The sequence below is a fragment of the Sarcophilus harrisii genome, chromosome 4, assembly GCF_902635505.1.
Source record: "Sarcophilus harrisii chromosome 4, mSarHar1.11, whole genome shotgun sequence".
Classification (NCBI taxonomy): domain Eukaryota; kingdom Metazoa; phylum Chordata; class Mammalia; order Dasyuromorphia; family Dasyuridae; genus Sarcophilus; species Sarcophilus harrisii.
This window is the reverse complement of record NC_045429.1, coordinates 273877352-273983067: the sequence shown is the minus strand read 5'-3', so window position 1 is coordinate 273983067 and position 105716 is coordinate 273877352. Positions and strand designations below refer to the sequence as shown.

Sequence of the window (105716 nt, the reverse complement as noted above, 5' to 3'; positions counted from 1 at the left end):
TTCTTACACAAGAGCAGCTGCTCCACTCAGATGAAATGGCTGAATGTTATGTTCAACCATGTTTCTCAGATGTCACATCAATGCACACCAGTAACTGAATGATACAATTAACTGATCTGCAATTGCCTGGAATCACTAAGCACTGCCATCCTGAGTTGGCGGAAGCTGTGTGATATCTCTGGGAACAGAGTTCCCTTCATCCTCCTCCCCAGCTCTCCATGAGGCTGATAAACGTCAGCACAGACCCATTTTATAGATGGGCTTGCTAGCCCTGGGAAAGGCACAAGCACTCTTGAGGTTAACACAACCAACCTTTGCTATGGAATTCTATCGCTGTCTACCAAGCCTGGGTTATAGCCGTTGGATATGGCTATGAATGGAATAAAGGGAATTGCCACAGTGGTCATTACAGAGACAAGAGAGGCGGGTCAGAGGATGAACTAACATTGTTCTGACATTCACAGGCCAGGGACCCTTAGGGCCTGTAATAGTGCCTGCCAAACTCTCCTGACCTAATCTTTGAAGCTAGACAGAAACAAACTCCCTTCTCTGGATATCTGCCTAAAACTCAATCTGACCATGAACTCTGCGACTTTGTCCAGTTTTTCTGCATCCTCCAATGGGTAACAGGCACAGAGCAGAAGTAACTGGGAGATCACTTTCTTCTCAATTTTCCAAATTCTCAGCCTTGTCTGGTAGGAGGTGTGGAGAAGGAGGGAGGGAGACCTCAAATGTTTGTGATTCAGAGCAAGCTAGGCATTTTACAAAAGCTGAAGAAAATAAAGTTGTCCCTAGTGAGACAGAGTATCTTCCCTCTTACAGCTCTTTTTGTGATAACCAAAAAGATATGTGAGTTCATTCCTTTTACTGACAAAGATCACGACTCATTCATACCTCCCTCTCCATGTTACTCTTGTCCATTGCCACCATAAGTTTGCCACAAGGAGTCAACTCAACATGGAGGGTTTCCTCACTTTGTCTTGATAGCGAAAAAGCCTTAGTGGAGTACTCTAGCTTCTGTCTGTCATCCATCCAGTTTCAGCTCATGTCCAGCCATCATAAATTTCTTTCTATCATACATTACCTTGATGGTATCTTCTGATCCACTTCTTTGATATTCCTCTTTGGTTGTAGGTAATAATCTGCTCACACCCACCATGTATTTCTCAATTGCTCTTTGTAATAGTCATTTTAAACTCTTGAGACTGTTGTATTCCTTGTCTGGCTCCCATACAGTGTTATCTCTAAGATAACACAGACAAATACAAATACAGTGGTAATAGGGGTATACATAGTCTCTTCCCCAAGGACCTGTTTTTCCTTATTACTCCCTGGATGCTAGATAGTCTTACTGCCTCTCATTTATCCACCCACTGAGGAGGTGATTGCACCTCCTTAGTTTTTTTTTTTTTTTTGATCCAGCTGTTGTTATGAAATCACTTAGATTTCATATATCAGTAAAACATAAGAATCATTTACTTTAAACCACAAGCAAAGCATTGTGTTATCAAGGAAATAGTCCAGACACCAGCAGACCTAAGCAAATTACCTTGTGTCGTATAAGCCCCCCAGGGATGGAAGGTTGTAGGATTAATAATTATTCCCATTCCCTAGATCAATTCCACACTACAGCAAAGGGGAGAAGCAAGAAATCTCACAGTCTCTCAACCCAGAGAGAGGTGGAAATTTCTTATCCCTTCAGAGTTGCAAATTCCCTAATAGGTGAATGAGGCTTAATTTTTTTTCTTTACTCTTGCTAGACAGGGTAATTTAGACGATAACCTTGAGTTCAGGACCCAAGCTAATGTTGCTGGCAAATGTTTAACAACTGATTCCACCCTGCCCCCCCAAAGTACCACACATTTAAAAGTTTAATGTATATGATAACCATTTTCTTCATCACTTTCTTAAATCTATACAACAGAAAAAATAATAAACTAAACCTCAATTTATATGATAGACAATTTCAGAAGTTACACTGAAATTTTAACAATTTCTCAGAGTCTATCTAAGCTTGCTCCAGCATAACCCTTGATCTCAAGCTACTTTATTCTCTACTTTTCAATCATATTCAGATTAACAACCTCTTCTGGCCACAGCATTCCACTGCTCAAGCAAGGGTCCACCTCAGGTTCCCTAGCCCAGTGCTTCAGGCTCCCTAGAGGCAGGTGTCTCTCCCACTGCTTATATTTCTATCCTTTTCTTCTTCCTTTGTCTCCTTTCCCTTTGTTATAAAACAAAGTCCTCTGAGACATCTGAGGGAGAATGTCATTATCAACTGTTGGGGATCAGAGCAGGTTTTCTAGAGGAGGTGACATTTGAGTTGGGCTTTAACAAATGGTTCAGAATTCACCTGGCAAAGAAAGGGAGGAAGGATTTCTCATGTTCTGGAAATAATATGAGAACTGGACTAGGTGTCCAGGTTAATCCTGGGAAGGGAAGAGGTAATGATGCCCCATTTGCCCTTTCCCAGTGGGAGGGAGAGAGAACAACAATGACCTTAAGCCCTTAGACATTAGGTTACTGGCCTTATTTTTTGCATCTGAATGTCCATTCTACACTGGGGAAGGCATCTCATGTCTTTTCTAATATTATACTCATGTCTTTTATAATATTTAAAACCACTGTTGGCTTAAAAGTTTCCTGTTTGGCACTTGAAGCTCATCTAAAGCAAGGCACAGAAGGCATATAAGAGGAAGAGGCAAATAAATAACACTCTCATATCCCAAACCTGCAAACACTTAAGCAGAACTATTTCAGTGTTGATGGACACCAAAGAGGAAACAAGCAATGTGACAGGACAAGAAAAGAGCCACTCTTAAATGGAAGAGAAATGTTTGAGGGACGTGAATGGAAAGTATTTGCTGAAGGAGAAAAAGGCAATATGTCCAATGCTGCTGAATGATTGCACAAAGAACTCATCTATGAACTCAGACTGTATCTGTATCTATCAGGATAGATACAGAGCATGGAAACAAAGGCAGGTAACTAAGGATAAATAAACATAGAAAGAGAGTGGTACAGCCCTATAAGAACACTGCTATTAAGACTAAAGCTTGGAACGATGTGAGGTTTTCTTTCTTTCTTTCTACTTAATGGTATATTTTCAAATACATGTAAAGATAGTTTTCAATATTCATCTCTGTAAGATTCTGAGCTCCAAATTTTTCTTCCTCCCCAAGACAGCAAGCAATTTGATAAATTATATATATATATATATATATATATATTCATATTCGAATTCAAATTTGAAAAATATCGAATATATATATATATATATATATGTGTGTGTGTGTGTGTGTGTGTGTGTGTGTGTATGTATACCATGACTAATTCCACATTAGTCATGTTATGGGAGAACACTGAGAACAAAAGGGGAAAACCCTAAAAAGGGGGGGAACAAGTGAAAATAGTATGCTTATATCTGTATTCAGATTCCATAGTTCTTTCTCTAGACATAATCAACATTTTCCATCATGAATCCCTTGGAATTGTCTTAAATCATTGCATTTGAGGATAACAAGGGGCCATCTCCACTTATTGTGATTTATATTTTGCCACTGGACCTAGGTGACTCTGGAGGAGATATGAGGTTTGTGACTTTGCACAGCTCTCCATTACTTAAATCTAATTCACTTACGAGTCAACCCTTCACCTCCTTGATGCCATAGTCCTCTTTGAGAATGAAGGACAGGGAGAATTCTAGGAAGATAGTGGAGTAGGTTGATAAAGTTCAAGCCCTCTCGATTTCCCCCACAAATAGAACAGATTTGCACCTCAGAGCACAAAAATCAAGAAGATTTGGGGCAGAACTGAGGTCCTCCAGATACAATTTGAGAAAGTCTGAAGACAGGTCCCAGGCTGAGTATTAAGTCTGAAAGCAGAAACATCAAGCTGGGACCCTTTGGTGTGGCTGGAGCCTCAGCGGGAACTAAAGAAACTTTTACCTCCCAGACTGTTTGTGGAGTCAGGGTTTGAGTCTGGCAAGACTGAGTGAACCTCAACTTACTGGGGACACTGGACTGTTGTACTGCTGAAACAAGGCCTTGGGTGAGAGGGAACCAGCACCTGGTGAGTGCAGAAGCATAGGGCAGGAGCACTGCTGACTGTGGTCACTTGCAAGAGTGCAAAGCTCTTGTTTTGGGGTTCCCAGTAAGAGTGGAGAGCTGAAGGGAAGCTTGAGGCACCATCCCTATCCCACAATTAAAGGTACTTACACTAATACCTCTAATTTTAAAACAAATGAACTGGCAAAAAAAAAAAAAGAACCCCACCATTAAAATATATTATGGGAATAGGGAGGATTGGAATTCATCTTCATAGGACTCTAGTTAAAAAAAAAAAAGAAAGAAAAAAGAAAATCTACCCCAAAGAGTAATGTGAAATGCCCCTTTGTCCAGAGATAATTTATAGAAGAATTCAAAAAAATAATTCAAAAATCAAATGAGAGACATTGAGGGAAAACTAACAGAAAAAAATTAAACTATTCAGGAAAAACAAAAAACTTTTGAAAATAAAAGTTAACTAACTAGAAAAAGAGGTACAGACTCTCAAAGATGAAAATGATGCTTTGAAAATTAGAATTGGGCAAAGGGAAGTCAGAGAAGCTATAAGAGACATAAAAATAACAAAACAGATTATAAAGAATGAAAAAAATAGAATAGAATGCGATCTTTTAAAACCAGTCTGGGGATTTTATTTAGTGAATATCCAAGTTAGGATTTATTTGCCCTTTTAGCCTTTGATCTTTAGGTAGAACTCCAGCTCTTTGCCCTCGAGCATGTAGCCATCTTCTCCGCCATATAGGCCCAGACTTGATGCTATGCAAGCAAGGAGCTTGCCCTACTGGAACTGTTCCTCGAGGAGCAAGCTGATCTTGGTGTTCTTCTTTCACTCCTAATATTTCTTCTGGCTCTTCTTTGACTGCTTTTTATTTAAATTTCTTCCTTATCTGGAGTCAGCTTTGCTCTGGCCCAACAGCAGGACATAGTGAGATTCGTAGTGGTATGGGGTACTGTTGATGAGCACAAATCATTTCTTTATCAGTGTCTTGGTCTTCACCAGCTCATTGTTGGATGCATTATAGACCACATCAATAATCCTTGTTTTTCTGGTACAGTACTTGGAGCCCCAGGAGAAGTTGCCCACATCCAGCCTCAGCACCCAGTAGTTTTGTTTCTCCCACAGACTCACACAGTGTGGATGTGGTGGGGGCCAATCTTGGTGTTGGCCCATCTGCAGCCCAGCACATATTTGAGCTTCTTTCTTATGGTCGAGCTTGCATTTGCCCCCATGGGTCTTGCGATGCTTGTGCCAGTTGCCCTGGGAAGTCTCCACGGTCAGTGTAGGCTGCAAAGAACAATGTGAAATATCTTATAAGAAAAAAAAAGACAACAGATCTAAAGAACAAATCAGAAAGAAAATATAAGAATAATTGGATTGCCAGAAAGTTCTGACCAAAAAGAGAACTTTGACACAATATTTCAGGAAATAATTCAAAAAAATTGTCCTGAAGTGAGGAGAGAACATGAGGGGAAAGTAGAAACAGAAAAAAAAAATCTACCAATCACTGCCTCAAAGACACTTGTATGAAAAATACACAGGAATATTATTGCCAAATTTTGAAATACCCAGATCATAGAGAAAATTTTGCAAAAAACAAGAAAAAATAATTCATATAGTCTGAAGCTACAATTAGAATTGTACAAGATTTATCAGCACCTACAGTAAAAGACCACAGGTACTGGAATCATATCTACTGACAATCAAAAGAACTAGGTCTACAGCCAAAAATATCATATCCAGCAAAATTATCTATAATTTTGAATGAGAAAAAATGGACATTCAATGAACTTGCAGATTTTCAGGACTTTCTATCAACCAAACCTGAACTTAATAGAAAATTTAACATATAAGAGCCAATATTAAAGATTCAGTTTAAGAAACTTATGGATAAACTATTTAAACATGGATAAATTATTTATTTTTAATATATATGTATACATACAGTATTTACATAAGATTCACATCAATAATAGAGTAGGTCAAAAGAAAGACTGGTAAAATTAAGGTTAAAAAAATAACAATCATATTATACAAATGAGATGCAGAGGAAGAACAGACACAGAGGCATTAGAGTGGGGAGGAGAACTTGTAGTTCTGAAAATCTACTCACAAAGGGAATGGGTTCAATAGGTAACACCACATATATACCATGAGGGATATGGCATTCTCCAAAATTTATAAAGAAATAAAGAGAGAGAGATGGAGAAGCAAAGATGAGGGAAGAAGACAAAGGAGGGATGCTTGGGTGGGAGAAGGTTAAATAATAGCAAGGCAAATTATGGAGCAGAATTTAATTAAAGCAGCAGAGAGGATAGGAAAGACGTATTTGTATGTAGGGTGCGTGTAAGAGTATGTGTATGTGTCTATCTGTATATATATATATATATATATATATATATATACATAAATATATATTTTCTTAAATTTAGCTTGCTTGGGAGTAATGGGGGGGATGAAAGGGGAAAAAAAGAATAAAGTAAATAAGGTGAGCATCAGAGGACCAAAGAACGATATACAAATTAAGAAAAAAATGATCATTCATGAATATAATTTATATACTTTCATGATCTGGTATTTTTTTGTTATATATTTTGAATTATCCTTGATGTTCTGATAGGCATATGACAATGTTCTCCTTTGTTTTGCTTTATTTTGATTTGTGTTACATTTCTGGTTTCATTTTTTCTTACTCTGTTTTTTCAAATAAAAAAATAAAAAGGAAAAAAAAGGACAAACAACAACCTCCTTTTCCTCCTTTCCCTTCCTCTTCTCCCTCTGTCCATATAGGGAATTTCTCTCTTACCTGTGGGTGCTCTGCCCGAAGGAATATAAATTTTGATTGATGAAACCTCTGGAAGTATCTTGGGAGTTTATATGATAGATTTCTTTCTTAAGAAGCGCACTTTTAAGGGAAAGGGACCTGTATGTGCACGAATGTTTGCGGCTAGAAACTGGAAACTGAATGGATGTCCATCAGTTGGAGAATGGCTGAATAAATTGTGGTATATGAATATTATGGAATATTACTGTTCTGTAAGAAATGACCAACAGGATGATTTCAGAAAGGCCTGGAGAGACTTACACGAACTGATGCTGAGTGAAATGAGCAGGACCAGGAGATCATTATATACTTCAACAACAATACTATATGATGACCAGTTCTGATGGACCAGGCCATCCTCAGCAACGAGATCAACCAAATCATTTCCAATGGAGCAGTAATGAACTGAACCAGCTATGCCCAGAGAAAGAACTCTGGGAGATGACTAAAAACCATTACATTGAATTCCCAATCCCTATATTTATGCCCACCTGCATTTTTGATTTCCTTCACAAGCTAATTGTACAATATTTCAGAGTCTGATTCTTTTTGTACAGCAAAATAACGTTTTGGTCATGTGTACTTATTGTGTAATCTAATTTATATTTTAATGTATTTAACATCTACTAGTCATCCTGCCATCTAGGGGAGGGGGTGGGGGGGCAAGGGGTGAAAAATTGGAACAAGAGGTTTAGCAATTGTTAATGCTGTAAAGTTACCCATGCATATAACCTGTTAATAAAAGGCTATTAAAAAAAAAAAAGAAGAAGCGCACTTTAAACGTAAATCACTCTGGATCTCATAGATTAGCCAACAATAAGCCCTAGCCCAAGCCTCACTTGGTCAATATTTGGGCCCTGATGGAATATAAATATTCTTTTTGGTTTGTGTTTATATTCTGGTCAGAAACCCTAAGTATTTTACCCTCCCAGACTTATTTTATTGGAACTGGGTAAAGGAGGCCATTCTTTGTTTCATTTTTTACCCAGCCTTAATCACTGAAATTTACTAAATCAGTGCTGCCACAGTCAAACTGAGACCTGGGAAAGGCCTTTAATTCAAGCACACCTTTTTCAGAATTTGAGCCCTCTACAGACTTTAACTGAAAAAGTCAAATTTTTTCATTGCATCCTGAGCCATCTCCAGTCTTTCCAATTTATATCTTGCCATTGGACCCATATGGTTCTGGAGGAGAAAGTGAAGCTGGTGATCTTACACATTGCTCCCTTATTTAAATTCAATTCATCTGCAAATCATTGCACCACCTTCCTGATCTCATGGACCTCTTTCTTTCTTTTCTTTCTTTTTTTTTAATAATTATAACTTTTTATTGACAGAACCCATGCCAGGGTAATTTTTTACAACATTATCCCTTGCACTCACTTCTGTTCCGATTTTTCCTCTCCTCCCCTCCACCTCCTCCCTAGATGGCAAGCAATCCTATACATGTTAAATATGATGGACCTCTTTCAAGAATGAAGGATAAACAACAAGGACAACAAAAAGAACTCTTTTAGCTATATTGGAGGTTGGAAGGGGAACAAGAAGAATGAGAGTTGCTGTTCCCAGTGGATGAAATAATGATAACTGACTATAGACAGAAGGCAGAACTACTCACTAAACTTCCATTTTGATTGTTTTCTTCACCATGGAAAAGAATCTTTATACTGTAAAGTATAAAACAAAAATGAACAAAAGGGAATTGAAACACAAGATAAATGAGGAGATAATAAGAGAGCATCCAACAGCTATCAATGAATTCAAGTTCCAGACCTAGGTGAACCACATCCCAGGATACTCAGAACATTGATGGATAGACTTGTTAGATTTTTGTTAGTCACATTTGAAGGACTGTAAGAGATGCCAAAAGAGTGGAGATGGGCAGATATTCTAATTTCAAAAAATGGTAGTAGGGGGAAAGAAGGTGTATTCTATTTACTTTTCTGGCCCACAAATTGATTCCCAGTGATATTTTATTAAAGGGATAGTTTGTGAGCACTTTTAAGGAAAGGGGGTGACTGCTAAAACCCAATATGAGTTCATTAATAACTCATTCAATAAGTAATGCCAAGAAAAACTCATTATTTTTTTTAAATTATTAGACTTATAATAACATAAATGTTATTATATTTTCCTGGCATCAGGAAAATGCCATGGACGCAGAAATTTTTTAAATTTAATTTAATTAATTTAATTTTCAGTTCTAATTCTTTCTATTTTACCTTCCTCCTTTTCCACACATTCAGAAAGCAAGGAAAATGAAATCGATTAGACATATAAGTAGTCAAGCAAAAGACATACCTTCATTAAATATGTTAAAAATATATATATATCCTTCAATCTGTACTGAGTCCTTCACTTCTCTACCTGGAAGTAAGTAGCATTCACCATTTGTCCTTTGAAAATGTTATCGGTTCTGTTCTGTTAATCAGAATTCCTAAGTATTTCAGCATGGTTAGAAATAGAACATCTTGATGAATGTTGTTTATTTAGAAGATACTCTTCCTCCTTCAGGGTAGAAAGTGACATAATTTGATTAAAACAGAATGAATCAATCAAATTTATGTCTTAGACACCAAAGAAATTACACCAGCCCATGTGTTATTTAGCTCATTCATGATTGGCATATTCAGAGATACACTGAATCTACTTATTCTAGATTCATATATTTGTAACCCTAATCCCAGTACCCATTGATTTGGGATTCTTTCCTCATAGATAAAGTTGACAAGAGGAAGGAGAGAGTCCCATACAAATGACCTTGGGGATTAGGGTTACATACTGATAAAGGATTCTTGATCTCTTTGCCCTACTGAGTATAAAATACTGCAAACTGTGATGGGTAGGGACCACTCAGACTCATCTTGAAGTTCTGGATAAGGCTAGTTTTATGAAGTATTTTGCAGACCTTTAGGATATCAGATTGAAAGCTAATATAAAGGTGGTAGTGAAGTGAATGAAGCCATCCACTTCTCATCCATTTCTTCAAGTATCTTCCATAACAGTGTGTGTGTGTGTGTGTGTGTGTGTCTAATCACCAGTTTTTGTATACTACTTTTTGTTTTATATTGTAGAAAGAAGATTGAGATCTGTAGTTTTACTGGTATAGTGATGAAGAAATTCTCTCTCTCTCCCAATGCAGATCAGTATCTTCTCTGCAATTTATAGTTCTAGTGAATTGCTTACATCAAATAAAGACGTTCTCCAGTATTGAAATCGATCCATTAATCACAACTCATTGGGTTCAATCATTCAAACAGTTTTTAATTAATCTGTGTGAATTTACACATCTCTCTATGTTATCCCCAAAGATATTACGAGAGACCTTGTCTAATGTCTTGCTATGGTATAATGCCTCTATTAATGCAGTTCAGGAATTCAAGGGGGAAAAAAGATACACATTCTCATGTTCAATCTGACCTAAAGCAGTACAATTCTACTATAATTTCAATTAAAGATTTTCTTCCTTGCTCTGTTTCTGATTCTCTGGACTTTACTGCAATCTATCACCTGCACTTTGAAACATTTGCTCCTCCAAAGCAGCCCTGCTCTTCCATTGGTGAGTTCCTTTTGGTATCTCCACTTTAAGGAGAGATCCACTTAAGCCATCCTTCATTTCCCTCAGCTTTACTTCGGATTCTCCATACTGGCTTCTCACTTCAAAGTGGGTATCTTCTCTCTCTCTCTCTCTCTCTCTCTCTCTCTCTCTCTCTCTCTCTCTCTTTTCAGCTTCCCTTTTTTGTGATTTTTTCCCATTAGAATATAACCCCCTTCAGGGCAATGACTGTCTTTTTTTATTTGTTTGTTTACTTTTGTGTCATCAGGATTTAGCACACGGTTTAGCACACAATCAGCATTTAATAAATGTCTCTTCCTTTTCTACTTACCTAGGAAAGATCCTGGGATCTTAATGGTCATGCTGGGAAGGTCATCACCTGGGGAGCAAGACAAACATTTGAGATAGGAAGGCACTCACTTGACATTGGTTTTGTGAGGTAGGACTAGGAATACTCCATCTGGTAGCTTTCAGCTTTATCTAATTACTTTTTAAAAACTTGTTCCTATGCTGATTAAGGAATGAAAGTTCTGTCAAAATGTAAATGTAACAAAATTTTAAATTGCAAATTATTTTTAAGTCATTATTTTTAAATTTTGTTCTCATAAAACATGTATAGCAGCTCTTTTCGTGGTGGCAAAGAAGTGGAAATTAAGTCAGTACTCATCAACTGGATACCCGTTAGCTGAACAAAAGGTGATTTATGAATGTAATGGAAAACAATTGTGCCAAAAGAAATGACAAAAGGGATGGCTTCAGAAAAGCATGAGTTGACTCATGAACAGATGAAGAGTGAAGGGAACTGAACCCAGAGAATAATGTATATAATAACAACAGTATCATATTGACAATCAACTTGGAAAGATTGAGAACTCTGATCAATATGATGTCCAACTATTCCAGAAAATAGATGATGAGGTATATGCTATCCACCTTTTGACAGGGTACAGAAGGAGACATTCATTTTTGGACATGAACAAAGAAGGATTTGCTTTATTTGACTCTAAATATCTGTTACAAAGGTTTTCTTTTTCCTTTTTCTCTATTTTTTTCTCTAATGAGGGGTGTGTTTGTGGGAGGCAGAGAAAATAGAATACTTGTTAATGGAAAATAAAAATTAAATTAAAAAAATATTCTTTAAATTCTAAAGGCCCTATTTCCTCTACCATAATTTTTTCTGGACCTCTCCTTCATTATTAAACCTTTGGCCCTCCCTGACTACAATGTTGTTCCAGGAAATGAGCTACCACACACTATAGGTGGTCTGTCCTTATGTAGATTGATTCTAATACTTGAGGGACAGTGGGGAAAGCTGTTGATTTATGTTTTTAGTTTGGAGATTGTGGGTGTGTATGTGTATTTGTGTATAATATGTGTGTGTTGTTAGGAGGAGGAAGGTTTATGGTCCTAACCTCTGGAGCAGGGGTTCAGCTTATGGTACCAATATGAAATGCTGAATGAAGCCCATGTTATTTCTCTCTCCAGTTAGGGAGAGTCTTTAGAGAACTAAAGTAGAATGTACCAAAGCTTAAGGGGAGTCTGTCTAGGAAATGACCACTGAACTCATTTCCTTCTTCTTTTACAATCCAATGATAAATGAACCCAAGGCTCATCCTGCCTTGTTTTAGATTCCAGATGGCCCCTTGCCTCTCCTTGGTGACTATGATCCAGAAGTAGCCTTGCCTTTTTTATGTTTTGTTTTGTTTTATTTTTCCTACCTTATGCCTATGGCTTTCTCCAATTTACCCTCAAGGCCTTCCCAAAAGTGTGCTAGATAAAGAATATCATTGACCAAACTAATCTCTCTTTGAAGACCCCTTTCAGAACCAGCAACAAAATAGCATCCAGAAAGAGAATTGTTTGTGTGTTCCCATAGGGTAACAGATTAAAAGTTACAAAGTACTTAAAAGTCATCACAGTTACTCAGCCATTCCTTTACTTTTATAGATAAAACAACTGAGGTCCAGAGAGATTGTACTTTATCCAAGACATGACAGGTAAGAAGTGACAGAGCAGGGATTCAGAACTCACCCTCATGACTCCAAGTTCTATACTCTTCTTACTATACCATCCAGCCTTCTAAAAATATGATCTGAAGGATCATATTGGTTTTCAGGTGCCATGATTTTGGAAGAATATTTACAAGTTTATCTGGGGGATGATGACCAAGTTAAGGGTACTCAAAGTTATGGAATATGAAAAATAGTATATTTAGCATGGATAAAGGAATGAGTGGATATTAATGGCAAGGTCCATCTTCTAATTTCATTCAAAAGGAATTTGAGACCCAGAGAAGAGAGAGGAGCTGTGGAAGGTCACATAGCAAGTTAGAGGTTAAGTAGCAGAAACAGGAGTAAGACTTGGGTCTTCACATACCAAGAATAGATCTTTTTCTGTTATGCCATGTTGCCTCAGTAGGTTGCCCTAAAGGCTATATATGGGAATATGAGAATTTCTTTTTCTTACCTCACCCTCCTCACCAGTACTGATATAACCCCTCTAGTGCTTTTTAAACCCTTCTGCCTCTGACTCTGTCTCTCTATGTCTCCCTGTCTCTTTCACTGTGTGTCTCTCTTTGTCTCTGTCTGTCTCTTTCAGTCTTTTCCTATCTCTCTCTGTCTCTGTCTCTCTGTATTTATGTCTCTTCATCTCCCCTCCCCACCATTTTTCGTGTTATCTTTTCTCACCCTTCAGAACTAAATTCAAGAAGAGTCTTTCTCTGGGAAGTCTTTATTAGATATACTGAACAAGTACTCATTTTAACTCAGGATGACCAAGATAAAGGGTAACATTTTATTTCTAAGTTTGTTATAGAAAACTATGTATTAGAAGCTAGAATTTTCTTGAGAAAAGGGAACCCAATCGAAAAAGTTTATGGCTGGCAGGGAAATTGAGAGTTATCTTGTCCAGCTCTCTTACCAAGAGATGAATCTACTTTATAACTTCCTTCATAAAGACTATCATGAAGCAGGCTGGTTTTAGAAAAGCCTGAAAAGACTTACATACTGAGTGAAAAGAACAGAACCAAGGGAGCAGTAGCAATAAGATTATGTGATGATCAACTGTGATAGACTTGGCTCTTCTCAACAATGCAGTGATTCAAGGCAATTCCAATAGACTTCTGATGAAGGGTACCATTTGTACCCAGAGATAGAATTATGGAGACTGAATGTGGATTAAAGCATAATATTTTTACTTTTTATTTATTTGTTTCTTCCTTTCTTATTTTTTTCCTTTTTGGTCTGATTTTTCTTGCACAGCATGATAAATATGGAAATATGTTTGAAAGAATTGCACATATTTAACCTATATCAGATTACTTGCTGTCTTGGGGCAGGGAGAGGCAAGGGAGGGGAAAAAAAAACTGGAACACAAAAATCTTATAAAAATGAATGTTGAAAACTATATTTGCATACATTTTGAAAAAATAAATAAAAACAAATGTAAAAAAGAAGCAGCAGCAGCTAAAATTTTGCTAGCTGACAAAGGAGAGGAAGAATTGGTATCCTGAATCACTGAACTGGGTAAAGAAATCAGATATCTAAGTGTGAACAAAAATCCCTTTAATAGGTTCTGAAAAAGGGCTCATTTTGAAAATATGTAGAGAATTAACTCAAATATATAAGAATTCAAACCATTCTCCAATTGATAAATAGTCAAAGGATATGAACAGACAATTTTCAAATGAAGAACTTAAGACCATTTCTAGTCATATGAAAAGGTGCTCTAAATCACTATTGATCAGAGAAACACAAATTAAAACAACTCTGAAGTACTACTACATGTCTCTCAGGTTAACTAAGATGACAGGAAAAAAAATGGTGAATGTTGGAGAAGATATGGGAAAACTGGAACACTGATACATCATTGGTGGAGTTGTGAACTGATTCAACCATTCTGGGGAGCAATTTGGAACTGTGCCCAAAGGGCTATCAAACTGTGCATACCCTTTGACCCAGCAGTGTTTCTACTGGGCTTATATCCCCAAGAGATCTTAAAGGAGGGAAAGGCCTTATGTTCAAAATGTTTGTGGCAGCCCTTTTTGTAATAGCAAGAAACTGGAAACTGAGTGGATAATAAGTTATGGTATATGAATGCTATAGAATATTATTGCTATTGTATTATTGTATAAGAAATGATCAGCAGGGTGAATTCAGAGAGGCCTGGAGAGACTTACATGAACTGATGGTAAGTGAAATGAGCAGAACCAGAAGATCATTGTACACAGCAACAAAAAGATTATAAGATGATAAATTCTGATGAATGTGGCTCTCTTCAACAAAAGATGATTCAGGCCAGTTCTAATGATCTTGTGATGAAGAGAGCTATCTACAACTGAGAGAGGACTGTGGGAACTGAGTGTGGATCACAACATAGTATTTTCAGTCTTGTTGTTCACTTGCATTTTTTTTCACATTTTTTTCCCTTTTTGATGTGATTTTTCTTGTGCAGCATGATATTTGTGGAAATAGTATAGAAGAATTGTACATGTTTACCATATATTGGATTATTTGCCATTTAGGAGAGGGGAAAGGAAGAAAAAAAATTGGAATACAAGGTTTTGCAAGGATGAATGTTGAAAACTTTCAATGCATATATTTTGAAAAAAAAAGCTTTAATTAAAAAAAGAAATCCCTTTAATAATAATTATAATAACAACAACAATAATCCATAACACTTTAAAAGTACATGAAACTTTATTACAATCCTGTGAATTAGGTAATATGAATATTAATCCCACTTTACAGTTGTGGAAACCTGAATTTCAGAGAGATTGAGTCACTTATCTAAGGTTATAGCAAAATTAAGGTTTGAATTCAAGTCTTTTGAATCTTATTTTGGTGCTCACTCCACGGTAGCACAGCAATTAACCAAGTTTTAACCCTTGGCAGGGTGAGTGGAGTTTTTTTTTTTTCCCAGGGGAACTGAAAATTAAGTATGTATGCCTTCACCCCTGATGGTCCCATAGTCTTTTAGCCATCTGGCTTTGTCTTGCAATCCTCTGTTTGCCTCTCATGATTGTTCTTTAGCTCCTTCTTATTTTATCCTAAAACAGATGAAAATGGCTTCTATTGTGCCTTCCTTCACTACTTTGCCCCTCTTTCTCATAGGCTATACTGAAGAGACCAGACTGAATTTTATGGGTGGGATGGGCAATTTCTCCACCAGCCTGACTCCATACAACCACAAATAGTGCATGCCAAAGTTACCAGTAGTGCAATGAAATTGAAGATTATTGTACTTCAAAGAGAAGATTTCAAGTCCTAGCACTCCAGGTGTGTCCCTCCTTGTCCTTCCCTTCTCTGCTCTGCCCCCAGTAGTAGCCTTTCTATAGAAACTTCATCATTTATCCTCAAGTTTGCCTCAAGCACAAAAAAATCATAGTTATTACTTTGCTCATCAGTATAGCAAGTACATTCTAATTTCTACTGAAACTCATATTATCAAAAATTTGGCATTTAATTGAAAAACAAATTAATACAAAAACAGAATACACCATTTTTATCTCGGGCCATGGTATGTACAAGGTCAGTCAAGTGAAGAATCTTTTTCTTTTTTTATAGCAAATAGCCATACCTTAATTGAACTGTTTGGTAATTCTAAATCTAGGCTGACTGCATCAATGGTCTCTAACCTTTTTTTAATCATGCACCCTTTCCATAAATTATTTTTTGGGGCATGCACAAACTATAAGTATATATTTGCTTATTTATAAATTATTGTGAACTTCTTGAGCATAGAAACTATTTTTTGCCTTTTTTTGTATTCCTAATACTTAGCAAAATGTTTGGCACATAGTAGATATTTATTAACTTTTTTTAATTGATTGGCTATATGTACTACTGCTCTAATAACCACAAATATTATTAAACTTATAGAAAATAAAAAAAATAAAAAGAATGAGATAGAAGTTACATATTTCTTTGATCCTAAAACCAATGTAGAGCCAGTGAAGTTTCATGGTGGGGGAGGAGAGGAGATTTCAGGATTTGGGGACTAGGCCATCTTTAGACCTATATTTTAGAAAAAATTATTTTGGTAACTACTGAAGAATGGATAGGTGTTGGGAGACACCTGGGACATGGAGACCAATTGGATAGCTATTTTAATCATCTAAAAAAGAAGTGATGAAGGCCTGAACTAAAATGAATGGAGAGAAGGGAAAAAAATACATACATATATATATACATATATATATATATATATATATATATATATATATATATATATATATATGAGATACAGCTAGATGGCACAATAGAAAGGAGACTGGATCAGGATTCAAGAAGATCTGAATTCAAATTCTGGCTCTAGTGCTTTTGCTGTGCAACCATGGACAAGTCACTTAACCTGTCTGCCTCAGTTTCTTCATCTGTAAGAAGGAGGTAATAAGAATGTTTAATTTTGGGATAGTTATGAGGATTAAACAAGATAATCTGTGTAAACTTAAAGCACTATATAAATATTGCCTATTCAGCAAATTTGTTGACTAATTAGATAAATTAATTAAATTTAGAAACCAGAATAACTGTATACCATCATAAATAGTATGCAGCAAAGTTACCCATGGTATAGTGAAAGTGAAGACTAGGCTTTATTGGAGGAAGAGCTTTCAATATCTCTTGGATGCAAGATGAATACAAGTAGAGTGAGTATGAATGAAAACATACAAGATGACAGAGAAGTTGTGAACCTGGGTATTTAGAAAATTGGTGGTACTTTTGACAATAATAGAGGTGGATATAGCGAGAAATCCATTCATCCTCTAGGACTCATTTTGCCCCATTCAAAATTAAAAAGGGAGAGGCAGGTTGTGCTCATTATCCTTGAGTATAAAGCCCTCCCTTCAAAGGCTGACTGTCATAGACACAAGGTACTGGGATCAACAGTCAGGGGTCAGCAGGAGAGATTCTGAAAGATAGGGGAAGGGGATTTTCCTGTTTGTACCTGTACAGCTATTGCTTAGGGTGCCAGGACAGTTATTAGATTATGCGTAATTAGTGGGGCTCAGAATCTGGGAAAGCTAGGAGTTGTAGTGAGGAAGAGTGTCAAAAACAAAAGTCAAAAAGAGGAGCCCAAAGTGGCAGGGAAACAAACCTCAAGATTGCTACTACAGGGAGGGGAGATGGAACCTATTTTTGCACCAAAATCATACCTCTTCAGAAAGATGTTCCCAATTCCCCTTAAGGCTAATACTTTTCTTTTGTGGATCATCTACAATTCATTCTGTGTGTGTGTGTGTGTTTATATGTATATTCACATATACATATATGTATATATACATATTATATGTGTGTATACATATAGACTATATATATATATATACATATAAATATATCTCTATATAATTTGCACATAGGTATTTAGATACTGTCTCTCCTCCATTAGACTGAAAGATCTTGGAAATAAGGAACTCTCTTTTGCTTTTCTTTGTATCTCCAGCACTTAGCACAGTGCCCAGAACATAATAAGTTCTTTAAAAATGCCTGTTGACTAACTTTCTTATTGGTTGATCATGTACTTCGGGCCATATATATTTCTCTATACATTATCATGTTTTCTTGGGACAATTTCTAATATTTATAAAGTTCATAGCATAGTACATTGACCATAATAGGCACATAATAAATACTCATTTTCTTGTCCCCCTTTCCTTTCCTCAGGCTAAAGACCAAATGGTGAAGATTCAATTTGTAAAAGGGGAAAAAAACCCCAGCAAATTCATTAAATGTCTTTTATTTAATCTTCCCCAATATATACTATTAAGTTGTTTCTTTATTTGGTAGTTTGTGTTCTAGGATCAGGCATTTACTAATCTGTTAATAAATGAATTTAAATCTTCACTTTCCCTACCTGTGTGGTATAGTTGGGTTGATAGAGGAGTTAGAATCATCTGAGTTCAAATCTTGCTTCCAACTACTGTGTGACTTGGAGCAAGTCACTTAATCACTGTCCACCTCAGTTTTCTCATTTGTAAAATGGGGACAAAAATGGCACCTATTTTCCAGAATTTTAAATATAAAATAATTGGAAAGTACTACATAAACCTTAAGGGTCTATTATTACTATGTTACCATCATGTGAAAGTCCCTAGCTTTGTATTACAAGTCCAATTTCTTCCTTTCTTCCTTTATCCATGCATTCAATATTCATTAAGTACTTACAATATGGCAGGCCCCATTAAGTCACAAAGCATGACTCAGTAAATAAACAAAGAAATAAAATATACAGGGACTTGTTGGGAGTGAGTCTTGACTTGAAGCTTTGAGGATATGATTCTGGCTTCTCAAGCAGGCTTTCTAAACGTAACAAGTTTAAATGATCTTGAGTATTTGCCATTAAACCTTAACATGAATGTTTCCTCTTCATATTACTTCACTTACCTCTAAAATAATGAACGATTATATTCTAAAGGCAAGAAGTGGTGCTTCATACCAAATATCTGTTTCCTAAGTAGTAGATGAGGTGAGTAAAAAAAAAGCCTAGGTTATGTGAAAAAAGACACATTCGTTTTTACTATTATTTTAAAAAAGTCACTTTCCTATCATTTGCTTTATAGAATATTCACAGTAGGTTTTTATTTATTTATTTATTTGTTTGTTTGTTTATTTATTTTTGCTGAGGCAATTGGGGTTAAATGACTTTCCCAGGGTCACACAGCTATGAATTGTTAAGTGTCTGGGGTCACATTTGAACTCAGGTCCTACTGACTTCAGGGCTTTATCCACTGAGCCACCTAGCTGCCCACAGTAGATTTTAAATCACAGAGCAGCTAATAGCCTGGTGTGGTAGTCAGCACACTGGATTTGGAGACAGAGGATTTGAATTCAAATACTGACTTGAATATTTAATATGTGTGACCTTAAAGTCATTTAAACTTTATGAGCCTGAGTAGTCTCATCTATAAGATGATGGGGGTGGACTAGATGGTTTTAAATATACATTTGAACCCTAAATCTAGAATCTTATAAAAAAATTTTGAATTTGGAATCAAAGTCTTATTGTATTATATCATTCATCCACTCGTTGTTTTGTTTTATTTTTTTTTTCTGCTGGAGTCATTAACCAGTTTTTGGTCTTTTGTTGTTGAGTCATTTCAGTTGTATGCATTTCTTTATGACTCTATTTAGGGTTTCCTTGGCAAAGATACTGGGATGATTTGCTATTTCCTTTTCCAGTTCATTTTACAGATAAGGAAACTGAAGCAAACAGGGCTAAGTGAGTTGCCCAGTGAATTTGTGTCTGAATTCAAGTCTTCCTGACTCCAGGCCTGGTACTCTGTGCATTGTGATACCTAGATGCTCATGTGGTTTGATCTTTTGGCAGCACATATACATGAAGACTATTAAGACCCTGTTATATGAAAGGTAGAAGTCTACCCCAAGAAATGCCCAGTCAAATTTTCCACAGGGAAGATAAATAACATCATTAAGCTCATGCTTTCCTATCAGATTTATCATCTTTCCCAAATGTGTCACACATTTTCTTCTTCTATACAAGCAGTCTATTAAGCAGTAGTGTCAAATTCAATTAGTAATGGGGGACACTAAATTATACATCCCTTTGAGAGTATATTGAATTAGAAAACTATATATTAATATTATCTATATTTTGTTGCATTTTATTTATTTGGTTAAGTATTTCCTAATTACATTTCAATCTGTTTTGGCCAAACTTGGAAGTATTGTGGGTTACATATAGCATACAGGTCATATATTTTACATCCTTGGCCTTTTGTATATTACCAGTCCAAACTTAATTCAATTTTTTCTTCTATCAATTCATACCCAGTTTTCTCTAATGTATCTTCCCCATTTTGGTTTGTGTATATCCTCATAATGTTGTCCAAAGAGTTGTTTAGGGTTATAAAGGCAGTAAAAAGGTAACAAAGCTCCAACTTGAAATATAGCATTTCAGACTTTTAGTCCCATTAGATTTCTTGAGGGTAGGAACTGTCTTTTGCTCTTTTTTTTATCCTTAGCACTTAACATAGTGTCAGGCACCTAGTAGGAACTTAATGTTTATTGATTGATTGATCCAATACATGTTCTACTGAAATATGTTACTACTATGGCATGAAATTAAGGATTTTAGTTTTATAAACATTGGGTTAGATATTTTGAAACTGATTGCTTTTAGGCATTTAAAATTCAAAATTTCCCAAAAAAAACATTACTTCCCCTGTGGCATCCTTACTTTAAGTACTTCATCTCCCCCAATCTATCCCCTCTAATACAGCTGCCAAAGTGATATCCCTAAAGTATAGATCTGACTATATAATAATCTCTAGAGACCTTCTATTACCTTTTAACATCAAATACAAACTCCTCTGGTTAGCATTTAAAGCCTTTTACAACCTGGCTCCAACCTCCCTTTTCAGCCTTACTATATGTTATTCCATTTCATTCTATATTCCAGGCAAAGTTTTATACTTACTGTTCCTTGCATGACACTCCTTCCATCTCTATTTTTTTTTTTTGTCTTCATTCCTGAGAGCCACTCCTTCCTAATCCCTGCTGCTTAGAATGCTGGGCTTCTTTTAAAATTCAGTTCAAATATCATCCTCTATGTGAAACCTTCCCCCTCTCTGATACTAGTGCCTTTCCATCCCATATTACTTTGCATATAAATATACCATAACATAATATGACATAATACACACACAAAATGTTGTCAATGTATCATACATATAATGCATATGTACACGTTTGATTATGCAAATACATATGTATAAGTATACACACAAGATACCAAACCCATTGGTGAATGGGGGGGGGGGGGATGCTGTTTACGCCGAGCATGTAAAGACTTTTCCTAGTGGAATGAGCAGATGAGAACAATTCGTTCCAACAGCATCCCAGTTTTCACAGTTCCAGACTCATTGTAAATACTATTTATATATTAGTTCCTTGAGAACTAACTTTCTTTTGTTTTTTTTAAAAATAGCTTTTTATTTACAAGATATATGCATGGGTAATTTTACAGCACTGACAATTGCCAAACCTTTTGTTCCAATTTTTCCCCTCCTTCTTCCCACCCCCTCCTTTAGATGGCAGCAGACTAGTAGATGTTAAATATATTAATAACTTTTTTTTTCTTATTTAAATCATCACCACTTAGATACTTGACACTTAGTAGGTCCTTAATACATGTTTGCTGAATTCAATTGAATTGGACATGTACAATCAGAGATTAACAGAAGAACAGAAAGAAATAACTTAAAATAGGTGAGATAAACACAAAGGGCTAGCTTCTCTTCTTTCCTTGTGTTGTCTCGTCTCTTGACTTTTGTCTTACCAATGGACTTTGATGACCCAGGAAGAAAGAGTGAGGCAAACAAATGCAATTCTGCCTCACTTAACTCTAATTCATCCATGTGTGAGCACCGAGCTTGACATAAGAAAGATCTGTGTCTTTGCTTTCTTTAAAATAAAAGAAACAATTATAATTGTATATGTATATATATATATATATATATATATATATATATAAACATGTGTGTATGTGTGTGTGTGTGTGTGTGTGTGTATACATTGTTAAGGTGTATGCTGGAGCTAACTGAAGCCAGCTGAAACTGATTCTAGAAAACTAATTATTAATTTTTTTCAGCACATGTATTTATTCCTCAAAAATCATCAAACCAACAGATCAAGGCTTGATCTATTATTATTTATTTAGACTTAAGAATGTTATGGAGAAGTGTTAATAACACAATTTAAACTTTAAAATATGACTCTATACTTTTTTTTTCCTAGAGAGCTAGTTGTTGTTGAACATTTATTAATATACTCCTGGGTATACTTTTATACATACATGGTTCTTTCCCTGATGGAATATTAATTTATTGAAAGTAAGAACCATTTCCCTTTTTTCCCTTATAACAGCTCCCCACCCTTTCATCCTCCCACCCTCTGACAAGTAACTAGTAGATTTATCTATCTATCTATATCTATTTATCTGTATCTTTATTTGTATCTCTATACATGTAGATCTATCTGTCTGTCAGTCTATCTCTCTATCTAGTGCTTAAAAATAGGAGTCAATTAAGTGGATGACAAGAGGTCTTATCTACTCTTCGTTATCTTTGTATGCTTATTGCTGACTTTTGGATGAAGCCAAGATGCCACAGACAGACCTAACTATGGTCTAAATTAAATGGCACCTGGTCAAAACAAAACAAACAAACAAAAAACCTCATAACCTTCCTTCTCCCATTCCCCCAATTCTTTCATATATTTAAATTAGTTTAAGTCAAAGTATTGTTAACAGAAGATCTTTGCTCAGATATTTTTGTGTGGTAGTATAGTGTTAACCAAGGTTGAAAATTCAATTCTGTTATTTTATATTTTGTTGATATAGGGCAAGGAGCCACCTATCTGGGCTCCAGCTTCCTCATCTTTAAGAAGAAGGATTAGAACTGTGTGTTATCTCTGGTACCTTCTAGATCTAAATCTTGAGACTTGAGAAGGAAAACACATGAACATATCAGTGTGTCAAACTGGGTACTTGTCATCTATTTGGGGATAGTGGCAAAGTTGGAACAATTCAGGAGCAAAGGGTATCACTGAGAAATTTAAGCTCAGATAGGTGTCAGTGAGCACAGCTGGTGATACACTGGATACAGCACTGAGCTTGACATCAGAAAGACCTGTATTCAAATCCTACCACAGAAATTTGCTAGCTATATGACTCTGAGAAAGTCAGTTAACCTCTCCCTGCTTCATTTCTCTCATCTGTAAAATAGGAATAACAGAACCTATCTTACAGGGTTGTTGTGAAGAACAAATAAGATAATTCTTGTATAGTACTTTTCACAATTCCTTATCCGTAGTAAACACTATATAAATATAATTTCCTTGAGAACAAGAATTTTTTCCTTATTTATATCTTTTATCATTTAGTACAGTGCTTAATATTTAGGTCTTTAACACATTTGCTGAATTCAATTGGATCGGGCAATGAACAACTAGAGATTAGCAGTAAAACAGGAGGTAGAACCCAGAATAGGCAAAATAGACACAAAGGGCTAGCTTCTCCTGTTTCCTTATGCTGTCTAGGCTTTTCCTGTGGCAACTTATTCTCTTTTTTTTTTATTTAATAGCCTTTTATTTACAGGATATATGCATGGGTAACTTTACAGCATTAACAAGGCAACTTATTCTCAAAGAATGATCTCTCTTTGGAAATCCTCTCTAAGGAAAGACTGTACCAGCAAGGCCCTCCCTTCACCCCCAACAGTTTCCTCAATAGTAAAAACACAATAGATCTGCACAGAAGGCTCCCTGTGGGCTGGGGGTGATTCTACTATCCAGCACAAATTGTTTATGATCTCCATCTATCTCCCAGAAAGAGCTGAGCTTCCTTGTTCCCTGGCCTTTATACTGTTTGTCTGTATCTGTGAATGTGATACTCATACTATCTCTAGCTTTACTTATGTCTCTCTCTATCTCGCTATTTGTCCATTTACTTATTTATTCATCAATTCAGCAAGCATTTATTATATAATTACTATGTACAAAGTAGTTTGTGAGACCCATTTTTTTTTCTGAATTAGAGGCACACACACACAGAGACTGTCTCTGTATGTATCTCTGTCTCTTTCTGTTTCTGTCTCTCCCTCTGCCCCCTTAGGCTTTCCTGTTAGGCAGTAATCACCTAGCTACAGTAAAGAGTGTATGCTATAAACCTTACATTGAGTGGACATCTATAGAGACAAATTGAAAAACATCCTATTTTTATAGGATCAGGGCACCCCACATTAAAAGAGACCTGGATTTTCTGGCTTCTGCAGCTCAATCATTTTTGTATCAGACAGCAGAAACACTCAGTGAGTGTACTGACTATCCTTCCTCACCTTCAATAATATTGCTTCTCCTAGATTAAAAAAGGGAAAAACTTACACTTTCTGGGGGAGAGAGGAAATTTTTCATTCCTTTTAGGAGTCTATGAACTCTAAAAAAGACAAAGGCTTTCAAGTGGGCAGGACCTCTGAGATCCTGTCCAATTCTAAAATCTATGGTTCAATTAATTTAGTTTGTCATTGTTCTCCCCAAAAAGCCACCTCACTTCTCCAAAACTTGGTTTCCTCATTTTTAATGATGATTATAACTAGACAGTGTTTTATACATATTTTTTTTAAAAAATTTGACCATCACAATAATCTTTTAAGGAAAGTGCAATTTCCATTTAACAGAAAAAGAAATGAGACTCAGAGATTAAGCAGACTTCCATGATCACGTGGTTAGAACTCAGGTCCCCTTGACTCTTGTTATCTACTCCACCATGCTGTCTCACCTACTTTTCCTACTGCTGCTGTCCTCTGAAAAATGGGGGTAATAACACTTATGTTCACAAGGCTATTGTAAAGAAAGCTTTCTGTAAATGATGAAATACTGCAGATATTATAGTTCTATTATTCCATAAATTGATGTTTCACAAAGTACTTCCACATATTTTCTCATTTGATCTTTATAATAACTCTGGGAGGTTTGGCAGGAATTATCATATCTATTTTGTAAGTAAAACCATGGCAGTTTGGAAAGTGACTTAACCAAGATCACACAGGCAGTCAAGTCAATTTACATGTATTAAGAGTCCTCTAAACAATAGGGATACAAAGAAAGGCAAAAGGCAGTTTTTATTTGTAACGGGGGAGATGACATGCAAGCAACTATATACAAACAAGCTGAAGACAGGATAAATTGGAATTAATTCAAAGACAGAAAGCATTAGAATTACCTGGGATGTGGTAAGGCTTTCTGTAGAAAGTGAAATTTCATCTGGGATTTGAAAGAAGACAGGGAAACTAGAAGAAAGAACATGGGGAAAACCCAGTGAAAATATACACAGTCATAAGATGGAAATGAAGAACCAAGAGGCTAATGTACTGAATCTCAGAGTATGTGGAAGTGTAAGGCTTATGGTACAAAAAGAGAGTTGGCAGTTAAGCCAGAATTAGAAGAACCTAGGTATTCTAGGGCTTCTCAAGTCTACTCTAGTGTACTACTTTAAAAAAAACCCTTAGTATATACCTGTAGATAGAAATTTGGTCACAGAATTCCTTAGAATGAGAAAAAATCTCAGAGACTATCTAGAGTCCAATCCCATTGTTTTATAAATAATGAAATAGAGGCCCAGAGAGGCTGACTTGTCTGAGATTATAAAGGTTGTGTCAGAGTCTGAATTTAAATCATTATGACTTCTCTATTTGACTCCTAAGCCCTTTCCACTGAACCACACTGTCTCTATGGTCCTCTCTGATTTACCTCTCTGATTAGGATGAGATCCAATGAAGTGAAGAGGGAGGCAGTGAATACAGTGCAGGAACAGAAGTCAGTTTTTTTTTTTTCTTGGATGAAGCCAGTAAGGGAGAAGAAAGAGAAGAAAGAATAACTTTATTGCCCCAAGAGTTTTAAGACAAAGATTAAAAGTGTCAAATGAGTTTAGAAAAAAGGCCAGAGATAATTCCTCTTTGCTAAACTACATTGTTTGGCCCTGGAGGTGTGGGTAAGAGCTGACCATGGCTTTGAGAAAGCTGCTGCAAAAGAATATGTTGTACAAAGAGAATAAATGGAATTTTTTTTTTAAAGAAAGGAAAACCTGCAGAGGAGGCTTGTGGGACAACAAATGAAAGAACAGCTGCAGTTATAATGAGAGTCTAGAAACAGAATGGATATAGCCAAAAAATTGTTGCAACATGCACTGGAAAGAGGTGGGGAGACGGGGAGACGGAAGAAAGAAAGAAAGAAAGAAAGAAAGAAAGAAAGAAAGAAAGAAAGAAAGAAAGAAAGAAAGAAAGAAAGAAAGAGAGAAAAATAGATTCAGAGACATAGAGACAAAGACAGAGGCAGAAAGGGAAGGAGAAAGGAAGGAGAAAAGCAAGAAGAAAAAAAGGAAAAAGAAGAAGAACAACAACAACAAAAAGGGCAAGAGTAAGAACAAAATACTGGAAGAGTAGGAAGACAGAGACATAGAGAGACAGACAGAAGGAAGGAGGAAGATAGTGGAAAGGGAATCACAATCAGAATCTGGTAAGCTAACTTAGATCCAATTACTACCCCAAAGAGTAATTTTTTTCTTTTTTATTATAACTTTTTATTGACAGAACATGTGCCTGTGTAATTTTTCAACATTGCAACCCTTGCACTCACTTCTGTTCCATCTTTTCCCTTCTCTCCCTTCACTCCCTCCCCTAGATGGCAAGCAGTCTCATACATGTTTAAATATGTTAAAGTATATCTTAAATACAATATATGTGTACAGATCTGTACAGTTCTCTTGTTGCACAAGAAAAATCAAATTCAGAAGGTAAAAATAACCTGGGAAGAAAAACAAAAATGCAAATAGTCCGCATTAATTTACCAGTGTTCCTTGTCTGGGTGTAGCTGATTCTGTCCATCATTGATCAATTGGAACTGAATTGGATCTTCTCATTGTCGAAGAAATCCACTTCCATCAGAATACATCCTCATACAATATTGTTGTTAAAGTGTATAATGATCTCCTAGTTCTGCTCATTTCACTTAGCATTAGTTCATGTAAGTCTCTCCAAGCCTCTCTGTATTCATCCTGCTGCTCATTTCTTATAGAACAATAATATTCCATAACATTCACAAACCACAATTTACCCAACCATTCTCCAATTGATGGGCATCCATTCAGTTTCTAGTTTCTAGCCACTACAAAAAGGGCTGCCACAAACATTCTGGCACATACGGGTCCCTTTTCCTTCTTTAATATCTCCAAAGAGTAATATTAAACAAAAGATTTCTGAGCTTAGAAAAAAATGATAGCATCAAGAATAAAAACAGGGCTTGGGATGTCCATACTAAAGTCAGTTTTTCTTCAGACAAAATCATCTCTAAAAGTAGAGACAGATGTAATATGATTTCAGGTATTTGGGGAGATCTATCCTTCTATCAGTCTTCCACCAACAATATGATACCTCAAATTCCACTATTAGAGATTCTGTCCTTTCACTTAAGACTTAAATCATTGACATATGACACATGACATTAAAGACAAACTCCTTCTTGGAGAGAAGTTTAGCATACTAAACCTTACCAAGCAATGTGAAAGAGTTTGTCACCTTAGTCTAAATTTAAATCCCTAAAGCTTCTGATTTCAGTCTTCTGAATACTGAACTCTAACATGTTCAGGTAGCCATCTTTAGCATCTTTAAATTTTTCCCAGGGCTATTTATATATTACTCTTTATCCCTAATAGCAAAATAAAAAGTTTCATCTCTTATTAAAGGTATATCAGGCCTGAGAAAGCAGATACAGGAGAAAATATTTGGAGAAATGTCATCCCCTGGAAAGCCTGGAGTTATACAATTTTATGAATTCTACAAGATGAAAAGGACCTTAGCATCAGAAATCCCATCTCACAAATCCATGACTTCGGATGTCCATTAAACTGAATATGTCCAGCAATGGGGAGCTTACTACCTCCTGAAACAGCTTGTTACATTGTTGTTAGGCAGCTTTAATTGTTGGAAAGTTCTGTAGATTGAGACAGAAAAAGGACCTTTCCCAAATGATGTTGGTTCTGCATTCTAGAGTCATAATACTGAAGGAGCTCTACTTTTCTGGGTCACTTAAAGTTGGCCATATAGAAACAGCCCTAATCTTTCTTTCTACTCATTTGATCTTTGATAGAATTGTCAAGACACAAGATTCTTGAATCCCCTTTGCTTCTCTTACTCTAAGATCCAGTTTCTTCAGCATCTTCCTTTCTTGTTCCCCCTGAAACATTTGCTTTAAGGTACATGATCCCCCAGGACTCTGTAACAGTCTCACAGTTTTTCTTTGTTTCTGTTTTTTGACATTTGAGTCTCTCTGTCTGAGCTATGCTGAAAGTTCAGCAGCTATTAATGGGTCTGATCCCCTTACTGATTGGCATGGAAATTTTGACCTGTTTCATTTCCAATATGAAAATGTATTAGCCTGTCCTTGAAGCTTGGTCCCAGACTCAGGAACTCATTGTATTGATATTGGACTTATTTAGTATGGACACTTGATTGGCTTACAATATTGCAGCTCACAATTCTGGGGCTTTCTCAGCTTTCCCAGTATTGAAGATTATAGAAATGTGCTCCACCATTTCCCATAGGAGTCCTCTTTTTAACAAAAATGTTTTTCAATTAATAAACAATTATTTTATATTCTTTCCAATGGAAAAAGTGAAAACCAAAATCCTTGTAACAAATAAGCAACATCAAGTAAAACAAAGTTTCATGTTGTACATGTCCACAAATCTGACTCATTCTGCATATTTTATCCATCCCCAGTTTCTCAGAAGGTGGGAAATACTCAGCATCACAGGCCCTCTGGAATCATGGTTAGTCATTATGCTGATCAGAGTTCTTAAATCTTTCAAAGCTATTTATTTTTACAGTGTTGTTATTGTTATCCTATAAATTGTTCTCATGGTACTGCTCACTTTCAGGGCCTCTCAATTTTTTTTCCTGTATTCTCTTCTTTGGCAATTTTACTCATTACTACAGCTTCAACTATGCCCTCCATTCAGATGGGTCCTAAATCATTTTATTCTGTCTTGTCCTCTCATCTTACCTCTAGTTCCCAACAACATGATATAACGGCAATTAGATGGTACAGTAGAGAGTGGGCCAGACATGGAATCAAAAAGATTCATTTATCTGAGTTCAAATCCCTCCTCAGTTTACTGAGGCTTAATAGCTTACTAGCTAGTCACAGACTGTAGGCAAGTCCCTTAATCCTATTTGCCTCAGCTCCTCATCTGTAAAATGAGTTGTGAAATGGCAAAATGCTTTACTATTTTTGCCAAAAACAAAACAAAACAAAAAAAAACAAATGGTATCTACTGAAATAACTGAACAACATGTTGTATTTGTAATCAGAAAATCCAGATCAATATCTGGCACTGCTACTAGGTGACCCTGGTTAAAGTATTCAATCCCTCTGGGCTTCCTTATCTGTGAAATGGAGAAGTTAAACTAAATGTTTATTAGAGCTCCTTCCAACTCTCTAACCATGAAAACTAGATGCTTGCACCTACTTATTCTAGCAGCATCTCTTGCTAAATGCATCCAAAGCAGAAATAATAATCTTTTTCATTAAATCTGTTCTCCCTTTACATTTTCACTGTTTATCCCTCAATGTCTTTTTTAACATAGATTCTCTCTCTACTGCCTCTTTCTACCTCTGAGCTTCATAAAATCATACTTTAAAACTAGAAGGGATTTTAGGGGTCCTTTGGTCCCCTTTAACTAATATAAAGATATGCATGTATTTATTAATTTCTAGCAATATATTATATTAATGTATTTAGTACTATTTATTTAATATGTATATTATTATATGATAGAGGACTATAAATGTATGCTCTTTATACATAAATATTTATAATTACATTAATATGTATGTAAAACTTTATATACATATTTTACATAAATTGTAATTATAATGAAAAAATTTAATACTGAGATAGTATATAAATTGAATTTTGCGATTAAAAAGGAATAAAATTTTTGATGCAGGAAGTAGTTTAAATAGAATATCGGCTTTGGGCGTTGATGGTGGGGCGTAATGCCTTCTTCCTGATGGGTCCTAGGAAGGGGTTTTACCTTCATAGCTGACTTACAAGGCCAGCATTTTGGTTAAATTACTTGGACTCTTCATTTAGGTTTTAATATATAGTTTTCAAATAGGCCTGCGAGGGGCATTAGGACAAGAATTAATAGGAAGTAGAGTATAGAGGCTAATTGGCCAATAATGATGAATGGTTGTTCTAAAGGTTGGCCGCTGATTCAGGTAAGTGTGATTAGGTTAGCAGTAAGGATTCAGAATAAGGTTTGGGATACTGGACGGAATATCATGCTTCGTTAATTGGCTGTGTGGAGTAAGGAGATGATTAGGAGGATTAGGATAGATGCTAGTAAAGCAAGAACTCCACTAATTTGTTGGAGATAGAGCGTAGGATTGTATATGCAAATAGGAAGTTTCATTCTGGTTTGACGTGAGGCAGTGTGTTTAGTGGCTTTGCTGGTGAGAAGTTGTCTGGATCTCTGAGTAAGTCTGGTGAGAATAGGGCTAGAAGGAGAAGTACAAGGAGTAGTAGTATTAGGCCTAAGGCGTCCTTGATGGTGTAGTAGGGGTGAAAGGGGATTTTGTCTGAGTCTGGGTTGACTCCTGAGGGGTTATTAGAACCTGTTTCATGGAGGAACAGTAGGTGAACAATGGCTAGTGCTGTGATGATGAAGGGTAGGATGAAGTGGAAGGCAAAGAACTATGTGAGGGCTGCTTTGTCTACTGCGAAGCCTCCTCAGATTCACTCTGCTAAGGTCTCTCTCATTTTGCAGAAGAGAAAACTGAGGACCAAAAAGAATAAATAACTGTTTCAGAGTCAGATCTAGAAAGTCACAAAACTAGTATCTGTACTGAGATTTGCTGGATCCAAGTCTGACACTCTACTTACTATGGTACATTGCTTTTCTTCTTGCTCATTTGTCTTATCAAAGAATTATATGACAGGAAAAAGATAGACTGGAGTGATGGATGACAGGTAGACAGCTGCATTGTTTTATTTAGTCAGTGGGCATTTATTGAGTTCCTACTATGTGTCAGATTATGCTAAATATAGGAGTTACAAAGCAAGACCAAAACAAAACAAATACATGTACCAAAAAAAAAGACCCTGCCAGAAGTCTGGTGCTAAAATTATGGCAGAGTATATTAGGGAGGAAAAGGAGTAAGAAGTACAAGGACTGGAAAGATGGGAGGGTATCAGAGTATGAAGAGCAGAGAGTTTTATATTGGATCCTCAAGGTCATAATGGTGAGCCACAGAAGTTTGTGTGTCCTTCATTTTCAATGAAGAACATCCTCATGGAGCGAGTTCTTGACTTGTAAGTAAATTGGATTTAAATGAGGAGTTATACAATCATCAAACCCATTGTCTCTTCCAGACTGATTGTAATTCAGTGGCATTGCAAAGGTAAAATGGTGATGGCTTGGAATGCAATGTGTGACAATGGCATCTTTTATGTTTAACCAAGCTCTAAGCATTCCCTAACACCTGCTTCCACCTTCATGGCTATTGGAGCAAATTGTTCTCATCTGCCTATTCTACCCAAGGAAGTCTTCACATGATTGGACAAACACTCCACTAACTCAATTTTGAATCACTGAAGTTTACTGAATGGGAGGTAGAGAAGTGACATAATCACTTAAATCCTACAAAAAAGTGAAAGAAAGCTTCTGTGTGAAGATCCCTCTGGACAAGAATGATGTCAAATGGGTGGGATGAGTTAACGTTCTGTAGCATTAGAAAGAAGTTCTAAATTAATGAGATCAGACTCCTTATTGCAGTCATCTACTAACTCTAGATCATTTTCCTATTTTTCTCAAGTATTTTGATCCCTAGCTCACTATTTTTACTTTGATCCATCCATTTTTTCATTTTTTATGTCTAATCAGTCACTAAGTCCTATCTATCCCATCTCAGAAATACCTCTTGAATTCCCCTTTTACTATATTCTTATAACTTGTAGTAGAATGAGGCAGGTAATCTTGCACAGCCTTCTTTGAAATCCAATTCCCTTGCAAATCATGGCATCACCTTCCTGATGTCATGGTCCTCTTTGAGAACAAAGGACAAACAATGACAATATATTATTGCAAAAATGTCTTTAAAACAACAAAAAAAAAAACTTGTTTTTATATCACTTTTATTTCCCAAAATAGTTTCCTTAGCCCTTTTCATTTCTAACAGTCTATCTCCAGCAATAAAGAATAAAAAATTTAAAAAAAGGCCATTCATCAAAATCAACCAACCCACTGACTAATATTTGGTTTTGGTTTCTTTTGTTTTCCCATTTGCATTGTTATAGTCATTATATATGTTTTTACTTTCCCAGTTCTGATTATTTTACTCTTCATAAATCTGTATATCTTCCCATGCCTCTCTGAATTCTTCATGTTTGTTGATATTTATGGCATAGTAATATTCTATTACATCTGTATCTGTGTGCCATAATTTATTTATTCATTCTCCAAATGATGAGTATCTACTTTATTTCCAATTCCATTGCAATAGTTTCTTAAAATGTCTTCTCATGTCTATTCTCTCTCTCTAATCATATCTCTCATAAGTTTCTAAGGTTATTTTTTCCTTCTGTTTGGATTTAGCCACGTAGCTCCTCTGCTTAAAAATCTTCGTGACTCCCAAGAAAAGTTTATATTTTTCTGTTTGGCATTCAAAAAACCTTCACAATCTGGTGCCACCTTAACATATATTACTTACCTCTGTGTACATTGGAATTTTCTCTGCTTCCTGAATATATGCCACTTTATTCTTCTATGTTTTTTTTTTTTTGCTTACACTCTTACTCAACACCATTCTGCACTGCTTTCACTTGCTAAATTTTGTCCCATCCTTGAAAATCTGTCTCAAGAGCAGCTTCATCTTACCTAACATCTTTGGGAAAGAGAGGAATTTATAACCAAAGAAGAATTAGAGAACATTAGGAAAGGCAAAATTGACTTTTTAATTACATTAAATTATAAAGTTTTTGCCCAAACAAAACCAATAGAAACAAAATTAAAAGGGACATATAAAGCTGAGGAAAACTTTTTTACACTCAATGTTTCTAATAAAAGTATCATTTCTAAAATATATAAAGAACTATGTGAAATTTATAACAATACAAGTCATTCCCCAATTGATAAATGGTTGAAGGATATGAAGAGACAATTTTCATATGACGAAGTTAAATCCATCTATAGTCATATGAAAAAGTGCTCTAAATCACAATTAATAGGAGAAATGAAAATTAAAACAATTCTGAGGTACTACCTAACACATCTCAGATTTGCTAAGATGACAGGAAAAGATAATGATAAATATTGGGGGGGGGATGTGGGAAAACTGGGACACTAATGAATTATTGGTGGAATTGTGCAATGATCCAATGATTCTGGAAAGCAATTTGGAACTATACCCAAAAGACTATCAAACTGCATATGCTTTGATCCAGCAGGGCCACTACTGGGTCTGTATCCTAAGAAAATCATAAAAGAGGGAGAAGGACCCACGTGTGCAAAAAGTTTGTTGCAGCTCTTTTTTTGTGTGTGTAACAAAGAATTGGAAAATGAATATATGCCCATCAAGTGGGAAATGGTTGAATAAGTTCACATAATGAAGGTGATGGAATATTATTATTCTATAAAAAATGATGAACAAGCTGATTTTAGAAAGGCCTGGAAAGATTTACATGAACTGATGCTGGGCAAAACAAACAAAACTAGGAACACATTATATAAAATAAGAGCAAGAATGTGCAATGATCAATTATGAAAGACTTGGTCCTTCTCAATGGTTCAGTGGGCCAAAGAAATCCCAATAGACTTTAGATCAATAGACTTATGATCCATTTGAACCCCCCCCCAAAAAAAAAAAAAAACTATGGAGATTGAATGTAAATCGAGCTATGTTCATTTCTTTTTTTCTGTCCTTTTTCTTCTCCCATGGTTTTTTCCTTTTGTTCTGAATTTTCTTTCCCAACATAATTCATAAAGCAACATATATTAAAAATAAATACATTAATTAACTAATTAAGAATATTTTTAAAAGAACAGTTTTCCCCTATATAGTCTTCTCAGGTAAGTTTCCTAATCACGTACCCCGGGTAACAATCTTTTTCCTTAAACCTTTCTGATAAATTTACTATAGCAAATTGTGTCCCACAGTTATTTAATATTGTTATTTTATCCTCTTACTAGGAAGCAAGCTTATTATGAAATCCTGCCTAAATTTTGTGTCTTTCCTAGTACTAATAATAATGCCTTGTACATTTATACAAACTTAATAAATTTTTGTTGAATAGAATTGAATAAAATCAAACCCATGCCCAACACCAAACTTGTAGCTTCTTACTCTCCAGCTGTGCTCTGGTGCTACTTATTCTAATAAGTTAAACTCACTTTTAGAAATAATGTATTAAGCTCCTATGTGTCAAGAATTGTGCTTGGTGCTGGGGATTCAAAGATTAAAAATGAAACAACTCTTGCCTCTTGCCTCTTTCCCCTACATGTAGGATTATATTTACTAAAATAGGAAATAAAAATGAAGATACAATAACAATAAATCTATCAACTCCCTTCCACTCGCATTAAGAAACTTTTAAGTTTTAGTTCAATGGGAGAACCTTTGAATATACTCTAAACCAGTTATAAAAAGTTTACCATGTACTGAAAGTAGAGGAAATCAGTGACACTATTGCTCTTACCTTCAAGGATTTCCTGGCATTTTGAGAAGATAATATGTGTATACAATTATAATAATTCACATCAATGCAGGATTTTATGATTATTCTTTACATATGTTACCTTATCTGATTCTCACAACAATCTTTTAAGGCACTTAATACAAACAAAGGAAGTATTATCATCCCATTTTACAGATGGAGAAATAGAAGCTCAAAAAATGAGGTGTTTTGTCCACAATTATATAGCTGGTAAAAGGATGAGCTGAGATTATAATGCAGGTCTCTTTTTTGCAAGTCTAGTAGCCTTTGTATCACTACTCTGTCAATATAATCCATAACCATGATTTCAAATAAAGTAACTGTAATTATAAGAGGCATAAACAACTTGCTACTGGAGTTCAGAAAGACTGTGAATATTTATGATTGAGGAGATCAGGGAAAGCTCAGTGAAAAAAAATTGGCACTCTTTGTCTCTTAGTGGTCTCCATAATTTACCTCTTTCATTCTGTATGAATATATTTTTGTGCTTCTCTCTCTTTTTTGTCTCATTAACTGTTTTCCTCTTTGGGTTTTTAACTCCCACTTTTTGTTTCCATATCTTATTGTCCTTCTCTTTCCCTGTTTCCATCAATTTGTCTTTCTCTTACTATCTTCGTCCATAAGAATGACTTTTTTTTTCTGTTTCTTTATCTCTTTCTTCATCCCCTTCTTTCACTGCTTTTGAATAGTCTGCATACCTGCTCCTCCCATTCTCTCCATCTTCCGGTCTCTGACTCCATCTATATCTGCCTCTGATCTTCTTTCTTCATATTTGACTGTCTCTATGTCTGTTTCTTCCTTTGTCCCTACTTCTTTATCTTGCTATCTTAGTATGTAAGAGTGACTCTCTCTTTTCTCTCCATTCCTTCTCTGTTCCTCTGACTCTTTTTATTGCTTCTGACTCTTCTGTCTTTCATTTTGCTTCTACTTTCTAATTCTTCATCTTTTTCTGTGTCTCTCCTTTTTTGTCCCTATCATTGTTTTTATCTCTGCATCCATCTTTCTGTTCATCTGATTTGATATTTCTGTCTGTTGGGGTGAATCTTTTCCTCTCTTTCTGTACTTTTTTTTTGCCTCTTCACCCGCTTCTGACTATTCTTTCACTCCATTTTCTTGTATCTCTCTGTATACATCTGACTGTTAATGTCTCTCTTCCCCTCCTTCTCTGCCTCTCCCCTCCTCTCTCTCTTCCTCCTTTCTTCCCTCCCTTTCTTCTTCTTGTTTCTCTCTCTCTCTCTCTCTCTCTCTCTCTCTCTCTCTCTCTCTCTCTCTCTGTATGTGTGTCTTTCTCTGTCTCCATGTGTGTGTCTTTCACTCTCACCTTTTGTCTTTAGCTCTGTCTCTCACTATCTGCCTATGTCTGTCTGCTTTCTATCCATCTGTCTCTCTCTCTCTCTCTTACAAACATACATATACTCACTCCAATAATAGGGTTTTTTTAAAAGGGAAATGCTTCTTTCTTATTTCCTCCTTAATCTCTACATTGTCTATTATAGTGCCCAACATATACCAGATATTCAAACAATTTCTGTAGGTATACACACACACACACACACACACACACACACACACACACACATATATATATATATATATATATAATCCTAGAGAAATGAGAAACTCATTATGCTTTGATACCTGAAACATAAGTGATCTAGGCTTGCAGGAATGCTGTTTATATTCTACATATAGAACTTATGGGCATATTAAATTTCTCAAAATGGATATTCATTTTAGTTTCACTTTCTATAGGAAAAATTCCACCTTCACATCTGTAATAGTCATTTTATTTGTTATAAGATCTGAAATAAGTACATACTGTGTATCATTGTGCAATGCAGTTGTCATATAATATAGAATTGTAGTACTGGATATAGAAGTCCAGAAAAGTCTCTGTAGTTATCTGCACCTAGTATTTATTGCTTATTTGATATTGCTCTGAACATGACCCCTTTTCCTCAAAAGTCTTTTTCTATTTACTGCCACCCAAGTCTGGCTAGACAGATATAACTCCCATGAGGCTAGGTCAAGGAATAGAATGCTCACTGGCCAAAGGGATAGAGTACTAGTCCTGGAGCCTGGAATACTTGAGTTGAAATTTGACTTCAGACACTTACTAGCTCTGTGACCCTGAACAAGTAAGTCTCAATCTCTGCCTCTCTTAATTTTCTCAACTGCAAAAGAGAGATAATAATAGGACTTATCTCCTAAAATTACTATGAGGATCAAATGAGACAATATTTGTAAAGTATTTAACACAGGGTCTGATGTAGGATAAGTACTTAATGAATGCTTGTTTCCTTTCTCCTGCCTCCTGGGACAAGGATGAACAGGAAAGGTTCCTTGACCCCTGCACTTCCCCTCCACCCAAAAAAGGTCTATTTCCTCTATTTAACTTAGAATTCCCACTGAAAGCATCATTTTAGGTCTTTTTCATCATATTTTTATGAAACATCTGGTTTTATGTGATGTACACACGAGACACTGTAGCAGTTTTCCCTCCCCCCATTATGCATATGCACACACACAACCTTCACCAACACATATACACTTTCTTTTTCTAGTCTTGGCTAGGTTTTTGAATATAAATACTTCAGAAACATTTGCTTTGGAAACGAGGCACGGATTGAAACCAAAAGGAAATGACGATCATCTGTCAAATAATGATCTCTTGGGAACATATGAGAACCAATCCCTAAAAAGGGAAGAGGATACTTCCCCTGATACAAATACATTTTGAAGAACATACACAATTTGGAACGTTTTCTGGACCACAATGTGATTAACTAATAGGGGATCAAAAAAGATCATGACTCAAGGTAAGAGAGGAAAAAGAAAGTCCCAAATTGTAATGTGTTAGGAATTTAAAAATCAGAAGAGGAGGACTCCGATGGAGATTAGAATGAGAGGGACATTTTAAGTTTTGGGTGCCTCTGCAATCTGAGGCAAAATCTGATTTAAAGGCCTCTGAATAAAGTATTCACCACTGGCCTGGCCCCATAAAGGGCCATCTTTATTATGAACAAAGCAAGGGAAGGTCACCGCGCCACATAAACCAGGCAGAGTGACATCAGATATCGACTGTAAGTGCTGGGAATTAATGACTGTTTGTTGACAGAGAGGCAGGAGCCAGGCAGCAGTCGCCCCCGTAAGCAGGAGGCCGGAGGAAAACATTTCATTCTGACGTCTGCCAGCATAGCCCAGATAATCAGATTCCTCTTCAAGAACGTGGTTGAGGCATCAATAATGAAGAGCTGATTTACCCTCCCAGATGCCTGAGAAAAGCTTGGCGGGCCAAAGACTTTCCTCACATTTTTGCATTAACCACCCTCATCCTTACTCTTGCCATTGGGACTTGGGTGCAGAGGTTGAAGTCCTCTCCAGGACCCAAGATCTCAGAAAGACTACAGAGTAAATTGTTGTCAGCCACACGCTTTCTTGAGTTTAACACAAAAGTTAGATAGAATTAATTAGGAGACATGTAGGTACTTAAAGGGCAGAGTGGTCTCAAAGAAGCTTAGATGCTATACACCTTTGTCTAGACATCTAAATCCATATTGTTCCCTACACAGAACTATACTACTCCTTCACTCTGCTTCCTAAAAGCTTAGTATTTTCTTTTTTAAGTCTCACCCCTCCTTTATCATTTGTGTCTGGTCCAATTTGAATGTTTTCTCAACTTCCCCAGTATTCTCCTTTGATTTTTTTGTTTATTTATGTTTTGATTTGAATTAAAATGGAATTTAGGAGTAATCTAGTATTCAAGGAAGAGGAGGAGACATATTTTCAAACATAGTATTTGGGGGATTTGTTTTGATTAACTATGCATACATGATATAAAGAAATGATTTTTAAAAATTCTTTTAATTTGATGAGGGGTGGAGGGAGAAAGAAGAGCTAAAATGTAAATGGAGACAATTTGTTCAGAATGGATATGTGTACTCTCTGTTTTTTATATAAGGAAATGATCCTTTTACTTAGAGATGAAATTTAAAAAATAAAATTTAATTTTTAAAAATTATAAGAAGTGAGCCAATTAGATGGCAGAGTGAATAGAGCTCTAGCTCTGAAGACAGTTTAAATCCAGTCTTAGACACTTAACACTTACTTACTTGTGTGATCCTGGGAAAGTCACTCAACCCCAGTTGCCTTGCAAAAAAAATTGTAAGAAGAGATATTCTAGTTCATTCCCTTTATTTTACAAGGAAGAAAAATGGAAACCCAGAAGGATAGTGGCAGGTCCGAAGCTACCCATTTAAAGGGAAGAACTGAAGCTAGAATTGAAGTGTCATACTCATATGCTTTTTCTACTTGGTGAAACTGCCACACTAAAGATTTAGTTGCGTGGCAGACAACTTTAGCTTAGTTTCCTAACAGAATGACTTCACCCTCAACTTAACAAAACTTTTTCAACTAACTAACTCCTAAGGCCTCAAAATTGGGCAAGCTGCCTGTCATTCAGATGTTTAGATTTACCATTGAACAATGATCTAGAGCTATCCATCACTTTTCCCCCACTAAAGTATCAGGGTTCAGCCCTTGGTGGGATAGCATTCAGAATTAATATTGGTACATCTAGGAATAAGAGTGAGGTACTTGTAGATGTAGAAAAATTGTCTCATGATGACATCATGAGAATCCTCAAGAACTATTGACCATAGGAGTACAAGTTTATAGCTGGAAGAGCTCTTATCGTTCCTGTCTTATTCTCTCATTTTATGGATGAGTAGACTAAAGCCCAGAGAAGTTGAGTTGCTTATCCATCACAAAGATCATAAATGGTATAGGCAATATTTGAATATGTCCTCCATCTCCAAGTTATGTATTCTTTTCACTATAACTAAGCTGAGATGCCAGAGGGAGATTTGTCATTAGTGATGGAGAGCAAAGAAGGCACAGAGAACATAAGTTGTGAATGCTTAGAAAAACTGGTTGGTTAGCTAGGGCCAAAGCAGATAAACATACAGAAAGTCATTGGATAGAATTGTAGAGAAAAGATCCAAGATGAATCGCTATCTATTGTTCATCCTTCTAAAGAGATTAGGTACTTGACTAATTTTTCTTTCTCCCCTTATTCCTGCCTCCATATTGGCCCTTTAAGTTTATTAGCCTCATAAGTTCCTATGACCAATTTCTGCATATTTCAGCAATCCACTTAGGGTGATAATAGCCTTCACCTGTACCTCCATGATTCTAAACTGTGACATTTTCCTTAAGTGACCAAAATCTTTTATCGTTTTCCTCATTTTTCATAACTCTATTCCTTATTTAAAATTTTTCATCTTCCTTAATTCTAATAATTTGCCTTCAATTTTCTCCCTCCTTAGTTTAAATAATAATAATAACATAATATTTATTTATATAGATCCTTAAAGTTTTTAAAGCTCTTTATATAAAGTGTGAACTTATAACAACCTTGTTAGGTAGGTGTTATTATCTCCATTTTTCAGAAAGGAAGATTGAAAAGAGCTAACTGACTTGAACAAGGTCACACAGCTAGAAATTATCTTAGGCAGGATTTGAACTCATGTCTTTTTGAATATAGGAACAATAGTCTATCTATGATGCTCTCTAATTGCCTATATATTTTTGAACTCATAATTGACCAGTTCAAATATGCACCATCTACCAACATTGACTCCTTTGTGCTTTCATCTCACCACTATGCTTTACCAATCCTTAAATCTAGGTTGACCTACCATTTGTTTTCTCTGCTTCTACTCCAATACTGGTAAATGCCATTAGAGAAAGGGAGTCCACTACAAAATTATGGTCTCTAATCATATCTCTGCTATCCTGCTGTATCCTTTTATTCTTCTCTGATAAGCTTTTGCAATCTCCACAGTATCTTTTCTAAACCTTTTCCTCTTTCTTCAAGTGCCCTATTCAAACTGTACTCCCTCCCTCTTAGCTGATGACTTTGCTTCCTACTTTACTGAAAAAAATCTTTCCCATCCCTCATTTTCCATTATGTCTGGGTCAATATTTTATTGGCAATGGCAAGGTGTCAATGAGGGTCAAAACAGCAAGTCTAATCCATTCCTATACTAATCAGGTAGCTTTGCAGATAGTAAATTCCCAGGCCTTCCTAGCTATATTAGATGTATGGTAACAAGAGACAGAGGAAGGTCCAAACTCACCCCTACTTTAGGAAAAAAAAATGTTTCAAAAACCAAGCCAGTAGATCAAGAGAATACATAGGACAAGAATTGGAGGTTCCCCTGCACCCTGGAGGAAGAATTGGTTCTCACCCTGAGGGAAAAGGAAAGAATGATGATTTCTGTACATAAAGAAATACATATGGTTAAAGGGTCACCAGAAAGACCTTGGTCTTTTGGACCTTCATAACCTAGAGGCCTCGGAAGTATGATGACAAAAACTTAGGACTAAGAATTAGGAGACCAAGTTTATTTCTGATTCTGGCATGATCTTGGGAAAACACTTTCCCAGTTTCTTCTTAAGAACCTCTATCTCCTCATTTGGACTAGATGATCTCTAGGGTCCTTTGACAGTATAGGATTTTTCTCTGATTTTATGGACAGTTTGTGACACACTTTTCTTATTATTGTTCAATCATATTCAACTCTTCACAACTCTACTTGGGTTTGCTTGGCAAAGATATTGGCATTTCCTTCTCCGACTTATTTTACAGAGGAGAAAACCAAGGTAAACAGAGTTAAGTGACTTAGGGTTACACAGCTAGTAAGTGTCTAAGGCTGGATTTGACCTGACTCCAAGTTTGGTATTCTAGAGATATACCTGAGTCATCTAACTGCCTGAAACTCTTGTTCTTTACATCTGTATTGTGCTCTTAATTGCTCTGTAGACCTCTTTCACAGCAATTACACACAAAAAAGTCTGGAACAAAATTGTGAAGCAAATAATGTTTTCCCTTGGTTTATTCTGATTTTTTTCTTAGATTAAACTCCTCATTCCATATACAAACAAGTATTTTTAAGCATCTACTGTTTTCTAGGCACTAAGCTAAGAGCTAAGGATATAAACACAAAAAGTAATCCCTATTCACAATCAGCTTGCATTCTACATTCTATATTGTGGAGATGATTAGTATATAAAAATGTATACATCTAATATAAAGTTAAAAATATATGCACACATAAAATAATTAAATATAAGTAATTTGGGAGGGAGGACTTTAGTAGTGGAGAGGATCAGGAAAGGTTATATGCAGAAGATGAAGCCTGAGCTCCATCTTAAAGGAAAAGTAGGATGCTGTGGGACAGAGATATAGAGATAATACATTCCAAGTATATGGAATAGCCAATTCATTGATGCAGAAGATCCTATGTGAAGAAGAGAGAAGATTAGTTTTACTAGTTCAAAGAGTACAGAAAGGAGAGTGATGTCCTTACCAACTTTATCCCTCTCTAATCATTGAACATCCTACTCTTTCCCAGAATTTCAAACCATTTATTCATTTCTTCAGTACTTCAAATACAAATCTCTCCACTCCCCCAACATAAACTAAGACCTTAGCATAACTCATGGCTTTTCTAGTAGCTTCAGACAAAAGTATTTGGCCATTGTGGCCAGCCTTCTGACAATGATCCTGGTTAGCTCAATGCATAGGCTGAAACTGGACTTATTTTAAACTCGTTTTTGCTTGTGAGGATGTGCCAGAGTTTTTGTGTTGCTGGCTTAATTTTTGACAATCCATGCTCTCCTTGATTTGGCCAGGGCTTCCAGTGCTCTATCCATTGTACCAGATAGCCCCCTAAAACATCAATCTTATACTTACATCTTTTATAATTTCTACTAATGCTCCCTCTTCCACAAGATATACAGAAGATTCCCTTCAAATACTTGAAGACAGTGATTGTATCCCTTCATGAATCTTTTCTTCTTTAGGCCAAATATCCACATTTCTTTCAACTAATCCTTATTTGGCAGGAGCTCAAAGTCTTTTCCTATCCTAGTTGTCTTCTTCTGGATACTCTCCAGCTTATCAATACCATTGCTAAACTGTGAACTATAGCATCTAAAATTGAATTCAATACTCTGGAGATAGTCTGAACAGATCAGTATAAAATATTTCTACTTGCCACCCAAAGAGCTGCACCTGTCATATTACAAAGGACGAAGGTCCATGTATATACAAACATAACCTCAGATAGCATTCTTGATGTGAGTAGAAATCTTCGAAAGGAGCTGGCCAAGGGAGGGAGGAAAATTTTTCTCTTTTAGCATCTCCAGTTCAGCTTTGGGCATCAGCTATTCCCTAGAGACACCTCCTTATTCCCTTCATGGTCCCTCTCTCTACCATTCAACCCCCACCATTCCAACCATCTATTTCCGTTATCATACCAGCAAATGCTCTTGACCAGGTGGTGAGTGTGTGTGTGTTTGTATGGATTATTAGTATTTTTTTCCAAGATGAAAACAGCCACTGTCAGTGCCAGGAGCTGTCAGGCGGCTCCATCCTGGCTGGGCTGTGAGTAGCACAAGCTTTATTGCAGCCTAATCATCCCTGACAGATTGATTAGGGGAGAAAGTTGCTGCGTCTCTATCGCAACAGACAGGCCAAGCTTGTCTCCACTTAACCTTTCCCATTTCATCAGCAGAAAAGGGTTCGGGTGGGGGGAGAGGGAGGAAGGTATAAAAGGAAATGAAGGGGTTGGAGATGGAGGGAACTCAGAGAGCAAAAGGAGAAAAGGTGAGGGCACAGCAGAAGCCTTCTGTTTGGGCAACAGAGGGATCTGCAGATGTGAAAAGAGGGAAAATGGGGAAAGGAAGTGAAGGAAGGGTTAGGATTATTGTAAAAAAAATTACAGAAGGATATTCAGGCACCCCTTCCCCTCTTTAAAAAAAAACCTTCCTCATTCATATTTTCCAGAGTGTGAAAGTTCTGTTTGAATTTGATCCCTTTAGATCACAGGCTCTTAACCTGGGTTACCTGGATTCCCAAAATGTCCTTGAATAGTTTTATGGGGTCTGTGAACTTCTTTGCGGAGGGAAATGACATCTTTATTTCAATAAAACTAGCTTCTTTTGTAATCATATGAGTTTTATTTTATGTGTTTTAAAAAATTATCATTCTGAGAAGGAGTCTTCAGGCTTCACTAGTCAGTGAAAGGGATCCATGACACCCAAAAGAGTTAGGAGCACTTTATCTAACTTAAGTTTTTATCTTCTCCTTCCTGCTAGTCTTCTTTAGTTCACATATGCCTTTGGAAAGGATAGTACGTTATTATTGTCTCTTTCACCAGTGTGAGAATGACTTTACCAGATTGTTTTCCTTTTAATAAAAGCAACCCTTAAGAGTCTATGAAGGACATAAGGCTTTTGAATAGAGCAGGAAATGAGGTGTGTTGAAAAGGAGAAGAAGACTCCAAAAAAGGAAACTGGCCTTTTGATCTTGCTGAAGATGACTATATTTCTCTAGGACTGCTCCTGGGCAGGTCCCCCAGAGAACTGGAGGATTTGAATGGGGCACATAGATTACATACATAGGAAAAAAGGCAGGGAAGAAAATCTGGGTTTAGAGAATTTCAATGTCTTAGAAACTAAAAGGAGTTCACACTAAGTTAGTTCACTGGAGACCTAGATAGAGTTTATTCCCATCCATTAGATGCTGACTGTCAGGGGACTTTACCAATCACCCAGGCTTGTGAATTAAGCTGGATAAAGCTGGACATTGGACGCTGTGTCCTTCTAATTTGCTAGTCTGAATATAGTTTGTCTTTGAAGATACCTTATATTTTAGTTAAGTAGTTTATACTTCCTGAAAAATTGCCTAAATATGTGATCACACACTACTGGAAAAAAGGACAAGAGGACACAATTATGGTCTCCATGTTACAATCTAAAGAAGAAAATTCTCTTTCATCGCAGTAAACATTCAAAGTCTTCTATTGAAGGATGCCACTAAGTGCTATTTATCAGATGGACACAGTTTAAAAAGATTTGCCAGAAATAATAGTTGTCATTTATTTTTACAAAGTCTTTACAAAGAACACTTTGGTTTGGTCAAGACAAGTTAAGAGTCTTATAAAATGCTTACTAAGTGTCAAGCACTGTGCTAAGCACTATGAATACAAAGAAAACCAAAAATAGTCCCTACTCTCGAAAAATTCATAAACAAATAGGGGAGATAACATATAGATGACTGTGTACAGATAAGATATATACATGAATTGGAGATGATGTCAGAAGGAAGGCACTCGCATTAAGGAGGACCAGGAAACATCTCTTAGAGAAGTGAAATTTTAATTGAGACTTCAAGAAACTGAAAGAAGCTAGGGGGCAAAGTGAAGAGGGAGAGCACTACAGGCATGGGAGATAGGCAATGAAGATGCCCTGGAGTCAAGAGATGGAGTGTCTTGTTTAATGAACACCAAGAAAGTCAATATTATTGGATTGAAGAAACATGTCAAAAGATAAGGTGTAAAAAGACTAGAAAAGTAGGAGAGAGCAAGGTTAGGAAGAGCTTTAAAAGCTAGCCACAGGATTTTGTATCTGACCCTGAAAGTAATAGGAGCAAAGAGACTTTATTGAATGGGAATGGAAGTACAACATGGTCAGAGTTGCACTTTAGGAAGATCAATTTGACATTTGAGTTGAAGATGGACTAAAGATTTTAAATGTACTTTAAATAAATTATCTTTCAATATTTACAACAATATTGCACAGTAAGGTATTAAATAATAAAATCATGGAACTTATAGGCTTAGAGAAAAAAAAACATCTATCGATCATTTAATATTACCCTGTCATTTTACAGATAATAGATCTGAGGCACAGATTCTGAGAGACTTATCTAAGATCGCACTGCCAATGAGGAGAAAATTGAGATTTAAGTCCAGGGAAAGATGAAGTTTTCAAGTTGTTGAGGCTTTAGATGGCTAATATGTTCAGCAGATTGGAATCCTACCCTTGTTTTCTTTCTTTGTTGCCAGTGTGACCTTAAGCAAGTCATTTAGCTTTTCTAAATTGGTACTTCCTCATACTTTAAAATGAGGAGTTTGGATTAGATGTATAATAATAATGATAATAGTAACAACTACAAAGATGATGATGATGATGACAATACAAAGTTATTATTTTATGGACCTGTACAGCAGACCATAAAATGTTAAATGTAAAAGAATAGAAAAAAGGTGATGACTTTTCCCAGTGTCATTTCTATTTGAACTGCATTGAAAAAATGAGAATGAGATGATGATGGTAATCATCATACACATTTAAATTATACTTTGAAGTTTGCGAAGCACTTTACATATATTGCCTCACTTAGTCTTCACAACTATCTTATGAGACAAGAGCTATTATTGTCACAGATGCAAAAACTAAAACTTAGAGCTTAAATAGTTTAACAAAGACTGCATAGCCAGTAAATGTGTGAAATAAGATTCAAATCTAGGTCTTCCTGACTCCAAATAAAGACAGACCTCTCCAGACTAACTCCATGATTCTAATCTTTTGATTCCAAATCTATTATGCTTCATTAACATTCCAGCTTCCAATAAAGTCCTTCTCTGATAATTTCACTGAGCAGCCAGGTAGTACTATGGATAAAGCACTGGGTCTGGGATCAGAAAGACTCATCTTTATGAATTCAAATTGAGCCTCAGGTAGATTTGCTAGCTGTGTGACCCTGGACAAGTCACTTAGCTCTATTTGCCTCAGTTTCCTCATCTGTAAAATGAACTGGTAAAGAAAATGTTAAACCACTTCATTATCTTTACCAAGAAAATCCCAAATAGTGTAAAACAAACAGCCAGACACCACTGAAACAAATGAACAATGATACCTTACCATGACAAGGAAGTGATTTATTTATGTACCAGTTGAGTTCTGACTGGCATTTCCTATCAAGCCAAGGCCCAGTCCTTAGTCCTTGTGAAGGCAAATTTTGTAACCACAGCAACTCATAAAACTGTCTGCTTAGGCACAGAAGGGTTATGATAGACATCAAAGAAAGAGCTCCTCCAAGGGACCACATTAATAAAATCATGGTGTTTGATTTTGAAGTGTTTGAAAAACTGGTCTCCACATACTGGAATTACCCCCATATCCTGTCTAGGTTATGGTTTCTAAACTAAAAATGGTGAACTCTTCTTTATTTTCTTCCAATAACTGAAAATTCTTTAGGTGAATTCCTGTGCTACACAGGAATTGTATTTGCACAAAGATCAGTACTGGGAGCTTAAATTCCTTAATCTAATTGATGGAGAAGAAGATAAATTCCTGATGATCTCTCAGTTCCTTAAGGTCTCTCAAGAGTTGGCAGGGGGGACTGAATTCCATCTATATTCTGGATACTAGAACAACTTTAAATATGTATCACACAGGACACTATTAATCTCGACAAGTAGACAAAATAAGTAAAATTGATTCAGAACTCCTCCCTACCATTCCATTTCTCCTGTAATTCTCTTCTTCACCCTACCCTCACTCAATCCACCTATTGGTAGCTGCTAGCCAGGGGGACTGAACAAAAGTAGAATGGGCTGCTTCAATAGATAGTGAAGTTTCATCATTAGAATTCTTCAAGTGGAAATGGATGTCTAGTTATCAAGAATATTATGTTACTAGACAGATGGCATAATAGATATAATATTGGACTTGAAATCAGGAAGTCCTGAGTTCAAAATCAGCCTTAGTTTGCATGACTCTGGGCAGGTTTTCTCATTTAAGAATAGCACCTACCTGAAGGGTTGTAAAGAGAATAAAATGAGATAATATTTATAAAAACCTCTGAAAACTTTAAAGTTCTATACAAATGCTAGCTATCACCAACATTATCATCATCATCATTATCACTGAAGCCCTTTTATGTCTAGATTATACTAGTTGGTTTCTGAGAATCTTTCCAAATTTGAGATAATAAATTCTATAATTCATAAGTGTCTGACTATGAGAACATTCCAGAGCCAAGCCAAATCACAGAATCAGAGAACAGTGAGCCTCTCTATAACATTCTAAACAATAGAATTTTCTTCTTAAACATGTCCTAAAGAAGTGAAAGCTATCTCCTCCTAAGGCAGACCATTCCATTATGAGATAAAACTAAGTGTTTGGAAGTCACTAGCTAAATGAAGTCTTAATCTGCTATTTGAATCTCCATACCCATTGCTCCTAGTTTTGCTTTTAGGGACCAAGCAGAAGTTTAATTCCTCTTTCACATAACAATCCTTCAAATACTTGAAGGCATCTATCCTGTCCCTTTGTGCTCCATCTTAAGTCTTTTTTCCCCTTTAATTTAAGCATTTCAAGCTCCTTGAATGATATTATTTGACATGGTCTCTCATCTTCTGACTCTCTTGGTTACCCTTCCATATTAAAAAACAAACAAACCAAAAAAACCTAATAGCCTTCCAAAACTAAAAATTGAAACACTGTTTTAGGTGTGGTCTGACCAGGGCAGAATACATAAGGAATTATCATCTCTCATGTCTGGATCATCATATCTTTCTTTTTAAAAAAAAAATTTGATTGTATTTATTTTTATTAGACTTTTAAATGTTTAACTGTCCTACTCCTTCTTTCCCTTTCTTCCTCATCAACCTGCACTAGAGAAGGACACCATTTGACATATACATATGTATGTATATATGCAAAATCATACTATGCATACTTCTATTAATCAGTTCTTTCTCTAGAAGTGGGCAGCATCTTTTTTCATAAGAAATGCAAATTAAAATTAAAGCATCATGTATATCTATTTTTGGCTGCCATTTCTTATTATTGGCATTACAAATTTTGGAAACTGCAGGAACTAAAAAACTTCCAGAAGAAGGAAAGCATAATGGGTGAAAGGGCCTTGAGTCCATATGATATTTTCAACTCAATTTAATTCAATAAACATTTATTAAGCATCTACTCTGTACCAGCTACTATGATAAATGCTGAAGATACAAAAAGAGGGAAAATCCATCATTGCCTTCATAAAGCTTACAATCTAATGGAGGAGATGCAAATAACATGCAAATAAATGTTTGAAGACAGGAAAGGAAAGAAGGTATTTCAGGGACAGAGAATTTGGCTGAAGGAGAAAATGCATGCAGAGAGTAGGTAGCAACAGATTGTGGAGGCCTTTGAATACTAGTTGGAACTTTACACAGCAGGAAATGAAGAGTTGCTGAAAATTTTGGAGCAGAAGTTTGACACAACTACATCTATGACTAAGAGAGATTAGTTGGTGCTTCTGTGAAAGAGGGGTTTGAGGGGGAAAGAATGAAGATCATATAACTTTTTAGGCATTTACTAACTGCAGGTAATTGGTTGAGCTGGTAGGTGATTCAGTAATAGCTTCCTAACAGGAATTTCCCTAACTTTTAGCCTTCTTCTCCTACTTTTTAGCCCCTCATCTACACACTGGCTGTTCATTACCAACTCAATAAACCTCTATATTATACCCATCATCTGTACTGCAGTTGGTTCACCAGGACCAAACTTCTTCAATGGCCATTCCATCTTCCACTTTCCACATTAAAAATTTGCTTACCTTGTATATGACTTGTCTGGGACCTTTGAAGTCTTTGAAATCATCACCTAAAACTTATAATATATTCATCATGTCTTGTTTTTGCATAGTGCTTTGTATTTTTTACACAATGAGTGCTATTATCTCTATATTACAGATGAGGGCTCAGAAAGGTAAGCTGATTTTCTTTCAAGGGTTCCTTAGATCAGTTATCACAGACCTGATGGTAGAGGAAATCTTCAGGTTTCTAGTGAAGCTTCATTTCCATAAGATCACCTTGCTATTATAGATCTGATTTTATATCTTCATGAGAACTAAAGGGTGAATTATTTTTATTATTATGCACTGTGGTTGTTTTGTGATGAAAAAGACTGAAATCATACCACACAGAAGGTAGTCCCTTGCTCTGCTTACATTTTACCAGTGAAAATTGAAGAGCTATGTGTAGACAACAACTGTTCTGAAAAAGATCTGAGGGTTTCAAATGACTAGATCGGTGTAAGCCAGCAGAGTGACATAATAGCCAAAAAAGTCATTGTGATCTTGGATTGCATAAACAGGATAATAGTTACCAAGAATAGGGAGGTGACAATCCCACTATACTTTGTTTTGTCACATCTCATCTAGAGAATTGTATTCAGTTCCAGGTGCCACAGGTTAAAAAAGACATTGATAACATAACATTGCCTTTCTTTGTATACTCAGAATTTAGTAAAATACCTGGCATATAGTAGGTACCTAATGAATGTTTATTGACTAGTTGACAGGTAAAATAAAGAGTTTTCAGGGGAAAGCAAGTAATGTGGTAAAACGTCCTTAAATATATGTCATTATTTTTAATCCAATCCCACTTCAATAATCATTATATTTACATAACAATATTGACAGATATAGATGCATATATACAAAATCTATACAAATATTCATATATATATATATATATATATATATATATATACACACATAGTCTCTTCCTCCCAGATTCATTCATTCACTTATTTATTTAGATTTTTTTGGACTAAGCTAAAGAGGAGATTCTTGTCCTAATTGCTTAATCGTTGAATGTGTGCAGCCTCAGTCAAATAGACCTGTTGAAGACCTTAGCTTAAAAAGACCAAGATCTCTCATTTCATCCAGGGCCTCTCCAGTCATCTTGATCTCTAGCTGGTCCTTGGACCCAGATGGCCCTGGAGTGGAAAATAAGGCAAGTGACCTTGCACAGCCCTCTCTCACTCAAATCCAATTTATTTGCATGTCACAGTATCACCTCCCTGATGTCATGGCCTTCTTTGAGAACAAAAGACAAAACAACACATGTGTGTGTGTATAAACTATAAAAATAAATATATGTATGAACCAGACATCATGCTAAATGTTGGGACTGCAAAAAAGGGCAAAAAACAGTTCCTGCCCTCATAGAGCTTAAATTCTAATGAAGAAGAAAACATAAAAACAAATATATAAAAAGTAAGCTATATAAAGGGTAAATAGGAAATTATTAACCAAAGGAAGGCACTGGAATAAGAGGAATTGGAGGAGGTTTCCTAGAAAGACTTGGAATTTTAGTAAGGACTTAAAAGATGCCAAGAAGGTCATTAATAGGACTGTAGCAGGAATAACATTCCAGGCATGAGAGACAGAGAGAAAACGTAGAGCAGAAAGATGAAGTGTCTTGTTCATAGAACCAGAAGTACAGTATCACTGGATCAAAGAGTTTGTATTGGGGAGTAATATGTAAGATTAGAAAGGTAGGAAAGGTCTAGGTTTGCCAAATAGTGTTTTGTCTTTGCTCCTGGAAACAACAGGACATCACTGGAATTTATTGAGTGTGGGTATGGAGAAAGATGTGATATGATCAGATATAATCAGAGAATTACCTTAGTGGCTGAATGGAGAATGAATTGGAGAAAGACTTGAGGCAAGCAGACCCACCAGCAGGCTATTGCAATGAATTAAATGAAAAAGACCTATAATAAAATGCTAGCAATGTCAGAATAGAGAAAGGGGCATATTCAGGAAATGTTACAAAATTGAAATTGCAGACCTGGCAACAGCATGGATATAGGGATTCAAAGATATAATGATTGATTGAAGAAACTGGGCATGTTTATCTTGAGTAAGAGAAGACTCACGATGGCTATGATAGCTGTCTTTAAGTATTTGAAAGGCTGTCATGTGAAGGAAGAATTAGTCATTTTCCATTTGGCCTCAGAGCAGAGGAGCAGTGGATAGAAGATGCAAAGAAATTGGTTCTTCACCAAGGTGAGAAAAAACAAAATTTCTCACAATTAAAGCCTCTAAAAACTGGAATGGACTGCCTTAGGAGGTGGTGAGTTCTCTGTTCTTTAGTTCCTTCAAGCTCAGCAGTCACATAGAGTCTACAGGAAAAATAAGTGTCTCATGAAAGCCCTACTTGGATAAGCATTCCCCATCATTCTATCCACTTGTCATGAGCCTTCCTGAAGAGTTCCCTTGTGTCCAGCAACATTTCCCCTTATAATGTGGAAGATAATCATTGACTTAGCCAGGCTTGAGGCCTCTGGGCCCTTTTTAGATGCCAGTTGCAATGAGATCAATTTGATGTCATGTGGAACATCAGGTCGGCAGTGACCTCAGAGCCTGTCAAGGCAAAGCCAGCCACGTTTGCAAGCAAAGGCACCAATGGATATTAATGGCCCAATCAGAAGGAGGCGGGCCTTAATTTATCAGTGTTGGGGTGTGTGATTAGATGCTCTGAGACAGATAAATCAAGGAAGCCTCCTGGTTGCTTTCACCTCACTTAAAACAGTAGCTCGTGGTTTCTGGGAGAGAATCATTGACTCAGAAAGACAGAATCTGAATGTCTGTAGAGAGATATCTAGTCCAATCCCTTCATTTTACAAATAAGGAAACTGAGGGTGAAAGAGTATATTGACAGGACTAGGACTGCACAGTTGATTAAAGTCAGAATGAAACTGAACCCAGGTTACCTGATTCTTAAACCCTATACTCTTTCTAAAGCCCCATACTAAAAGGCATGCCCATCACCCTTCTGCTGCTAACTATATATAACACTCCTCTTGTAACAGGGCTCCTTAATCTTTTTGAATCATGGACCCCTTTGGCAGTCTGTTGAATTTTATGCACACTTCTTAGAGTGGTTTTAAAATACATAGAATAAAATACATGGGATTATAAAGGAAGCCAATTATACTGATATATCAATATAGACATAGATGCATATATATAAAAACTATAAATGTAAATATGCATATATATACATATTTAAATATATATACATATATACACATACGTGCACACACACACACACACACATATATATATATATAATATATATGTATATATACACACACTTATATGCACATATGGGATGTTTAAGGAAGAATATTCATCCCCCATTGGCATCCTCTTGTCATCTAACTATCATTTGCAACTCCAGGAACAGCAACCACACCTGGATAAAACTTTGAGGGTCACCAACAAGACTCAAACCCATTAATGAATTAGGAAAATGTCTACCCAAGCATATGAAGACTTTCCTCATAAGAATGGACAGATGAAAACAAATTGTTCCAGTGACCATGAAGACAGCTGAAGCAGGCACTATGGAGCACGTAGAGCTTGGTCAGACATGAAAGATGCCAAGGCCATCCATCACATCCCAGGCTTTCTCTAGTCATCTTGACTTTTGTCTTGTCACTGGACCTTGCTGACTGTGGGAGGGAGAATGAGATCAAGAACTTTCTGCAACTTTGCCTCAGTTAAATCCAATTAATGAAAAAGTCAAGATATCATCCTGTGGTGTCCTTGGTCTTCTTTGAAAATGAAGGACAGACAAGAATTTGCCATATTTAAGTGGGCATAAACCCCTAGTAGGTATGTGAACTTAAGCTGTAGCTTAAGAATCCCCGTCCAAGAGGTGAGAAACATTTAAACGTGTCTGTGGCCATCCAAACAGAGGGGAAAAAAAAGATAGAGTAAAGACAAGGCTAGATTTTACCCACAGAAAACTCACTTGGGCAGAGAACCCCAGGGTAAACTGGTTCTATATAGGAAAAAACGGATTTTTCTGACAGTGACTAGGTCAGAGGGAAAGATAACTTTAGCTCAGCCTGCTCTATACTCATTTTCCCATGAGAAGATCTAACTAGTAAGACCATGTACTTCTTGGGTATAATAGTTATATAATAAGTATAATAGCTCAGAAGACAGCAAGGAGTATACATATACCAGATTAAATAAAAAGAGAGAAGTTCTCTGTGAACAAAGTTATGGCAGCAAAGTTAACAAACAGGAAAGAAGCCTGGAGTGGAGTCTAACAAAGAAGTGCAATTGCATGGAAAGATTTCACCAGGGCCTCCAAACACCACCCTAGCTGTGGGACTCTGTGAAAGAGGTAGCTTCTCATCTCTGCAGCACTGAAAAAGTGAAAGGCTTTGATATGAATATATGAACTTTATTTTTTATATTCTTGGATTTTTAACTTGCCAACATACAAATGGGTTTGAGTCACTTTTGAGGGAAATCTACAACCTGGGATGAGATGTGCATTCTTGTTGCTGCTATTTAAATGTCCAATGTTTGGACTGAAGAGAATTGAAGAGCAGAACATAGATATATCTTTGCAAATGATTTTAGTTAAAGGCACTAACACATTTTTCATCAAACAATTAATCAAGTAACAAAGGCTTAGTATATTCCTAGCAACATGCAACAAGCTGGAGATATAAAGAAAAGGAGTTCCTGATCTCAGTAAGTTTATATTCTAATGAGAAATACAACATCACACACACACACACACACACACACACACACACACACACAAACACACTCATGTGTTTGTATGATAAATTTCATAGGAGATGAAAGATAGCCTTCATAGTGAAATGAGGGGTTTGGAAAGAGATATAGTAGAGAGATTGGAGAAGAGGTAGTTTTTCTAAGAGGTACATTAGGTGTCAATAATCTAACTGGATGATCCCACACCAAACAACTATAAAAATTTGGGACACCACCTATGAAGGGTGTGGAATCAAAGGGATGAGAATCAGAAGTATGGCTGATGTTCCAGTGTACCCTTTGGTGCTGAATATTGTATATGACGGCTTGAGGAAGGATTTATTTCAGAGCTGATCTCCTGTCCTTGGTACTGAATAGTATTAAGCACTTTTCGTAGTTGCCCACTCATTGAGACCATATATTTAAGGTTTTTCTCAACCTCATGGGTACCATTGCCAGAGTCAGGCTATCCATCTGATATCTCCTCTTATAAGTAGTCTCATGGTTTTCTGATAATCTTTTCTCTTGATTATCTCCCTTAGGCCAGTACTAGAATTTATGCATCCAAATAAGCCATGTCCCCTTCCCCTTGGGGAAGGTTTCAGGAAAACTTGGGAACACATATAAACTGATACAAAGTGAAGTGAACAGAACCAGGAAAACATCATACAGTAATAGCAATATTGTAATGATGATCCATCCCCCTTGGGGAAGGTTTCAGGCAAACTTGGGAACAATTGTGAAAATTTTAGCTACTCTGATAAATACAATGATTTAGGACAATTCCAAATGATTCCTGATAAAAAAAATACTATCCCACTTCAGAGAGAGAAAACTGATGAAATCTGACTTCAAACTAAAACATATTGGTTTTGTTATGTTTTTTTAAATTTTTTTTTGCTTTTTTTGCAACATTGCTAATATAAAAATATGTTTCACAAATATTTGGACAACACAGATATAATGGGTGTGCTGGCCTTTTCAGTGCTTGGGAGAAGGGTTAGAGGGAGAGAATTTGAAACTCAGAAAAAAAAAAAGTTTAAACATAAATAAATGAAATTGAAAACAAACAAACAAAACTCAAATTAGTCTCCTTTGGAAAGCCTTACATTAATTTTAACAACATTCTCCTAACTTGGGGCATATTTGAAGCTGTCCTTTGGGAATTATTTTTTTAACCTCTAGCCTAGACTTTAGAGTATTTTTTGGTAGTGATAATTCTCAATTGCTAAGTCCTGCTTGGGAGAAAAAAATAGTCAGATATTATGACTTGGGATTTGGCCATGTGACAGTTTGTCACTCTTGGTAGGTTATCTTTATAATCTGACACACACCCCTTACCTATTTGACTTTACTTTTGACTACTACCCCAAATTCTATGACCTAATCCTCATCCAATTTTCTCTTTATTCTGAGAGTTTTCCTACCATTTCTCATACTTATTTAGATCTTTTTATCTTTGTCCTGCTCCCCCAAACCCACCTCTATTCATTTCTTCCCAGGTGCCTTCCTCTTAAGACCCAACGCAAGCCCCACATGCTCCATAAAACTGTTTCTAACTACACTAGCCTGCTATCTTTTCTATGGCCTCCTTCTCTGCTCTTTCAGTCAGTACCATATATTTTGGGGAATTTAATTGTTTTCTATTTATTTGTAGTATTAACTCAAATAATATATTAATTCCTTGCTTTGTGCATAAAATTTCCTTTGAATTCACACATTTTCAAATGATCAATTAGATTGTAAAATTCTTAAAAGCAAGCCGTTTCTTATTCATCTTCCCATTCTTCCTAACTTCTGGCTCAGAGCAGGGTTTCATATTAAATATATATATATATATAGTCTTAACTAAATACTCACTTGTTAATTGGTTAATCTGCAGGGTTTTATCTGAAGACACATTTCATCTATATTATCACTTAAAAACTCATAACTGAGTACATTCAGAATTTTGACCATCATCAGCTCAAGTGAACCAAAAGAGCATAGAATGTGGAGGGCTATTCATAGGTACCAGGCAGCAAAGCTAATGGGGATCACTTCATAAGCTTAAAACAGCCAATATCCTCTGTCTGTCACCTGATTTTGAAAGAATCATTTATATGGTTTCCTTAACTTAAATTGTGAACTATACTTACCTGGATATTCAGGCACAAGAATGTGAATCCCTCTAGATCTATTCTTTCCCCTTTTCTGAAAATGCACATGTCATATATGGAAAATTTACTAGTACCTCCAAAATATATGCAACATTCATTGACTGCCCATGATAAATTCATATATGCATGCACTCATTTATTTGTATATATATACGACATAAAAACTTTATGTCGTATTTTTCTAGAGATCCCCTGTAAGTCAGGACAGTTTGGATAATTAAAATGAGAAAACATTATGCCCAGAATTAAAATAAATAATAGACACTGTTGTTGCGGGTCAGTTCTGAACAACCTCATTCCTCTTAGCCATTAATCAAGTAATCTCCAAGCATCTGCTTATATACATCTCTGCCTCTGTTTGTCTCTGCCTCATTATTTCTCTGTCTCTATTAGACTGTATGTCTCTGTCTTTCTTTTTTTCTCTGTCTCTGTCTCTCTGCCTGTCTATCTCTTTGCACCTGTATATCTATGTCTGCATGTCTATTTCTCTCTATCTCTGTCTGTCTCTTTCTCACTCTGTCTCTCTCTTTCTGTCTTTGTCTCTGTCTCTCTCTGTCTTTCTCTATCTCTCTCTGTTTCTGTCTCTCTCTTTCTGTGTGTGTGTGTGTGTGTGTGTGTGTGTGTGTGTGTGTGTGTGTCTTTCTTCCAACAGGGGGAATTAAATCAACACCTTTTCTGTAAGATTGGGAATTGACTCTGAAATGATTATTAGAGATTTACTGTAGCAAAAGCCCTGCACTGAAACCAGCTTTTCAAAAATTTAAACAATGAGGAATGATGAGGTCTGAGACTCATTTAGGCAGAGGGTTGAAGGGAGCTAGACATTGTGGGTTGAAGGGAACTAGATTTTGTAGGTTTCACACTTTTATGCTTCTAATTATTCACACACCAAATGATAGTATAGAAAAAATAGGACTGGCTCTCAGGAAACCTAAGTTCTTCTTTATTATTATTATTATTTCAGCTTTTTATTTACAAAATATATTCATGGGTAATTTTTCAACATTGACCCTTAAAAAACCTTCTGTTCCAAATTTTCCTCTTCTTTTCCCCACCTCTTCCCCTAGATGGCAGATAGTCCAATACATGTTAAATATGCTAAAGTATATGTTAAATCCAATATATGTATACATATTTGTATATTTGCACTGGAAAAAAATGGATCTACAAAGAAAAAAAAACCTGATAAGGAAAACAAAAATGCGAGCAAACAATAACAGAAAGGTTGTGGTCCACACTCATTTCCCACAATCCTCTTTCTGGGTGGAGATGACTCTCTTCATTACTGAACAATGGAACTGAAACCTAAATTCTAATCCCTGCTCTGTTATTAGATCAAACCCATCATTTTACAAATGAGGAAACTGAGACTCAGGGACTCAGCAACACACAAACATTTATTGTGTTTCCACTGTGAGCCAGGCACTATGCTAAGTACTGGGAATTCAAAGGCCACAAAAAAGGTTTCTACCCTGAAGGAATTTGCAATTTTATAAAAGAGATTTATTGTCTTACCTCTGTTTGCCTCAGTTTCCTCAGCTGTAAAACAAGAATTATAATAGCACCTATCCTTAGGGATTATGTCAAGCTCAAATGAGATATCTGTAAAGTTCTAAATACAGTGCCTGACATATGTTAGGTATTGCATAAATGTTAGTTATTATTATTGCTATTATGTTCGTCATAAAACATAGAATAAATTGGAAAGGAGCCTAGAATAAAAATTGTTAGAACATAGAATGTAGAATTTCAGAGCTAAGAAACTGAGATGAATCCTAGAATGTAGAATTTTAGAATATAGAATATAGAATGTTGAACAATTAGGAACCTTGTAAGAGCCTCTAGGATAGGGTTTCTTAATCTCTTTTTGTATCATGGACCCCTTTGAAGTCTGTTGAATCCTATAGATCCTTTCTCAGAATAACATTGGCTTTTAAATATTGTTTTTTGTCTATATCCAGAATTGAAACAAATGCTAAATTTTAGCTAGAGGTTTGTAAAAATATTATTGCATTTTTTTGTATCTAAGTTTTTACATCCTATTCATGGATTTCAGGTTGAATTTCTGCTCCACTGCCCATCCCACCTTTTTTTTTCCCTAAGCATTAATACTACATAGAGTTATAATGAAGGCTTGAATAAGAGCTAAGTGACCACAGATGTCTGAATTTCTGTAAGATGTGAGAATTTTGGCAATGAGTCTGGTATCTCTGCTTGGCTCCATTGGAAATGTTCTAAAATGGAGCCTGAACTAATGGATACAATGAACCTTGTTCTAGAGTCCAAGATGCCCATTGGGTTGCCCTCCTCTGGCCTTTCTTTCTTTTGTTTGTTTCCTGGACTTCCCCCCTCTTTTTAACTATCATTCCCATTTTTCATTTCCTTCCACTAACATTTTTATCTATCCTACAATATAGCCCCTCAGGATCAAGTTCTTTGTGCTATTTAAAATGTCAACTAACTAATCTGATAAATTCATATGCTAAAGGTGGAGTGTGAAAGACCCTTATTGCATTAAGAGGTAGCTTTTGTACATTTTGGTAGAATATATTTGAATTCCAAAAGAATGTAAATTGCTTATGAGTGGGAACTATTTCTTTTTTCTTTTTAGTACCCTCAAGTCCTAAGACAATTCCTGGAATAGCAGAGACACTTCGCAAAAGCTTCTTGGCTGAATAAACTAATAGTTTTTGGGGGGAGACATGGTCCATGCTTTTGTTAGTATAGGGGAATGAGATTTGCATTCTGAGTCAGAAGTCTTGACTTGAAGTCCATTCTCTTTCACTTTTTTTTTTTTTTTTTACTTTGTGATTGTGGACAAGTCATTTCCTGTTTCTGGCTCTCAATTTTCTTTTATATAAAGTGAGGGGAGCCAGATGTCCCTTCTAGTTCTAATGTTCTATGAATGAAGTTAAGGATGAGGGGAGGGAATAAGCATTTATTAAATGCTTACTATGCACAAGGCTATGCCAAGTACTTTTACAAATTTTATATTCTCTGAGCTGCCCAACAACCCTGGAAGGTAAACATTAGTGTTATTACCATTTTACAATTGCAGAAACTGAGGCAGATAGGGATTAAGTGACTTGCTCAAGGCTACAAGGCTAGTAAGTTGCTTGAGTTCATATTTGAACTCCGTTCTTCTTGATTCAAAGCATGCAACATTATCCGTTGTGTAACCTGCCTTTTCAGTGTTGGCACAACAAATGAAGGTTGGGGGGAGTAGAGAAGGTTCAGCGGGATGAATGCTTTTCAGAACGAAATTCAGTTCAATCCCTCAGTCTCAAGACCAATATTCTGACTCCCTTCCACTGTCTTCCCCCCAATCTCCCTTGTAAATCTGTTTATTCTCTCATACCATATTCTTCACACCTTTGCAGGTCAATTCTAGTCATGTATTATTTGACTTTCATCTCTCCTCACTTTATTTAACTACCCTTTACCTTCCTGTCTGACTCCTTACAACCCTTTAGTCTATTGGTCCCCATTATCCTCTTTGCCTTTTAAATACATGGTTCTTAAGTTCTGCTGAGGAGCTCTAGTTCCAAAAGACTGTGTTTAATTGACATTAAGAATGGAAAGAAAAGAAACTGGGAACAAGCAGAGAAATGGGATAACTGGGAATGAAAGATCAAAGAGGAGGCAGTAGAGAAGAGGGAAAGAACAAAAATTGAGAAAAGAAAAGGAAAAAAATAGGAGAGAAGAGAGGAAAAGGGGGAAAGTGCACAGGGTATAGAGAAAAAGGTAGGTACAGAGAACAGGGAAAATTGAGAAGAAAGATAGCATCTCTTATTTTTTCTGGCTTATTATTTTTCCCCCTAAGATAATGGTTGCTTATAATTGCTCTTTAAAATACAAATCGTATGCCTAATTAAGCACAGTGGCCACAAAGAAGGGCCCTACACTATCTCTTCCAGCCAATAGGTCCCTAGGTACATAATTTATGCAAACCAGGAGACATAATTTCCCAGAAATACTCAGAGTGAGGACTGTCCCCTCAGGTGATCTATAAGTATGGCGACATCTCTGAATCTAAGAAAAGAAAGTAGACTTCTTTCTCTTTTTCTTCCTTTAATTTGAGATTTGGTCACTTTATCTTCCTCAGAATGAAAGTGCATTAGCCACTCATAACTCTGCTGATACTGATGGCATGGGCATGTAAGCCTTAATTTTAAGCCTTAGTTTTTTTTTGTTTTGTTTTGTTTTTTTGTTTTCCAAATTGGGCTAGTCCTCCCCTCCTTAGGCAGATTGATGACCACCTTCTTCCCAAGGGCTCTCCAAATTGGTTCTGGATTTAATATAGATATCCATTAGCCAAATCCACTTTAGATTAGAACTCTTGAACTCACATGAAATACCAACTTCAGCTTCTCCAACTGGTGAACTACCTGGTGAAAGTAGACTTTTAATAAGGCAATGAAGAAAGAATATTTTTTTAGAACAGATCCTAATTTGGGGCTCTGAAAACATGCTTCCTGAGACCTTTAAAGATATCTTCCAGCTTTAAAGTTATTGTAGGAGTGTGGGATAAATTATAAGGTAGAGGGCAGGTAGAGCAGAAAGTTTAGGAATTATTGGTGCTGTACCTAGCATACTTCTCAGGTCACTCCTGGGAAGTTTGTCTCAAAGATTATGCTTTTATACCCCATATTCTCCATGCATTCTGGTGCATGACTGAATAGGGATTCTATTTGGGAGTTCTAGTATTTTGAAGAAAGGTGAGGGAAGGGTTTGGGAGGGGAGAACAATCTGTAGATAAAGCTACAAGAAACTTGTCTTATTATTACTTTACATGGTGAGCAGTGACTAGGTTTATATAGGTGAGAGAGAGTAGGAAGGAGCACAACAATATATATTATTCACTGTTCTTCCTGGGTCATTATTTCTGGTGTATGTTGGTATGCAGAATCAGAGATTTACATTGGCCAAAAGAGAAAAGAAAAGAAAAGAAAAGAAAAAAGATGCTATAAATACTTCTCCAGGATGGCTTTGAATTAGTGATGCCTAGAGGCAAAGGGACCATAGAAATATAGACCCACAGATATAGAGATCAATGTGACTTTAAAAATCATCTGATCCAGTCCCCTCATTTTACAAATAAAGAAACTGATAACCAGGATTATACAATAAGTGGCAGAGTTCAGACATTGAACTTGGGTATTTTATCTTCAAATCTTGTGCTCTTTCTATTGCATTGTCTTGTCTCTGAAGGGAAGGCTTGATGACCTACTCTGGAGCATGCCATCAAAGAACACACTATTGCAGCTGGAAGGGAATTTATTTTATCATCAAGGGAAAGCAAGTCTTAAAGATTTGGTCAAGGTCAAGGTCAAGGTCGAACAATGAGTTATCAGCAGCTGTGGGATTTGAACCTATGCTCATGTACTACAGTTATATGTCCTATGATATGAATGAAAGACAAATAAATGTGAGTGTGAGTGACTAGACTTTAGTTTTTCCATCTGTAAAATATTGTAGCTAATTAGATGACTTCTTTTTTTAGGGGGAGAGGCAATCAAGGTTAAATGATTCATCCAGGGACACAGCTAGTAAGTGTCTGAATCCAGATTTGAAGTCAAGTTCTCTTGAGTCCAAGATCAGTGCTCCTTCTACTGTGCCACTGACCTGCCTCTAGATGACTTCTACAATCCCTTCTTGCTCTAATTCTGTGATCCTGTGTATGTGATTATGGAATGTGGATGTCTTCATAATGGTATGCCCCAGAGTCTCTAGGTTTTTAGCCCTTAAGTGTTCACTTTTTGGGTTGTTTCCTCATGATTCACAAAGGTGAATAACAATGGTCCCCTTCCTCCTCCTCTTTCCCCTATGATAAATGCTTATAATCTCTCTCCATGGACCATAAACACCTCCCTTTATATAACATAAATATTGATTCACATATTTCTTATTTATAGCCTACATTTCCTACCAGAGTCAGCAAGCCAACAGTCTGTAGCACAACATCATCTGGGTCTATATAGCCTCTTATATTGTCTTCTGTGAACAATGCTGAGAAGTGGATCACCATCTCAAAAGCATATACCTGGAGGGCAATCTTGGACTTACTCTGCTCCCTAGAGGTATTTGAGGAATAGAAAAAAAAAAAAGAGCCCTGGTCTGAATCTCTGGACATAGATCAATTCAGTTCAGCAGACACTTAAGTATCTACCATAGAGACACATAGATTCGTGGATAGAGACCTTCCCTTGAAGTCAGAAAAACATCTCTTGAGTGTGTGACTCTGAGCAAGTCCTTAAAGTGCCTCTGAAAGAGGCACTTACTCTGAAAGACTAGAAGTTGCAATGATGCTGACTTTCATTAGCAGAGCAAGTTTCTCATTTGAAATGATGAAATCACAGGTCCATGATGGGGAGAAGGTATTACTGTAAGAAATATACTGTACTAAGTACTAGGAGATGTCATACATAACTCTTGTCCTTAGAGAGTTTATACATATACAGCTAAAGTGCAGTGCACAGTGTAACAAGTTAGGAACCATATTACGTGATAAGAGGTGTCAAGAGATGGCATTTGAGCTGTTTTTAAATTGTGTTCAGTAAAGAATTCAACAGCCAAAAATAACCTGTTAATGACGGATTGGCTGAGACAAAGGAGTAGAATAGAGGAAGTATCTCTCTATGTACACACAGATACATACATACTTATCCTATATATAAACATACATTTACACAACACACATATATACATATACACATACATATACATATACATACATATGCATGTATACATGTATGTATGTATTTTTGCAAAAAAAAAAATTGGAGTCGAAAAGAGTTGTACAAGATTGAAAAATAACTGAACAAAACATTGCTTTTATTCACTTGGGACTCAGTTTGCCCCATCCAGAGAGTGAGGATATTGAATTAAATCATCTCTAAATTCATTTTTAGATCCAATGCTGTGTCTTTTTTTTTAATTTCAAAACTGTATCAGGGATAAACCTTTTTTTCTCAATAGATTTTTATTTTAATTTTTTTCAAATTACATGTAAAGATAGTTTTCGACATTCATTTTTGCTACATTTTGAGTTCCCAGTTTTTTTTTCTCCTTTCCCTCCCCACTCCCCAAGACAGCAAGCAATCTGATATAAGTTATACATGTACAATATTTTTAAATATATTTCTATATTCATCATGTTGTGAGAGAAAAATAAGAACAAAAGAGATAAACCAAGAGAAAAACAAACAAACAAAAAAAAAAGGTGAAAATAATATGCTTCAATCCTATTCAGTTTCTATAGTTCTCTTTCTGGATGCCGATGGCATTTTCCATCCCAAGTCTATTGGAATTGTCTTGGATCATCATATTCCTGAAAAGAGCTAAGTTTATCATAGGTGAACATCACATAATCTTGCTGTTACTGTGTATAATGTTCTTCTAATTCTGTTCACTTTACTCAGCATCAGTTCATGTAAGTCTTTCAGGCTTACGAAATCATACCGCTTATTATTTCTTATAGAACAATATATATTCCATTAAATTAATATACTATAAATTATTCAGCCATTTCCCAATTGATGGGCACACAATTTTAAATTCCTTGTCACCACAAACATTTTTGCACATATGGATCTTTTTATTCTTTTGTGATCTCTGTGGGATACAGATCTAGTAGGGACACTGCTGAATCAAAAGGTATGCCCAGTTTTATAGCTCTTTGATTATATAGTTCCAACTTGCACTGCAGAATGGCTGGATCAATTCATAACTCTACCAACAATGCATTATTGTCCTGGTTTTCCCACATCTTGCCCAACATTTATCCCAACAGTATGTTTTGAGAGTAGCAGACTCAAAAAAAAAAAAAAAAAATAGGGAGAGAGAGAGAGTAGCAGACTCCTAAAAGATTCATCTTGTCTTTCCTGGGAAACAAGACTATGCAGAGTATACAGTATCCGATCTGTAGATATAGTTCAGCATCAGAAATTCACCACTTATGAATATGAAATCTTATGCAGTTTAGGTGATTTTTGAGGTCTCTATTTTCTCATCTGTAAAATGAGAAAATGTGATTAGGATGAGGATCTTAAGTTTTTTGGTCCTATGATTCTGTTTTGAACAGTAATCTTTGGGCTGGTGAAGGCTCAGAGAATCTCTGGGCTGTAAGATTGTTGTTTTTTTTTTGACAGAGATGAGGTCACTTAGAGCCTCATAGATCATATTAACGGAATGATTAATGTGTTATGATCACTTTCTGCAGGAATCACAAAACTAGAGGACTTGATCACATGAAGGAACTTTAGAATCCAATTCATTCACCTTCTCCTAGAAGTTCTAAAACAACACAAATCTGAACAGCTAACCCAGGGCCTTCGTGTATGTATTAAGAGAAAGAATGCTTATATCTTGGTCTATGTACCAAAGAAACATCCTGGGGTAATAGACACTTTGGTAATCAGACCAAATAGGAGAGTGAGATAGGAGAGAAAAGAAGTTAATTTTGTTCTTTGAAGTCTATTTTGATTGTACCATTTCTCTTCATATATTGACTGTATGATTTAGTCAGTGAGGATACTTCTTCCACTAAGGTAGATTGCAATCCACCTATAATTTAGCAAACAATGTTAGGGAGTTATCTAAGGCTCAGATAATATAAGCAGTTTGCTTATGGTCACACAGATACCATGTATCGGAAGTTTGAACCTAGATTTTCTATTCTCAAATTCCAATTCTGTGTCAGCTACATCGTGTTACCTCTCAACCATTGTGTGTGTTTGTGTGCACATGTATATACATATATGCACACTCAGGTCAGTACTTTTTTTGAAACTTACAGGGCTGCTTAGGCAGAAATTTAAGTGGCCTGCCTCAGGTCACACAACCAGTATCCTGTCTGGTGTCAGAGGAGAGATATGAAACCCCAATATTCCTGTCCTCTAAGCCTGGCTCTCTATATGTTATGTAGCATTGCATAATATATGTTCATGCATATGAGAATGGGTATCTATGTAGGTCCCTGAACTGGATCTAACATTCCATTGATACAGGGACTCTCAGATGAAGAAACTCCTTCCATCAATGCTAATTGTCACTAAAGAACTAAGAGAGAGTCAGAGAACAAACGTGTCTGAAGTAAGACTTCAACCCAGATCTTCATAAATCCTCTCATCACTCTTACACACAATACATGCATGCATACATAATGCATATGGAGAAAGAAAGGCTGGGAGGGAAACAGGGGCACAGAGAGAGAAAGGGAGGGAAAGAAAAGAAAGGAGGAAGGAATGCAAGGCACAGGGAAGAAGGAAGAGAAAGAGGGGAGAAAAGAGAAAGGCAGGAAGGGAGAGAGGGAGGAAGGAAGAGAGGGAGAGAAGAAAGGAAAGCAGAAGGAGGAAGAGAGGGACAGGAAGTGAGAGAGAGGGAAGGAGAGAAGTCACTGTTGTCTATAGAGGAAGCTTGAAAAATCTTCACTTTGCCCTAAGGGCAGACTTCAATTTTTAGAAATGAGCAAAAAAGTGAAAAGAGGTCTGACCATAGATAGCTTTTATGGAGATAAAATGTCTCCAGATGAAGTCTCAAAGGGTCATATAAGTTGTTCTCTATTTCAAAAGGCTCCCTTGGAAGCCTTTTGATCTTTTTTTTTTTTTTTTTAATTTAATAGCCTTTTATTTACAGGTTATATGCATGGATAACTTTACAGCGTTAACAATTGCCAAACCTCTTGTTCCAATTTTTCACCTCTTACCCCCCACCCCCTCCCCTAGATGGCAGGATGACCAGTAGATGTTAAATACATAATATAAATTAGATACATAATAAGTATACATGACCAAAACATTATTTTGCTGTATAAAAAGAATCAGACTCTGAAATATTGTACAATTAGCTTGTGAAGGAAATCAAAAATGCAGGTGGGCATAAATATAGGGATTGGGAGTTCAATGTAATGGTTTTTAGTCATCACCCAGAGTTCTTTCTCTGGGCGTAGCTGGTTCAGTTCATTACTGCTCCATTGGAAATGATTTGGTTGATCTCCTTGCTGAGGATGGCCAGGTCCATCAGAACTAGTTATCATATAGTATTGTTGTTGAAGTATATAATGATCTCCTGGTCCTGCTCATTTCACTCAGCATCAGTTCGTGTAAGTCTCTCCAGGCCTTTCTGAAATCATCCTGTTGGTCATGTCTTACAGAACAGTAATATTCCATAATATTCATATACCACAATTTATTCAGCCATTCTCCAATTGATGGACATCCATTCAGTTTCCAGTTTCTAGCCACTACAAAAAGGGCTGCCACAAACATTCGTGCATATACAGGTCCCTTTCCCTTCTTTATAATCTCTTTGGGATATAAGCCCAGTAGTAACACTGCTGGATCAAAGGGTATACACAGTTTGATAACTTTTTGAGCATAGTTCCAAACTACTCTCCAAAATGGTTGGATTCGTTCACAACTCCACCAACAATGCATCAATGTCCCAGTTTTCCCACATCCCCTCCAACAATCATCATTATTTTTTCCTGTCATTTTAGCCAATCTGACAGGTGTGTAGTGGTATCTCAGAGTTGTCTTAATTTGCATTTCTCTGATTAATAATGACTTGGGGCATCTTTTCATATGACTAGAAATAGTTTCAATTTCTTCATCTGAGAATTGTCTGTTCATATCCTTTGACCATTTTTCAATTGGAGAATGGTTTGATTTTTTATAAATTAGAGTTAATTCTCTATATATTTTGGAAATGAGGCCTTTATCAGAGCCTTTGACTGTAAAAATATTTTCCCAGTTTATTGGGAAGCCTTTTGATCTTAAGGGTTAGATGAAAAATGGGGAAAGGAAATGAGAACTCTGGAAAAGGAAACAGACATTGTCTGAAAAAAAAATAACTCCTTAAAAATAATTTTGGTGAAATTAAAAAAAAATCTAATGTACAAAACAATTCATTTAAAAGTCCAATTGGCCAAATGCAAAAGGAGATTAAAAAGTTAACTGTAGAATGTAATTCACTAAAAATTTGAATTGAACAAATGAAAGTGAATGACTCAATGAGACATTCAAAAGTCAGTCAAAGAAAACCAAAAAGTTGAAAAAAATAGAAGAAAATGTAAAATATCTCATTGGAAAAACAACTGACCTGGAAAATAGATTTGGGAGAGGCAATCTAAGAATTATTGGACTACCTGAAATCATGATGAAAAAAGGAGCCTAAAGAACATATTTTAAGAAATCATCAAGGAAAACTGCCCTGATATACTAGAATCAGAAGGTAAAATAACCATTGAAAGAATTCAAAGATCACCTCTTGAAAGAGAATCCCAGAATGAAAACTCCAAAGAATACCATAGCTAAATATCAAAATTATTAGAGCAAGGAGAAAATACTGCAAGCATCCAGAAATAATCAATTCAAATATCAAGGAGCCATAATCAGGATTATCCAGGACCTAGTAGCTTTCACTCTAAAGAACTGAAGGACCTGGAATATAATATTCTGGAGGACAAAGGAACTTGGACTGCAGCCAAAAATCAGCTATCTAGTAAAATTAAACAGAGAAAAAGATGGAACCATACACAAAAAGTGATCATATATTATGGCATAAAAACCTCAAAATCAAAGGCAGAAAGAAATATTAAATATATCTTCTTCAGATAGCAATGCAATAAAAATTAAATGTAATAAGAGGCCAAGGAAAAGGAGACCAAAAATTAATTGGAAATTAAATAATCTAATCCTAAAGAATGAGTATATAAAACAACAAAGTATAAACACAATTGATAATTTCATCCAATGAGACAACATACCAAAACAGTGTCTCTACTGGGCCTGTATCCCAAAGAGATCATAAAAAAAAGGAAAAGGATCCACATGTACAAAAATGTTTATAACAGTCCTTTTTATAGTGGCAAGGAATTGAAAACTAAGTAGATGCCCATCAATTGGAGAATGGTTGAATGAATTATGGTATATGAATGTTATGGAATATTATTGTTATATAAGAAATGATCAGCAGCATTTCAGAACGACCTGGAGATATTTGCATGAACTGATGTTAAGTGAAGTGAATAGAACCAAGAGTACATTGTACACAGCAACAAGAATATATGATGATAAATTCTGATGGACATGACTCTTTTCAACAATGAGGTGATTGAGGTCAATTCCAATAGATTTGTGATGGAGAGAGCCATCTGCATCCAGAAAGGGGCTTTGGGGCTGAATGTGAATCACAACACAATATTTTCACATTTGTTGTTGTTGTTTTGTTTGCTTAGTTTTTGTTTTCTTTCTCATTTTCCTCCCTTTTAATTTGATTTTTCTTGTGTTGAATGATAATTGTGGAAATATATATAGAAGAATTGCACATGTTTAACATATATTTAATTACTTGCCATCTAGGGGAGGGTATGGGGGAAGAGGAGGAGAAAAAATTAGGAACACAAGGTTTTTGCAAGGGTGAATGTATTTGTATATATTTTTAAAATAAAAAGCTATTATTTAAAATAAGAAAAAAAATTCTATAAATTGAAACTTCAAAATGACTTGAGTTAGAAAGGTTTCTCAGGACATAAGGATGCCTTTTCAGTTTGTACATTTCTCTCTCAAAGCTGAAACATACTTAAATGAGAATAACCTTAAATTGATTTAACAAATTATTTCTGAAAAGGTTGTGCCTAAAATGCATAATACAGAACAGATTTTTTCATATATGTATTTGTTATACATAAAAAATGAAATTAATAAAAAATTAATGGGAAAAAAGAACATTACATGTTTAGTTCACTTTATATAATTCTTAACCAAAAGTCCATAAAACTATCTAAGAGGAAAGGAAAAGGGGGGAAAAGAGAAGAGCAGAGGGAAAGGGATAAGAGGAGAGAAGAGGAGCTTATGGAAAGAAAAGGGAAGTGAGGAAGCATCTCAGAAATGAGAATATAAGGCTTCTTGATGTCTTAGGGCACAAGGGATCACACACATTTTTGTTTTTGTTTTTCCTCAAGATCCAGCTGAGGTATTGTTAACTATCACAGTCTCTGGATTTTAAACTGCTGTCTGGTCTCTCAAGTCCTAGGGGTCACTTCTTAATTCTAAAGGTCCTCAAAATTTAGATTACCTGGATGACTAGCACAGGGTTTTCTATGCCTTACTCTTTTTTTCGTTTCTTCTAGAAGAGAGTACTTAGGTATTTAAAAAAGATTTATCATGAAGCCCTTCAGGGAACACTGACTAGGATGGGAGGTTACAATGAGAGATGAAGAGGTTAACAATTCCCAGTTTACAAAAGTTCTTATATTTTCAATTCCATTACATTCTTCTTCAATAAATCTTCTATTACATAAGACAGTAAACAATGGAGATGCAAAGATAAGTATAGCACAATTCTTTTCTTCAAGAAGTTTATAATTTAGTGCATTCTGGCTAAAGAGTATGTACATTATAGTCACATTCTTAGCAGAATTCAAAATTGTTTTCCAGAATGGTTAAATTAATTCATAGCTATACCTCTAATGTGACCACATTATCTTAATGTGGCTACTAAGTTATTAAAGCTTAAAATTGTAATAAAAAATTTTAGGGCACACTATTTCAACTACCTCAAACACTGACATTCCCCATCTTTTGTCATACTTGCCAATTTTCTAAGTGTAAACATAACCTAAAAGTTGCTTTGATTTACTTTTATCTTATTATACTTTGGAATAGTCTTTAGTTTTTAAATCTTGGGGGAATTGCTTATTCATATCCTTTCATCAATTATACATTGGGTAAGAACTCTTAGTCATGTATATATACATATAAATGCATACATATACACATATATGTGTATGTATGCATATTATTGTCTATATACTGTGTATATCAAACCCCATCAGAAATATCTTATTAAAAGGCTTTTTCCTTAATTAGGTTTTTGTCCCAGTTGCTCTGATTTTGCTAGTGTAATTTTCCAATTTCATGTAAACAACTTTATCCATTTTATATTGTGTGATTCCCTCTATTTCTTATTTGTATGGGATGTTCATTGAGGACTAGCACTTCTAGTATGAGGGATTGCTGACCCCTTTTCATGGTTTGTCATCCACCTTTGATGGTAACTCATGCTGTGGCTACAAGAAGCTTTAGTGTGAACAGCAGCCACTCCCTAGTAAACTGTCTCAGCAGACAGGCTAACCCAGGTTGAGAGTAACCAACAGGCCTCAAATCTGTCAGTGAGTTAGGAAAATGTCTACCCCAAACATGTGAAGACTTCCTCTAGGGGTATGAGTGGATGAGAATAATTTATTCCAATGACCATGAAGACAGTTGAAGCAAGTGCTGTGAAGCCCTTAGAGCTTGGTTCAGATACCGAAAATCCTAAGGTCATCCAAGCCATTGCAAGTCATCATGACTTTTGTCTTGCCACTGACTTCAATGACTGATGACTTTGTGCAACTCTACTTCATTTAAATCCAATTCACTTTTAAGTTAAGACCATCCAGTATTATTATTGGTCCTCTTCAAAAAACAAGGCTAAATGATAATTTAATAAGTAGGAAAGATATTTGTATAATACATGTATTATAAAAACAGAAGAAAAAATAAGGAAGCTTAGAAACACACAAATAAGCAAGGGAATGTTCAAATTAAATTTGTTAAATTGTTAAATCTGAATTATCTTTTTTTTTAAACAAAAAGCTTTTTGTAGTGTTCATAATAGAATCTCCTAATTTTATATACAATCTCCTTTTTTCTTTATATTTTGAAATATTTTAATAACAAAAATATGTAATAGCAAACAGCAATAAAAATAAATAATAATAAAGAAAAGCATTTTAAGGGAGACTAAGATAAGTACAAAGGGAAGGTTTAGGACAGATATTAGGAGAAATTTGAGGAAGAGTTACTTTCAGTTAGAAGAGAGATACGTTAAGAAAAGCTTCATGGATAAAGATTGATGCTAAACCTCTATCGGATACAGAATATCTGTCCATTGTCTTTAGTGCCTTCCTGCCTAATGTTCTCCATCTGAGTTTTTGTATTGATTCTGTGCTAAGTCCAGGGCTGTAGAATTTGTTGACCAGAAGCACCTTTTCAAGCTTTTGGTATCTCATCTGTTTTCCCAGTCTTCATTAGAGCCAGTAGACATCCATGTCTATACAAGGACTTTTAATGATAACCAGATAGATCATTTCAGATCACTTTCATCCACTCTTTGGCCAAGGCTTGAATCACTCCTTTTATGCCCTTCCAAACTACCAATAAGAAATGACTTCCCTATTAGATTCTCATATCTGCCTCTACCTCAGGATTTCAGGCCCTAATGTCTTTCTCATCTATCTGGAAGCGTGTGTACTTTTCAAAAGAAATTGCTCGCTTTCTCACCTTACCTAGTGTAGTATAATTGGAAAGAACACTAGATTTAGAGCTAGAAAACCTACATTTGAATCCCGACTGTCTCTTACTAGCTATATGATATTGGACACATTTCTTTACTCTTTCTAAGGCTTACTACATCTGTAGCATGGAAAGGTTGCACTAAATGACCTTTAACTTACTTTCTAGCTTTAAATTAATGATCCAAATAGGCAATTGAAATGCAGAGAAACAAAAAGGCCTGCTTGAGATCACAAAGACACTAGGTATCCCAGCCAGAATTTGCACAAAGGTCCTGTTTAAAATGGTTTCATAACTCAGTGTTCTTTCCAAAGCAATCAAGTTGCCTATGTAGCCATATGGTCACCTTAGACTCTAATAATTCTATGATTTTGAACTAGCTCTGTATTTATTACCTGTGTGCCCTATGCAATAGTCTGGGACTCAGTTTCCTTCATATCTAAATTGAGGGAGGGAAAGTAGGTGGCTCAGTGGATAGAGTATCAGCCCTAGAGTCAGGAGGATCCGATTTTAAATCTGGCCAAGTCATCTTAGTCAGGCAATTGAAGTCTGTTTGCCCTAATTTCTAAACTGCTCCAAGCATCCTTTCAAAAAATAAATAAAATAACTAGATAGATAGATAGAAATACAAACACAAATGGGGTCACGAAGAGTCCTGCAAGTCTGAAATGACTAAATAGCAAAACGAGAGAAATTGGATAGCCTCTAAAATTCTTTCTACCTCTAAATTTATGATCCTCTGATCCTGTGAATATCTAATATTTCTAATTTCCAAAATCTATTAGGCTAACATTAGCCACTGGGCTGACTGATGTTCAAAATAACTAGAACAGGAATTTCTAACTTCCACTGAAGTGTGGGATAAAAGATTACCAGCAGTATTTTTCTATATCTCTTTAAGTTTCTCTCATTCTCTCTAAGTGTCTTTTATTTCCTTATTTATTCCTGTCCATCTCTCTCTGCTTCATTCTTTCTCTAAATCTGTGTCTCTCTATATGTCTTCTTTGCGTGTGTCTCTCTGTGTCTCTCCCTCCGGTTCTCAGCTTCTTTCTTTTGTAACTCTTTGTCTCTTTCCCTCAGTCTCTCTGTCTCTGCCACACCAATCACAGCAAATTGACATGGACCAGGGCTCCGTCAAGAACATTATCTGCCTGTCCAAACCAAAGGGGTTTTCTTTGTGCATCGCACAGCAATTCATCTTCAGAGAGGATCGATTCCTAGGCATCCATCTCTGCGTCGGCAGAAAACCTCTCCAAAGTGGCTGCTTTCCCACTTTGCTCGGGCCCTTTTTTGTTCTAAATGGGCCACACTGGCTTAGTGGCTTTCTTCCCTTTTCATCCACCCCCTATCCCTCCTGGGTGGGGAGAAGGAAGAGGTTGGGGAATATCTGCATCGAGGTAAGTGGGAGGAAGGTGCTGACAAGGAGATTGAGATGAACAACTATCTCCATTCTGGAGGGATCCCAGTTCCTGTTCCCTGAGAGAATTGGTCCAGCCCTGTGGTACCTAGCCCCCTTTCTCACTCTGCTTTGACAAATTCCATTCACTTCTCTTTTGCTCAACATAGTAATTATCTATGAAGTTATAAGTGACCTTCAAACCATTTATCCTTTGAAACCGACTCCCCAGTAGACAACAGAGGCAGTTGGAGGAGATGAAGCTAATGGAGAGGTGGGGGAGTAGGGGCAGAGATGCAGGCAGTGAAGGAGTCAGAGCCCACCCCCTTCTTGCCCAGTCACACATATCTCTTTCCCCCCAATACATACCACATGCTCAGCAGTGCTTTCGATGCTGACCTTGAAAATGGAAAGAAAAAAAAAAGAACTACTTGAGTTTCAGTACATCGCATGCACCTCTGAGCACTATTTGTTCAGAAGAACAAGGGAAAGAACTCAGCCTTCATAGGAAGTAGGTGGCAGCAAGTTCAGGATCTGCACCTCCGGCAGAATGCAGAGATTGGCCACAGTGAGATGCTGCTGAGCAAAGGTCCCTGAGGAGTTTTGGCAGAAATAAGAAGGTGATTCCTTCCAATTTTTTAAAATTTATTTATTTTTATTTTTATTTTTTTTACTTTTGGAGATGGCAAGCTAATCTCTTGGACATAGTTTGCCAAGAAGAGGAGTTGAGTACTGTGGTCATTATTGTTTCTCCCTCCCCCCCCTTTACCGATCTAACTCTTTTTCTAGGATATCTTGTTCTGGGAGGCAGTTTTGGCTCTCTGGGAATTCTCCGTCTAAAATGAAGAGACATGCACATCAATTACACAGAACAAAAATATGGAACTGAGACTTAAATGGGCATTGAGGGGTTTATAACTTGGAATATTGCAAAGGGAAGATGTTTCTGAAATGTAGGAATTCTAAATTCTAGATGTACTTATTTAACAGATAATTTAGCAAGATCTCATGGAAGTGGTAAGAATGTTTATGATTCTGCAAAGAATATGGTAAAAGCAAAAATCATTTACTCCAGAGTCAAAGGAAGTAGATTCAGGTTCCACCTATTACCAGTGTGACTTCACCTAATGTCCTCGATACTCAGTTTTCTGATCTGTAAAACAAGGAGACTGGATTAGCTGGCATGTGAGATCTCTTCCCACTCTAGATCTATGATCTTATATGCCATATGTGTTCATGTGTAAACTCATATAATTGTGTACATGCAAGTGGTCATAGGATCTGTGAACAAAAGCATAAAGAATCCCAGGCCATGCAAACTGAATCAAGGTGAATATATATTTTGAGTGATATTTTTATGAAATACTAAAGCAGAATTACTAATAACTATGTTTCTGTAAACAGAAACAAGTTCTGCAAACACTAATACAAATAATGACAGGCTTTACAGACAATAATATAGTGATAGACACTACTAGCTCTCCAGACTATAATAGAGTGACTAGCTCTACAAAAAGCAACAAATAGAAAACAATAATGCTAATAGTTAAAGGCTCTATTTTATATGACTATCATATAAATAGTAACAGACTTTCTAAAAAAAATACCAACAGCAGTGCTTTTTCAAATAGTGAAAGGGACATTGACTGGTTTTGCAAATAGTAGCATAAATTGTGATAAGCTTTGCACACTGAAGTAGTTTCTGCAAATGGCAATCAGTTTTATGAATGTTAACAGAAAAAGTGATGATTCTTCAAATAATAACAGGCTTTGCAAACTGTATAAAGATCTTCAAAGAGTAACTGTGCTTGAAAGCTTAGGAGTGATCATGTTTGTGCAAGACAAAAATAGCTGTTGGTTGCATATTAGTCACTACAGTTATAGATGTGACTACATGCCAATAGGGCTGCTTTCCTGAGCATCCTCCCCACGCAGAAAAACTCTCATACAGTCTGCTGGAATACTCTAGTAAATGTCCAGTCTCTCCAGGACTGGAGGGAATATGTGTAAGTATGGGAGGGAGCAAAACATCTTTTCACTTCCAATTCCCCATTTTAATTGAGTTTTGCTTAAAAGTTCAATGCAAGCATTTTTCTTGCCATTTTGCCATATTTGATTCTCACTAGTACAAACACAAACTGCCTCTAAAGACAGATTGCAATATTTGGAACTGGGAGGAAACGGCAAGGATGAACCAGTGGGTTGGAAGAAGAGCAGAACAGTTCCAAAGTATCTAACCTCTAACCAAGAATAGTTAGTCTTTCTGTCAAACATACTGCCATACTCTGCTCTGCTCTGGAATTTGCTAGCAAGCTAATTCTAAATGAGGGGTATGGAAATTTTCTAGGCTGTCTGGGCTGGAGTCTGGAGGTCAACTAAGCAACTTACTTCTTGAAGGAACTGAATCTACATAGCAAAGCAGAATGGCATGAGGTCACAGACATAGGAAGGATCATTAAAACTGTCCCTTATCATCATCTACCCCACCCACAAAACTGGGATCATCTTAGTGTAAAAACAGACTTACTGACAATTAGAATTCAGCCAGGTAGAATGGACTACCTAAGAGAGTAGGAAGGCTCCCATCATTGCAAAAAGAACTTGAATGACTATTTATTCTTCCTAATCTGAAAAAAAGGTAGTTTTTTACATTAGGGAAATCCTAGTCTGATAGGAGACACAGGGTATAGATGATAAAATTCTATTAGTCCATTTTAACATTGCATTAATTATTTAAGCCAGATTTTTTCATTGGGCTGCTTAGCCAGAAATAGTTTTCTTTTGTTTTTTTCCCCAGATAAACTAGCAGAAAAACAGAGCCTTGAAGCAATTGAATAAAATTTGGGACATAGCTTTCATTCATTTAATAATCATTTATTAAATACCTACTATGTGTTAGATGCTATAGATAAAAAGACATTAAATAATTTCTATTCTTGAGGAGCTAATATTTCTAAGAGAAAGAACAATATGTACACAAAATATATATATATAAATATCAATTTCTAGAGAGGATATACCAACATAGAGATTCAAAACAAGCTTTCTATTGAAGGTGATACTTGAGATGAGTTTATTGAATGCCAGGGATACTAAAAAGTGAAGGTGAGGAGGAGGGAGTACATTTCAAGCACAGTATGTAACCTTTGCAAATGAATGGAAGATAGGAATGGAATGTTGTGTATAGGAACATTGCATAAGGAGGATTGGTTTGGTTGTTTGGTTGAGAGATAAAAGTGTGTGAAGACAATGATGTTCAATAACTCTGGGAGAATAGGTTGGTTAAAGCTAGACTGTGAAGACCTTTGAATGCCAAATGCAGGAGTTTGTATATGCTATTATAGGCAGGAAGGAAGCACTGGAAATTCTTGAACTAAGAAGTGATCTGGTAAGACCCTTGCATTAGGAATAATGATATTCCTAATATATAAATATTATATAATATATAATATATAAAGTAGTTACAGGAACTGTGGAATGAGAGGGGGGGAAGTTGAAGGTAAGAAGATCAGTTGGGAAGTTATTGTCTTATTCCAGGCAAGGGATGAAAAGATTCTGAATTAGGATAGTTGTGGTATGAGAATGCAAGAAGATGATAAGTACAAGAAATACTGTGGAAATAGAACTGACAAGGTTTGGCAACTCATTGAAGATGTGGGCTGAGGAAGAGGAAAGATTTGCTGATACCTCCAAAGGTTGTAAACCAGGGTCACTGAAATAAAGATGACATCCTCAACAAAGATAGATGAGTTAGGAAGAAGGAAGGCTTTAAGGAATCATAGGATTGTATATTTAGAGACAAAAATCATATCAGAGGACATATTTTACATGTGTAAAGTAAGTAAGCCCTTTGAGAAAAGATATAGGGTTCTTTTTTAGTTATATTGAGTTTGAGATGCCTATAGGATATTTAGCTGGGGTTATCCTGTATGGTGATATGGGACTAGAATTTGGTAATACATAGATCTGGGGATCTATGTATTCTCATTCTCATGTAGAGATGATAGTGGAGGAGACTAGGAAATATTCAGAATATGGTAGGCTATGTAGAGAAGGAATTCTTGAGAAGACTACCTTCTGCCTTAGTGAGAAGCTATGAACATCCTAGGAACAAAATAAAGCACTAAAAATTTCCTACTTTAGTTTCCTTATCTGTGAAAAAGAAGAGAGGAGGGGGCAGGAATTGGGCATTTAATAATTGCTTACTATGTGCCAGGCATTGGACTAAGTGTTAGAGATTCAAAGAAAGATTAAAAACAATCTTCACTCTGGAAGCCTTCATATTCCAATAGAAAGACAACATTTAAATAGCTGTTTGTACAGCATAGATGGCAAAGTAATGCATGTAGAAAGATCTTTATAGAGTAGATGAGAAGTAATCTCGACTTTGAACGCACTAGCAGATGAAAGGACTAGGAAAAGCCTTCTGTCAAAGCTAAGATTTGGAATAAATCTTGAAGAGTTCAGAGAAATAAAGATGAAAATGAAGAACATTCCAAGCACAGAGCACAGCCTGTATAAATGTATGGAGATGGGAACTAAATGTCATGTGGAAGGAGACAGAGGAGAGGTAAGTGCAAGAAGACTGGAAAAGAAGGAAAAAGTCAGATTATTAAGAAGTTTATGTTTTATCTTGGGGATAAAATTTATATTTTATCTTGGGGAAGCTACTGAAATTTGTTGAGTAGAGGGAATTGATAGAAAGTTGATTTAACAGTTAAATGGAACAAGGTCTGAGGAGTGGTGAGACTTGACAGACCCACAAGCAAACTACTGCAATAGTCCAGGATTAAAGAAAGAGACATGAAATGAATTAGACCAATTGAAACACTTCTATAATAAGCCCTGCTGGCTATATGAGTGGAGAGAAAGGGATGTATAGATATTGAAGGGACAGATGTGAAGATAAAAATTACATACCAGGACATGTTCTATGAATGTACAGATTTATCATTTGTTTCATACATATGACCAGGATTTCCATACCTTCCCTTTCTACCCAAGAAACTCCCAGAGATCTTTTTTTCATCATTAATTCTGGTATAACTCACATCCAAGCACGTAGAACCATAGAAAGGGGCAGACAGACCTGCAACCACTATCAGCTACTGATTTAGCAATTCAAAGTTCACAGAAACCAAATAGTATTAGTATCCCAAACCCAAATGAGGTGCTCTTTGCCATCTTTCAAAAGAAGTATCTGTAATTTCCACTAAATAGGAGATACTAATCTGAACGTTTTCCTTTGCAATAAGTCTTGGCAAAGCAGACAGAGAAATGAGAGATTCTATTAGGATTTCTGATGTGCTGGGGCTCTGGGCCAACAAAAGCCTCTGTTGTGCCCCATAGGAACACTGAGTTGCCGAGTTTCTCTTTCTCAATCTCTTTACTCAGGGAGGAGGGCTGATCTTGGTGAGTGAGCTCCTTCCCTGCATCTGGTATACAGCATCCTTTCCTGACTGAGTAGCCTTGGCATATACCCCAGAAGGCCGAGCCATGACCAAAGGCTCAGACCATTGAGATGCCCTCTTCAGATGAAGGGGAAGAAAAAAAGCATACTTTTCTGAGGTCACCACAGCCTTCACTAAACCTCACTGCTCCATCAGTGACCATCCCTTAGAATTTAGGCCAATGCCCCCAGTTTTCTGCAATAAATAAAATGAAAAATAAAACAAAGAACATTTCCTGATTTTTAGGCCCATCTGGCTATTGGCTGACATTTGTCAGACCATGAGCTCTTTAAAGTGTATTTATGCCCATAGCTGGCTTGCATATCTACAATGAAGTTTGTGTATCTTGTATGTATGTAAGCCTTTGTATGGATCTTCTTCTCTAGTCACAGACTGCCTCTCCCCTAGAAAAGTGTGTACTAGCAAGCCATGGGAGCATATGAAAGGATTTATTATCGTTGCTGTTGTTCAGTCACTTCAGTCATGTCTGATTGTTCATGATCCCATTCGGGGTTTTCTTGGCAAAGATAATAGAATAGTTTGCCATTTCCTTCTCCAGCTCATTTTACAGATGAGGAAACTGAGGCAAACAGAATGAAGTGACTTGTTCAGAGTCAGCTAATAAGTGTCTGAGACCAGATTTAAATCAGATTTTCCTGACCCAGTATTCTATCTATAAAAGTGTGTGTGTGTGTTTGTGTGTGTGTGTGTGTGAAGCTATGTGTATACACACAAACACACACAAAAGGTAAAGCCACATGATATTTTCCACTGCGAGATATGTATACATTAATATATTATATGTATGATATATTATTTTATATCTATGTCTACTTACCTAAATATCACAGACCCCAGGTTAAGAATCCTATATCTAGTCCAACCTCCCTCATTTTATAATGAAGAAGCTCAAATCCAGGACTGTTTCCCTAACATAAAACAAAATGTTCTTGAAAGAAACCAAGTTCACAGTATAAAGAGTGTGCTGAGTGTGGCTTTCTTGGAAGGGTTCTAAGAAGATGATTTTTTTTTTCTGGTGGTGTGACAATAGGGTAAAGGCAAATGAAAACTAAAAAGAACCCATTTGGTCTTCTTCCCTGTGATAGCAACATTTATACTCAGCAGATTTAGAAACCAGCATAATAAAAGCCAGAGGATTCAAAAATGGAAAGGGGAAATGTTGCAAAAATCAGAAACCACAGACTAATGGAATGAAAAGAATGAGGACCAATCAGCAACTGCAGCCACACATATGTGTATTCACTTATACATCATATATGGGCAGACTCACAGGCCAATCTACCAAATATAATTGTTCCAATTAAACAGAATTTCAATAAAAATAATCAGGACCCTCCAAGACTAATCTTGATTTCTAGGATGAAAAAGGAAAAGGATAAGAAAATAATTTGCTATTGGGGACTTGCTCAGGGAACAAGTCTTCATACTTTATTCTGGTATAAAGATAGAACCTCAACTCAATTCAGTTTAAAAGACAAGTTATTCAGGCCCTCCTTTGTATAGAGGATGTGCTGGAAGACATAGAATCTTGATAATAATGGGCATCAATAATTAATTAATTGATGATTAGTTAATTAATAATGAGCCAGAATTTAGAACCAGGTCAAATTTAGTGTTCTTTCCTTGATATCTTGTTTCTTAGCTCTCTAATGTTGATCCTTTTTAAAGGCTGCTGAAATTATATAGCCCCATCTCTCTCTTCACTACTGTAAAAAATACTTATTTGGACTTGGGAAATCCCAGCTCCTTCTGTCCCATCCCTCAACTCCCCATCCCTCTATATTCTCCTGGTGGTTTTAGTATGGAGTCCTTCTTACTTCCCTCATAGATCACTTGAGACAAGGGTTGTTTTTCTCCCCACAGGACTTTACTCAAAGCTAAAGGAAAGAAGGCAAAATAAAATAAAATAAAAAATAAATAACAGAGAACATAGAATTGATGGATTACAGTGAAGAGGGATCTATCCTAAGAGTACTATAATTTAACCAGACATGAGGAATACAGTTTCCTGGGCTCGCTACCCTTATTCCTGTCTAACTGGAATCATATCTAGGTCTAGCTCCTGCCACAGTATTAGTCATCATCATAACTCAGGTCAGGATTCTCTCTCCCTTGCCTTCCCAACCCTGACAATTTGGAGAGTTAGAAAAGGAGACAGAGAAGGAGCTGTCACAGAATAGAATGCTCATTCTGAGGTAGAATCCTTCCACTGAGAAGGACCCAAATCTGCCATTCCACTTCACTGACTAACACATAACAAACGCTTAATAAATGTGTTATCTGTCTGTCTCTGTGCATCTCTAATTTTTTGTCTGTATCTCTTGTCTGTCTCTGTCCCTGGCTCTTTCAATCTCTGCTGTTGACTATCTATTTGCATACATGTCTGTCTGTCTCTTTCCCTGTCTCCCCCATTTGTTGTCTCTGCCTTTGACTATATCTATCTCTGTCTATTTATTTGTCTATTTCTCTGTCTTTCCCTGGTGTTGTCTCTACCTTTAAATATCTATTTCTATCTATCTGTCTGTCTGTTTGTCTGTCTGTCACTATCCATATTTTTGCCAGTCTCTGCCTTTAACTATTTCTGTCCCTCTATCTATTCACCTGTCTGTATGTTTATCTTACTATCAGAAACATCAACACCCCAACCCTAGTCAACCAACCTCACAGCTTCAAAACTACATTCGCATCAACTCAGGCTTCTCAATAAAGTAAAAAAATAAATGTATATCACTATATATGAAAGAGGGGAGGTTTTTGAAGACATACAAAAAGGTGAAAATATCATAGTCCCTGAATTCAGAAAGATATATCATCTTTCTGAGGTAAGCACATGAATAATAGGTATTTCATCATAAGGGCCAAAGTGGGAAGCTCAGGGAAGATCCAGATTATTAAAATGAGATCTATTGAGTATTTATTAAGCTCTCAGCCTAGTACAATGCATGAAGCAGTCCCTATTTTTGAGGAAATTATGTTCTAATCTGAAAAGATAACTCCAAGATGTTGGTCACTACAAAGAGTTAACTTATGGCATAGTGGATAATACCTTAGATTAGAGATCAGAGGTCCTGAATTGAAATCTCAATGGGATCTCCAATTTATATTTATATCACTATAACTAAATCCCTTCCCTATTCTTCATCCTTGTTTCCTCCTCTCTATGGTAAAATGAAAAAATAAACAAATACTGGAGATGCGGTTGGGAGATTGGACTTTGTATCTTAGTTCACTCTTTGTCCTGTACTGAGATTCTGTGAAAGGACTTGGATTCAAGAGACTAGATAATGTCTTCTATGCTGTCACAAATACTCAGATGTTGAACTTTGGGAAACCCTGTTTGTTTCTTCTTTATTTCACCATATTAACAATAGTAATGTTCTTCAAGGTTTTCTCAAATATCTCTTTGAAGTACGGTGTTGTTATAATCCCCATTGTATACTTGATAAAACTGAGGTGGGCTCCAAGCCTCAGTGGCTGCTTCAACTATACTATGAATTCTCAGCAATCGGGGACTATGATGTAGAGGTTTATATGGTTTCCCTACCATAGAGTCAAGTACTTTAGTTATTATATACTTATTGGTAAGTTTGCTAAATGGAATTGACCTGTTACTCATACAGAAGTATGAAAAATAGTTACAGTTCAATTGAAGTCCATGAGGTTTAAATCTCAATCACTACCAGGGAACAAGGGAAGGGAATAAGCACTTATTAAGTGCCCAGTATGTGCCAGACACTGAATTAAATGCTTTACAAATATTATCTGAGTGTTGGTGACTACACAGATATCTGTTTACTGCAATCACTCCTCACCTCAGTATCTTAAAGAAGACATGGGGAGAGAAAAAGGCATTTGAAAAGGGCACAGTATCATAGGAGCATATATGTGGAGCTGAAAGGGATTTCATAGGTCATGTAATCCAACCTCATCATTTTACAAATGAGAAAATTGAGTTCCAGAGAAATGAAATGACTTGCTCCGTGTCACACTGAGTCACAGAAGTGACTCAGACAGAGGGTCTCCAAAGTCTGTGTACCATACTAGAAGAGAGAGGGATGAAGAACATGTGTGGATACCTAGAGTGCTTACATAAAAGATATAACTATTCACTTATGTCTTTGTAACCTCATTTGAAGTTTTTTTAAATAATACTAAAGTGGTTTGCCATTTTTTTCTACAGATGATGAAACTGAGACAAACAGGATTAAATGATTTGCCCAAAGTCATACAGCTGGATCTGAACTCAGGTCTTCTAGACTCCAGGTCTAGTGCTGTATCATGCTATTCCACTCAGCTGCCTAAAAGAGGAACAAAAGATATTGACTTGTTTATTCTCAGGATCCAAGAAAGGCAGTAAAATAATGGACTTCTGTGAATATTAATTCAAGTTTGTATGGTGATTTGAAGCTCACCAAGTACCTTCCTCATATCAGTCCTGTAAGGTAAATAGTAAAAGTATTTTCATGCTTTCTATAGAGTAGGGAACTGAGATGAGAAAAATAAAATGATTTGCTCTTGATCCCATAACTAGCCAATATAGAAACTGGGACTCAATCCCAAGCCTTTTATGTCCGACAATCTTTCCATTATACCATGCTGCCTCTAAAACTGTAATGAGGTAGACAGAGGTCAGAAATAAGGAAGAACTTCCCAAGTGAGTAGGTGAGTGAGTACTAGGGAAAAGTGGTAGAATATTTTAGAAAGATTTCTATGGGGGTTGGAGATGAAAAAATCCTTGAAAATAAAGTGGATCCTTATCTGGATTAGATGGGCCAAGACCACCGTATAAATTAAAAGGATGAGACCAAATCTTAGCATCAGTCATTGCAAAACTTAAGGGATCTGTGGCCTCCAGATCATATCATACAAGAGCATAAACCAACAAGGTATGGGGGAGTTCTGTATTTCATTGCCATGGATTGACCCCATATTGTGATGGGGAAGAGAAGGGATAAGTATGAGGTGTGGCAAATGGATGATTGGAAAAGAAAAGCCCCAATTAAGAAAGGGATGGGAAGTAAAAGGAACTAAAGAAAAGGGACTACAGATTCTGATATCTTCTGTGAAAATGCCAAATTGTCTGATGGGAAGGGGAGAGGCAAAGACAGAAACTGAGACATGCAGAAAGATGCAGATTCAGAGATAGTCACAGAGAGTCAGAGAAAGAGAGGGATAAATAGCAACAACAACAGAAGAGTCAAGGAAATATACATAATACATAGAGTCATAGAAAAAGATGCAGACAGCAACTTTGAGATTTTGACAGAAAAATGGAAACAGAAAGGGGCAAAATGTAAAAAGACAGAAATGAGGACATAAACACACACAGAGACAGCTAAAGAGGAAGGTACAAAGACGTGTGTGTGTGTGTGTGAAGGAGAAGAAGAAGAGAAGAGAAGGGAGAGAAGAGAGAAGAGAGAGAGAAGAGAGGAAAAAGAAAAAAAGAGAGAGGAAAAGAGGAAAAAGAGAGGAGGGAGAGAAAAGGAAAGAAAAAGAAGACAGAAAGAAAAAAGAGAAGAAAGGGAGGGAAAGAGGGGGGGGAGGAGAAGAGAGAGAGAGAGAGAAGAGAAGGGAAAGAAAGAGAGAGAAAAGAGAGAGAGAAGAGAGAGAGAAAAGAAGAGAGGGAGAGAAGAGGGAGAGAGAGGAGAGAGAGAAAAGAGAAGAGAGAAGAGAGAGAGAGAAAGAAAGGAGGAGAGAGAGGGGGAGGAGAGAGAAAAAAGAGAGAGAGAGGAGAGAGACAGAGAGAAAAGAGAGAAAGACAGAAAGAGAGGAAGGGGAGAGAGAAAAAGAGAGAGAAGAGAGAGAGAGAGAAAGAGAGAGAGAGAAGAAGAAGAGAAGAGAAGAGAAGGAGAAGAGAAGAGAAGAGAGGAGAGGAGGGAGAGGAGAGGGAAAGAGGAAAGAAGAGAAGAGAGAGACAGAGAGAGAAGAGAGAGGGGGAGGGAGAAAAGAGAAAGAGAGAGAGAGAGAGAGAGAGAGAGAGAGAGAAAAAGAGAGAGAGAACAGGAGAGGAGAGGGAGAGAAGGGAGGGAGAAAAGAGAAAGAGAGACAGAGAAGAGAGACAGAGATAGAGAGAGAGAAAGAGGGGGGAGAGAGGGGAGAGAGAAGGAGAAAGAGAGAGAGAGAGAAAAGGAAGAGAAGAAAGAGAAGAGAAGAGAAGAAAGAGAAGAGAAGAGAAAGAAGAGAAGAGAAGAGGAGAAGAGAAGAGAAGAGAAGAGGAGAGGAGAGGAGAGGAGAGGGAGGGGAGAAGAGGAGGAGAGGAGAGAAGAGGAGAAAGAGAGAGACAGAGAGACAGAGAGACAGAGAGAGACAGAGAGACAGAGACAGGGAGGGAGGGAGACAGAGAGAGGGGGAGGGAGGGGGGGGAGAGGAAGAGGGAAAAGAACAGGGAGAGAAGAGAAGAGAAGAACAAAGAATCAGAGGAATGGATAAAGACAGAGGGAAGACTGAGAAGGGGTGAGCAGAGAGAGATAGAAATGCAGACATAGAGATAGACATAGAGAAAGCTGTGATTGGACTGCAGGAATGGATTATGCCACAGTCTCTCAGCAAGGAACAGGCATCCTGGAATAGGCTTTACTATAAAATACATCAAATTAAATTAAGCATTTAGATAAAAGCAATGTGGTGTGTTAAAAGCAGTTCTGGACTAAGAGATCATCCCAGCCATACCTTCTTTAGGGCCTTTTTCAAAAAAAGGGAAATGGACAGATGATCTCCCCGTTCTTTTTTGACATTCATATTAGAACACTCTGTTCAGAATCACCACCTTGGACATAAATGTACAAGGGAACCAAGGGCCCAAGAGTAACTATGCAGACCACAGACTGCCTCTGCCCACTGGTTCTGCAAGCCAATTCTCTTATTTTAAACACCTCTCTCTTGACTTTTCAAGCATTTTCTCCCTTTCCATCCTCACTTCCTTAATCCTTCATTCTCTTCCCTCAGTTCCGCCCCCAGCTCCTTCTTAATCTGGGAGAGAATTCCTCCTCCTGGGTATACACAATTATTTTTGTGCTGTTCTCAGCTCCAGACTATCTGTCAAGGAGACCAGGACATCTGGCCTCTGGCCTCTTGTTTGTACTAAATGTTTAGAAACTAAGTGAATCTGGGTGTTTTAAACACCTTTAAAAATGAGTTAATTTGTTCCTATAAAAATGAGCTCTTTCTCTTAATGCAATGACCACAGTCCTGTGCCATGCATGTAAATGACATTGCTTGAGACCAAGATTCTCTTGAAATAAAGGCACATAACACATATAGAGAGCATACAGTGAATACAGACTCACATGTGCAGAGAGAAATCTGTAGAAATACATAGGCAGATACAATATATGTATACTTAGAAATGTATCTAGAACCACAAATATTATACACAAGTAAAATAACATTGTAGACCAGTAAAGAAATAGTGAATAGAGAGCCAGCCCTCAGAGCCAGAAAGCTTTGAGTTTGAGTTCTGACTGAAACATAGTAGCCTTAGAATGCCCTAGGAAACTCTTTAAGACTAGAAGATACAGAACAATTGCTGATCCGCAGAGTTGTTTGGTGGGGTAGTTGGGGGAGGGGGGGGAGAAGCGGGAAATTTCCATACTAGGAAGGAGTTCCAGCACAGATGAAATCACAAATCCAAATCAAAATAATAATAATTAACATTTCTGTAGTGCTATTAAGCACTGTTACTTGTGAGCTATTATTCTCATTTTACAGATGTCAAAACCAAGGCTCTGAGCAGCTAATTAACATAGTTGCAGTAAACAATACAGTTGGGACACAAATCCATATCTTATTCCAAATTCCATTCGTTTTCTTCTATGTCATGCTCTCAGGCATAAGCACACAAATATATACACAACATGCAAATGTATGAAGGCAGGCAAAAATTATATTCATTAACTCAAAATGCAATTAAATGCTTACATACAGATATGTTATAGGATACATAATATGACCATTTAGTACAGTAGAAAAACCGTAGGAGATCTGAATCTCAATACTGCCCCACACAGTATCATTGTGACTTGAAACAAGTCACTTGGCCTCAGTTTTCTCATCTGTAAAATAGGTGAATTGAGGTAGGTGATCTTTAAGGACCCTTCCTGCTTAAATTTTAATGATTCTAGGATCTTGACTTTGACTAGAACCCAATAGAATCATGGGTTTAATTACTTCTCTCTAAACCTCTTTTACTGATCTGTCACAGGAGGGATATGAGCTAGATGTTCTGAGAAGTCTTATCCAACACTAACGTTCTATGTTCTACATTTAAACATTTTGTGTTCTAGGATTCCTCCTAGCTCTGATATTCTGTGCTTCTGTGTTCTGTGCTCTGGTCCTCCCCCTCGCCCCCCATTTATTCTTAGAGTTAAAAGTTCATGCTATTCTATAAGTTACTTCATAGCTGAGAGTAGTAATTACAAGTCCAAGGACTTAAAAAAGATGTCTGAGCTTTTTGTTGCTACTCTATAAATGGTCCAGGCTCCTTCCATTTAACCAAATTAATCACTAATGTACTAGGATTGAGGAATGATTGAAGGAAACTCTCTAAATATATTTATTTGCCCTCAAATCTATACTACAGAGGTTCCATCAAGTTCCCACTCTGGGGAAAAGATATTGTCACTCTAGTGTTCATTTCTTCCAGAATAAGTAATTGACTGCTGCTGATTTGATAAAGAAAACATTATGAAGCAAAATCTGGATATAGGAACCCTAGAAATAAATATCTTACAAGAATGAAGACAAGCATTTATTAAATGCCTATTGTGTATCTTATGTAAAGCACTTTATAAGCATTATCTCATTTAATCTTTATAACAACCTTGAGAGACCAGTGCTAATAATATTGCCCATTTTACAACTGAAGAAACTAAGGCAGGTTACCAAGTTTATGACTTACACAGGGTCATACAGACAGTGTCTGTTGAATAATTTGAACTCAGGTCTTCTTGACTCTAAGCTCAACATTCTGTCCATTGCACCACCTAATAACTGCCTCTGTTTTTTAGACAGCTTGGGATAGTCCAAAGAATAATCAATTTAAAGGCAGAAGTCCTGGATTTGAACTCCATCTCTGTCACTTATTAGTTGTGGAACTGTAGGCAAATCACCTTCTCTGTGCCTCAATTTCCCTACATGTAAAATGAAGAATTGATGAAAAGAATATCTAAATTCCTTTCTAGCTTTAGCTCCTCTGTCATTTTTCTAGCAATCATCATAGAACTAAATCAGAACAAGATAGTCATCTCCTAATCCCAAATTAGGTCATAAATTGGAAAAATCTAAACATTCAGTTCACTTCTTGTCTGTTCCTCATTGCCCATCAACTTTTACCCACCGAGAGGGCCATATTTAGGTCCAGTTTAAAAGATAAGAAATGTTGTTCCCTATCCCCATGGGGAATGTGGCATGATTGAAATGATTTTGTCTCATTTTGGAACTGAGAAATCACTTCTAAAGGTGTAAGGGGAGGTCCATTGTTAAGAGTAATAACTAATAGAAAGAGCACTCATCTTGAGAGTCAGAAAATTTCAGTTCAGGTCCCAACTGGTTATTCTGGGTAGATCATAGCATCATAGGATTCAGAACTCACCTAATACACCACCTTATTTTACTTAACATCCCCTCTTGATCATTCCTTCAAATTGTACTCACTTATGTTTGGGGGCCCCAGAGGGTGATGCTATCCACAGCTCTATAATAACAACAGATACTATTAATCTAGCACTTTAAAGTTTTTGAAATCTTTGGCATATTATATCTCAATGGATATTAAACAATGATCTTGTGATAGAGATGCTGTTATCTCCATTTTACATATGAAGAAAGTGAAACTGGAAGGAGTTAAGTGACTTTCATGGGGCTACAGAGATAAGATGTCTGAGGAAGGACTTTTAGTCAGGGTTTCCTGACTTCAAATCTACCACACTACTCACAATGCATCTAGCTGCTTCTGTATGCTTCATATTATAGCTTCCTAGCCCCCATCAGTGTGCATCTTACTAACAATCAGCCAGTAAGGACACTTAGCTCTTAAAGTCATTTATAAAGATGGCATATTAAAAAACAGTATCTAAAGAATACTTTTCCTACAAACCTGGAACACATTCTCCCACAAACACATATAGTATCTATACAAATAATTGGCTCAAATTTAAAGTACATTTGCAATGAGGATATACATTAAGGATACATTTGTGGCAAAGGCAAGTCATAGCTTCTGCTCCTACAAAGCTTAGAAATCCTTCCTCTTTTTGTACCTGATTTAGAGTCTAATTTCCAGAATCCGCTCTTCCTTCTTCATAGCTGACTTTCTTCTTTGCTGCCCAGTCCTTGAAACTTGCTTCTCAATCTCCAGTGATTGTCTCCATGTATTTATCTTTGTCTGGGATGTGTATTTCTGTTTCCTATGTGTCAATAGCGTTCATTCAAAAGTACAAGGATGATATAGGAGGGAAGGGAAAATTCTCTCTCCTTCTCCCTTACAAGGGTCTCCTTCATAGACAGCTATTGGCTTGCAACTTTTAAAATCAAATAATCCCTGATCCTCACTCTCCTTAGGAATTAGCTGTCTGAAGCCCACAGAAATTCAGTCAATTGAAATTTTTCTCCTTTGTACTCAGAGAGGCTTTTGAACTTCATAAAGGGATAAAGGGTCAGAGAAGCATCCCTAAACTTACATTAATACTTTATTAACCCTTTGTGATTACACCCTCAACCTATATGACTAAATCAGCCTAAATGAGGATTAAGGATCATATTATTTATCTCGGTCTCCCTTACTTACATACATGGAAATTGAGGCCTAGACTAGGCAAATAACTATCCAAACTCACACTGAGAGTAAAGCAGACCTGGAATTCAAGTTTAGGTTTTTAACTGTCAGTGCTTTATCCATTCCAACACTGCTGAAACACATCACAATATACTCTATATCATCTCTCTGAATTTGATTTTTCCATCTATATATTGGAAAATGTATTGACTATCTATTTTACAAAGTAACTATGGGGGAAAAAACTCCGTAAGGTGACATGACATAACTACATCAAGTTAGTGAGATATCCAGAACTGAAACCCAGATCCCTGAGCTTCCAGTTCGTGGATATTTCTACTATATCACTGTTTGTAACGTTAGCAATAGACCCTATCTCCCCAAAGGCCTCTAGATGTGATGCAGAGAAACCCAGCAGTACATTCTCAAAACCCATTGAAGGTGACCAAATGAAGGACATGTGACAACAGCATTAATCCCTGTCAAAGGTAAACATACTGAGAGACTTAGGGTCAAGGGCTGGAAACAGTGACTAAATCCCCATGTTATAGTCTTCGGGCAGCTTCACAGATATCTCATTCTGGATGGACTCAGAACAGTTCTGCCACTTTTCCTTCTCCTCACCCTGTTCTCTGAGAGCATGATTTTGCGGGAAGGGTTTGAGTCCAAAGGGAGTGAGATGGAGATGGGGATATGGTATAAAGCCAGAGTTCTTATCGTGGTCCCAAAGAAAATTTGCTATAAACTTGGGCACATTTTCTCAAAATCTCTGAACATTATTTTAGGGAATCTTAAAACTTTGGTCTAATGGGAAAATAGGCTTGATATAAAATCAGAATGTATTTGAAGTTGAGTTCTTCCATTACTACCTATATATGCTCAAATAAGTCACCAAATTCCTCTAAGTTTAATTTTTTTATCTATAAAATGGAGTTGGGGGTGGGTTGTACTAGATAAATATTAAGGTCACTTCCACGTCTAAATCTGTGATCCTTTCATTGTGTCTGCTCCATCAAGCACATAATGAATATGAAAAAGGGATGAAAAGAGATCTTCATCTCATTACCTTGTATAAGGCTGCTGAGCCCAGGTAGCAAACATGCCCAGGCACTCACTGAGTGCTTGACACATGCTGTCACTTAGTAGGATGAGACTTGAAGTGAGAGAAAGTGAAAACTAAAACAGTTTTAAGAAGGCATGTCTGACTGTCCCTTAAATATACTCTTTGCCTATAAGCAAAAACTTACTTGTATACCTATGGCATGAATGTAATTTACTTATGGAAATGGGGCTATTTTTTCTTTTTATACTCAGTGGTTTATACATAATAGGCATTTGTAAAAAAGGCAACCCCTTTAGGTATGCAGTCTGACGAGTGTTTCTCTGGATTCTATAGCTCCTGTCTTCTTGCAGCCACAGATACTAAAGACTCAAAAAAAAAAAGTCTTTGCCAAAGTCCTTGGCACTGTCAAGTGGTTTAGTATTAGAAACAGATATGATTATCAGCAGAGATGACACTAACAAAAATGCACTACCATCTGTTTTCCTGCTATGCCTTAAGGACCATGAAGTCTTTCCATCTGATTTGCTGCTGAAATCTCTTACATGTATTGTCTCCTTCTACTAGAATGTGAGATCCTTGAGAGTAAGAGATGTCTTACTTTTCTATTACTATGCTCAAAATTTAGCACAATGTATTACAATATCTATATACATATGTATATATAATATATACACATGTGTATGTGTATATATTTATATTTGTGCATACATTCATATGTATATGCAACTATATACATACACATACATATATTTGTAGATGTACCTATGTGTGCACATGGATGTCTATAATGTTTTACTCTTTCATAAAAGATGTTTGGTTATGATTAATTGATTAGTTAGATATCATCTTATCCCTTCTTTTTGCTCAAAGAAAACTGAGATCAAACAAGATTAAGTGGTATAGCCAAAATTTGGGTTTTCTGACTTAAGATCCATTATGTTCCATTCTACTATGTTACCCTGCCCTAGTATTTAATTAATTCAACTAATAGGAAAGCTGCCAAGTATCTCTTGGGTAAACTGGTCTATTCTTGGTGATGAGACAGCATATGATACAAGGCAGCAGCTCTCAAACTTTTTGGTTTCAAGGCTCTCTTACACTCTTAAAAATTATTGACAATTCTCCCCAAAGAGTTTTTGTTTACATAAGTTATATCTGTTAATATTTACCACTTTAAACATTTTAATACTACTTTGAAAAGTTTTGTTTTCATATACCCCATGCAAAAGTCTTAGAAACTCTCAGAAATCCTCAGGCTTCATTTTTAGTGTCTCTGGTCTAAGTAACTGTACTAAATGCTAAAGATACACTGTTTAAGATTGGAAAGTATGATGTAGCTATGACACTCCAAAGGTTTAGTCCTGAGCCAGCTCTTTTATATTATCATTATAACATATAAGGGTATTACCCTTATATTATTATTATATTATATATTATTATTGCCTCATCAAAAAGCTTTTTTTTTTAATTGCCCAAGGTAGTCCAGTGGGAAAATCATTCACTCTGGAATCAGAGAATCTAGATTCAAATCCTGCTTCTGCCACTTACCATCTCTGTATCTTAAATGATTCACTTAGACTCTTCAAGTCTCAGTCTCCTTAATGGTATATGAGAAGGTTAAATTATATGATCTCTAAGATCCCTAAAAAGCTCTAAATGTATGTATGATTCTATGAATATGCAGAATATATATAATTATATATTATTATAACATATAAGGGTATTACCCTATATATGTTATAACATATAACAACAGCACCTTCTCTGATGCAGGCTACCCCACTTCATTGCCTGTCCACAAAAATGAGTTTGTACAAGTTTCTCTGTATCATTCAAATCTTGACAGTGATTGAGAGATCTTCTGAGCTCCATATTCAGTATGTTTTAAAAACTAAAGTTTAAAAAGATTGCTTCATCATCTATGCACCTATTCTACAAAGGAGGCTAGCACAGAAATGTAATATGTCCAGCACTATGTCTATCATAGTGAGACATAGAATTGCTTTAGGGTGGGACCTTCCTTTTCAGAGTTTGTTTTGCCTACCTGAGAAGCTGATGCACTGATCAGAGTTTATGATTTCTTCCCACACTCCCAAAAGGCAGATAGGCTAGATTCTTTCCACCTACCTTGCCCCTGCTTCAATACTTCAGATTACTTTTAGGAACAGGCCAACACATTGTCCTCTTGGGAAATTGTCACCATTGATCTATACTTTTACCTTCTGCCAGATCTTAACTTTGCTAATAAAAGAGATGATGAAAAAGATGGAAAAGTTGATCTTCACAAATTAAAGGATTGATGTGGATTCACCTTTTTAGAGTATAAAAAAGTAATGTTCTCAAAGAGAGAATACAGATTATAGAATGCCAGAGCTGGAAGGAACAATGACGGAACATTTAATACAACATATAATCTTTCTTTTTACAGAGATTTTAAAAAGACCTGAAACCCAGAGATAGAAAATTATTTTCCAAAGGTTGCTGTCCTTTGTTTTCAAAGAGTACCAAAATGACATCACTATATTGGAAATGAGTTACCGTGTGTCCAACTATGGCTGATCAAACCAATATGAGCTCAAAATACTTTCCACAGGTTAGACAAAAAAAGTCCATATGAACATTTAGGTTAGCTTCTTTAATTGTGTGTATTTGCTTCTCCTTTGGGTAAATTCAATTCTGCTTTGCTCACAGAGAACAGCACCTTCTCTGATGCAGGTATGTCATCTTGAGTGGTCCTGTGACAGTGTCTCCCATGTCCTACAATCAATTCTAAAGTTCTTAAGAGATACTTTGAGAGTGTCCATGTATCACTTTTTCTGACTACCTTGTGAACACGTACTCTGGATGAGTTCTCCATAAAATAAAAATTTTGATAAGTGTACATTTAGCATTAGAACAATGTGATCACTCCAGTGGAGTTATACTCTCTGCAGCAGAGTTTGAGTGCTTGGCAGTTTAGTTTGAGAAAGCACCTCAGTGTCTGTTATCTTATCCTGCCAGGTGATCTTCAGAATCTTCTTAAGACAATTCAAATGGAAGTAATTCAGTTTCCTGGCATGGCACTGGTATACTGTCCATACACAACATACATTGTAGCTCTGGAGATCTTTAGTTTGGTAGTTAGGCTAATACCTCTCCTCTCCCACACTTTCCTTTGGAGCCTCCCAAATGCTGAGCTAACTCTGACAATGCATGTATCAATTTCATTATCAATATGGACATTCTCGGAAAATATATTGCCAAGGTAAAGTGAACTTATCCATGACATTCCACTTTTGTCATTTACTATAACTGATGGTTCCACATATGGATAGTGTACTGCTGGCTGATGAAGGACCTGTGTTTTCTTGGTGTTAATTATTAGACCAAAGAGCCTGAAAAAGATGGGCAGCTAGATGGTGGAGTAGATAGAGTATCAGCCTTGGAGTCTGAAGGATCTGAGTTCAAATGCGGCCTCAGACACTTAGCATAGTAAATGCTATATAACCCTACACAAGGCATTTAACCCCAATTGCCTCATCAAAAAGCTTTTTTTTTTTTTTAATTGCCCAAGGTAGTCCAGTGGGAAAATCATTCACTCTGGAATCAGAGAATCTAGATTCAAATCCTGCTTCTGCCACTTACCATCTCTGTATCTTAAATGATTCACTTAGACTCTTCAAGTCTCAGTCTCCTTAATGGTATATGAGAAGGTTAAATTATATGATCTCTAAGATCCCTAAAAAGCTCTAAATGTATGTATGATTCTATGAATATGCAGCAAATGGACATTTATCCAGAATCTACTTTGTGCAAAGGGACTTTATATAATCATATAGTTATACTGGATATAAAGTTTAAAAAAAAAACTTTGCCTTTTAAGAACTTAGGTTTGTAGCACAGAGGAAAGAATATTCATTGCCTCTACAATCAAAAGAGCCATGTGCAAACCTCACACTTGATGATTGCTAACTTCTTGTGTGAATTTGGGCAAGTCACTTAAGCTCCATGGACTTTGGTTCCTTATCTGTAGAATGAAGGGACTGGACTAGAATAACCTCTGAAATCACCTTCATCTCCAAATCTATGCTCCTACTAAGTCGGAGAGAGATTCTTAACATTTTTTTTCATGAAGTTCTTTGGAAGTTAGTTGACTTCTGTAAACTCTTTTCTCAGAATATATTATTTTAATGAAAATTAAGTTGACAATATCAAGAAGGAAACTGGTTATATGAAAATACAGTTACCATAATATTTTTAGAAATTCATGACCCTTGAAGAATGCTTTATATACAAGAATATGTTTGTTGTTGTTGCTTTTCTTTTCTTCATGAAGAGGACCATGACATCAGAAAGATGTTGTCATGACTTGCAATTGAATTGGATTTAAATGAGGAAAGGAAAGAAGCCTCACTCTCTCCTCCAGAGCCATCTGGGTCCTATGGCCAGATATATATCAGGATGTCTGGTTTTGACTCCAAGAGACCTTGGCCTTTTTAAGCTGAGGTCTTTCCCTGGTCTCAAGTTTGTCTGAGGCAACTATCCAAACAGTGATTAAGGCTAGATAAGAAATGGAGCAAGAAATGGCCTTTTACATAGTTCAAAAAAATCAATCTGGGAAGGGAAGATCCTCAGGATTTATGTTCAAAACAGAAATGATTGCAACTTATACTCACTCTGAGCCATCAGAGCCCAAATAATGACAAAGTGAGACTTGGACTGGGACCTATTATTGGCCCATCAGTGAGAACCAGAATGATTTGGATTTAAGAATCATCCTTAAAAAAGAAATCTAGCTCATAACCCCTAAGTTTTCCACAATTAAAAAAATATATATATATACTTTTGGGCAGAGCAACTTCAGGTAAGATTCCTTATGTGGACAGAAGGAAAGAACGTATAATCCAAGATAAGATAGGATGATAACAAAGGAAATTCTAAACTATTATCTAGGAAATTCTGAGGAGAAAAATAATATCTCAGACTGCATTTTCTTGAGACACAAAGAAGTCAAAGACTTTTCCAAAGCCACATAGCCAGTAAATAGCAGAGTCATTATTGGAACCCAGGTCTTTTGACTCCAATTACAACATTCTTTCTATGCCACCCTGCCATGACTCAATGCTAGTCTTGACCTTCTCCCACTCTCTAGATATTACAAGGCAGCCCTACAGGGATCATGTCTTCAGTTAGCTTTCCAGTGACTGCTGACCTAAATTTCCTTAAATTTCCCTTTTCCATTCATTCCCTGAACTGCCTTTACTCCAGGGGGGTGTACTTGACAATAGATTTGAGAAGGGGCTTTTTAGTAGTATTAGAACATTTTACAAGGGAGTTTAATAAGCTTCATAGAGTGCTAACCAAATGAAAACCTACTGTAATGCATAACTGAGGCAGTTGGATGTCTGTACTTTCCCAGTGAAATGTGAGTGATGATTATGGCAAAACATCCCAGTTATGGCAAGTCAGTAACCAATAGGAAATGACTCTACTATTAAGAACCATAATTTGTATCCACAAGCAGCAACATTAACTAGTACAGCTAATTAATCACCGAAATGTGCAGTATCTCTGTTATTTTTAATTCCTCACTCACATTAACACGTTATTGGTTTGCTGTGGAATTAATTCACAGCTTGGACTCAAAGCTCTTATCTCTGGAACACTGGGAGTTGTACTGGACTTCAGTAAGCCTCCTCTTCTGATTCCCCAGCCCTCCAAATCATCTCTAAGCATATTAGAGTCACATAAACAGGACATGTAATGAGACAGTAGTACTTTGCTTTGATACTTTTAATTACCAGCTTGGAGAGGAGGTAGAGAGAGGAGGAAGGCCCAGAGAGGAAAACTGGAAGGTTGGTGATATTGCATATTCTCACTGCTACAGCAAGCAAAGGCCTACACTTAAAACTTATCTTGAATTCAATTCAATTTGCCAATAAATACATAGTAGATTATAGGCCCTGGACTAAATGGTGAGGATTTAAAGTTTAAAAATAAGTTTCTATCTTCCCAGAATTTACTTTGTTCTACTTCCTCTTGTCCCTTTTTCATCCAATTCATCCTTTGTATGGCTGCCAAAACAATTTTCCTAGGTCTGACCATTTCACTTTGCTACTTAATTACTTAGTCAATAGCCATTTATTCTGCACATATTTTATGCCAGGCATTGTGCAAATTACTCAAGATAGGTAAGGTAGATAAGTAGGAAGAAAGAGAGAAAGAAAAAGAAAGAAAGAAAGAAAGAGAGAGAAAGAGAGAAAGAAAGAAAAAGAAAGAGAGAGAAAGAAAGAAAAAGAAAGAGAGAGAAAGAAAGAAAGAGAAAGAAAGAAAGATAGAAGGAAACAAGGAAGGAAGGAAGGAAATAGAGAAGAAAGGAGGGAAGGAAGGAAAAGAGAGGGGGGAGGGAAGGAAGAAAGGAAGGAAGAGGGGAGAGGGAAGAAAGAAAAAAGAGGGAAGGAGGGAAGAAGGGAAGGAGGGAAGGAGGAAGGAGAGATTGAAAGATGAAAGGAAGGAAGGAAGATAGATGATAAGTGATAGATGAATGAATGACCTGATGGTCTAATAAATAATAGGTAAATATATAAATATATATAACAATACATATATATAATGAAAGATATATACTAAATAACATATTATATATACATATGTGGTTATATATGTATATAGATGTTGTTGAATTGTTTCAGCCATTTTTGGTTCTTCGTGACCTTGTTTGGGGTTTTCTTGGCAAAAAATATTGAAGTCATTTGTCATTGATAGATGGATAGAGAGATAAGTGATAGACAGATAGAAAATTAGTATGTAGATAAATAGATGGATGAAATGAAGGAATGAACAGTCACTGCTCTCAAGAAAGTCACAGTCTAATTGGGGAGAAAACATGCAAAAAACAATGTACAAACAAGATATGTATTGATTAAGTTGGAAGTGAGGTAATATCAGAGAGAAGATACTAAAATTAAAAAGGATTTAAGGAAAATCTTCTCACAGAAGGCTTTTAAAGAACACCAAAATCCTACCTCAAAAATCTCTAAAGTCTCCTTGGGCTGAAATACAAACTCCTTAAAGAAGTAATCAAGTCCTTCTGTTATACCATTCATGTTACACCATTCCAGCCAAAATGAACTGATAACTATTACCTAATAGTGTTCTACTCTTTCCATTAATCTATGCAGTCTGTCATCTGTTCATAGATCACATTCCTTCCTGCTCTCTGTTGCCTTAAATCTTTAAAAGTTCATATTTGATATAACCTCCTCCATGAAGCCTTCTGCTGCAGATCTCTCACCTTCCCCTCCATCTCAATAACTTCAACTTCTAGATTCTGGGTTGCTGTAGCTATATCCACATGGTCCCTTTCTGTGTCCCTACACCAAATGCAGTCCTGGCAATTATCTCCCTCTGCCTTCTGACTTTAATTGTTCTTACATACCTTCTTTCTAAGCCCTTAATTCCCCCCCCCCTCTCTCTTTCTCTCTCTCAGACAAGGGGAAGGTGCAAGGCAATTGGGATTAAGTGACTTTTCCAGAGTCACACAACTAGGAAGCTGGATTTGAACTCAGGTCCTTTTGATTGCAGGGCCTGTTCCCTAGGCCAGTTAGCTGCCCCTAGGATAATGTCTTTAAACAAAATATCTCTAAAAGAATTAAACAGTAGAAAAATTATTGAATCTGGAGTTAGAGACCTCAAATTCAAATCCTGACTCTGTCACTTGTACAAATCTCTCTCAATCTCAATTTTTTTCATCTGTTAAATAAAAGAGTTGAATTAGATGTCCTTTATGGATCCCTTCTAGGGAGGTAGCACAGTGGAGAGAGTACCAGTCTGGAGTCAGGAAGACTCCTTTCCCTGAATTCAAATCTGGCCTCAGGCATTTGCTAGCTATATACCTGAGCAACATTTCACTGTTTGCTTCAGTTTCCTTATCTGTAAAATGAGCTGGAGAAGGAAATGGCAAATCACTCCAGTATCTTTGCCAAGTAAATATCACATGGGTTCACAAACAGTGGAACACTAGTGAAACAACAACCAGGATCCCTATCAAATCTATGATAGTATGGTTTCTGAAATTTCTTCAAATCTCTACATCTAAGAACCTAGGAAAATTAATAAGGAATATTAATATAAGGCCCTTGAAAATTCTGGTCCTAAAGTCTCTTACTGCTTTCTCAGGTTCAGTATGGGCTGTATGAGGATAATTATTTCTTCTAATCATGATGATATTTTCCAACAATTCAATTCTCTTTTTTAGACAAGGTCAGACACAACAATAGAATAACAAAAACATTTAATTAAAATATAAAAACAATATAAATAACATAAGGCATTCTCTGTCCCCATACACAAATGGCTGACAGGTCATCAAATTCTCCAAGTTAACCATATTTCAAACTCCATGAACCTTTTCTCCTATCACCTCCACCAAAACACACACACACACACACACACACACACACACACACACATACACAGCTATTGTGAGCAAGGGCTTCTGTAGCTGACAAGCAAAAGAAGTCGCACTGGAACCCAGTTATCTTTTTTTTTTTTTTTTTTTTTTTTTTGAGGCAGTTGGGATTAAGTGACTTGCCCAAGTTCACACAGCTAGTAAGCCCAGGTTCACACAGCTGATTAAGTGTTTAGTTTCTGAGGTCATCTTTGAGCTTAAGTCTCCAAGATAGATGACCTATCCACTGCACCATCTAGCTAGGAACCCAGTTATCTTTACTACAAAAAGCATTCTTTTCACAATGCCTCTTTACTCAATGTAGGAACTGGACTGATAATTTCATTGATATAGGAAACTCCTAGATGAGAGAAATTTCTATCAATTCAATTTGACACATTCTTTAAAACTTATAGGCTTACAAAGCTAGCTAATGTTTTGAGAAGTTAACATTTTTTCCCAGTCCACTCAACTAATATGGAGTCAAAGATATGATGTAAATCTTGCTTTCCAGGCTGACTCCCTATCCAGTATACTACGCTATTGTTTGCCTCCCTGGTGAGCCATTAATAAGTACTTGTTGATATACTGATAAGCTGAAAGACTAAAGGAGCAGACAGGTAGGAGAACTGAGAGAGAGTAACATTTTGAAAACTTAGAAAAAAGAGATTATCAGTGAGAAAAGTGTGATGAATAATGTCAAAGACTACAGAGAAGTCAAGGAGAATAAGGATTGAGAAACAATCATTAACAGTTAATTGAATTTGGCATCTAAGAGAGCATTGGTAACTTTGGAAATAGCAATTCTGGTGGAAATATTAAAGATCAGAAACTGGATTGTTAGGTATTAAGAAGTGAAAGGGGAGAAAATAGAGGCACCTATCATAAAGAATTTTTTTTGAGGAGCTAATTATAAAGGCAGAAGAGATAAAGGATAATTATTACCTGGGATGGAAAAATCAAGTGACAGTTGTCTATTGTTGGTTTGTTTGTGTGTTTGAGGATGGAAGAAACATGAGCATGTTCATAGGCACAAAGGAGTAAGTCAGTAGACAGGGAGAGATTAAAAATAAGTGAAAAAGTAGGGATGACAGAAGAGGCAATCTGTTGAAGGAGATGGAATGGAATGGGATTGCTTGAACAGGTAACAGATTTAGCCTTGGTAAGGAATAAAAGCTACTTCATCATGGGAAACTGAGGTGAAGAAGGAGATAGTAGCAGAAAGCATCTGAATTACAGGAGATGAGAAGGACTTTGGGGTTCTGTTTGGTCTGTTTGTTTTTTCATTCAGAGTCTAAGTAGAGCTTCTCACTCCCTTGATTCCACCAAGAGAAAGAGATAGGGTGTAGATAGCTACCCTATAAGATTATAGGGTTCATGAGGGCAGAGATTGTGTCTTAACTTTATATTTCCCTTGATTTCAAACATGGTGTTCTTTGCACAGTAGTCACAATAAATGGGGCAGATTGGTGGTCAAAGGAGAGGCAGTATGCTGATAAATGATATGTAGCTCCAACTGGCTCTTGGTTAGACTGGGCTAAATTCTGACATCAACCCCAAATTTACAATCATCAATGGCCACCCAGTGACTGTGAATTTCTAGACCTGACTGAAAATGGACCAGCAGCAGCTTGATAAAAACCTCTCTTGACAACTGCTAATGTGACACTGTAATCATTGAGTGAATTTACTGACAGCAAGGTGTTCACAAAGCAGATTCTGACAATAAAATGCTGTTACTATCTATAGATTCTTTTAGGTATGTTAGTTGCCTTTAGGGACACACACAAAAAAAGCAAGAAATATTTCACTGGTCAGATCATAGACCAATGTTCCATCCATGAATGAAATACCAAGAGAAATATTGTTAATGGGAATAGATTTACATAGTGATGGCAATCTTACATCAAGAAAATATCAATTGCGTGTTTCCCTGTGTCCCAGTCTCTTGGATTTAGAGACACAAGAGATAACTGAAGTGAACTGTAATTTAGGTTTTCACAATTTATTCTTTCAAAGAGCATTTATTTAAGCATCTGCTATGTGCCAAACAAGGTGCTGAATAATGGAGATACAAAGACAAAAGACTAGAAACTAGTTTATACCTTCCAGAAACTTACATTCCGTATTGGGGTATATATACAATGTATAACATAAATAAATACAAAATGATTCTCTATTGTTTTTTGGTATTGTTCAGCTATTTCTGACTTTGTGAACTCATCTGGGGTTTTCTTGGCAATGATCATTTTTTTGATGAGGAAACTGAGTCACACAGAATTAAGTGACTTATCCAGGCTTACACAGACCATAAATGTCTGAGGTCAGATTTAAAGTCAGGAAATTGGTTATTTCTGACTTCAGATCCCTCATTCTATCTATTGTGCCACTTAAATACCCCATAAAGAGCCCTGGACATGTTAGTAGCACTGGATTTGTAGTCAGAGAATCTAGTTTTGAATTATAGATTTTTAAGATTAGATACATTCCTCCAAACAATCTAATTATCCCAAATAACCCATTATAGATCTGTTGTTGGAATTCATCTGGATTAGTTCTTAAGCTGGGGTCCATGGATCCCCTAAGGCTCTATAAATAAGTTCCATGAACTTGAATGAAGAGAAAAACAATCATATCTTTATTTTCACTGACCTCTAACTAAAATTTAGCAGTTATTTGATTATTAATTTTTCAATATTTTTTAAAATATTATTATTCTGAGAAAATAGCCACATACTGCATTGAACTGCTAAAAAAAAAAAAGATCCATGACACAAGAAAACACTGAGAACTCTTGCCCTAAGTTTTTTCCCTAAATTTTAAAAATGTGTCACCTCTCAGGATAACAAACTAAATAATTGGTCCAGCAATGGTAATTGTTTTGTTTTGTTTTTTGGTGGGGAGAGGCAAGTCTGGGCCTCTTTCATTGGTACAGGGAACTCTCAAATAAGGAAATTCCTTTTACTAAGGTAAGTCATCATTGCCTCTGCAGTTTATAGTCTTGGTCTATGGCCTAGAGTCTATATAGACTTGTGTAGAATACTGAGAATTTAAGTGACTTGCCCAGAGTCATACAAATATATGTCAGAAGTAGGACCCACATCTTCTTTGCTCTAAGGCTTATGTTCTACTCAACTATCCCATGCTGTAATAAAACACAATGAAAAGAACAACTCATAAAAGGATTTCCTTTTGTCATAAATTTGTTTCCCATAAGCTTCAAAAGGAACCCTCTCCTTTATAGTTTTATTGATGGATTTTGCTTTTGATACATTTTTTAATCTGATACATTTGGGATTTTTTCCCTATTATAAATATATAAACATGTACTTACACACACAACTGTACATTCAATTGCTATTTTATTTTGGAACTTTCCTCAATGGTTGGTGACTCTTGAAACATTCCTCCACCATGCCGGTCCCTTTCTCCCAATGGCAAGTTCCTCCCAGAGCCTCCATTTTAGGGAAAAGTCCATGTCTCTATTTCTGAATTTCCAGGCTTTAATACCAAGTTTTCTCCTTTCCCCCAACCATTAGCTGAGGCAGATATGGCTCAGTGGTTAGAATTGGAGTCAGGAAAGCCTAAGTTCAAACTTAGCCTCAGATACTTCTAGCTGTGTGACACCTAAGTCACTTAACCCTTATTTGTTTCAGTTCCTCATCTGTAAAGTAGGCATACATTGGAGAAGAAAATGGAAAACCATTCCATTATCTTTTTTTAGGGGCAGGTTTGTCCATGGGATCAGGAAGAGTCAGATATGACTCTGCCATAACCTCCCACTAGTACATACTATTTTCTGCTTTATTGCACCCCCCCAACTTTCCACATCTTTTTGGCTTCCTTTTGTTCGTTATCATTCTTGATTAGACATTAAATTCCTTGAGGCTTTCCTTTTTTATTCTTTTCATATTTGTATCATAAATGTTTAGCACAGTTCCTGATCACGGTAAGTCCTTACTAACTATTATTGCCTTGACCTCCAGTGTAAAAACAAAAAATAGCCAAGTAAAAACATTTGGAGTAGTAATTACTCCTCATAATAGATGTAAAATGTCATCCATGTAGTCCCTCACCTCTATACTGAAAAAAGGAATACAGTATGTTTCCTTATCTGTTTTCTGGGAATAAGATTGGTCATTGCCAGTTCCCTTTTTGTGTTCTTTCTGTTTATATTATTATAGTCGTAGCATATATTGCTCTCCTGACTCTGCTTGCTTTCCTCTTTCATAAGTCCATTCAAGCTCTTATTTCTCTGAATTCGTAACATTTGCCTTTTTTACGGCATAGTAATATTTCATTACATTTATATGCTACAATTAGTTCAGCCATTCCTCTATCAATGGCTACTCACTTTTTTCCAGTTCTTTGCTACCACAAAAGCTCTATTGTGACTATTTTGGTATATGTATGAGGCTTTTCTTTTGGTTTTTGACTTTCTGGGATGGATAACTTTATTCTAAAATGCCACAATCTGATGAATAAATTGGCTTTTACCCTATTCATACCTCTTCTTAACTCTTTTTTATAGATTTTGATTGGCTTCTTTCTCAATCTTCATTTTTTCTGAATTGAAGAGTCCTGGTCCTGTCCATGCCTCAAGAGGCTCCTTTTCACCCCTTTTCTAAAGTGTTGCCCCTTTAATGCAATCATTACTCTGTCTCTCCTGAATTTTAGTCTTTGGACTTGTATTTCAGGGACTCATCAAGTGTTTGTACAGAGATAGCTCCAATACTTTTCCCTAGGCCCAGTCTCATGAAAACATTAGCACAAGAAACTAAAAGGGAACTAGGATTTCTTTCTGATCCAGGTGAAGGAATATGGCATAATGGATGAAGAATCAGGAAGCTTAGTTGAAGGCCAGCACTGTCTGAGTAAGTCAGTGAACCCTTCCTTGCCCCTGTCATCCATAGGACATCAAGCTATAGAACCATATCTATCTCCCAGAATACGTTCTTTGCCAGAGTCCACAGAAATTATATCCTAAGTCCTATCCAAAAAATCTACATAAACAAAACTGGATTAGTCAGAGGACCTGGATTTAAATCCTATTTATATAGTATAACTAATATGACCTTGGGCATTCAGACTTCCTGTGTCCCCATTTCCTTATCTATAAATGAAGGACTTGGATTAAATGGCCTCTGAGATTCTTTCTAGCTAAGAACAGATCTATGATCCTATAATATGATGCTATAATTTCCTTAATCACTGGTAAGGCATTTAGCTGACAAAGTAGATAGAATGAATGCTGAAACTGGAGCCAGAAACACCAGATTTCAAATTCATTCCCAGATAATTACTAGCAAGACACTTAGCCTCTGTCTGCCTTAATTTTCTTCTCTGTAAAATGGGATAATGGTAATAATAAAATTAAATAACATTAAAAATAATTAAAAATGGATTGTTATAAGGATAAAATGAAAAAAAAAAGCACTGGCAAAATACTTCCACAAATTTTAAAGTTCTAGGTAAATGCTAGGTATCATTATTATAGTAATGATTCCGTGACTATGGGTAAGTCATGTTCATTCATTCATTTTCTCCCTACATAAAATAAGATTGAATTATGTGGTGTCTAAGCTCCAAATTCTGTGATCCAACATGCCTATAATCCTCATCTTTCTTTTCATGAATCTATTACTTTCATGTTTCAGATAACTCTGGCAAATCCATACTCTCAATCACTACTATATTCTAACCTAACCCTAAAGATGTTTCAAGAAGGTTTTATGAAAAGATGCTTATTAGACACATTCAAAATGTCCCATTAGGTAAGTCCATGGACTAGTATTCTACTTCCTAACATAGACACTGATGGAAAATTTGTTAGAGGAAATGATTTTCCACATTGATAACATGTCTGGATATTATTTCCAGGGAATTTTACTATTCCTTGTTTCATAAACCCAAGGACAAAGAGAGGAGAGTTGGGTCTTATAGTATATAGAGCACTGAGCATGGAGGCAAGAAAATGTTAGTTCAGATCCTCAGACACTTACTAGCTATGTGACCCTGGGCAAGTCATTTTACTTTGTCTCGCTTTTTTCATTAGCTAGAGAGGAAAATGGCAAACCTCTCCAATATCTTTGCAAAGAAATCTCCAAATGAAATCACAAGGAGTCAGATAATGATTGAAAATGACTGAACAACAACTAAGGACAAAAAGGCTTCTGAAGTGAATTTGTATGATTCAGTCATTTAACAAGTATCTATTAATTCCATACTATATATCAGGCATTATGCCAGATATCAGGAGTATGAAGATAAAGGCAAAACTGTCCCCAAGTCCTTCCATATGGGCTGTCTGTTTGTCCCTGAAGTTTCTTCTAGCCACAGCCAGACCACTCCATGTAGAAAAAAACTAAGTCATTCTTTTCACATATCTGATGAGAGAAGACCCAGAAGAGTGAGAATGAGGAAGGGGTGAGGGGAGGAGGAAGCCTGTTTAAGCATTTATCGCCTCCAGATCCAGTTCCCCATTCTCTAGTACTATTATTGGTAAGTGGACCAATTTTCTCTCCTGACATCTGTAGCTCTTGGCAGTGAATATATTTGAAAAACCCTTTATGATTACTTGAAATCATCCCTGCAATTTGACTTCTGATATTTTATCTTACTGAGTGAATGATTCCTTTAACTCATTACTTTGTATTTGAGGATCCTCCTTGCTCCCACCACACAGCCCAACCATATTTATGGACCATCCAAAACAACCTGAAGAGATCCAGTCCATGTAGGGATGCACCACTGTCTCTGGGAGTTGCATACAACCTCCTGCCAACCCTCAGCTTCATTCTCTATGCTTTGAGAGAAGGGAAGAATTCAGGTTTAAGAATGGGGGTGGGAAGTTTCAAGTCTCTTTCTTCTCTTCCTCCTCCTCATCTCTTCTCAACCTACTAGGGGCTTCTGATGGAGAGAAAAAGAGAGCAATACACAAACCACCCCCTGCTTGCTTTGATGATTATTTCCATTTACTCCCAGAATAGTTAGACTTTCTCAGCATGAGAACCTTCCTTTTTTTTTCCGCAAAGGGGAGAAATAATTTGGGCATCAGTAATAATATCAGTGGTAATAATAACAATGAAAACTAGAATGACGCTCAGGATACAAAGCATTAAGTATCATTGCTATT

General features: G+C 36.4%; 1 pseudogene; it reads right to left on the bottom strand.

Annotated features, from left to right (window-relative positions):
* Positions 1 to 4722: 4722 nt before the first annotated feature.
* Positions 4723 to 90221, bottom strand: LOC100915691 (annotated as a pseudogene).
* Between the last annotated feature and the right edge of the window lie 15495 nt (positions 90222 to 105716).